Source organism: Ostrea edulis, chromosome 3 (genome assembly GCF_947568905.1).
Source record: "Ostrea edulis chromosome 3, xbOstEdul1.1, whole genome shotgun sequence".
Classification (NCBI taxonomy): Eukaryota; Metazoa; Mollusca; class Bivalvia; order Ostreida; family Ostreidae; genus Ostrea; species Ostrea edulis.
Genome location: NC_079166.1, coordinates 92,953,058 through 93,078,630, shown reverse-complemented (window position 1 = coordinate 93,078,630; position 125,573 = coordinate 92,953,058). Strand labels below are relative to the sequence as shown.

Genomic DNA, 125,573 nt, shown 5'->3' with positions numbered 1-125,573 from the left:
GAAGTTCAAAGTTTTATATGGGAATATTTATATGAACCTGTGACTAACGTTTGGGGGAAAGGGTAACGGGTGTGTCTTCTTGTATTTCTGACCGAAACTGTAACCAAGCTAATAACTTTCAAATTGTGAATGACATAACTCCATGTTCTATATGTGATACAAAACAACCTGGGGACATCCCTATTACGTTAATGAAACTAGTTATGGAGGGTAGGGCAGAGGATGTAGATATGGCCTTCCCAGGTAGTAGTTTACTCATTAGTACAATAAATGAATCCGTCAAATTCCACATATTTTTTTGCAAAAAAAATATACAATGTACTATGCATGTTATTGAGTGCTAATGGTTTCTGGTTATTGAGTGTTGCATAGATACACATGCATACAAGGTACTAACGTCTTGTCTATCGGCCTGTAAGTTCAAATTCGACAAAACCCGAATTCTTTGACGACTGTCATGTATCACTCCGTTTACCTGATCAAGATTTAGGGTTCATGGCGGGTGTGATTCGTGACAGAGGATGCTTACTCCTGATCTCATTTCTGATGTGTCCAATTCTCTATTTTGAATTGCTTATATGAGTTATAATATTGATCGCTGTTCGGTATCTTCACCTTCTTTGTGAATAGGTTCTGACCTCCTTATTCAGGCACATGAATGCGATGACTCATTTTTTTTCCATAATGATGGTATATACTTTGCAAATTCCATGGTGAACAGGATCCCCTACCACCTCTAGATTCACGCAAGCAACATATATGTGCACAAAGATTGTGTGACTGTTCCTTCACTAAACCCTCATCATTTAGAAGTGGGAATCGCGGGTCTCTCGCATAATTATGAGGATAAAAACGATGTATCGTGTGGGCACGTAAGAAAATCCCACTGCTAAGGTCCTGAGCGCTATGCATAAGTGTAGATGACGATTGCTCCTTCGCCAAACTTTATTCAAAAGAATCGCGAGTCTTTATAACGTTACGTACCTTAAAAATGGAGGTTTCGGAAGCCGTTTGCGTGTTAAAAAGAGCACTCATTGTTACGGGCCTTGGGTGTATTTTACCAATGAACGTACGCCTTACGACCAGATTTACAGATTGGAATTTTTCCGTTTATTGAAAGATGATTCACTCGAATGTAAAATAGTGATGAAATAATGCTGAAAATAAAGTTTCAGAAATGTTTTAATTCCTTTATTGAAACTAATAACTGTGATACAATTTAAGACTTGTGACTTTGTCGTAAATTGGTTTGTTTTTGTCCCTGGAGTGAGTTTTTATCAAACTGCTTATTTTACGCAAAAATAGTAGATAAAATGTCCTTGATATATCTAAATGTCGAGTTGAAAGCCACAGCTACAGATTTTTATGCCCCCGAGATTGAAGATCGGAGGTCATATTGTTTTTGTCCTGTCTGTCATTTTGTCATTCTGTCTGAAACTTTAACATTGCTAATAACTTTTGAAAAGTAAGTGATAAAGCTTTGATATTTCACACGAGTATTCCTTATGACAAGACCTTTCCGTTGGTACTAGAGCCTTTGACCTTGACATTTGACATAGTTTTTAAAAAAAATGACATTAGGCATAACTTCTAAATGGTAATTATTAGAGCTTTCATATCGTACATGAGTATTTCTAAATGGTAATTATTAGAGCTTTCATATCGTACATGAGTATTTCTTGTGACAAGATCTTTCTACTGGTACCAAGATATTTGTCCTTGTGACCTTGGCCATCTTCCGAATTGGCCATTATCGGGGGCATCTGTGTTTCACAAACACATCTTGTTTCTCCCCATGTTGAAAATTTTAAAGTAAAGAGGAGCAGCAGGTACTATATTCGTAAATATTATTCAGTTGGTTTTTTATCAATATATATATATTTTTATTCTTAATGTGGAATTGGAAGAGGTGCTTATCTAAAATGCATGACTTCTTTTATGATAAAGACACAATCATCAAATCTTTCACCTTTCATTTATCCCCAAACAAATGCGTTCATTCCCAAACCATTCAGCCTTCGTTCTTTTGAATTCAATATCACCGCAGCAATTCTCGGGATTCGCCACTCCATTTCAATTCACCAAAAGTATGTTGCCTTTCAAAACATATTAAGTAACAGTCAAGCCGCAAGTACAACAACAAATGTGACAAGGGGGTTTCATAATTTTAACATTATAATAAAATATTTGTCATAAAGTTCCAGAACGTTTTAGGATCGTCATCCGAAAAAAAACCCACGTCAATTACAACTCCGACTAAAATTACTGACTGTATACAAAATAGTGATGAAATAGTTTGCAACACTTCAACTTCTTTATAAAGTATTACAAGTACAGTGAAATAAAATTACAGATGAGGGAATTCCGAGTTTTAAAAATTACCCCTATTCGTTCTATTGACTTTCTTCATTAAATCCATGTATATTTCATAAAGTGTTCATTTTCACGTTTATCATTTAAATGCCATTAATGATTTTGATATTTCTATAATAGTGAAGAGGGGTGTGGCCATAGATAACACAGAAGAGGAGCAGCAGGTACAGATATACCATGAACAAAATTGTGTGCATCTATTTTAAACATCAGCATCAACTCTCTTGTAAAGCTGTAATTTGAACGTTCACTTTAAAACACAGAAGGAAATGAACAATGTATTGTATTCATATGAATGTCTAAATGAAATATAATGATAAAACAAATTAACTCATAAGTGTGCTTCTTCAAGATTGAAAAATAAATGCAAATTTTTACTTTTAGGTAATAAAGCGATCAAGGAGAGATATTGATGATGTTATTCAAACAGAGCTAAGAGCAAATCAGCTCGAGACTGGACATCTAGATCGAAAGGGTAACGACAGAACCATGCATCCACTTATTCATCATTTACTTCCTGTATGTTTACAACTATATCCAACTATATCCAAATCAGAGCAAGTGAAAATGTTAAACAAAATGCTAAACAAGATAGAGCCTACTGCATCAGAATTTCGCAAATTCTATGGTTATCAGCACAGACTATCCTTGAGGGAAATGTTGTGTAACGTGTTTCATATTGATTGTGAGGTCGTTCTGACATGCTTATTTTGAGTACGGATTACTCCGTTTATATCCTCAAAGCATAGGGTTCAAGGCGGGTGTAACCATTTAAAAGGATATACTTACTCCTCCTAGGTACCTGATCCCACCTCTGGTATGTCCAGGGGTCCGTTTATCCCCAACTCTCTATTTTGTATTGCTTATAGGAGATATGAGATTGATCACGGTTCGTTATCTTAATCTTAATATTTCATCAGGGTTATGAAAAATCTGGGATATGACAGGTGATGAAAAAGTGAGAATAATTCAACAGAATGGCACATACATAGAAATCGTTGGACAGTCTTATTTAGAGAGCGCAAGTACGATGCATATATTTCCATCTTAATTTTCGGAAACTCTCGCAACACAGTATAAGTAGGGTGTTATAAGGTTTGACAAGACTGCTAAATTCATCTTTATAATTTGCAATGGCATCCCGACCTTCTTTAATGTCCTAAATATGACAATATATAAGAATATATCATGAAATACATAGCCTATTCATTATTCACGGAAAACTAAGATGTTTAATTTGCCAGTTGACACCCGTTGTTTGCAGGCAAATTTTAGGCTGCAATTTTGGTTGACAACTTATTCAAATGTCCAAAGAACATATGACTTTGAAAGCCAATATAAACAGAAATATATCAATAAATATAAGTCTTTTTGATATGATTCTAATAATGAAAATAATGAATATTTAAATTCCGTACATTAAATTTAACAGTAACCAATGCCTGTATCATATAATGTAAACAGAACGGTGTATAAATAGCACCAACCAACGATTCATGAGAATTCATGTTGCATAACAGGTAAGCTACATTGAAATAGGTTGTATAACGATGAATGGTTTTTTTAACGAGCAATATATTCCTTGAAGATCCAAGCATTATTTTCTACCACCTACATTCACTTGATTAAAAGGAAAACATCACATGGTATACTACAAACGTAAAACAGACAACAATAATTTTACCTTGGGCAATATCCTCCTAGGTACGTAAGTACATCAGTGATGTATTTAGTGCGAGTATAAAATCTGATATTTCAAAAGACAACACTTTATTTGTCACAAAGTATACGATGGTAATTCACGAATATAAAATTCTACGCACACTATCTATAAATACATACAACTCGTACAGTATGTCATGAAAATCATTGAGGTACAGGGTGGTGTAAAATTCATCTTGTGTTTGGGCAGGGGGGGGGGGGGGGGGGCAGTTCAGTGTTCTATATCTGCTATGGTTACAAAAATATGTTGTTGCTTGGGGAACACTAATTCACTTTCATTTTTGAAAACACAATACAAAACAGTTTGTGTAGCTAAGACATGGATTAATATACATTTCCTGCAAGGCCCTTTTTATTTGTATTAATCCTAGAAGAAATTAAAAATCCAGTACTCATTAAAATAATTTTTAAATGAAATAGTTATGATGCGTGGAAGATAATTGTCTATATGTGTTACTCGTATTACATGTACAGTGCCAACCAGACCCAACCTGACACCCGAGCAGCCTGAGAAAGCAGTACCGGAGACTGCTCTGTGACTGCTCTCTCAAAAAGTGGGACTGCCCTGGGACTGCTCTGAGACTGCGCTGGGACTACTCTGGCACTACTCTAGAAAGCAGTCCCAGCAGTCCCCAGAACTGCTTTCTGGGACTGCTTTGTTCAGCCAAGCGTGAATGAATCACGTGATGTTATGATTAACAAGAAAAAAATAATATAGACGATAAGTGAATAAATCATTTAGGCGACTTTAAACACATTCATTTCAATAACCCAGTCAAGAAATAAATGCAATTATGCTACATAATTTTTAGAACCCAAGATACACTTCACATGTATGAAATATTAAAAAATAAATAATGAATAAGAAAACCAAAATTGCCTGACAGAACATGGATATCAATTGATTTTACGTTGTGAAATTGTGGTTATCACTATGCATGCATCTTTTTTTTCAATCGTATACATAAACTATCATTTTGTTATAAAGTCATGAAAAAGTGTCGCACAAGTATTTTGAATATGTGCTGTTTTATGTGCATTGTATTGTTTTTCTCTTTAATTACATTGTACGTCATTTATCTTCGATTTCGACTACCGTATTGACGCGCTCCATCGATTATCGACAATGTTTTTTATAATATCACTGTTGGCTTAGCCCCCCCACCCCCCCACTAATTATTTTAACCCCACCTACTGGGAATGCTGGGATCGCTGGCACTGCTGGGACCGCTGGCACTGCGTTTCGGTTTGTTTACTGGGACTGCTGCGGGACTAATCTGGGACTGGTTTCTGTCAGGTTGGGTCTGGTTGGTACCGTATGTCTACGTCTCAGGTTCAACGCGGCCATGACATGAGCGGGGTTCAAATTCTCTACCTCCCGGTTACGGAGCCAATGCTCCACCGCTGATTTCCGCGACTGTTTCATAATTATCTCCTCTTTGAAGTTGTGTTTCTAGTTTCTCAGAAACACTGTGTTTTTTCCTGAGTATACCTATAAAATGAAATTTTCCTTTAAATACCACGCATACAATATTGAGGGTCTACATTATGATATTCTATCATCAAAGTTCATGGAATATTGCGTATGCCAATTTAAAAAATACCAATGAATTCCATTGTGTTCCGATTCGTGAAAAAATTACGTTGCTGATATCCAAATTTCGTATACAATCAAGTGATTTGAACATGAGCTACCTTTGATGTCGTCATTTTTTCCGAATGCACACAATACTATAATAAATATAAACATTTCCCCCCTTAAAATCCGGCAAAATAAAAGAAAGTTGGAGACAGAAACAAGAAATGGCTGTTACCAGTATAGAAACGTTTCTTTAATTTGGTGTTCGGACCATTCTATTTCTGCACCAGAAAAGCTTTCTACGAAAACCTGCAGATTTTTGTCCTTGCGCGGCATATCTGATGTGGTTTCAATTTCCATTTCAAACCTAGTCACATCAGCACGAAAACTAATAATTTCGCATTTATTAAACATTAATACTTCTATGTGTGATACAGTTTTTATTTTGCTACTCAGAACATTCCTTTGGGGAAAATTCTCGTATATGACGTCAAAATTAACGTCAAATTTGGCGACGTCGTCAGTCTAATATAGAGTTTTCCGCTTATTATATTACAGCAGCTGTGGTAGGTACATATTAACAATGGTCATATTCATGGATGGTACTTTCTCAAATACCAGATATAGTATTTTTGGTGAGTTTATTTGACAGGGCAGATTTTGGCTAAAACCGTACCTTGTTCATGCATTTTGCTTTTTATATTTACGTTTTATTTTCAGTTTTTTTAAACTGCCGGACTTTAAAATCGAAGTAATATATTTATCAAGATCCATGTACGCATTTCTCACAACATTATAAATAAATGACTCTCAGCACAATTTCTAGATATATCAAAGGCAAAAATAAATGAATAAAAATGTGAATATTATATAGTACATAACATATTTCGTGTAATTTCAGAATGTGAAACATATGTTGAGACGTCAGTAATGACACACAGAAAGCGTCGTGATTCAGCTGTTGTGTCTGTGAGTAACTTTTGCTTGTAAGAATATATGCCAAATACGTTTGATATCACAGTGAAACATAATATTTCTATCGATACTTTTTCGTTTCCAAGGATCTCTTGCAAAAGCGTTTTAGAGCAGACTCCAACAGCAAAGACGATGACGAGGGTGATGATGATGATGATGATGGTGAGGAGGAGGAGGAGGAGGAGGAGGAGGAGGAGGAGGAGGAGGAAGAAGACAATGTTACCAGTAAAGAAATTACTATTGTCTATAATTTCGTCTCATTGACCATTAAATGTGGGTGTTGGGAATTTTTTTCAAATATATAGAAAGAGCCGTAACTATGTCTTGGTGTTATAATCTATACCTACATAATTTGAAGCAGGGAATTAATAATTAATTCAATGAAAACTGAGTCTAACTGACATGACTGTATCAATTCTAATTGATTATGATTTGTTGAACAACATACATGTAATATGGATACAAACTAAGTATTAATATTATAAATCAATTAACGATGTATTTGTAAGTATAACTACTGGACGGCGCTTACATGTATTTAACTTGATTTGATATGTTCATTTTCACATTAAAGAGAAATCTTGAATTTGCACATGCTCATTCCAAACATTGATCGATGATACAAGATAATTATCATTAGTAAACTAGACAACATGAGATAGTGTTTATTTCAATAGAGTGATATAAAACATCATGAAATTCAGATATATTTCATTTAGTGGATTTGTGTTTTGACAAGTCTGTAAATCTTAGAAATTCAACATATTTGTTGATCAGTTTATGTACAATTTTTGATTTTATGAAGTACGCTCTGCCTAATCTTAAGGTTATAATTCACTTTGATAATTTAATTGGTTGTATCATTGAATCACCAAAAAGTCTCATTGGTGATATACAAATATACATGTTTTATTTATCAATATAAACATTCGATTTTTCTCAAGTAAATATTGTAAATATGACCAGGCGATTCTACTTCAGTTATTGACACGATATGTCGGGCTTTCTTTTTGGGATATAGATAAAGGATATTTCCATAAATGTTTGAAAAAAATAGAAGCTTGTCGTGGGGTTATAATTCAATTTGGGAATTAAATCAGTTATGCTATTGTATCAAAATCCTCTCCTTGATGATATACAAATACATATTTTCTCTATCAATATCAGTATACACATTTCATTTGTTTCCAGATATCTACTGTCAACTTTCTGAATATGACCAGGCGATCCTACTTCATTTGTTGGCAGGATATAGCGGGATTTATTCTAGGGAGATAGATAAAGGGGAATTCCATAACTATTTGGAAAATAGTAGAAGATTGTGTGACCATGACAGCAGAACAGTAGAGGAGGATATCCGTTCCATTAAATCAATGACAGACAAAGGAGACGTGCTGAAGTGGGACGGGGGAAAAGTAGAGTTTTCTTCTCCTGAGGTCAGAGATAGGGTTTTTGAAGAGTTTGCAGGCAGTGTCAGAACTGATGGTGAATATCTGATATTGAGCTGGATTATTGAGAAGAACTGGTGTGACCCTAAATCTGAAGGAATTAGAAATCGAATCATCCAGAACATTCTGCAGCCTTTTGTCTGGAGAAAAGGACTTGATTTCATCGACCTCATTGTCACAAAGGGTTGTTTTTTTCGTCATGAATGGAGCGAAATACGTAAGTAAAATGTCAAGCACTTTAACACTTTCTCTGACGTACCTGTGAATTTGACCAGTAATGTTTAAAAACAGGACCATGCAAAAGGAATACCTCTAAATCTTTGAAACTCTGGCATATGAAATAGATGATTCATACATCATATTTTTGGAATGTTTCTCTACTTTTGAACTGTGGGAAAATCAAGTAAGTAAATATAGTCATTAAATTAAAAAAAATGAAGTGAAAGATGTGTCGATCTAAATATGACACAGCACTTTGAATCACGTCATTCTATCCATCGATATGAATTATTAAAACAATCCTTATGAATGCAATATTTTCATATTTTTGAAGAAGAAAAAAACCCATCAGAACAAATTATAAGGGTATCAACGGAGTAATGTTCTATTCAATGCAAGGGGTTAACGGTGATTTTCTAATGATTATTCATGAAGGAATGACGTTTATATCAACGGTGGATGCACGCAAGCTGTGAGAAAACAATTATTAGAAACATCGTGGGTGATGAGTATTTCATTTACAGTATGCAATCATACTGAATCGAGATTTCATGTTAAATATGACACTCAACCCCTGTCCATTGCTGGAAATGGTTCCATCTTTTTGGGTTTTCGCCTAATTGTCTTTAATCGGTGAATGTGTCCCACCAACAGCCTACAGGCCGCCCACACGTTCACGTCGCAATGTTATACATACATTTGGAACTACTATTTCGTCTCCGATTCCGTTGCGGTTTTGGTATTTAGTGTGACAAACGAAGTCCTGTTTTCTGAGCAAACGTGGGCAACTTTTTTAAAAAATCAAACACACTGCATGTATCGGAAATAACAAGAAACATATTAGTACAAGCTTCGAAGAACGATCGCAAATAATTTCTTTCATTTCACCGACCGTATAAGATATTAAATGAGAGCAATTACGAAATATGCTGATAAATTTGATCATACATGTATGTTATCACCTAACAATTTGATCATTTTGTTACCTCGCCTTACCATCCAGGGCCATAATTTGAATAAATCTGAATCTGCACTACCTGATGATGGTTGCATATTAATGGGGCCAATCACAGTCATGATGTGATGAAACAATACTTTAAACATTGTCTCCATTTTCAAAAACAAACAAAATACTTTTTTGTTAAGAATCATTAATAGTATTAAAATTAATTTTCATAAAAAACATGTTTCTATTTTATTTTTTTTCAAAGTTCGTTAAGTCACATATCAATCCCGCACGAACATAGCTAAAAGTTAAAAAGTTAAATAGGGGGTTGGATGGATAGGTAAAGTTGACGTCACATTTGTCTGAAACTTCTTATTTAGCAAGAAAATTAGTTATGCCTTCAATTCATGATTTATTTGTGTTCTTATTCGTTTCACTCAATCGAACATAAACCATTTATAAAATGAATACAAACAAGTTAAATAGGATGTTTAGCACTCTTACCTGTATGTGCAGTTTAATTGTTTCTAATAATTCGATGCACAATTACAAAGTATATACATTCTTTTTTATGCAATTATCTCAGAATGCTACAAATAAAGAATAACAAAATTAATATGATAAAATTAACAATTCAATGTATGCATTACAATGGACGGGTAGATGAGACTTAACAGACTGCACGAGAAAGAGCCTTAGAATGACTTTACCTGTATGAAATACCTTACACGAGTTATAACAGCCCGTGTTATGAATATTAATGTCACCTAACTATATGACAATGCTAACGACCAATAGATGTAGGAAATAATCAATACGTACACGTGTTTGAGTATCTTCAATAATTACATATCCATCGGTTAAACACATCGTCGCTAGCAACAGTTATCGAGTCCGGTATTACCTACCCTTTCCACCTTAAATATTGGAAGCTCACCGATTGGTTGATTAAGAAACAAAAATAATTACGAAGACGAAGATTTTTTTTCATCATCCATGCATGGCATTTGACATAGTGTAAACGGAGACAATAGGCGTGGCTTGATATGATGCAATTAAAGCTGTATGACCCGATATTCATGTATTATTTCTGTACATAATTACTTTAAAACAGATTAATTACTTTACAAAATTATCAACTTTTCATTAATTACATGCTTGAAAACATCTCCATGTAAAAGAAAACAGTGAAAATATTATTTAGAAAGTAAATATAGTGTGGTACATAGATGCAAGGTGAAGATAACGAACAGTGATCAATCTCATAACTCCTACAAGCAATACAAAATAGATAGTTGGGCAAACACGGACCCCTGGACACACCAGAGGTGGGATCAGGTGCCTAGGAGGAGTAAGCATCCCCTGTTGACCGGTCACACCCGCCGCGAGCCCCATATCCTGATCAGGTAAACGGAGTAATCCGCAGTCAAAATCAGTGTGCCAAGAACGGCTTAACAATCGGTATGAAACACGTCAGACAGCATTTGACCCAATGCGAGGTTGTATTGACGAACTCGATCGTTATAACGACCATAGAATTTGCGAAATGCTCATCCGGAAAACCTTGGACATTTCAGCCAAAGCACGGTGTAAGGCCCGAGGTGTTCCGGGTAACGCATAAATTATACAGTGTTAGACGTCTATAAATAGGCCTACGCCCGACAAGGGAATCCCAACATGATGTATTAACTCAGACGCAACTGTCTAGTTTTAGGGCTGAAAGAGCGTAAACAACGAATTACTAAGATGCATTTGATATTTTTATTACTATTAAGCTTATGGCACGTTGCTGTTGTAACAAACTACACAGCTTTACACAGATAAGAACACCGATGATATGTAAGTTTGAACTGGTAACGCGACTGTCACTTGTAATGACAGGGTGACGCAATTGTTTGTAAACACCGATTTAGAATTAAATATTTTTTGTTAAAACAGGTGAAATAATGTATGATATGTCATACAGCCTCATAACTACATACGTGAGATGATTTAATAGCGTTTTACGAGATGGAAAAATATGTAATTCGGATCATACAGCTTCAAACCTAGTATTTGCGCCACTATCTATCGCTACTAGAAAAAAAAAATATCGGCTAATAAATCGATGTTCCATGTAAAAATAACAATCTTTGTATGAAATAATAAATTGAAGGGAAAAGTACGTCTTCTATGACGCGAAGTGTGTCTCCGTTACTACGTGCCTAACGATTGATTGATAATAAGGGAGGGTGAAGATAACGAACAGTGATCAATCTCAATCATACTCCCGCAAGCAATACTAAATAGATAGTTGGGCAAACACGGACCCCTGGATACACCAGAGAAGGGATCAGGTGCCTAGGAGGAGTAAGCATCCCTTGTCAACCGGTCGCACCCGCCGTAAGCCCCATATCCTGACAAGTGATAATTTACGGTATCATTACGGTACCATTGCAGGGTGGTCGGTTGTTAAGCGGAATGAATCGAGAATATCTACCAAGCTGAGTAAATATCCACGTACGGTAGATGAAATTCACATTATACAAATTTTGAGATTGATGACATAGATCACTATCTTTACCTTTTCATTGTGCTTTGATTTGCTTTTAAGTCGCGTTCCGCTACTAAACATTAGAGAGTCATGGTTTTTGGTACTAGGATATTCGCTTGCAATATTTTGGTCCTTACAGAGAATTGCTTTTAAGTCGTGTTCTGTTACTAAACATTAGAGAGTCATGGTTTTTGGTACTAGGATATTCGCTTGCAATATTTTGGTCCTTACAGAGAATTGCTTTTAAGTCGTGTTCTGTTACTAAACGTTAGAGAATCATGTTTTTTGGTATTAGGATGTTCGCTTGCAGTAGTCAAAAAGGATAATTGAATCGGGGAGAATCTTTTTTTTATCAGACATGAATCGGCTTTAGTCTTCATTAATTTGTAGACATCAGTTGCTCAATTAATGCATAATTTCCGAAATTTCTTTTTCTGAAGAGTTCGAAATGTTTCGATATTCCGTAGTTTATTTTCGGAACTCATACAACGTCCTATGATTATGAATAATTAGAAATGGTGCTTGGAGAGAGGAAATTAGCTTAACTGTTTTTCATCTGATTGGGTTAAATAACATAATTGAAATAAAGTGTATTACTCAAAGCTTGTTATAAATCATATGTTTGTTTTATTTTATTTAGAAATGTAAAAGCTTTAAAGACAGTTTGTGCGAACAGAGTTTGATAGACATACATAGAGGTCACGCTGATTGTAATCTTTTTTTTATCAAATGAATATACTGCGTGTAATTATAAAAGCTTAGTAATTGTTAACGTCATATAATATTTTCCATCATATATCCGTTATTGTTGCTATAATAGAGAATAATTATACCGTATTTGATGATGTGTCATGAAATGTACGCTTTGCTTTGTTTACTGTATTGCATGTACATGTACATGTCAATTTGCATCAAATGCGTTTTCCTGGAGGTCAATGGAGATCACAAGCAAATACGATGCAGATTGGAAATTGAACTCAAGCGGTAGCTGAATGGTATCTGAGAGCATTCGCTTCGTAACCGGGAGTCTTATCTTCACCAACAATTTTCGCATAATACATTTCTCAGCCTGAAGTATCCCGATCAACAAAGCTAACCCTTTCTGATCTAACGCTAAGGATTTGCGTAGTATAATTTCATTTAATTACTTTTAGAGAAATTTGAGTTTGTTTTATTTTTTTTATCCATAATTTTTTTATTGAAATGTTTGTAATTTGCAACTTTGCTCTTTCGTATTCACGGTTGTTTTTATTTAAACTCGGAACGTTTGTAAGATAATTTAGTTTGTATAACCATTATATTTCTAACTGAAGTATACATGTGTCAATTTCACTTTCATTCAAACACTACTCGTTTCTGCAAAATGTTTTTCATCCTCGTTTTCATCAGTTTTTGATATTTTTTTTTCGATTCTATTTCACATCTTGAGGCATTTCATGTTCAAAAGTGTTATTAATGTTTTCTAATTAAGATGTTTGAAACTATATTTTTGACGCATCTATATCAACTATTCGCTGACGCAATAGCTACTCCGAATTGTCGTTCCTTGCTCTCACATATACCTCTGTCAACGTCTTGAGGCTTTTACAACGTTATTGTAATAGTGGCACGTGTGCCCAAAAAAGTATGGCATCGAGTTCAGTTACAAAAAATATAAGTAAATAAATAAATATTGAACAGATGTCAAGTCTTTTTGTGACAAAATAAGCATTGATTTGGGTTGAAACGTGGATATTAGGTCGTTCTCTTGCACCAGGCCTATACATAGATACATAAAAAATTCATAGTAATGGAGAAAAATACATATAGTTGCTTGTCCGACACTTTCCCGATATTTTATAAAGTAGCACTTAGTTTTATTAGCCGTAAAAGATGAATTTACATGTGGAATGACATTACGTAGTTTGAGACGTTGACATAGGACGGTAGATATATGCGAGTGTAAGGAACGATAACTCTGGGCAGAAATTAATTGTGATGTTTTAGTAAGGACTTTCGCGACGTTGCTGATCTCCTCAATATGAAGCGTTTTTATGATCTACAAAATAGATTTAGATTTTATATTGCAGTTATATTACAACAAAAATACATATATCGGTCTGGATAGTACATAACTTGAAATGTAAAAGCCCCGAATTAGATATCTGATTGTTCCAAAGATTAACACAAAATTAGCATATGAGGGCATACAATGAAACAACCACTTCAATATTTTACTAATTCACCGAGTTATTTCTATATGCGTTACCCTAGCCATACATATTGATTAAGGTTCCTTTACCCTAGTCATAAATTTGCCTTACCTTAATCATGCTCGAATTTCAAAACCTCTGTATCGTTGTAATAGGCGCTGATCATGCAAATATTATGCAATATTTACCTTCTACTATAGACTATTACAACATTAACCACCACTTTTGCAATATATACTTCATATATTTTTATATTAGGCGTACAATAACAGAAGCGTACTTGTCTATCTCAATCTTGGAACAGGGTACCGTACTTTACCATAGTTCTTTTCTACACGGTAATACATAAGTTTCTCAATTCTATATAAAGAATATTTCCTGAAAACATGGCTTTTCTTAACATCCAGTATTTATCCCTGCCCTCTTTTAATGGTTTTTAGATCAACCGTATGAATTAAAGATGTATAGTGCCTCTATCATATGATCTCCGGCCCCTTGTGTGTGTTAAGATTCCGCCGTTCTTCGCCCTAATACCTGCCGATCCCAAACGCCCAGTGCGCATCACGAGAACTCACATCTTTTCTGTAGGTAGTGTAGGGAAAGACCACGTCCGTGTGGACATGTTCTCGTTACTCCCGACTCTCAGGAGCACAGGGACAACGTCCACGGCGGTCTCGAACGCACTCTTGCATTAAAATCGAATGTACATTTTTAATAAATATATTTCATTGGTACATTGAAATATAAGGCTTATGTCATGTTTCGTTTATTTGTTTTCAGTTTTAAAATATAGCAGAAATGTAGGGGTGCGTCCATTAGCTAGTCTCCTAAAATGAGTACAGCCAAAATTATGCCTACAGACAAATCGACAGACAGACAGACCAACAGACAGACATGGCGATTCTAATATACCCTCCTAAACTTCATTTGCTTGGGAATAACAAAATATAATACAAATTATGACATACAAATACCTCGCTTTTTTCTTCCCAACTTCCTAGATGAGCTTGGGGGCCTCAGTATCTGCATTCCCTCTGAATATAGTCTACAACATTGAAGAGATAAAGCTTTAAAATGTTTGTACTTCTGTAAGTTACTATTAACAAAATGTAAATGAACTTTAAATATGTAATATACATATTGCGTTTTCCAAACACATAAACAAGTTACTTCCACCCTGTGTATGTGGGGACTCGGGCAAGTGTTGATGTCTCTATTTGAGTGAAATCCAATAACAAGAATATTAGTAATTGCTTCCCCAAACTGCATCTAACCAATGAAGTTGAACTACTTCATGTAACAAATGACTTGCACAATGATATATAACTTTTGAAATAAAGGTTCTTTTCTATATAAGGTACATGTTGAGTGACCTTGATCTTTCCAAAATGATCTTTAGTGACCTAATCATTTGAAATTTATTAAGTTGCCTATTTAACTTATCTGTGTAATATATGGTCAATACCTATTCAAAAACATTTTCCTTGTTAAATATAACCTTATTTTATTACCAAACATTTTGTCTTCACGCCGCACAACACAGTACACGTTAACATTATTTCACATTAGGAAATACTGGTCCAATCATTTTAAATATTGAATGTTTTTAAATCTTCTTTTTTTTAAATGCATTCATTATTTCTAAGTTACATTTTAATTTCTGAGATGCAGGGTGGTGAGTAGGAATGTTATTTTTGAAATCATCACAATTAAATCACATCAAGATTGTGAAACTAAATTCAACATGCTTTAAACCAAATTTCAATGTGTTGATTGAGAGACAAAAGATTTTTGAAATCCAAATATAAACTTTGAATATTTTAGAAAGAGATAACAATGTTAAAAAGTTCTTGGATATCAACATGGTTGGTTACTACAGGCTTCTCAAAAGAATTGATCACTTTGTATTGACATTGAAACTCACTTAACAGTTTAAGTGTGTGAAAAATCTGTATTGACAATGAAACTCACTACATGTGTGTGATAAATCTGTATTGACATTGAAACTCACTACATGTGTGTGATAAATCTGTATTAACATTGAAACTCAATATATGTGTGTGATAAATCTGTATTGACATTGAAACTCAATATATGTGTGTGATAAATATGTATTGACATTGAAACTCACATGTGTGTGATAAATCTGTATTGACATTGAAACTCACTACATGTGTGTGGTAAATCTGTACTGGCATTGAAACTCACTACATGTGTATTGATCTGTACTGACATTGAAACTCACTACATGTGTGTGATGTGTACTGGCATTTAAACTCACTACACGCATGTGATAAATGCGTACTGGCACTGAAACTCATTACATGTGTGCAAATGTGTACTGGCACTGAAACTCACTGCATGTGTGTGATAAATATATATTGACATAAAACTCACTGCATATATCAGATGTGTTCTAACATTGAAACTTGCTACATGTGTGATAAATGCATATGTATATTGGCATGATATCACGTGTGCATTGCATGTGTGTGATAAATGGAATCCTTCATTCGTATGAATGGGAGATAGGGAAATTCCAACTAAAGGCCAATTTCATTTGTCCAAAACTGGTGTACACTGCATTGCATACGTTATAAAACTGGTGTAAAACAACGCATTGAAAAATAAAATAAACTGTCGAAAACAAAAATATGGCAGAACATGTTATTTTCATTCTTGCCACTTTTATAATATATTCAAATCATCCAAATCCTTGACATAATTCACAAAGATCCCATAAAAGCATGAACATGATACATGCATGCAAACTATATAAACGGTGAAGCTGTTATGCATGAATTCTCATATTTTCAGTTGATGTTAATTTGTTAATCACCTCATATACCCTGACAAACTAGACAGTGATTCCTTATATTTATGTTCCCAGAACTTAGGGTATACTCTGTTCTCAATAACTATACAAGAGATCCTTTATATGCAATCTTTTTAAGATGATTGTACGTACATGTATATCATTTGGATGTGCAGAAAGATAGTATTTTAGTCTGAATGTGCATGCATTGGATTTTGGTACACTAACTTGGGAATCAGTCTAAATTTTTTTTTGTTCTTTGAGATTGTTTAATATTCATATTGTAGGCATTTATTAATTAAGACTTGTAATTTTTAAGATTTTTATTTTTAAGATATTTTTAAGATATTTATTAACTGATCTGCATGTTCAAAATGACCAATCTGCACATGCATGCAAAATTTCATTTTGATTGGATTTAATACTAAAATGTCTGTAACTTTCTTATGAATAAAGTGAATGAGTTGATATCACAGCATAGTAGATAGTATGTGTATCTATATAGATTGGTGTAATACAAAAATGCCAACACTCAGTATATGCATATCCTGTCTTTTGAAGATTCTATATTTTTTCTATATTTCAAGGACCATAAGGTTTATGTTTTTCATTAAATTCTTCTGAAGTTGAGGATTTTAGTATGTCTTGGCACTTACAAATTGGTATGGTTAAAATTACTAGCCAGCATGTGCATGCACAATTGTGCTAAATTTTGATTAGACAATTTCAAAATCTCCACAGCTTTCTTATATATGATGCAAACATGAAATTCAAACTAATTATGCTAATCATATACATGTACATGATACAAATACCTGTTGGATGACACCAACAGAATTACAGATTGACATATGCACATAACGTGCATTGCTTTCTTTCATTTTTTGGTACTGAAATGATCACAACTTTCTTATTAAAGGGTAATTAAATTAAAATGATTTTTTGCTGTTGATTTACAATATGAATACCTACACATGCACACGTCAAGCATTTCATTCTGATTAGTTGCATACGTAATATTTAGATAACTGGTAAATCTCTTATGAATGAGAAAAATGGAATTATATTGACATATTCCAGGTACATACTATAAAAACTTAGAACGTAAGATTATGATTAGTTGTGCAGAAGCACAATGACATAATTTCTTAAATGGGGGGATGTTTGCTTAAACTACTCTCACACATCCTAACTGAAGAGCAACTTGAACTGACCAATGCAAGTCTGTCTTCCATTCTGAGTGATTGATGAAAAGTTCCTGTGGTTTTAAAAACGATAGAAAATGCATTGTTCCTTCAAATATATTGTTGGTGCGAACAGATATTCTAAGTATTTTTACAAACTATGGTCTTTCTCTGATCGATTGAGAGCGGTCGTAAAATCTTATGTCAGTAAAATAAAGGAGACATAATAGAAATTTGAAGGAGTGATTATTGGGATACCAGATCCCCCCCCCCCCCCCCATGTAAATATAGAAGAGAGAGGGTTAATTTGTGATGAGCCACTGTGATGAAATCTCCAAATGTTTTAGATATACATATACAACAATATAAGATAAACAACTTTGTATTCAATATTTGTATTCACCTGAGGATGGATGTTAAAATCCAGAAAGCACTAGCGATTTGAATATATTTTGGAACTGCATATTTTCCTGCTTTTTTATTTAATTATTTTGACTGTGTGATATCAACTCTTTCTATTTGGATTATATATATATATATATAAATTGATGATCAGATGGAGTTCAATCACATAACATTTATTTCTCTACAGGCTGTTTCGTAAGGGGATGGTTTCCCCTCACTCGTCGGGAAAAAAAATGACATCTAACGAAAAACATCCGCATGGCTGAGAATATGTTACACAGAAACATACTGGATAGTTGCTAAGCATGATTACACACAGGATTGAGTAAATAGAAATATATATATATATAGATAGATAGAGAGAGAGAGAGAGAGAGAGAGAGAGAGAGAGAGAGAGAGAGAGAGAGAGAGAGAGAGAATTAAATACACACTAAGTCTTAAGGTTCAAGCCACATAATGCTGTAAATTGTAGGTGGAGGACCTCTGGATAGTGAGTACATGCTGCATAGATGTTCCCTATGACCCCCACCAATGATACATTGCCTGATAATTCATTTAAAAATGTTAAAGGAAAGAAATTCCAATCTTGTTTTTGATATTGCACTTTCTTCTCATTTATTTTGATAAAAGGGGTGCTTAGTTTATTAAATTCCTGAAAAAAAGCAATCGATAGAAAAATGCTGGTTAAATTTCGAATTGGAGCCTAGTAGGAAAAGAATACAGTACCTAAAATTTCTTGTGGTTAAGAAGTTAATTTCGATCTCATGGTGACATGGATGATTATTTATATGTATAATTTGTCACATACTTGACTCCAAGGAGGTTAGGTTCTTCATAATGATATCCCAGCTAGTTCCTCTCTTCTTTCTATGTCTCTACTGGCATTTTGAGACACATAGTTTTTGGGTGGTTTTCCACTCCTATTACAAGCTTCCTTAAACAGCACCTGGGTAGCCACTTTCAGAATCATTTACATGGTTCCCTGCATGTTTCATCTGTATCTCATAATCTGTTGCGTCAACTATGAAAAAGAAACTTGACATTAAAATCAAATGCAAAGAATCTAATGAAACATTAGTTTGCATATACACATGTATTTATATTATTTTTCAATCTAACATTGCATGGTGACACATATGATTAACATATATAACATGGAAATATTTCCTAAACATGGATTATTAAAGTACAAATACATGTATGCATATTTAAGAAATAAGTTTAATTTTTTAAAGTATTTAAGGGCATGAACTGCTGGGTACCTGTAAAGTACGAAACGAAATCGAAACGAAACGAAATCCGCCGAAACGAAACGAAATCTACCGAAACGAAACAGATTGTATAACCGATCTCTTTTAATTATATCAGTTAAGCCGAAGGCCTACATCAAAGGGGAGGCAAATTTTATTGATATGTGGTAACTTTCACAGGGGCCTAAGATGCCATTTTTAATTATTATAATTAAAAGAGTTTGGTTATACATTTTGTTTCATTTCGATTAGGTAGGTTTCGTTTCGTTTCGGTGGGTTTCGTTTCCTTTCGACATATTTCGTTTCGTTTCGGTGGATTTCGTTTCGTTTTGGTATATTTCGTTTCGTTTCGCACTTTACAGGTACCCTGAACTGCTGCGCTTTACGCCAGCATACTTCATGAAGAGTGTTGGTGCTTCATGAAAAGTATGGTGCATGTTTATGCCCTCTGACATGTAAAAAAACATCATGATCTGAATTTTTAACATATTATGAACACTCAACTTAATATATTTAGTGGTACCAGACTACTATACATAAATGTAAGCTTAAATATTCTTGTATGTGTTGCTCTATTTCTACTGAATAGAAGTAGAATAGTATTCTTACTAGGCCTACTATATAATTGATACCAATAGAATTCGAATGCTGGACAACTCGCCCCCAAGACAACTCGCCCCCTCTTAGGACAACTCGCCCTCTCTCAGGACAAGTCGCCCCCTTCTCTTGAGACACTCGCCCCCCAGGGTTTGACATTAACTTTTTGGGGCACTAGACCAATCGGGCTACTTAAAATGATTTTTGCTAGACCTGACCTTACATCCACTAGCCCTGACCAACGTTCCAGAATTTTTTTTTATAAGATTCTCCATATCTAAATACATGTACTTAATTTAAATGAAAAACGTTAAGTTTGAACTAAAATTTGATGCTTTTACTTTCAACCCTATTTTCAGTTTCATTAAATTTTTACCGGCACGGAAATTCTTTAATCCATTTAGAATAAATTGACCTCAATATTTTTTTTTAAATTTCTATTTCATAAGCCCTAGCTGCTTTGTTTCTTCCCAACGTTTTCCTTTTTTTTTCTTTCTTGAGACATCTTTTGCTTTCATTGAGGACGAGATTTCATATTTGATTATATAGACATTCCCGCACATATGTTTAATAAACACTTTCTTATATTCAATTCAAATGAACTGTTTTGGTGTTTTTTTTAATGAAAGTGAATTCAATAATTCTATTTAACCAAAACATAACTTTACACACATTAACAATGTGTAGATGTCGTAGAACATCACTTACGACCGCGACTTATTAGAACTAAAGATAGAGATTATGTCATCATGCGGTTCATTAAATTGCTCGCAAACTCTTTACAGTTATTTTTTTTATGAATAAAATATTTTATGATTTAAAGTAAAGTTTCTTAAATTTGTTCATATTTTTAATACGACCAGTCGGACTAGTAAATAAACATTTTACCCAACCAGACCTATCATTTAGTAGTCTCGGTCGGTCGGGCGTGCCTTAGTGTCAAACCCTGCCCCCAATATTATATATAAATATATTATCACATTTTATTTTTATTTTGTGTGTGTTATTTACACTTTTAACATTTATCAATGATGAAGCATGTAAAACTCTAGTAAACTCGCTAGTTACATCCAGATTAGATTACGGAAATGCATTGCTTTATGGTGTTCATTCTAAACACACCAGCAAACTTCAGAGGGCACAAAACACAGCTGCATGATTAATAACACGCTCAAAAAAATCCGACCATATTACTCCTGTTCTAATAGATCTTCACTGGTTCCCAGTTGAGTACAGAATTCAATATAAGATACTTCCTTCATACTTTCAAATCTCCCAACAACCTATCTCCAGTTTACATAAAGGATATCCTTACAGTTTACAATCCCACACGATCACTAAGATCCGAATCTCTGCATCTTCTCCAGGTACCTCGGACACGTACGAAAACATATGGGGATCGACGTTTGGACAAAGCTGCATCGAGTCTCTGGAATTCTCTGCCTTTTAAACTCAGACAATGTACTTCATTGTCTAATTTTAAAGTGGACCTCAGAATGCATCTCTTTAAATTAGCTTTTAATTTGTGATTATTTTTATATACTTAGTGCTCTTACATACAGCTCTTACAGTGCTGTTAACAAAAAACAAACACCCCCCCCCCCAAAAAAAAAACCCTGCTGTTTGTTATTATGCCTATGTCCTTGTTATGTATTTAATTATTCCTAAGGGTTGTTTTAAATTGTTTCATATGTTATTATGGTAATCATATCATATCGCTATATATTAATAATAATATTTATGCATTTTAATTCTGACACTATGAATATTTTATTCACATGTATGTGCACATCGATTTTATATTATCTTTTCTTTCACATTTGTAAAGCGCTTTAGAGAACTAATGTTGATAGGGCGCTATATAAATCTTTTAATTATACAATTACAATTATAAAGATACGTCTTTTTCTTTCATACTTTAACACGAATGGTAAATTCTAATAGAATTATACATATATTTAATTATTGCATTTCAGAAAAAGTTATATTTTTCATAAATCAATTGGCAAGGAAAATTATATTTACTGATCTTCAGGTAATTGATTAAATGTCTCTAATACTGAGAAAATTTTGAGGGTGTGGGTGTTTCTTTTATCGATATAGTATACATAAGTGTAAAGGTGAAGCATGAATATTCTGATACATGTAATTATCTTTTAATGCATTTCTCAACTAATACCCGTTGAAAAATAAAATTCCCATTTTAGAAATTTTATAACGGCTTTGCTTTACTGATTCTTTTTACGCAGTGTGATTCTTTTTACGCGGTGATTTCAAAGTGTAAAGAACTCTGATGATGAGTAACTCATAACGTTTGAAGTAAATTTATAACAGCTTGGGGGAAATGAAACAATTAGATTTAACAACAGACGCAGATTATTGATAATTATACTACGTCAGCTGTAGACCAAGCTAATACTCTCCCTATACCAAACGCTAACTTGTTTCCGCTGAAATTATATATTTTACATGTACATAAAAGTGATGATGAATTTACTGAACCCAAACACTGGATTTCCACTAAAATCGTTCGTCTTGCATAAAAAGACATGAAGTTCGGTGTTAATGTGAACACGTCTTATTGTCTGTGATGTATATACTATCTATAAGAAATTCATTAATTTTTGGTAATACACCTCTTGGATTTAGACCAAAAATAATAATTGTAAACATGTATGATATGTAGGAGCGAATTATCTCAAGAGAGGGGGCGAGTTGTCCCGAAGAGGGGGCGAGTTGTCTTGAGGGCGGGTTGTCTTAGGGGCGAGTTGTCCCGATGAGGGGGTGAGTTGTCTTGAGGGCGAGTTGTCTTGGGGGCGAGTTGTCCTGATACCTAGAATTCATATACACACTATGGCAAAAATATTACAATGTAGGTTCATTGTTAATATTATTAAAATATCATACATACATGTATATCATACTATTTTACCACTACCCCTACAACAGACATGGGCAATACTCATTATACTGCACAGGTATTTTAATCAATAAATATATATAAATAAATAAAAGGAAAAAACTCTATCTCTATAAATAGATGATAAATACACTATATATCTATCTATATGCATCCCCCCTCCCATTTTTCTATTTGTATCCATTTACAGATTAACAGCTGATTAAAAATTCAGATACCTGTAAATACTGGTAAACAGACAGACAGACAATGGTAATACATGTATATGCAGCACTGACTGATGTCTATAAACAATGATATCCTCATTTTATACTTACTAATACATAACTTTAAACACAGCACTAAGAAAATAATCTGACCCCTTTTTTTTCTTCTTCAGTCGGTCTACGGCACGAGAAAAATAATCTCCAAGTGCTGACAAATTCAAAAACTTCTGAATTTTTAACAATACTATTTTACATTTGTAAATGGTGCAAAATACAAATAATATTTTGAAACATAGGCTACACAAAATTGATTTACATAACTTCATTTATTTGAGAGTGTGAAATAACAAGAGTGTGAAGATTAAAACACTGTTACGTAATCGTTAGAGATGTCTATGAAACTCACGATAACATGTACCCAGTTCGAATCTCGTAATGGATTTATTATTTTTTTTTCAAAATTTTATTTTTAGAAATACATATAAATAGTATCTGATTTCTTACAATTGAATAAGTAAAAAAAATAAACAAAGATAAAAAATGTCATTTCTGCAACTTTATATGAAATTTACAAAAAGCCCTGGGGATCTTCCCCACTCGATTGAACAGTCTGTACATGTTCTGGTGCCGGTGTTGCGGTGATCGCTGTCGCTAGTGTTCAGGGTCGCTCTAAAAATAGCGGTAGCCCTTGACCGAAACCCCTTTATTTTTTTTAATGTAAGTTACACCGATTTGGCAACACTCTGAGAGAGAGAGAGAAATCCGGATCTGCTCTTGCCTTTTCATAAATTCAGTGAACTAGATTGGAGTTTCCATTTACTTAAAAAGTATATCTTCTTAACAGGACAAACATTGATAATTTAACATGAATTTGGTCTGTTATGAAAACACTGGATCTAGCTGCATGCACAAATGGGGATGGGGTTGGAGAGAAGAAAGGGGGGGGGGACTTCATTTTGGGACAAATTACTTTATTTTTCATTCTATTCATATTGATGAGAGACACTTGAACCGCACATACTTTAAATGTCCTTGTCCCATTTGATTTCAACACCCTTTATTTGGAAATTTCTTTCAACGCCTATAAATCAACATATTATATAAAGTTGTTTATAGCCATGGCGTAAAGTCAACCATCAGATAAATTAACCCAAAATCTTTGCAACTGGTCGATGTTGGAACAAAATGAAATCTAAACAATTTCTTAAAATAAGGTAAACAATATTTTCCCCAAGAACTTGTTTAACCGCGCTTGACCACACCTTCCTTATTAAGGGGAAAGAGGCTGGAGCTATCCACCGGTTACCAGTTAATAATATCCAAAAATAGTGGTAATAAAGACCCAATTTTTTGGAGCTATGTACTTGTTTAATTTTCTTTGATATTGTCGCTTTGAAACGGGGTTTATATCTTTGAAAATATTGAAAATATTTTGCCAAGCTAAGATAGAATATTCTAAAGAGGAAATTCCAGTTGTTCGTCAGTTTGTTATATATCAATGTTATACATTAAGATACGCATATTCATCAAAGAATGACAAATATACTGTGTATAATAATTCAATTCTTATTTAATATTTAGAGAATTGTTGCTTTTAACGATGTTCATATGTCTAAAAAAAAAACGTGTACACCGATATTGTATTGAAGATGAAATTCTAACTATTCCTTGATTCTGTATTTGTAAAACATTTTGTCAAATCAATGATAAACCAAAATACTGAAGATAATCATGATGATATAAAACAAACACAAAAACATACAGAAAATGAAAACCATTGAACTATTTAAGCTTACACGCATCTAATTGTATCTTAGTCGTGTCAAAGGTCAACTTACTTTTTCTCACCATTACTGCAGAATACCGATACATCACATACCCCAATGTATTCAAACTAAACGGACGGGAACAAAAATATCAATTTTAAATCATTAATTGACTACTTATATTCAATTAAATAAACAAAAACACTTACATTTGCATTGTCATCCACTCGACCTCGTTTCCTTAGGAAGTTGAATTTGCGCATGCGCGAGAATGTGGCAAGGATGCAAAGTGTGTAAGCACCCCATTATGGCTCGGTGTTGTGTGTAACAAAAGTCGTGTGTAACCCGGAAACTCACACTATACAAAATTTTGTATTTTCTGGGTAAAACACGATGAAAAATTCCGATTTCAAGGGGTCTCCAAACCTACGACACACTTTTGGGTCGTAGGTTCTGAAAATGTCGTAGGTTGCTCGTGTGTAACCTTATACGTGTCGTAAGTGTCGGCATAGTGCGCGAACACACACACACACACACACAGAGAGAGAGAGAGAGAGAGAGAGAGAGAGAGAGAGAGAGAGAGAGAGAGAGAGAGAGAGAGAGAATCTACATAATCTACCGTTTCATATTCTTCATAGTAATGCATACACATTTCAAAATCCTTAACTTACCTTGAAAAATATTGACCACCAAAAATTAAAAAAGAAATAATAATAATATTGAAAAGAACTTGAATTTTCAGATTTGATATCCATTGAATACCCCCTCCCCCGAAAGCAACACTGCAAAATATAAAATAATTCTGCCAACTATGTTCCCGATTATAACCTTATTCAATTGGACTTGCTTTTATTCTTAATTTAGTTCTATATCTTGTATAATGCATGTATGTATTTATGTATCACATCAAATTTTAAAGCAAACGAGTTCGGTGTGCATTGAAGGTTTGTCTCATTTGGGATGAATTTATGTGAAAGTTTTTACATTTACCGATAGCCCGCGGATAAGTGTTGAACCCGAAGGAATACAGCGGGAAAAAACAGATTGAAACAGAAGCAATGGAGTTCAGCTTCTCCATCGTTAACTTCTCATATTTATGTAGCAATATTCCATAATCACCTGCATATAGTGTTATCTCTCAACTGATTCGATATGCAAGAGTTTGTTCTGGATATGATCAGTTTTTAAATCGAGGCAAGCTACAGACAAACAAGCTGATGGTGTAGGGTTTCAGCAGTCATGTTTAAAGTCAGCATTTCGCAAATTATAGGGTCGTTATAACGATCTAGTTTACTAATACAACTGATCATTGGGTGAAATGCTGTCTGACGTGTTTCATACCGATTGTCAGACCTTTCGTGGCACACACATTTTGAAAGGATAACTCCGTTTACCTGATCAGGGTATAGGGATCAAGGCAGATGTGACTGGTCGACAGGGGATGCTTACTCCTCCTAGGCACCTGATCTCACCTCTGGTATATCCAGGGGACCGTGTTTGCCCAACTATCTATTTTGTATTGCCTATGGGATTTATGAGATTGATCACTGTTCGTTATCTTCACCTTTCATCTGGCAATGCCGACATTTCAAAATCCTTGTCAACGCTATGTAAATTCTTACATACGTTTAATCAATTTATGATGCAGAATGTCAAGATATAATTGTTTTACCTCTTGTGAACAAATTTCCAAAATTTAGATTTTATTCATAACAAAGGTTTTTTATCGGGTTTTTGGTGTTATTTTAGCTACGTTAATCATTATAATTCTTAAATTCTGTTCCGTTTTCCGTTCCGTCTCGTTTTCCGTTCCGTGTTTTTGCAACATCCTGCCCAGACACGTTATGTCTGATATTAAGGCCATATGTTTGAGCGAGGCTCGAACTTAGACCTACCAACTGCAAAATAATTACTCTACCACTAAGTTACAACAAATTATAGGTCAACGTTACTTCCAATCACCATTGTAATTTGTGCAAAGTGTAAAAGCTATCTTTTGTCATGTATATCTAGATATTTTCCCGTATATCACGTGATGCATTCATATAATTAACAACGACTTTTGTTTTAGTAAAGGTACCTGAAGCCATGTGGTATATGTGTAAAGATGAGAATGAAAAGTGGATAGGATTTAAAGGATTTGTACAACAACATATGGAACTGTGCCAGAAAAGCATCGCTGAATTGAATTTAGGCAGTCTCCTGGGATCATACCTGATTGGCTTTGGGACAGGAAATGAAATAGGTAATGTCTAACACGTGTTTCTTAGATTTAACATCTGAGGAGGTTTGTCTTTTAGCAGACATCGAATTATCATTAAATGATATATACTTAAATATACATAACACGGTACGTATCTTGCTACATGTATATCAATCTATCGTATTATACGAACCAATGGCAACTGAACATTTATAAGCATACCAAATGTAGAATAATATGTTTACGGTGTGACCGTTGAAACGAACGAATACCCAGAACATCTTCCAGCACGTCTTGGGGCAATTCATTTAACACGGAAATATAGCGCAGTTAATGTAAACAGTGCACGGTGACGTCATCATCAACTGCGATTGTTTTTCTTTCAAATCAAGCAATTATCCACAACAAAACGTACGAAGGTATGGGAAAGCTTGTCTGGAATCTAAAATCAGTTGTGGTACTTTTTAAACTACTCACTTTTTTATCTACGGGCTTGTCAATGAAGTATACCGCAGTGGCGGCGACATTTTCCGGAAGCATTATGGGTAGTCCCAATCATTTTTTCAGCTGATGGAGCAAATTTCCACCAGAGTTCGCTTACTCGCAAACTAAACTCTTCCAGTTAGGCATTATGGGATAGCAATTTCCTAGGCTGCGTATACTGTGTGACGTCAATGTAGAATGACGATAAAACATAACGTCAAACGTAAACAACTTTCAAAACAAGAACGTAAACATCAAGTTCATTACTTTATACAATAGTTTTAGTATCCCTACTTTTTAATTATCTTTTGATCACTTTATGTTGAAAATAAAATCCATACTTTTATATTAATCCTCATTAATGTCAATATCTTCAAACTTTTAACTACGAACTACTTTGGTAGTGTTTTTCCCCCATGAAAATAACAGACTCACAATATACAAATATGTATATTGTACTACGTCACATAGAATATATCTATACATAGGTGACGTTATGAGGCATCTAGAGGGAGTTTGCTGATGAAAAGCAAAACATGTGACTTATTAATTGCATAATCATTGGAGCGAGCTCGTCGCGTCAATTTGCGACGCGAGCTTCGCTCGATAATATATACGGTGTGACCGTTTGACCGATCGAAGCATGAAATGGTAATTAGCCTTCATAATTCGATTAGGTACGGTAAATTAAATTGCACTTTAAAATATAGAATATTAGTTATTTTAATTAAGAAATTAATCTTGCGCTAAACGCCCAGTAACATCTAAATATTAAAGGGGGAATGTATGAGATAACTACAGAATCCGCCTATTCATTTATCGCAGGGGATATAACCTGGTCAATGTAAACCGTGCGTTGTGACGTCACATAAGACTCGACTTTCTCTATATCAAATCAAACAATTATAAACAACAATACACCTCGTTTGCAATTTAAAAGACATTGAAAACTACACAAAACTAAGCATCAAATTTAAAGTGCTAAAACAGTAAAAGTAAATCTACCGTATATTTTTATTGAAGGAAACTCATGAACGCGTTCATCTATTTCGTCGCACTACTATTTTTCAATTAAATAATTGGGGTAAAACTGTAAGATTGATGATTATACCATTCGTTTTAACACACTAAGTGTTTGATTACAAACTGTACGTCAGTCTTATATTTTGACATTCAATATTAAAGTACGAGTTACTGTAGAAGCAACTGATGAATGAAACAAGATGGCGGCGCACATATGGATCACAAAATTTTCAGTGAACGTATGTAGAGATTAGCTCTACTCATTTGTTGATTTTCTAAGTTTTTTCTTTTACATACGTGTTACCTTTAGAGCCTTCCTTTTGCCCATCCGGGCTTGGCTCGATCTTAACGTAGTTCCAAACTCCTGTGACGTCATAAAATTTTGCAAAGTCAATAATTTAATGACTGGAACATAAATTTTGTTGGAGTCATTTTCAATAGTTATTGTAAAAAATCTTGTTAGCCATAAAATATTTAAAAAGTCTTAGTTATATTTGAATACTCAATTATGTGTTTCAAAATATTGAATCCAAGGACAATAACTCTGTTTTCATTAAATTATTTATCAAGTCAATTATGCAATAGATTTCCTATATTTTTCACAAACATTTTACCAAGGTGATAAGGAATTATTATCTGTGTCTTTTCATGAAATTACATAAAATTTTAATCCATGAGTGGTTTTGAATAGCTCAGCTGTATGGTGCAAGACTTAGATTTTTTATGGGGGTATACATACTCTGGAAGCTATAGATTTGAAATTATTAAGGAAAGGTATGGATTTTTCCCCATAAATAACTATAACAGATGTTCATCTACTAATATAAACAGAAAAAATGATATGTAAACCATGCTATAAGGAAATTGTGTCTATATTTGTTTGTTTTTTAACATTTTGGAGAATAAGGCTAATTCAATAATTTTGCACTTATTATACTAAAACTTGATGAACATATTGAAAATGACATGTGTTTTAGTTATTGACATGTTTCCTGATAAATAAATGCAATTTAAATTTTTTTTTTTTTGGTTTTTATTTTAAAATAATAACAGATAACTGTTTTCAATGAATTTCATAAAAATCTACATAGGGGTACATTACTTCAGTAGTGTCTGTAATAAAAATAAATCTGGAAATCCTTAACTAATTTGCCTTTTCTCATTACTCTGAATGTTAATCTATTGATTCCAAACAAAACAATGCTACCTAAACCCCAAAAATCCAGGACGAAGGACCCACCTTAAATACCAGGATGTGTACTTTCTACCTTGGTTTCCAAAGTGCAAAAATTGTGAAAATAACGATAATGATCAATCTCAATTTCAAACATCTATCAACTGCATGTCAAAGACACAACTTATGTTCTCTTCAGTGTTATCTTTTGTTTGATAAGAAAATGAAGTTTTAGGATAATTACCCCTCATACTCGTAATACATTTCAGATTGATCGTCTGAATTCGAAGGTATTCATACTACTTATCTATTCCAGAGCTACACCCAGTAGCCAAAAACTTTCCGTGTTTAAACTGAAAATGTACCAGTAATTTCAGGATTTAATAGCAACCCGTCAAGACAAGTTTGAAATTCATAGAAATGTAACAACCACATTTAGGATGCACGCATGCATAAATGACCGGCAAGATGTAAGTGAAATAAGAAGAATAAATTCAATTTGTCATCCACGAAAAAAAAAACCACTTTAAAATTCAGGACTTGGTCGTTTTAATGTTGGTTGCTTTCGTCACTTAGTTTGAACAAACTATAAAATATATATGAAATACTGAATTTATTTTAGATTTGTATGGGCCGTCGACCTCCACTCAAAAATGTAGCATTCTTGTTCTCATCTTGACATCAGAGGAATACTGCGCGCCTTTAAGTTCATCATGGAAAGACAAAACAAGAGCTTTGGGAGAAGTATTTCCAGTCCTACAGAACGACTCTATAGTCGACGAACTCTATGTCATTAAGGAATTGATTGAAACTGATAAAATATTGACATATAAAGCAGAGAGTACCGCCGTTGGGTTCGTGTCAGACGATGTTCGCCATCAGGTGATGAGTTGCTTTGTCCTGAATTGTCTGAACACTGTCGAGGACTATGAGAACTACATCAGGTTGTCGTCAGTAGACTCGTTGTTAGAGTATGTACGTCCGTGGTGGCAATACATTGGTAAGGATGAACGATGTATGTGCCTACCGAAGGAACTGGAGAGGACATGCATAAAAAGGCTTGAATTTAAGGCCTTACGTCACTTCTCTGGATATATGTTGGAAGCCCGTGAGTTGCTCACTTTCTTAGCTTCAGATACAATGATTATCAATTTCTTACATTGTATTCATGTTAACACATCTTAACACATCTCTCCACATCTACCATTTGCATCAAATGCATATCGCAACAATTTGTTTCAACTTATTGAATTAAAACACTCACAAGCAAACAGTAATATGCACGGTCTATATACCAATATACATCGCCAATATAACAAATATTACGTGTAGTCATCGAGTATTTTTCATAAGATCCGGGCCAATCAATTTTGTGTGCAATTATAATTACCCCCCCCCCCTTTCCTGTGTTCATACAATATGTAATTAAACAGCGTATGCAATGTTATATATAGCGGTTGCAACGGACTTGTCAAAACATAACTTAATATTTCATTATATTTATGTGTAAACATATAGATATACATAATTATGTGTATGAAAAATTATAAGATGGGCTGTGCTTTTTAGAATATAACTATGTCTTCCGATTATAAATGTAATCAGTAAAAATTCCATTGAAAGCAGCAACCGATTCTAACCGAAGGTCGCTTATGAAAATTAACAGATGTCCCATCATTACTGTTCCAAACTGACTGTGTAACGAATTTATTCATCTAAAGACCTTTAGGAAATTTACCCAATTTTCAGTAACCGTTTGCCTGAATATCATTCAGTTGTGCAATTGAACACCATATTATACATACATCACATTGAACATCATACAATGACCGTAACAAAACACCACAGTTAAAGATATGAAGAATTACATTAAAGAAACAAATCATATACATCATTGAAACTCCTGAAACTCAGTTCAGACATACACTAAAAGTAAATACGAAAGCTACGGTAGCTGTCAGACCAATGTACTCCTGCACGGATAGGGTGTTTTGAAATTTCGGGATGTCATTCGATTCGAAAGTGACGTCACTGGTGGCAATGACATAACACTAATAAATCGTAACTAATCGGCTATTTACGTAACTGCAAATGGACCTCGTATGGGGATCGACGCCATCAGAATATGTTGCCATGTGCACACAAATGTAACTATGACGTCAAATTCGTACATTACAATATGAAACGCGAGCTTTCAGATGCATCTAAGATATCATACATACCTAAGGTATTCTACCACTATCAGTTTCCACTTATATGTTTATGTATTAGAGTGCATAGGAATTTAATGATACCAAAGCTGAATCCGTGGTGAAAATATAAATAACACATTATACATGGATTCGGTTCTGACCTTTTAATTTCATCCACAGGCGCGCTTCCGGCGAAGAAATTCATCGTTTTGATGGAATTCGTGCGCCGATCCACGTCTGTGTCTTCTTACCGGTTACGGAAAAGTACAAACGCGTGGTCCGATTGAACACAAATTGAATTTGCAAGTGACGTCACAGTTTTCAATCTAATAACACACTCTGCACGAGACGTCTCCATGCGAGTGAAACATGCAAGAGAGGAACGTTGAATAATGTACAATCACTCTCTGCAGGGAGTTGGTGTATTGAAAACGATATGTCGTGTCATTCTTTTTGTCCAATCAGATATCTACAAATATGTATGAAGCAAGTTAATAACAGTGTTTGGTCACTTATAACCTCGAGTGAGCAGGCATCCACCTACACGAGAGCAATTTTATAATCAATAGAATATGTATCTGTTCATTAGATGTTCAAGTCAATACAGATAAATCGGTGATTTTTATTTTACCTGGGTAAGTAATAACTTACTGCTTCATAATTAAAGTCTGGAGACAATCTTTGACGTGGTCCATCCATTTAACGGGTGATCTTATTAATATAATATAATATAATACCGATTGTTAAGCCGTTCTTGGCACACTGATTTTGACTGCGGATAACTCCGTTTACCTGATCAAGATATAGGGCTCACGGCGGGTGTGACCGGTCAACAGGGGGTGTTTACTCCTCCTAGGCACCTGATCCCACCTCTGGTGTGTCCAGGGATCCGTGTTTGCCCAACTATCTATTTTGTATTGCTTATAGGAGTTATGAGATTGATCACTGTTCGTTATCTTTACCTTGCATAATAAAATATAATACCGTTCAAACCTAATGTACATTTTTCCTGATGCTCCATGATGATGGTAGATATGAAATATCGGTATCCAATTTGTGAACGATTTAGAAGATATAGGTTATTATGTTTAGATTAAATTCGACCATCGTGCAATTTTTCACAAGGTTTGGACGAATCGGACGACAACTTTGCGGATATCAACACATTTTGTGTCATTATAAACCATTCTCTGTAATATCCACACGTCTCTCATCATCCCGAGTCTGTTGTGCTCTTAGACTGTATGGCTATTGCAGCGGTGGTATACTTTTTGGATCGTTCAATCCCAAGTCGTGTACTGAACTGAAATAACCATATGAGGGCCGTATGGTATATTCTACGATAGGAGTATGGGCAAAGGGCTTATGATTTTGTATAAATTTCAACTACAAAACACTGTAGAGGATACGGAGTTCGTGATTCAGTACGATAACACCACAACACGTAAACGTTGCTCCTTTTTAGTTAGCTCAAGCGATCTTATCATTTGGTCAAGGGTTGGCGTGCGACATGCAATGTACATAAAAGTTTAAGAATTCGGGTCATATCTGAAAACTTCTTTCAGTCGTGCACCAGGGCATCCCGGGGTCTATCAGAGCAGGTAATACCATAGGGATAATTCTTATGCAATGGGAGATAATTAGACAAATATACTAAAATATTGTAGATATTAAAACTCCAGAACAACTGATCGGATTTGAACCAATCTTGCAGAATTGGATAACTTAATTATGTAGAGTTTAATTTGTTCAAGGCTTTACCACTCGGGCAAAAGTTGTAGCACTGAGGTGAGTTTGAATTTGGGAAAAATTTGAAATTGTAAAATTTTCAGATGTGACCATTATTCCTAAATATCGGATCGCTTTTGATGAATCTGGGTATATACTTGCCTCTGACCGTTAAGGTAGCTCATTACACTATTTTCATATTTAGCAGCTCCTTAAAACCAAAAAAGTATGATTTCAACATCGAAAAGTGGTACAAGCTCTCAAGTATTTTATATTACTTTTTTGTGATTTATCCCTGAATGATACAAACGGTTTTTTTGTTTCTAAAAAAAGAGACTCTAGAGTACAATTGTCGCTGTGATTTGATGCATGGTATGAACATCTAAGTAAATATGTCTAAACGACTCAGATATACTTTCTAATTTTAAATGAAAACATATTTTATGAAAATTGAAAACTTTATTACCTAACATTGTTATACCCCTGCGAACGAAGTTCAGCGGGGTATATAGGAATCACTCTGTCTGTCTGTATATCTGTCTGTCCCTCTGTCTGTCTGTGCTAATTCGTGTCCGGGTCATAACTTCTTTGTTCTTTAACATAGGCATACCATGTTTGGCGCACAGGTGAATCACCATGAGACGATGTGTCGAGTACCTTCACGACCTCTATATAACCTTGACCCTTGACCTCAATGTCAAAATTAAAGGGTTTTTTTTTTACAATGGATTCGTGTCCGGGCTATAACTTCTTTGTTCTTTGACATAGGCATACCATATTTGACACATGGGTGTATCACCATGAGACGATGTGTCGGGTACCTTCATGACCTATATATGACCTTGAACTTTGACCTCAAGGTCAAAGTTGATTATAGGGTTTTGACATAGTCATACCATAAGACATTTTTTACACTCAGGAAAGAGGTAATTTATACCTATTAACAACACTTTTTGGGAGTTTTGGTTAGGGGGGGGTATTCTTACATTGCATTGGTCACAGTACGTCTTGTTTAAATCTACGGATCAAATATCCAAACAACATGTCAGTCATAAAAAAGATATATCAGAGAAAAATATTCTAAAAAGCCATTAAAATTACATGATCAAAATTCAGAACCACTACATTTTTTGTAAATTGAACCAAGCCCGATCGGAATTAAAGAAAAATAGTCATTGAGAACATTCTAATCATATAATCACATTCCCTTAGTGTAAAATGGTTTCAAATGAAACTAATTTCTTGATGAATAGGGCATAACTTTAACAAGAATATGATTATTTTACTAATTTCCATCAATCTTATCGGTATTGGTACTTCTTTCTCATGTTTGAATATAGTGATTCTAATCTAAAAATGGTCATGTCGTTTCAATTTCTATTGATGACATATTTCTTCAATATATGCAAGGTGAAGATAACGAACTGGGATAAATCTCACAACTCCTATAAGCAATACAAAATAGAGAGTTGGGAAAACACGGACCTCTGGACACACCAGGGGTGGGATGAGGTGCCTAAGAGGAGTAAGCATCCCCTATTGACCGGTCACACCCGCCATGAGTCCTATAATGTATACGTTTATTATGAGATTGATCACTGTTCGTTATCTTTACCTTGCATTTAATTTCCCATTTTTTTCTTTACATGTTAATTTTTTCGGCTGGTGCGAGTTCTATAACATTATTTGATAATGTTACGTGCCTAGCTATCTAACGCCCTCTCACTCAAAAGCACAAAAAAATATTATATTATACAATTTCATTAGGTTTAATGGACATTGTTTTGCTTATCACCGTAATACATGTTTATGCAAGCGGACAATCTAGGCATGTTGAAAATTATTTATTCCATCTTCACCAGCGAAAAGATCTTTCATTTATTGTGTGAACTCGTGCTGCACGTGCTGTTATACGATGCACCGACAAGTGTTGGAAATACCACATGTATGTGTTTATGTACATGAGAATTTGGCGTTTCATACAAAAAGTTTGAAAGTCTGCGGGGAGGTCTGCATACGGATATACATTTATATCTTGATATATATGCGCACCGGAAATCTTCCCGATTTACAAACATGTTGAAGTTTCAACTTACAGAAAACTAAAATCCATTTAGCGACATTGTCCACTCTATGTTTATAATTTTTCGTTTCAAACATATAAATGTGAAAAATTAACACCTAACGGACGACATAAGTCAAGTATTATTAAAATAAATCTTTTTTTATTGAATTAGTATTACGAATTTACAATAACATATATCATTAAAGGATATAAATATATACAAGTTGCCGTTTTATACGTTTTAATTTTCACCCACAAATAACTTTTCGCTTAGTATGTAAAACTTATATGGTACCAATTTTAATGCACCAGATGCGCATTTCGACAAATAATGTCTCTTCAGTCATGCTCAACCGAAATGTTTGAAATCCGAAATAACTATGAAGTTTTAGATCTAAATATAGCCAAAAAACAGCGTGCCAAACAAGTGGAGCCAAATTCGTCAAAGGATAAGAGCTATGCATGAGGGAGATAATCCTTAATTTTGAAATGAATTTCTAAATTTTATAACAGCAATTAAATATACATCCGTATTTTCAAGCTAGTAACGAAGTACTTAGCTACTGGGCTGTAGAGACCCTCGGGGACTAACAGTCCACCAGCAGAGGCCTCGACCCAGGGGTCATAATGTAAAACTTATACGGTACCAATTTTGATGCACCAGATGCGCATTTATTGAAATAATTTTTTTATTTATTTCTTTTATTTCTTTGTTTTATCACACGGAGGTACACTGTGGTACCAAGGGGTACATGTGACATCCACGGAGATCCTCCGTGGACTTAGATGTCTGGGTCGTTCAGAAAAACAAGATTTGAAATATGCGGACAATTTTAAAAGTACGCCGTGTATTGGACATTTTTTGTACCACCGCGTTACAAGGAACAAACACAAAACCCGTGCTATGTACTGTCTTTCTTTAAAAACTAGAAAAGTACTGAAAAGCGCTAAGCTGACTTCATCAATTCTGTCTGTAATGTTGATGAGCAGGAACAACAGTAAAAAAAGTGCATGCGTTAAGACAGTAAATTGGGATCTTCCACTGTCTCGCTAGTGAGATAGCTTTTCTAGTGATGTGGTAGTGTTTCTCTCTTGATCATGCAGGTTTTGTATAAAGCAAAGAGGAATGTATTATGTAGTGATTGACAAGTCTATTAATTAAATACTCTTAATGACCTACATTTTTCCAGTTACTCCCCTTACACAGGAAGTTGGGGGCGCATTTACGATCGCAGTCCTAAGTTTCACATAAATAGTAATAACAAATAGTGTATAGTAAAGCTTACGTTACCAAATTCTTTATTATGCTGAATTTCAACAGGTTGTATTCTATCTATGACACAAATCAGGTTTAGTTTCTTCGATTTTATGGAGAAAACTTTTTGAAATATGCACTTTGTCAAATTGTGGAGTTGGGGGAGGGGAGGAGATGTTATAGGCGTATTTAAACTTTATTTCTGTCCAAGTTATAATACAGTTGATACCGTGAATATCAGTAGTAATCTGTTTTAAAAACAACAGACACCTAGATATCATATAATCAGGCACGTTGCATCGTTAAAAGAAGGGGAAGGCGATTTCATGATATTGCCCTACAATTCCAGACAGGTACATTAAAAAAAATCTAAAGCTCGAGAGGGAAGGCGGCAAGGGTTGATCTTTCAGCTCCATTCATTGGTTAAATTTTACTTTTCCACTATGTATCATTCACAATGCTGTTTTAAGAGGGGAGGGGACTTGCAGCTTATATATAGATCGAACTTTGCATTTACTTTGCATGTAATAATAAAAGGGGACAAACCCATTGTTGCTATGTGCCTGATGATTGTTTTTGTGCTCATTTGAGTAATTGAAGTGCAAGAAGAGCTGCAAGTTGAATGTTTTACACAAAATTTAACTTTCAAAAGATTGAATTACACGCACGTTGCGTCGTTTAAAAAAAAAGGGGGGGGGGTGACTTAATAATATTGCCCTATAATTCTTGACAAGTATTTTGTTTTTTTTAAATCCATGTTCTGTTTACAGCAACACGCAGTTTTATTCAGTGCGAGTGAATGGAAATTGATAATGTACATGTATGCGTTGGTTGCACATGTGTTTTTAGGCATATTTTATCGTATGTGTATTGGTTGTCGAAAATAGTGAAAAAAATAATGAAGAATTGCTGATATACTAAAGACATCCCGATTCTGATCTAAAGAAGTCGAGAAGTAGTTGATATTTACATACTTTCTTACATCATTACAATATTTACTGATTGTGTGAAAACCACACCGGAGACATATACTAGTAAATGTAATCAGTACCCCAGCTATTATTGTTCAGCTATACTATGTTTAAGTCATTACACTTAATTTTTAGAAATATTCCTTAACTAGCAATTGATTGCAATCAAAAATAGTAAAGTTTCCATTTATTCCTTATATGACATCGTCAACTGAGGACCACAATATCCTGCGCGCCATATGTAATAATGGGGAAATAACTCGCATAGTATTGTGAAAAATGTAGGCCATTACAACACCTTTTTGCAAAGGGATGACAACTGTTAACTGTTAAAATTCTGCTCTAAAATGACACAATCAATACATTTTGAATCATATATTGAAGTCATGCAGAATTGTCCTTATGAAACGCTTGCTTTAGAATTATATCATTTTCATTCAATTTCAAACGGTTGACGCACTCTAGCCTATACACCAACCCTTATTGATTCAACAACACCTTTGGACTGACTTTTTCTAAATAACAATTTCTATTACCTATCAATATGAAAACAAAAAGTTCAGGATGGGGATGTTTAAAAAACGCATTTTCCTAATTATTTACTATAATTATTCAAATTTTACCAAAATTATAGAGTTATCTCTCCTTTTGTCCTCAATTAATATCATTTCAATGGAAATTGATACGAATGTATATGCAACTTAAAAAAAGAACTCGTTTCTGAGGTAGACGGTAAAACAATACTACTTGCTATTGTCTTTTCATAGCATGAGGTTTTAATTTTTAATCACGATTTTTGAATTATATCCAACAGAGGGGCAAAAACCTTTGTAAAGTGTTACAGTACCAGCAACGTTATTCTTGACATTCATATCGTGTTCTATCGTGCTTGTATCATATCGTATCGTGCGTGTATCCTATAATATCGTGTTTTGTGTTTATCAGGTTTTCGGTTTTCTATCGTGTTTTGCGTTTATCGGGTCTATCGTGTATCATGTTTTGCTTGTATCAGCTTTTCCGTTTATCGTGAAAATCGTTTACCGTATTGCTTCGGGGACTATCGGAATCGTATATCAAATTTAATGAAAAAGTACCATACTTTTCCGAAAGCTTTATTCGTTTTGTTAAAGAGGTTATGTTTTAGGAATTAAGGAAAGACAGTATGTTTAAGGCAGAAAAGGTGCCATCTTTTTCTGCAGAGCGGGTGAAATTTTATCACAATTTCAATTTCATTTTAAGTTGTCTGCAAAGTTGTTCTGCTGAGCAAACGAAGGACAAACAATTTGAAAGCTCCTTCATTTGAAGTTTATAAACATTTGCTTGTCTAGAAACAAATATTTGTAATTACCCCATATAGAGAGATTGGACGTTCGATTTGAAAGGAAAAAATCGCATTGTTTATTACATATATTTTAATAAAGGCTCCTTTTCCACTGATTTGTCCACCTGTATTCTACTTATATACATGTACCAACTACTGAAGTTATGCGCGTCCTTATATCTGATTTTGTGTATCACCCTTGCTTTGACAGCAAATATTCTCAGGGACATTGCATTTCGCACATGTATAAGATTTAAGTTTTAAAAGGGTACAAGGGTGTTGCATGTCCCAAACGTCTGTTCAACTGGGCAGGGCCCTGCTGTCAACGTTGTTTTTTTCCCTCACATATGTACTTGTACATGTACACTTGTACCATGTACCAATAGTTGTACGGGTAGATACTGAAATTAATGCCGGTTTTGATGATTATTTGATTTTTTACATACTACACACGAATTTTTTTAAGCGTTCCAAAATCGAAGCCGTTTTTTATAGTTCATTTATACTTTGTTATTAAAATATCAATTCAAATAAATATGTCCAAGTTACTTATGCCCATCAATTCTCACTCATAATGTAGAAATATCTAACGTATGAAGATATGGTGCTGTAGATTGGATTGTTTTAAAGCGGACATGATGAAAATAATTGTAATTATTGAATGAACGTTGAACATAGAGCTTGATGCAAAATAACCCTATCCTAGGTACACACAAAATATTGCTTGGTTTTATTTCACATTCAATATAATAGACATTAGAATTAGAGAACTACCGAGGCATGATGCCACTACATTATATTACATTTAGTTCATTCCGTGTATAATGTATAGATTAAACATTAGGTGACCATATACGTTTTAGAATCATGGACTGAGAAATTCACACACATATATAGTTTCGTTTTCTGATTTTAGCTGTGATGACGTAGTAAAAGTAAACAGAATGAAAACTATTTTTGAAACCAGTACGACCGTGTATTATTATCAACAAAATATAATCATGTTGTAAGTATCAAAATTTCGTTTTGTTTAAATTGCTTTTAAATTTACAACATTTCTATCAGGTTTTCGGTTTATCGTGAAGATCGTTTATCATGCTTTGCGTTTATCAGGTCTATCGTGAAGATTGTTTATCAGGTTTTGCGTTTATCAGATTTACCATATATCCTATCCTATCGTGCGTGTATCCTATTATATCCTATCGTGCATGTACTGTATCGTGTTATATCGTTAATCATGTCAAGATTAACGTTGCGGGTACGGCATGTAGGGGGGTATATTAATGAACCAGAATTTATTCAAAAATTTCTACATAAGAAGAAAAATCTCTTTTCATGACCTTCAATGCGATATTTAGATATATCGACGACGTTTTATCTATTAACAATGCTATTTTTATTCAGATACATCGCCGCGGTGTTTTAGTGGTTAGAACGTTCGCCCCGCATGCGGGAAGCTGTGGTTTGAATCTCGGCCGCGACAATCCTAAGTCGTTCAAACAGGTAGTGACAGTTCCATCGCCAAACATTCGGCATCAGGTGTGAATGTCACGGGTCGTCGAAGAAGACCTTAGAAACGGATGTCCCGTGTCGCTATAGGTGTGGCATGCTAAAGAACCCTCACTGCTCAAAGGCTGTAAGAGCCATATATTCTCGTATAAAAAAATATTGCGGCCCAACCCAATCCAATGGGGACATGATTTAAACAAACTTGAATCTATACTAGGTTCCTTGAGGATGCTTGGATATGAAAGTTGAAGATAACGAACAGTTATCAAACTCAACACTACGATAAGAAATACAACTAGTGTTGGAGAAGCATGGAACCCTGGATATACCAAAGGTAGGATGAGGTGCCTAGGGAGAATAAACGTCCCCTGTCCACCGGTTACACCCACCGTGAGCTTTATATCTTGATCAGGTAAACGTTATTATTTGTAGTCGAAATCATTGTGCCAAAAATGGCCTAAAATCGGTATGGAACACGTCAGACAGCATTTGACCCAATGTTATATCATATACCTAGTAGTGCATCATCCCTGATACACCTACCTTGGCAATGGCGAGACAGCTGCAAGTAGGTAGGGCTATCTCGGCCCGTTGTTAAGGGGCTGTCTCGCCCTCAAATTTCAAATGGCTATTTCTTCTTTAATCTTTTGAAATCTACCATAACTAGTATTAACTACATGAAAATGTGTTAGACACATCTTTTTAAATATATAATACTATCTTTCACGACAAAATTAAATTTAAGCAGAAAAATTAAATTAAAACGTTTTTAAAAACAGCGCTAAATTGTAACGAGTATCTAAGCAAAGGGTGGTAATCCAAGTAACAATTGTTTATTTAGAACAATAACACGTTTAACTTCATTTAAAAACAATCATCGTTCTAGGCGATATAAAACAGTAGGATAATTATGGAGGGTGATACTGAAGCATTTTCAGAAATTCCCGGTCCTAATGGATTTACGGCAATCTTGATGTAAAAAATTGCTTTAAACCGATTTCTGAAATCTAACATCCCGAGGACTTGCCAAGTTACTTGGCCATAAAACGAGAAAAGCAGAACCAATATCTTCCGACGTATTTCAACGAGTTATAGGCTAGATGCTAAACAGATGTGAAACGGTATAAAAACAAAACTTACTTCAGTATAAGGTAACATTCCCTAAGCAAAGAAATAGCAGCATCAGGTCTGTAAACATTCCAGTTCATACGATGACGCCACGTAAACAAAGTTCCACAACTCTTACAAATTATATGAAATAATGAAAACTGGCGAGTATGGTAAATCCGAAAAAATGAATAAAGATAATTCACTTATTTCCAATTTTAGTATTAATTAGCAAACCCTTAGGAGCTGCTTAATAGTATATACATGTACATGAACAACACATGTATAAGTTATGTTTGGGTCAATACCCCCCTCCATTTTTTAAAAAAAATGTTTATCAACTTGTTGTGTTTTAGGTATATGATATAAACAATATCACACTCTAATGTTGATATCGGACCTGAGATTGCCCCGAGAGTGATCTCAGCCCTCGACCTACGGGATCGGGCCGAGACCAATTCTCGGGGTCAATCCCAGGTCCGAGATTAGCATTAGAGTGTGATATTCTATATAGGTTGTATTGACGAAACACGTCAGACATCATTTGACCCAATCATAGGTTTTATTAGCAAACTGGATTGTTATAACGACCGTGAAATTTGCTAAGTGCTGACTTTAAACCAGACTGTTAAAAACTCTGCACCACCGACTTCTTTGTCAGTAGCCTGCCTCGATTTAAAAACTGACCAAACACAGGACACCCTCTTGCGTATTTCAATACCATTCGCAGGTGATACTGGAATACTGTTACATGATACGTCGTAAGTGTGAATAATACATCGGTACAAATGTCAGTCATACACATAAATAAACTTCGCTGTTCACTTAAGGTTATCAGTGGAAAATCACAGTGCTGTTATAAATGTACCTCTGTGCACTTCGCACTACATGATGCCACAATGAAAAAGTACGTCCCAGCGTACATGTTCTGAAAAATGTATCGAGGAGAAAGTGTCAAAATATTTTGTTGTTATTATACCCCCCGCAACAAGTTGTGGGGGGGGGGGGTATACTGGAATCGGGTTGTCCGTCTGTCTGTCTGTCCGTCCGTCCGTCCGTCAGTAGACGCAATGGTTTCCGGGCTCTAAAGCATTATCCTTTCCACCTACCCTCACCATATTATATATATGGACTACCCATGGGATGCAGATGTTCCCTATCGATTTTGGGGTCAAAAGGTCAAAGGTCAAACGCACTGGACATCGAAGTAGCAATATGGTTTCCGGGCTCTAAAGCGTTATCCTTTCCACCTACAGTCACCATATCATACATATGGACTACCCATGGGATGAAGATGTTCCCTATCGATTTTGGGGTCAAAAGGTCAAAGGTCACGCGGACTGGATATCGAAGGAGCAATATGGTTCGGTTTGTCATGCCATTTGTTTTTTACACTCAGAAAAGAGGTAGTTTATACATATTACCAACACCCTTTGGGAGATTGGGGTAAGCGGAGGGTATTCTTAGTGAGCATTGCTCACAGTACCTCTTGTTTACTACTGTTATCAAGTGATAAACTGTATACGTGAAAACATTTCTTGTCAATTGTTTATATATATTATTCCTTGATGATATCAAATAATTCTCCATTTTTGATATATAGTATACACGAAGGTGATATTCATACTGTATTGTGACCTTGAAATCGCCCCTAATCTGAATGACTGATGCGTTTAAAAATTCCCTCATGTACATAAATAAGCTCATACTACAGAAACAGTGGCAAAGTTCAGGTTCATCTGCTATAATAACAATTTGAATTTTTCTGAAATAAAATCTTGATGTATTTATGCATTTGAAAAGTGCGGGGAGCAATTTCTGTCTTGTATCTTAACAGCATGATATACATAGGAATGTTTACAACCCCGGTAATTCGATGATGACTGTTGATATGTTGATAACTTTTAGCATGTTTAGTTTGAGTATACATTTGTTCCCAACATGCAATTTCCATGTTAAGGATTTTTATTTATTTCTTAGTATATTACTAAAAATTCAACTGGTTACCCGCATGAACCCGTACTGTTGTTCACAAGTAGGACCTCTTGCTGTTTTCCAAATTCAAAGTGTTACGTGATATTCAACTGACGTCACGGGAAATTACCATGAGGGGAATTTACGGTAGCTCAGTCACAGTCAACATATGGGTAGTATCGTTTCGGTGTTTAACCGTAACAAGTGTAATGATACCTGTGAATTTAAGGTGTAATTTTACCTCATGATTATTGTACATTTTACTATGGAAGGCTTTAACCTAGTTGTGTTGTGAAACTTTAGCACCCCCGCCCCCTTTAGTGTATGTTCGTATCAACCATAACACAGGACAATTATTTGTATATGAACCTATCAATAGAATTACAAGCTTCTGTTTCCCCTCATATAGATTGACATATATTGAGATATCTAAATAAGAATAGTTAATAAAGTTTGATTCACAGATTACTAATGTTATTCACATTTTATGAACAAAGTGAAATTCAAGTTGCCGGGTTTCTTTTTATTATTTCAGAAATTTAGAAATTTGGTATCTTGTGTCTAATGTGTTATGAGTATTGCAACTTTCATTTCAGTGTGTCTTCCCCGTGATGTACTCCATCTTATTAAAGATACCACAGACCGGTTAATACAATTCACAAAGAAATCTGAATCACAGCGACAGTCGCCCTCCGGTACCCTGTGTCACAACAGTGTTCTTGGATCATTCTTAATCTTTGATAATTCGGACAAAACAAAAAGTAAGTCTTTAGAATCGTTCTATTCAGAAGATTAACCAATTATTAGGTGTCATATCATACGACATATCGTATTATGTTATACAATAACTTGAAGATCAGATGACTGTCGTTAAAAGTGCACAAACAATAAACATGTCGTAATATATAGATATTTCGAAAAAGAACTTCTGCATCAATTTTGAGTGATTTACCTTTTAAACCGAAAACAACTGGGGATATTATACGTTCTCTAAAAACTTGAATGGAACATAAATAATAATAATACTATATGTATATAGTATCCTTTTCATACACAATGTACATATATGTTGCATATATAACCAACAATATGTTTAAGTTAAAGATGGAAGAACTTAGTTTTGGTAAGTATCCACATTTTGTACATGTGGTACCAACTGCTGGATTAGCGGGTTCGATTAAACGCATTTGATCTAAGGAGAAGTAAAACATTCCTATTTAGAAATTGTGGATGTTATATATTGGGATTATTTCCCTTTTCCCGGGAATACTGGTTACATAATTCCTCTTACGCTAACCAATAATGATAGCGAGAATTTTCCTACATTATTGGTTTGTTATGGTTAGCATCCCCATGGGGAAGGGTGGCCATATCCCAAAACCAACGATATATTGAACCCCAACTCCCTTAGTACATAGCTTCGAGATTTATCCATATCTAATTTAATAAGGATCATTTCGTATGGATAGCAAACTACGTATGTATTGGGTAGATTTTGTCAACAAGTTTGGTCCATTACATAAACATATATTTGTCATTACTAAAGCGTATTAAAGACAGCAATGGTTATATCAAACATAGAGACATGAGTAAGTCTAGTGTATGCACTTAAAGATGTTTTTGGTAACAATCCTTTAATTTTTCTGACGTGGACGTGAATGGTATAAACATATCAGGTCGAAGTTATGAATCGAATCCATTTATTGAAGTTATCCCACAAAATTTAAGAAATTAAAATTTGGGATTATTTGAGACATGCACAAGAAATATTACTCTACTACCCAAACCCTCACAACCACCATCACGACCATGAATTAAGAAATGGAAGGCTGGGAAAATAATAATAAAATAATTAGGATTTTCAACATCGACAAAATAGAACATGTTGGATTTTGTTGTACGTCCGGTTTGGGATTTTTCACTGATAATGAGGCATCACCAGCTGTAGGTGAAGTATTACAAATTTAGATGTATGTTTTGCGCTTCAGGCCGTAGCAGTGTGGGTTCTTTAGCGTGCCAACTCCTACCCAGCCAAGGAACCTCCGTTTTGAAGGTAATACCCGAAAAACCCATTAACATCACTTCTAAATCCAGAACGTTTGGTGAAGGAGCAGTCACTGACTATTATTACGTCTGAGGTTTGACACGGCAACTGCACGAGCGGGGTTCCAACTTACGACTTCCCGGTTACGAAGCAAAAGCTCTGCCACTGAATTACCGTGCCAGATTGATTGTGTACCGCTTACAGAATGTTGCGTTAACCTTAATAATGTATCATTAATATGGATTTACAATAAGAAGGAATTAAGAGTTGAACAGACTCTGAAAAGTGTACTATAAAATAGACTATATTATCATTATTACACTTAGCATCGAATTATAGATTCCTAGTGTAGGGGGAGAGTAAATATTATTTGTAAGGCGGGAGGGAGCATATTATCAATTTTATCAACATTTTCAGCTTTTTATGTATAGATCCATGTCTAACAGTAATGATTTGGAGAGAGAGAGAGAGAGAGAGAGAGAGAGAGAGAGAGAGAGAGAATCACATATACAACAGTTTCATCCGTCTCGTAGTAATGATTACTAAATCATTGTAAACTACATATATATCGAGTACATATGGCCTGTAAAAGTAAGAAAAACTTGAAGTTGGATGAACATAAATACACATTTTCCGACACCGTTGTTCGCCCGGTTTATTTGATTTACACCTTGCAACAAGAATTGGTTGGTGTAGTATAGTATATTCAATATGGCCGTTGTCGTTTTTATACATCAAAACTTTCGGATGTTTTTTTTTATGGAAATCAATATGAAATTCATGACTGTTCATTACCTTCACATTTTCATCACTCTTTTTGTTTTACTTTAACTTTTTCATCATTTTACTTTAAGTATTCTGGAGAAATTAACTCTTAACAAATCACATAAATTATGTAAAGTAACAATTTTTATTTTTAAAAATTCAAAAACACCACTTTCCTGATTAGTTTGAATAAGTTTTCGTCCACATATATATTGTGACCCCTCAAGGAATCTCTTCCTAAGTCCTTAGTGACGGTCATAATTTTACAACGGTAATCCACCAGTGATCTTTTCCAGGGCTGGGCTATTGAACTGTATACAGGTATCCTGGTGGTATAATGCGGTGCCTGGTGGATCCTTCCGATCGCACGCTGATATCGTATGACCCAAGTCATAATGCTACAATTCTTTAACTAATAAAATTGTGTCCGTTGGCAGCATATTGTGTATATGCAACGTGAATGTGAGATAGTAACATTTTCATTTTGAAAATTTGAATATGGTTCTTTCTATATGATTTAAGGATGGATGGGATGATATCATGTAAAGAATTACAACGCAGACATGGGGTATTGATATTTGTTATCAGAAAATGTCGAGCAAGAGGAAAGACTACTAAGACACAATACAATCCTTAGACAAAAATAAACGGAAATATGATGAATTATTAGGCATATAGTTGTTTCTTAAAGAGGTTCACACCTGCGATTTGAAGTAAAGTCATTTGGGGGGGGGGGGGGGTGGGGGGTGGGTGGATGTATTTTTGATTTCTACACTGAAGGAGAATTAGGAAATTAAAAACAAAAACTGCGATCGTAACGCTTGTTATTGAGCTACAGTGACCCAAACATGATATTTTTGCACTTGAACTTTATTCAATTAAACTTGATTTACATGTTGGTGTCAAAACAACGTAGGCATTACAAATCAGTTAGATATACAAATTTATTCTAACAATACAGTAAAAAAAGTTAATGCAAGTTAAGGAAATAAATGATAATGTTTTTGTACTTGATATGCGAAAAAGTTCATGATATTGCATTTGAGAGCTTAAAGGCCGAGAAAATAAGCACCGCCTTCAAATTTACCTGGTCTGTGAACCCTTGTCAATCAGGAGAAATTAAGCTTAAGATTGGATGCTAGAAATTGATGGACATTTAGTTTCTAGTCTTTGTGTATACCTTATGTAAAACTTATACGGTACCAATTTTGATGCACCAGATGCGCATTTCGACAAATAATGTCTCTTCAGTCAAGCTCAACCGAAATCTTTGAAATCCGAAATAACAATGAAGTTTTAGAGCTAAATATAGCCAAAAACAGCGTGCCAAAAAGTGGAGCCAAATTCGTCCAAGGATAAGAGCTATGCATGAGGGAGATAATCCTTAATTTTGAAATGAATTTCTAAATTTTGTAACAGCAATTAAATATGCATCCGTATGTTCAAGCTAGTAACGAAGTACTTAGCTACTGGGCTGTAGAGACCCTCGGGGATTAACAGTCCACCAGCAGAGGCCTCGACCCAGGGGACATAATGTAAAACTTATACGGTACCAATTTTGATGCACCAGATGCGCATTTCGACAAATAATGTCTCTTCAGTCATGCTCAACCGAAATGTTTGAAATCCGAAATAACAATGAAGTTTTAGAGCTATGATAGGGAAAAACAGTGTGCCAAAAAAGTGGAGTCAAATTCGTCTAAGGATAAGAGCTATGCGTGAGGGAGACAATCCTTGATTTTGAAACGAATTTCTAAATTTTATAACAGCAATTAAATATGCATCCGTATTTTCAATCTAGTAACGAAGTACTTAGCTACTGGGCTGTAGAGACCCTCGGGGACTAACAGTCCACCAGCAGAGGCCTGCGACCCAGGGGTCATAATGTAAAACGTATACGGTACCAATTTTGATGCACCAGATGCGCATTTCGACAAATAATGTCTCTTCAGTCATGATCAACCGAAATCTTTGAAATCTGAAATAACTATGAAGTTTTAGAGCTAAATATAGCCACAAACAGCGTGCCAAAAACAGTGGAGCCAAATTCGTCCAAGGATAAGAGCTATGCATGAGGGAGATAATCCTTAATTTTGAAATGAATTTCTAAATTTTGTAACAGCAATTAAATATGCATCCGTATTTTCAAACTAGTAACGAAGTACTTAGCTACTTATCTATCTTAACTGGCGATCGAGGCGTCCGTGTAATCGTTTGATGCTGACCGCGTAGTCCAGCTTGATAGGGAAACGGTTTTGGTTTTTTCATGTAGAGAGATTTACACAATAATAACAATTAGTACATGAATTATAAAATAATATAGGGTTAGGGTTAGGGTTTTGATAATTATTATGAATTGTTGAATATAATTTACACGGACATCGATTTAATGTTAAACAGATTAATTATGAGTAAATGCATTGTATGCTAAGGAAATCTTGTTTACACTCAGTTGAAAATTTATAAGGGTAATTTTCCCCTTGAAACAAGGCGGCAAAAGTTCAACTTATCGGAAGAGAAATTAATCGCGATAAGGACTCTTTCTTGTGTTTAATGGTTGGATTGGGATCCATAGGAAGAAAAAAATCTTCGTGTAGACCAGTTTTTAAGGAACTGTTGGAAAATGCGAATGTCCTGTTTGTGTAGGCCATGCGCTATGGCCATATCGAGTCACAAAGACAACTTAGGTAGCCAGAGAATTCTGGTGTGCGTCCAGAAAAAAACTAATTCAAACAGAATAAAACTTTCTAAGCTGTTTTGGAATATATAGTCATCATGGGACATGGGACATCAACTGTACATAGCCAGACAATCTACCGCAGTACGCAGAAACTCTCGTCGGAAACTGTATGTTTGGCAGTCAAACATCGTCAGATACTGGGTATCCGACGAACAAAGGCAGTCAAATGAATACAAAAAACTTTGAATAACGAATAGTTTGCCTAAGTTTCCAATGGCTAAGGTTGTCATTTATATAAAATAAATTTATCGAGCTTTAATTTTTACGTTTGATTCATTAGATTTAATTATCAACGTTTCGATTAATCTGCAAAAAAAAAAGCCCACTACCATGGAGTTTTCAATCATACAAAAACGTACAGGTAATGCAGGTAACACAGATAATATTCCGTGTATTTGTACATATACAAGCTAGCAGGGTTCTCTCGGCCTTGAAGCTTCACACCTGCCTTAAATTACTTCCGCCCCTCACTTAACTTGCCTGAGGAAAACCAACCGGTTGAAAACCTTGGCCTTTAGTATGACATATTAGGAGTAAAGTCCATTTCTAAATTTCGTATAATTTTTTTCAATTTTCTTATGAAATTCAAAATGAAACTTAAAAGAGTGGGGTTGGAGATTCAATTTTTAAATTATTGCCGAAAATACTAAATCTTTATACAAAATTTCATGCATATTGATTGAAACTTTTTTTCTTATTCTTACCTGCTAATTTTTACCTGCAAACAATAAAAGAGGCAGAAACCATACCATTATCTCGCAACATTTTTTGATTTTCATGAACAAAATTAACATTTAAGCACAGTAAAATATATACATTATATCAGTCCTTTATCGTCCTTTATTGGGGAAAAACATTAGAGTATTATTCATCATTAGTGGACGACGCTTTCTACATACATGCTCGAGTTATGACATCATTTCTTTTTGCAGACGAGTGATATGTATGCATTTATATATTAATGGTATGAATTATCATTTCTATACAGTGCACAAGCATAGACATATTTAATAGAATATAATTTACAATATCATTGATTTTCATTTGAAGTAGAATATTTTTTAATTCTAGTATAAAACTTCATAATCTGCTTGTTTTAAAAAAAACTGTTCGTCCATGTATGTATGATTAGCTAATTTTCTTTGTCAATGCTTAACCAAAAATGCGTTAACCGAACTATCAATGTAAATAAAGGACTACAGCCACAAAGTACTAAAATCGGCCCTTTCGCAAAAAATAAAGGAGACTTTCATATATGATGCTCTAAGATTTATAGGTCATTGAACAATTTATTTCAAAACAATATCTTTTCTAGTTATCGTTTTACAGTCGTTTAAACTTTGTATTGTTTTTCAGCATGAAAACTAAATAACGTCATGATGCTTACGTCATGGTGTTGACGTTATGAGAATCACAGTGTAAAACACCAAAAACAATGGACAGATAGGTTAATATATATTTTTGGGTCTTATTCTGATTGTAAATCAGAACTGTTAAAATACTAGGAACTTGTATATTTTCTATCACGACGTTTAGATTTGAGATATATTGCCCCCTCCCCCCACTTTACATTTGTTTTTCGCTGTATTGGACATAATTTAAAAATTGTGATAGTAGCCAGGGGTCAGTGTTTGCCCAACTCTCTATATCATGTTACTTATGGGAGTTGTGAGCTTGATCACTATTCGATATCGTCACTTTTCATTTTCAATCCAATTTATGTTATCATAGTTTCCAAGGAATGAAAAATGTGGCATCCACGTCCTCAAATTTTGTCTCCAACTAAGATATTTTTAAATTTAATGTTTAGGTTATTTTGAGATTGAAGTCCAGTCGTACTTCGCTTCATAACGCAATAAGGCCAATCCAAATACTTACGCATCTTTATTAATCGGACTAACTTGCGGTAAAATTTACTACCTTTTAAAGAAATGGATCCCAAAAGCCCCTCCAAATGCATATCACATTGAACTTTTAACAATGTACTTGATTCTTGAAAAGCATGGATAAATTCATAGAAAGAAAAGACAAGTTGAGAAAACAGTAATAATTAAGGAGTTATAAAATCTGTCGATTGTAACCTTTCAATTGAGGTAAACAAATTTGATGACAGTGTCGAATTTTATACCTAATGTATTTGTTCTTAGAAGTGAATTTGAGCAACATTATATGATATGCCCAATGATATTTCAGATTTGTATGGACTGTCACTCTCCAGACAAAAATGGAGCATTCTTATCCACATCTTGACATCAGAGAAATACAATGGGTCTCTAAATTCATCATGGAAAGATAAAACAAGAGCTCTGGGAGAAGTATTTCCAGTCCTGCAGAACGACTCTATAGTCGATGAACACGATGTCATTAAGGAATTGATTGAAAATGACAAAGTACTGACATACCAAAAGAACAATAGCTCCGTTGGGTTCGCGTCAGACGATGTCCGCCATCAGGTGATGAGTTACTTTGTCCAGAATTGTCTGAACACTGTCGAGGACTATGAGAACTACTTCAGATTGTCGTCAGTAGACTCGTTGTTGGAGTATGTACGTACGTGGTGGTACAAAAGAGATACAGATGAACGATGTATGTACCTAACGGAGGGACTTGATGAGTCCTTTATCAAGAGACTTGGAATTGATGCAATACGTCATATAATGGTGGAGGATAGAAAAGACAGTGACGACCTCTACAGTAGAGGAAGAGAGAACTGCATTCTAGATAAAGTGAAAAAAATACGTAAGTTCCTCTTTTTAGAGCTAGACGATTAAGTGATCTTTTTCCACATTTTGTCCAGAGCCCATCCGTCTGTTTGTCCGTCTGTAAACGTTTAACAATTTGTACTTTTCCCAGAACGAATTCGCCAATTCCAATAAAACTTGCAATAAATCATACTTGAGTGAATAAAAATCAAATGTGTTCAAACACAGAGTTATACCCCTTTCAAAGGGAAAATATTCAAGAAAAGACTAAAGTAGGGTGTGGGCCAGACTATCTTTAGAATATTTGAATGACCCACTTAAATGTTCTCCTGATAGTCTAGTCTAGAACAGTTTAAATTTGCCTGACATTTTGCTGACATAGTGTACATTCAAGTTGGTTGAAATCACGGTTCCCGGAGGTACGAAAAGTCATTTATCTGCAAACCTTCCTAGGTAGAGCAGCTTCGAGTTGGTTTAAATCATGACCATGACCCTGGGGAAGGATGGGACCAGGATAGGGAATCAAAGTTTGACATGGGAAGATGGTACAGGGATTTCAACAGTATCGATTGAAGTCAGCATTTCGCAAATTCTATGGTCACTATAACGATCTAGTTCGTCAATACAACCTCGCATTGGGTCAAATGCTGTCTGACGTGTTTCATACCGATTGTTAAGCCGTTCTTGGCACACTGATTTTGACTGCGGATAACTCCGTTTACCTGATCAGGATATGGGGCTCACGGCGGGTGTGACCGGTCAACAGGGGATGCTTACTCCTCCTAGGCACCTGATCCCGCCTCTGTCGTTCAAACAGGTAGTGACAGTTCCATCGCCAAACATTTGGCATCAGGTTTGAATGTCACGGGTCGTCGAAGAAGACCTTAGAAACGGATGTCCCGTGTCGCTATAGACACGCTATAGAACCCTCACTGCTCAAAGGCTGTAAGAGCCGTATATTCTCGTATAAAAAATCATTGCAGCCCAACCCAATCCAATGGGGACATGATTTAAACAAATTTGAATCTATACTAGGTTCCTTGGGGATGCTTAGATATGAAAGTTGAAGATAACGAACAGTTATCAAACTCAACACTCCCATAAGAAATACAACTAGTGTTGGAGAAGCATGGATCCCTGGATATACCAAAGGTAGGATGAGGTGCCTAGGGAGAATAAACGTCCCCTGTCAACCGGTTACACCCACCGTGAGCTTTATATCTTGATCAGGTAAACGTAATTATCTGTAGTCAAAATCATTGTGCCAAAAATGGCCTCAAATCGGTATGGAACACGTCAGACAGCATTTGACCCAATGTTATATCGTATACCTAATACTGTATCATCCCTAATACACCTACCTTGGCAAGGGTGAGACAGCTGCAAGTAGGTAGGGCTATCTCGGCCCGTTGTCAAGGGGCTGTCTCGCCCTCAAATTTCAAATGGCTATTTCTTCTTTAATCTTTTGAAATCTAACATAACTAGTATTAACTACATGAAAATGTGTTAGACACATTTTTAAAAAATATATAATTCTATCTTTCACGACAAAATTTAATTTAAGCAGAAAAATTAAATTAAAACGTTTTTAAAAACAGCGCTAAATTGTAACGAGTATCTAAGCAAAGGGTGGTAATCCAAGTAACAATTGTTTATTTAGAACAATAACACGTTTAACTTCATTTAAAAACAATCAACGTTCTAGGCGATAGAAAACTGTAAGATAATTATGGAGGGTGATATTGAAACATTTTCAGAAATTCCCGGTCCTAATGGATTTACAGCAATCTTGATGTAAAAAGTTGCTTTAAACCAATTTCTGAAATCTAGCATCCCGAGGACTTGCCAAGTCACTTGGCCATAAAACGAGAAAAGCAAAACCAATATCATCCGACGTATTTCAACGAGTTATAGGCTAGATGCTAAACAGATGTGAAACGGTATAAAAACAAAACTTACTTCAGTAACACTCCCTAAGCAAAGAAATAGCAGCATCAGGTCTGTAAACATTCCAGTTCATACGATGACGCCACGTAAACAAAGTTCCACAACTCTTACAAATTATATGAAATAATGAAAACGGGCGAGTATGGTAAATCCGAAAAAATAAATAAAAATAATTCACTTATTTCCAATTTTAGTATTAATTAGCAAACCCCTAGTAGCTGCTTAATAGTATATACATGTACATGAACAACACATGTATAAGTTATGTTTGGGTCAATACCCCCCTCCATTTTTAAAAAAAGATGTTGATCAACTTGTTGTGTTTTAGGTATATGATATAAACAATATCACACTCTAATGTTGATATCGGACCTGGGATTGCTCCGAGAGTGATCTCAGCCCTCGCCCTACGGGATCGAGCCGAGACCAATTATGGGGCAAATCCCAAGTCCGAGATTAGCATTAGAGTGTGATATTCTATATAGGTTGTATTGACGAAACACGTCAGACATCATTTGACCCAATCATAGGTTTTATTAGCAAACTGGATTGTTATAACGACCGTGAAATTTGCTAAGTGCTGACTTTAAACCAGACAGTTAAAACCCCTGCACCACCGACTTCTTTGTCAGTAGCCTGCCTCGATTTAAAACCTGACCAGACACAGAACACCCTCTTGCGTATCGATTCATTTGAGATATATAAATACCATTCGCAGGAGATAATGGAATACTGCTACATGATACGTCGTAGGTGTGAATAATGCATCGGTACAAATGTCAGTCATACACATAAATAAACTTCGCTGTCCAGTTAAGGCTACCAAAGGAAAATCACAATGCTGTTATAAATGTACCTCTGTGCACTTCGCACTACATGATGCCACAATGAAAAAGTACGTCCCAGCGTACATGTTCTGAAAAATGTATCGAGGGGAAAGTGTCATAATATTTTGTTGTTATTATACCCCCGCAACAAGTTGTGGGGGTATACTGGAATCGTGTTGTCTGTCTGTCTGTTTGTCCGTCCGTCCGTCCGTCTGTAGACGCAATGGTTTCCGGGCTCTAAAGCATTATCCTTTACACCTACCATCACCATATCATATATATGGACTACTCATGGGATGAAGATGTTCCCTATCGATTTTGGGGTCAAAAGGTCAAAAGTCAAGCGCACTGGACATCGAAGTAGCAATATGGTTTCCAGGCTCTAAAGCGTTATCCTTTCGACCTACAGTCACCATATCATACATATGGACTACCCATGGGATGAAAATGTTCCCTATCGATTTTGGGGTTTTACGGTCAAAGGTCACGCGCACTGGACATCGAAGTAGCGATATGGTTCGGTTTGTCATGCCATTTGTTTTCTACACTCAGAGAAGAGGTAGTTTATACCTATTACCAACACCCTTTGGGGGAATGGGGTAAGCGGGGGTATTCTTTGTGACCATTGCTCACAGTACCTCTTGTTTACTACTGTTATCAAATGATAAGCTGTATACGTGAAAACATTTCTTGTCAATTGTTTATATATATTATTCCTTGATGATATCAAATAATTCTCCATTTTTGATATATAGTGTACACGAAGGTGATATTCATGTTGTATTGTGACCTTGAAATCGCCCCTAATCTGAATGACTGATGCGTTTAAAAATTCCCTCATATACATAAATAAGCTCATACTACAGACACAGTGGCAAAGTTCAGGTTTATCTGCTATAATAAAAATTCAAATTTTTCTGGAATAAAATCTAGATGTATTTATGCAATTGAAAAGTGCGGGGAGCAATTTCTGTCTTGTATCTTAACAGCATGATATACATAGGAATGTTGACAACCCCGGTAATTCGATGTGATGACTGTTGATATGTTGATAACTTTTAGCATGTTTAGTTTGAGTATACATTAGTTCCCAACAGGCAATTTCCATGTTAAGGATTTTTATTTATTTCTTAGTATATTACTAAAAATTCATCTTGTTACCAGCATGAACCCGAACTGTTGTTCACAAGTAGGACCTCTTGCTATTTTCCAAAATTGAGGTATTACGTGATATTCAACTGACGTCACAGGAAATTACCATGAGGGGAATGTACGGTAGTTCAGTCACAGTCAACATATGGGTACTATCGTTTCGGTGTTTAACCGTAACAAGTGTAATGATACCTGTGAATTTAAGGTGTAATTTTACCCCATGATTATTGTACATTTTACTATGGAAGGCTTTAATCTAGTTGTGTTGTGAAACTTTAGCACCCCGCCCCCTTTTAGTGTATGTTCATATCAATCATAACACAGGACAATTATTTGTATATGAACCTATCAATATAATTACAAACTGTACAGTTTCGGTTTCCCCTCATATACATTGAAATATATTAAGATATCTAAATAAGAATAGTTGATAAAGTTTTATTCACAGATTACTATTGTTATTCACATTTTATGAACAAAGTGAATTCAAGTTGCCGGTTTCTTTTTTATTATTTCAGAAATTTAGAAATTTGGTATCTTGTGTCTAATGTGTTATGAGTATTGCAACTTATAATTTCAGTGTGCCTTCCCTATGATGTATTCAATCTTGATAAAGATACCAAAGACCGATTAATACAATTCACAAAGAAATCTGAATCACAGCGACAGTCGCCCCCCGGTACCATGTGTCACAACAGTGCTCTTGGATCATTCCTAATCTTTGATAATTCGGACAAAACAAAAAGTAAGTCTTTAGAATCGTTTTATTCAGAAGATTAACCAATTATTAGGTGTCATATCATAAAACATATCGTGTTATGTTATACAATAACTTGAAGATCAGATGACTGTCGTTAAAAGTGCACAAACAATAAACATGTCGTAATATATAGATATTTCGAAAAAGAACTTCTGCATCAATTTTGAGTGATTTGCTTTTTAAACCGAAAAGAACTGGGGATAGTATACGTTCTCCAAAGAATTGAATGGAACATAAATGATAATGATACTATATGTACATAGCACCCTTTTCATACACTATGTACATATATGTTGCATATTTAACCAGCACTATGTTTAAGTTAAAGATGAAAGAACTTAGTTTTGGTAAGTATCCACATTATGTACATGTGGCACCAACTGCTGGATTAGCGGGTTCGATTAAACGCATTTGATCTAAGGAGAAGTAAAACATTCGTATTTAGAAATTGTTGATGTTATATATTGGGATTATTTCCCCTTTCCCGGGAATACTGGTTACATAATTCCTCTTACGCTAACCAATAATGATACCGAGAATTTCTCTACATTCTTGGTTTGTTATAGTTAGCATCCCCATGGGGAAGGGTGGCCATATCCCAAAAACAACAATATATTGAACCCCAACTCCCTTAGTGCATAGCTTCGAGACTTATCCATATCTAATTTAATAAGGATCGTTTCGTATGGATAGCAAAATACGTATGTATTGGATAGATTTTGTCAACAAGTTTGGTCCATTAAATAAACATATATTTGTCATTACTATAGCGTATTAAAGACAGCAATGGTTATATCAAACATAGATACATGAGTAAGTCTAGTGTATGCACTTAAAGATGTTTTTGGTAACAATCCCTTACTTTTCCTGACGTGGACGTGAATGGTATAAACATATCAGGTCGAAGTTATGAATCGAATCCATTTATTGAAGTTATCCCACAAAATTTAAGAAATTTAAATTTGGGATTATTTGAGACATACACAAGAAATATTACTCTACTACCCACACCCCCATAACCACCATCATGACCATGAATTCAGAAATGGAAGGCTGGGAAATAATAATAAAATAATTAGGATTTTCAACATCGACAAAATAGAACATGTTGGATTTTGTTGTACGTCCGGTTTGGGATTTTTCACTGATAATGAGGCATCACCAGCTGTAGGTGAAGTATTACAAATTTAGATTGATGTTTTGCGCTCCAGGCCGTAGCAGTGTGGGTTCTTTAGCGTGCCAACTCCTACCCAGCCAAGGAACCTCCGTTTTGAAGGTAATACCCGAAAAACCCATTAACATCACTTCTAAATCCAGAACGTTTGGTGAAGGAGCAGTCACTGACTATTATTACGTCTGAGGTTTGACACGGCAACTGCACGAGCGGGGTTCCAACTTACGACTTCCCGGTTACGAAGCAAAAGCTCTGCCACTGAACTACCGTGCCAGATTGATTGTGTACCGCTTACAGAATGTTGCGTTAACCTTAATAATGTATCATTAATATGGATTTACAATAAGAAGGAATTAAGAGTTGAACAGACTCTGAAAAGTGTACTATAAAATAGACAATATTATCATTATTACACTTAGCATCGAATTATAGATTACTAGTGTAGGGGGAGAGTAAATATTATTTGTAAGGCGGGAGGGAGCATATTATCAATTTTATCAACATTTTCAGCTTTTTATGTATAGATCCATGTCTAACAGTAATGATTTGGAGAGAGAGAGAGAGAGAGAGAGAGAGAGAGAGAGAGAGAGAGAGAGAGAGAGAGAGAGAGAGAATCACATATACAACAGTTTCATCCGTCTCGTAGTAATGATTACTAAATCATTGTAAACTACATATATATCGAGTACATATGGCCTGTAAAAGTAAGAAAAACTTGAAGTTGGATGAACATAAATACACATTTTCCGACACCGTTGTTGGCCCGGTATATTTGATTTACACCTTGCAACAAGAATTGGTTGGTGTAGTATAGTATATTCAATATGGCCGTTGTCGTTTTTATACATCAAAACTTTCGGATGGTTTTTTTTTTTATACAAATCAATATGAAATTCATGACTGTTCATTGCCTTCACATTTTCATCACTCTTTTTGTTTTACTTTAACTTTTTCATCATTTTACTTTAAGTATTCTAGAGAAATTAACTCTTAACAAATCACATAAATTATGTAAAGTAACAATTTTTATTTTTAAAAATTCAAAAACACCACTTTCCTGATTAGTTTGAATAAGTTTTCGTACACATACATATTGTGACCCCTCAAGGAATCTCTTCCTAAGTCCTTAGTGACGGTCATAATTTTACAACGGTAATCCACCAGTGATCTTTTCCAGGGCTGGGTTATTGAACTGTATACAGGTATCCTGGTGGTATAATGCGGTGCCTGGTGGATCATTCCGATCGCACGCTGACATCGTATGACCCAAGTCATAATGCTACAATTCTTTAACTAATAAAATTGTGTCCGTTGGCAGCATATTGTGTATATGCAACGTGAATGTGAGATAGTAACATTTTCATTTTGAAAATTTGAATATGGTTCTTTCTATATGATTTAAGGATGGATGGGATGATATCATGTAAACAATTACAACGCAGACATGGGGTATTGATATTTGTTATCAGAAAATGTCGAGCAAGAGGAAAGACTACTAAGACACAATACAATCCTTAGACAAAAATAAACGGAAATATGATGAATTATTAGGCATATAGTTGTTTCTTAAAGAGGTTCACACCTGCGATCTGGAGTAAAGTCATTTGGGGGGGGGGGGGGGGGGTGTATTTTTGATTTCTACACTGAAGGAGAATTAGGAAATTAAAAACAAAAACTGCGATCGTAACGCTTGTTATTGAGCTACAGTGACCCAAACATGATATTTTTGCACTTGAACTTTATTCAATTAAACTTGATTTGCATGTTGGTGTCAAAACAACGTAGGCATTACAAATCAGTTAGATATACGGATTTATTCTAACAATACAGTAAAAAAAGTTAATGCAAGTTAAGGAAATAAATGATAATGTTTTTGTACTTGATATGCGAAAAAGTTCATGATATTGCATTTGAGAGCTTAAAGGCCGAGAAAATAAGCACCGCCTTCAAATTTACCTGGTCTGTGAACCCTTGTCAATCAGGAGAAATTAAGCTTAAGATTGGATGCTAGAAATTGATGGACATTTAGTTTCTAGTCTTTGTGTATACCTTATGTAAAACTTATACGGTACCAATTTTGATGCACCAGATGCGCATTTCGACAAATAATGTCTCTTCAGTCATGCTCAACCGAAATCTTTGAAATCCGAAATAACTATGAAGTTTTAGAGCTAAATATAGCCACAAACAGCGTGCCAAAAAGTGGAGCCAAATTCGTCCAAGGATAAGAGCTATGCATGAGGGAGATAATCCTTGATTTTGAAATGAATTTCTAAATTTTGTAACAGCAATTAAATATGCATCCGTATTTTCAAGCTAGTAACGAAGTACTTAGCTACTGGGCTGTAGAGACCCTCGGGGATTAACAGTCCACCAGCAGAGGCCTCGACCCAGGGGACATAATGTAAAACTTATACGGTACCAATTTTGATGCACCAGATGCGTATTTCGACAAATAATGTCTCTTCAGTCATGCTCAACCGAAATCTTTGAAATCTGAAATAACTATGAAGTTTTAGAGCTAAATATAGCCACAAACAGCGTGCCAAAAACAGTGGAGCCAAATTCGTCCAAGGATAAGAGCTATGCATGAGGGAGATAATCCTTAATTTTGAAATGAATTTTTAAATTTTGTAACAGCAATTAAATATGCATCCGTATTTTCAAGCTAGTAACGAAGTACTTAGCTACTTATATATCTTAACTGGCGATCGAGGCGTCCGTGTAATCGTTTGATGCTGACCGCGTAGTCCAGCTTGATAGGGAAACGGTTTTGGTTTTTTCATGTAGAGAGATTCACACAATAATAACAATTAGTACATGAATCATAAAATAATATAGGGTGAGGGTTAGGGTTAGGGTTTTGATAATTATTATGAATTGTTGAATATAATTTACACGGACATCGATTTAATGTTAAACAGATTAATTATGAGTAAATGCATTGTATGCTAAGGAAATCTTGTTTACACTCAGTTGAAAATTTATAAGGGTAATTTTCCCCTTGAAACAAGGCGGCAAAAGTTCAACTTATCTTAAGAGAAATTAGTCGCGATAAGGACTCTTTCTTGTGTTTAATGGTTGGATTGGGATCCATAGGAAGAAAAAAATCTTCGTCTAGACCAGTTTTTAAGGAACTGTTGGAAAATGCGAATGTCCTGTTTGTGTAGGTCATGCGCTATGACCATATCGAGTCACAAAGACAACTTAGGTAGCCAGAGAATTCTGGTGTGCGTCCAGAAAAAAAACTAATTCAAACAGAAAACTTTCTAAGCTGTTTTGGAATATATAGTCATCATGGGACATGGGACATCAACTGTACATAGCCAGACAATCTACCGCAGTACGCAGAAACTCTCGTCGGAAACTGTATGTTTGGCAGTCAAACATCGTCAGATACTGGGTATCCGACGAACAAAGGCAGTCAAATGAATACAAAAAACTTTCAATAACGAATAGTTTGCCTAAGTTTCCAATGGCTAAGGTTGTCATTTATATAAAATAAATTTATCGAGCTTTAATTTTTATGTTTGATTCATTAGATTTAATTATCAACGTTTCGATTAATCTAATTACGATGGAGTTTTCAATCATACAAAAACGTACAGGTAATGCAGGTAACACAGATAATATTCCGTGTATTTGTACATATACAAGCTAGCAGGGTTCTCTTGGCCTTGAAGCTTCACACCTGTCTTAAATTACTTCCGCCCCTCACTTAACTTGCCTGAGGAAAACCAACCGGTTGAAAACCTTGGCCTTTAGTATGACATATTAGGAGTAAAGTCCATTTCTAAATTTCGCATAATTTTTTTCAAGTCTTCTTATGAAATTCAAAATGAAACTTAAAAGAGTGGGGTTGGAGATTCAATTTTTAAATTATTGCCGAAAATACTAAATCTTTATACAAAATTTCATGCATATTGATTGAAACTTTTTTTCTTATTCTTACCTGCTAATTTTTACCTGCAAACAATAAAAGAGGCATACCATACCATACCATACCATTATCTCGCAACGTTTTTGATTTTCATGAACAAAATTAACATTTAAGCACAGTAAAATACATACATTATATCAGTTCTTTATCGCCCTTTATTGGGGAAAAACATTAGAGAATAGCTGTGTAGTTTCTTAATGATGACAATCAATTACTTTATTATTCATCATTAGTGGACGACGCTTTCTACATACATGCTCGAGTTATGACATCATTTCTTCTTGCAGACGAGTGATATGTATGCATTTATATATTAATGGTATGAATTATCATTTCTATACAGTGCACAGGCATAGACATATTTAATAGAATATAATTTACAATATCATTGATTTTCATTTGAAGTAGAATATTTTTTAATTCTAGTATAAAACTTCATAATCTGCTTGTTTTAAAAAAAACTGTTAGTCCATGTATGTATGATTAGTTAATTTTCTTTGTCAATGCTTAACCAAAAATGCGTTAACCGAACTATCAATGTAAATAAAGGACTAGAGCCACAAAGTACTAAAATCGGCCCTTTCGCAAAAAATAAAGGAGACTTTCATATATGATGCTCTAAGATTTATAGGTCATTGAACAATTTATTTCAAAACAATATCTTTTCTAGTTATCGTTTTACAGTCGTTTAAACTTTGTATTGTTTTTCAGCATGAAAACTAAATAACGTCATGATGCTTACGTCGATGTATTGACGTTATGAGAATCACAGTGTAAAACACCAAAAACAATGGACAGATAGGTTAATATATATTTTTGGGTCTTATTCTGATTGTAAATCAGAACTGTTAAAATACTAGGAACTTGTATATTTTCTATCACGACGTTTAGATTTGAGATATATTGCCCCCTCCCCCACTTTACATTTGTTTTTCGCTGTATTGGTCATAATTTAAAAATTGTGATAGTAGCCAGGGGTCAGTGTTTGCCCAACTTTCTATATCATGTTACTTATGGGAGTTGTGAGCTTGATCACTATTCGATATCGTCACCTTTCATTTTCAATCCAATTTATGTTATCATAGTTTCCAAGGAATGAAAAATGTGGCATCCACGTCCTCAAATTTTGTCTCCAACTAAGATATTTTTAAATTTAATGTTTAGGTTATTTTGAGATTGAAGTCCAGTCGTACTTCGCTTCATAACGCAATTAGGCCAATCCAAATACTTACGCATCTTTATTAATCGGACTAACTTGCGGTAAAATGTACTACCTTTTAAAGAAATGAATCCCAAAAGCCCCTCCAAATGCATATCACATTGAACTTTTAACAATGTACTTGATTCTTGAAAAGCATGGATAAATTCATAGAAAGAAAAGACAAGTTGAGAAAACAGTAATAATTAAGGAGTTATAAAATCTGTCGATTGTAACCTTTCAATTGAGGTAAACAAATTTGATGACAGTGTCGAATTTTATACCTAATGTTTTTGTTCTTAGAAGTGAATTTGAGCAAGATTATATAATATGCCCAATGATATTTCAGATTTGTATGGACTGTCACTCTCCAGACAAAAATGGAGCATTATTATCCACATCTTGACATCAGAGAAATACAATGCGTCTTTAAATTCATCATGGAAAGATAAAACAAGAGCTCTGGGAGAAGTATTTCCAGTCCTGCAGAACGACTCTATAGTCGACGAACACGATGTCATTAAGGAATTGATTGAAAATGACAAAGTACTGACATACCAAAAGAACAATAGCTCCGTTGGGTTCGCGTCAGACGATGTCCGCCATCAGGTGATGAGTTACTTTGTCCTGGATTGTGTGAACACTGTCGAGGACTATGAGAACTACTTCAGATTGTCGTCAGTAGACTCGTTGTTGGAGTATGTACGTACGTGGTGGTACAACAGAGATACAGATGAACGATGTATGTACCTAACGGAGGGACTTGAGGAGTCCTTTATCAAGAGACTTGGAATTGATGCAATGCGTCATATAATGGTGGAGGATAGAGAAGACAGTGACGGCATCAACAGTAGAGAAAGAGAGAACTGCATTCTAGATAAAGTGAAAAAAATACGTAAGTTCCTCTTTTTAGAGCTAGACGATTAAGTGATCTTTTTCCACATTTTGTCCAGAGCCCATCCGTCTGTTTGTCCGTCTGTAAACGTTTAACAATTTGTACTTTTCCCAGAACGAATTCGCCAATTCCAATAAAACTTGCAATAAATCATACTTGAGTGAATAAAAATCAAATGTGTTCAAACACAGAGTTATACCCCTTTCAAAGGGAAAATATTCAAGAAAAGACTAAAGTAGGGTGTGGTCCAGACTATCTTTAGAATATTTGAATGACCCACTTAAACGTTCTCCTGATAGTCTAGTCTAGAAAAGTTTAAATTTGCCTGACATTTTGCTGACATAGTGTACATTCAAGTTGGTTGAAATCACGGTTCCCGGAGGTACGAAAAGTCATTTATCTGCAAACCTTCCTAGGTAGAGCAGCTTCGAGTTGGTTTAAATCATGACCATGACCCTGGGGAAGGATGGGACCAGGATAGGGAATCAAAGTTTGACATGGGAAGATGGTACAGGGATTTCAACAGTCTCGATTGAAGTCAGCATTTCGCAAATTCTATGGTCGCTATAACGATCTAGTTCGTCAATACAACCTCGCATTGGGTCAAATGCTGTATGACGTGTTTCATACCGATTGTTAAGCCGTTCTTGGCACACTGATTTTGACTGCGGATAACTCCGTTTACCTGATCAGGATATGGGGCTCACGGCGGGTGTGACCGGTCAACAGGGGATGCTTACTCCTCCTAGGCACCTGATCCCGCCTCTGGTGTGTCCAGGGGTCCGTGTTTGCCCAACTATCTATTTTGTATTGCTTGTAGGAGTTATGAGATTGATCACTGTTCGTTATCTTCACCTTGCATAGGGAACATTTTTAAAAATATTTTTTCTCTAGACATCAAGGAAATGATTTGTCAAATTGATATGCAAGTATTTTTCAGGTAGTACAAAGTGTAGTTTTTCTTTAATTTAGTGACCCAAAACATACCTTTTAGGTTTGCCAATAATAGGAGATGAAAGTCTAATTTAGGAGATACAGGTAATTGAAACAAATTCTTTTCAAGATTAGCAGGACGACATTAAATCATATCAATTAAGAAGTGTTTTTAAATTGTATTCATTAAAGTGTTTTGATGCCTCTCCAACTTTGAGGAACATTGTTATACGGGGTATACTGGAATCGGGTTGTCCGTCTGTCTGTCCGTCCGTCTGTCTGTCCGTCCGTCCGTCTGTAGACGCAATGGTTTCCGGGCTCTAAAGAATTATCTTTTCCACCTACCGTCACCATATCATATATATGGACTACCCATGGGATGAAGATGTTCCCTATCGATTTTGGGATCAAAAGGTCAAAGGTCAAGCGTACTGGACATTGAAGTAGCAATATGGTTTCCGGGCTCTAAAGCCTTATCCTTTCCACCTACAGTCACCATATCATACATATGGACTACCCATGGGATGAAGATGTGCCCTATCGATTTTGGGGTCAAAGGTCAAACACACTGGACATTGAAGTAGTAATATGGTTCGGTTTGTCATGCCATTTGTTTTTTACACTCAGAAAAGAGGTAGTTTATACCTATTACCAACACCCTTTGGGAAATTGGGGTAAGCGGAGGGTATTCGTAGTGAACATTGCTCACAGTACCTCTGGTTTTTCCTGTTTGTCTGAAACTTGAACCTTGTTTATAACTTTTAAAATCATGGGTGATACGACCCATATTCCATATTCATATTCTATTTGACAAGACTGTTGGTATCATCATTTTTACCCTTGTGACCTTGACCTTTGAGTTTGATCTAGTATTCAGAAAACCTATAAACATCATATGCAGGTGATAATGGGGTATTGCTACATAAACACGGGCCGATAGAGAAGCTAAAGTAATCCGTTTTGTCATCAAGTTGTCAGTTTGCCGTTGATATCTACTTTCAGCAAAACATTTAAGCATGAAGAAGTGTACGACTATGTGGTGTATTTTATTTCGACTTCACAAGGATATATCGAATCGACATATGAATGAATATTATAATTATTGATAAATAAAACGTCGTCGATACATCTAAATGTGAAATTGAAGGCCGTAGCAATATATTTGTATTATTAGGAAGAAGTTTTTAAACAGTGATCACTTTCATAATCTGACTCATAGTTTTAGACACATTTGATATGCCGGCCAATGGGTCGGATGGATATTATTCATCGTACCTATACTGAAGTCCTAAGCTACATAAAAACCCTTACAAATAAAAGATACAAAAAATATGCAGGAGTTCCTCAATGACAATATAGTTGTGGTCTTTGGTAATCAGGTCTTCCAACAGTCTGTTTGAATTCCCATGGACATGAACTGTACTTTTTTGTTAGCTAACCTGTTTTATATTCATATGAAGATTTCAGTTTCTCCATCGTCAACTTCCCATATTTTTGTCGCAATATTCCATTATCAACTACAGATGGTGTTTATATCTCTCAACTGAATGGAGACGCAAAAGCTTGTTCTGTGTATGGTCAGTTTTGGAATCGAGGCAGGCTATTGACAAACAAGTTGAGGGTGACGAGGTTTCAACTGTCGAGTTTAAAGTCAGCATTTCGCAAATTATATGCTCGTTATAACGATTTAGTTTGCCAATACAATCCATCATCGGGTCTAGTGCTGTCTAAGGTGTTTCATACTCATTGTTACGCCGTTCTTGGCACATTGGTTTTGACTACGTTTACCTGATCAGGACATATGGCTCACGGCGGGTGTGACAGGGCGACAGGGAGTGTTTACTACTCCTAGGCATCTGATACCACTTTTAGTGTGTCCAGGGGTCCGTGTTTGCCCTACTATCTATTTTGTAGTGTTTATAAGTTTTATGACATTGGTTATTATTCGTTATATTCACCTTTCATTGTATACTTTTCTTAATGCTATGCAATGTAGATAACTTGTATGTTAACGATTTACGAAAAAATAGATGCGAAAACCATAATGAAGAGATTGATCTTTATTAACACTTTATATCTTTTTTAATATCAACGTATTCTAATGTTTCGCAACACATTTTGTATTAAACACTGGATATTATAGCCTAGACATCCTTTGTTGTGTACACATACGCATACACTTTGATTTGTCTGTTCGCAATCATGTTTTCTATGAACACCTGTTTTCAATTTCCCAAATAACAACATCAGTTGTGTATGTCATGAGTCTTCGGAGATGATCTTAAAACGGATAGTCTGCGTCATAGTAGGTGTACCATGCTAAAGATCCCTCACTGCTCAATGGCCGTATACGCCGAGCATAGGCATAAATTTGAAGCCCTTCCCCGGTATTGATGACGTCCTTATATGACTGAAAAATTCTCGAAAGGGATGTTGAATAAGATACAATCAATAATTAGCAATCGATATTAGAGCTGTTAAATTGAGTTAAAATATCTCGAAAGGTCATTGAGTATGCAGTAAAAATACGAGTGGTCCTAAATAGACTCTTGTGTTGTCCCTGTGGTGATGGGTAAAATATCAGAAGATCATGTGCATTTGTACAGCTTAGAATATGTCGTTTGGATATAAGACTGAAACAATTTCATTGTGTGTGAATCAAAGTTATAGTACCTTTAATTGTTGTAGGATATCATGATTGACTAAGTCAAGTGCTGCCAACGAGGTTTTCACTATTTATTCCATGCAACTAAGTGTCAGGAAGTTAGTGTCAGTTAGTGATGTTGGGCAACAAGACAATTTCTTTAAACCAGACTGAGTTCCTAAATATGATAAAACATGTTAGTGAATTCATGCACCTGATTAGGTAAATGTGTTTCCCTGATTTCTGATAAAGATGGATATTGGTTGGTAGTTACATGGATCATTCTATTTTATTTCTTATATGGGCCTTTGCCAATTAATATAATTGTGTTTGTGCCAATAAATATTTGTATTTGTATATAGGAGTGACTTTAATTTGTTTCAGAAGTGAATGGAAAATGTCATTAGTGATGCTAGCATTGGTGATATCGGCAGTGGGTTTAGATATTGCATTCGTAGAGACTTTCATGATACGGGAACTAATGAAATCTACACCTGCTGATTTATTCATGTCAGATGTGCTTTACATTGTTAAGATTTCGTCCTGGTAGATATGGAGTATATAAAACACAGTTTACTCATCACGCTTGGACGTTGTGCATTCTTTTGACTTGTCTCGATGAAAGCTAACCTTCAGCAATTTAGTTAATACATTGTTAGGAAGTTCCGTGACGTGTTCATAAAAAAACATCATGCCCTGTGCATCATCAATATCTGGCCCATTGTTATTAATATGATTTGTAGAAACCTGAAAGCTAAGTGATTGAAATAACGTTTAACGTCACTTTTAGAGCAATTGTGTCTAAATTGGGAATAGGGTAATATTTTGAATGAAGGTGAAGATAACGAACAGTGATCTCATAACTTCTATAAGCAGTACAAAATATATATTTGGGCAAACACGGACCCCTGGATACACCAGAGGAGGGATCAGGTCCCTAATAGAAGTGAGCATTCCCTGTCGACCAGTCAAACCCGCCGTGAGCCCTACATTTTGATCAAGTACACGGAGTCATCCGTATTAAAAATCAGTGCGCCAAGAACGGTCTAACAATCGGCATGAAACACGTCAGACAGCATTTGACCCAATGAAAGATTGTATTGGTAAACTAGATCGTTATAACGACCACAGAATTTGCGAAATGCTAACTTTAAACGAGACGGTTGAAACCCCTATAGTACCAACTTGTTTGTCAATAGCTTGCCCCGATTTAAAAACTTAAGATATACGCAGAACAAGCTCTTGTGTATCGATTAAGTTGCGAGATATAAACAAAATGACTGATCATTAGATACATATTGTATGAATATTTTCGTTTTCCATTTTCGTTAAAGAAGCAACTGTCTATGATGTTGCAAAGTCTTGCTGTAAAGTTATCGCGAGGAATGACCGTGTAAAGTGCTGACAATTCGTTCGTTTTGATGTCTTTGATTTGAAAAAGTTTTGTAATTTTAAATTTACAAGCAGTTCTTTAGATTTGAATCCGCATTTGATTTACACTACTTCTTGCATGTGTTGTGGCAAAATACAGTTGGAATTCCTCCTTCACGGCAATTGATATTTTCACGATGAGGGGCTTCTTAGAACATTTACTAGATCCATCGATGTATCTTTGTATGGATTTTTGAGAAGTTTAGGGATCCAATATAAGTGCGGTAACTCATTCATGCGATTCATGTGATTAAATGTGAAGCATGATTTTGAAGCATTTCATCTTTTGAAAGGGCATTTGGAATATTATTAATGGTATCAACTGTAGTGTTAATGCCAAGTTTATGTACAATAGTTGTAATAATGAGTATTACAAAGAAAGACAATATTTTTCAAGCTTTAACAGCTGACACCAAAACATTTGTCATGTAAACTATCGAATTGTTTTATCACTTCTGGTTTACTAAACACAAGAAGATAACTCTTGATGTAACTCTGTGTACTTCACACTTGATGACGTCACAATGAAAACGTGTGTTACAACGCATAGGTCAATATACTTGTATCGTGGGGAAACTATCATTACATTGTCTCGTTATTTATTACCGATGTTAAGTGTTCAGTAGTGTGAATGTAAATCTGCTTGATAAATGTTTCCCAAGTAATAATTTCTTAATTTATCTATGACATTCTATCAGTCTACAGTTTTTATATTGTATGTGCTACGGTAGTTTGATTTTATACGTTGATTTTGAAATCACCCCTAATAGTCCAGTCATTCTAGCCAAAAATAAAGCGTAACCTCAAACTAATTGCAACAGAAATGTTTTTGTTTTCAAACGGTGAGATAAGCGATGCTCTAACGTTATAAAAAATCGAGAGCACAAAACAAAGGAGAAACGTGTATTTTGGGGGGAAAATCGTACATTTTGATAAAAAATCACCGAAAACCGGGATGTATCATTTATCTTCACACATGAAAAAAATAAATAAAAGAAAAACAATTGCTATAATCATCGGGAACGGTGTTAACATTTACAAACTAATTTATTCATACCAAAATTCCAAATGAATGATTTTTTATGAGGCGTAAAGCCTTATTTTGGAAGAAAAATCGCTGAAAATGAGAAGAATATGAAACTCGTAAACATTCATTCTGTCACAAAATGAGATACTGTTTATATGAGACAGTTAAAGAAGTGATAATTAATTCATAAAAATTATTTAACAGTTTGAGATTTTAAAATCATGTGTGTATCAGTGGCGAATTTAAGGGGGCGGCTGGTCTTTTCTTTAGAAAATTGTAAACGATGAAAGAAGCAATAATTTCTTCCACTCTCGGAGAAATAAATGACAAAATGTTTTGATTTATTTAATTACTTTTATTGGGAGACCTTGCACACACACCCCCACAAAAAACCTTAAAACGTGCGTCATTTTATGAATTTCACTTTTATCCTAAATGACAGAAAATAGTAAAACTAACTACTTAGGAGACATATTTCAAGCCCTATAAAATTTGTAAAATCCATGCAGGAGTTCAAGGCGGCCCTTAAACCCCCTGCTTCATAAACTTGCCACACACCCCCCCCTCCCTGCCTAACCGCAATTACTGGATCCGTCCCTGTGTGTAATCCCGTAATCGTGTTTGCTCTGTTCGTTTGTTCGTCAGTCCGCAAAATGTTTAACTTTGGTCATAACATTTGAATGGTAAATGAGTTTTTTCATATTTAATGTGTATTTTCTGTGACAAAACCTTTAGATGGTACCAACCATTTTGACATTGTAACCGTGATGATTGATCTACTTTTTGTGACCTTGGAAAAAAAACTTTCTTCGGGTGTTAGGATTTGCTTAGGAGTTAAAAAATTCACGCTACATGTTTAGTGATAAATTGAATCGGGTGCATCAAATTAGCCGGGACGAGGGTATTGTTTTTTACCATTCCTCATTTCTTTCTCTACAAATATCTATAAGTTTCTTTGAGAAATCTACAGTTCGGATAGAAAAGCCATTAACGCCACGTTTCCTATCAGACAATTTGTACAAAATATACATTGTACAGTGCTTGTCGAAGTAAAAAGTAGGTGTTGTTGAGCGAAGACCGCGACTTCATCATTCATGATTAAGACTTGTAGATTTAAACACCAAATTTCCCTTTAAAAAATATTATTGTGTTGGGGTTAGTGTAGTCACGGTGACATTTTTATGCACTCTTTTGCCACGCATTGTTACAGTAAGTTCGTAATTATAGTGACATACATCATATCGTATAAATGCGAATTCAAAACACCCGATCCATCGGATCTGTATGTCACTGTGATAAAGAAATAATAGCAAAACAAAGACAATACTTAACCATAGTGTTTTCTGTAAATCAAAGAATATCTGTAAATATAAACGGAATGTATAAACTCGGTGGTTTGCGAGGGAAATTTGTTAATAAAAAATAATAAAATCTAAGTTGACTTGTTATACACAATGTGGGGTAAAAGTAGTAGAAAATCTGTTCTGAGATTTAAGTATACAGTACAAGGTGGTAAAACGTGAATACCATCTTCTACACAATCTATTAAAAGTGATTGATTGTATATTGTTTAACGTCCCTCTCGAGATTATTTCACTCATATGGAGACATCACAATTGCCGGTGAAGGGCTGTAAAATTTAGGGCGATATACTCGGTGCTTATGTCCTTTGAGCATGGAGGGGTCTTTATCATGCCACACCTGCTGTGACACGGGGCCTCAATTTTTTCGATCTCATCCGAAGGGCCGCCCCATTTATTCCCCCACGGAAACACAATCTAAGGAACACAGTGTATATATTCTGTCTTCTACTTCTTTTTCTTTGTGTCGCCCCGTTTCTATTCTAATTGGAAGTATACCACATCAGTAAAGATCTTGGATATTTTGGAATGCTTGTGGAAAATTAATTTTCGCTTCTAAAATTTGTTTTTAATATCTCTATATCAACATAACTTAATAGTTGATTTACTTTTACATGTACTAGCCACTATTTCTTATAGTTATGAAGCAACTTGTTCTGAAATGGTACACACAATAATAATCTATTATATATTTTCTATTAAATTTAAGGATTCAGACAATGACTTCATTTGTTATGTCCAGATAGACTTATTATATTGATTCACACGTTTAGTAATGTTGTCCATTGATAGTAGGCAATTCCAGTACGTATAGTTTATACAGTGTCAGCGTTAAGGATTCTTCCATCCGGATTCGCCATACATGTTTTTCCCCCACAATTTTATTGATGATTTCCGTCAACACAGTCATTCAGTCAGTATTCCTACTGGCTCACGGCGGGTGTGACCGGTCAACAGGGGGTGTTTATTCTTCCTAGGTACTTGATCCCACCTCTGGTGTGTCCAAGGGTCCGTGTTTGCCCAACTATCTATTTTGTATTTCTTATAGGAGTTATGAGATTGATCACTGTACGTTATCTTCACATTGCATGTAGTACAGGAATGAATCTGTGATAATGATAAGTTCGCAATTCTGAACCATCTCAATGTTGTGGTAGTTTCGGAGACCCCATACTACACTGCAATAGTTCAAAACGAGCTACACAAATTAAGAAAAAGTTTTTCGAAAGTTGAAATTCCAAGGTCTTTGTATAAACGAATTTTCGAGAGAATGGAGTCATTTCTGACGGCACTGGTCCTGTTCACAATATATTGACTATCACCAAGAAATGTATTGCAAATTCAAGTGTTCTATCACTACCTGAAAATTAAAAAGTCGATGCAATTCACTTGTGAGGGACAAATACCCAAATGTTTGAAAAACTTTTGATTTTCTTAAATCAGCTGGAAAATATTCCCATGTATGTACAATTAGAAGCTAATTTCAAAGCCGCTCGTGTCATGGCTACATCAAACCTAAGATGTCATTACTCTTTCACCAAACGCTCGGCATTTCGAAGTGAAAATCACGGGTCTTTCGAATATGACCTTAAAAACGGAGATCCCGTATCGCGACAGACGTTGGCACGTTAAAGAATCATTACAAGTGGTATTTCACCTACAACTGCAAACAAACAAACAACCAAACATTATATAAACGTTTGAAGGAATATTAATTGATAAAAGATACGTTTTTGTTGTTCTTATGTTTTTGCGACATTTCACGCTAAACATTATCAACTAATGACAAAAACTGCTTTCCATACTTTTTTGTTTGTTGTTAGCGAGGGGTTACATATTGATACGATATTTTTGTTTTGGAGAGAAGTTAGACTCCAATATCTTATATTTTTCAAATTGTAGTTCTTTGATTATATGATCACTTGGTTTTAGATGTTTTGGAACCGATGTCTGTAAGAATCAGACATAATATGGATAGTATGCATAGAATATCGTATAACGTTGAACTTCATTAGGCTTAATTACCTTTTATACAAAGTCATTTTTTTTTCGTATGAATATGTAATTAGTGGTAAAAAATTAGCACATGTCTGAAACAAACTAGCATTTTAGAGGATAAAATTGACTTAACAGTTTATATATGCAGTACTACAAAGAGCGTCTACATAACTTCAATTATTTCCCTTGTAAACTCCTCTGCGTCTATGGAAGCCATGCCGTAACAGAGTTTATGCTATGAAAATGCTCCAATTTAAATTAGCAAATCGACGACTTTCCCCTCTCTCGATTTTTCTCGGTTTTTATATGATCATTGTAAGCATATTCCACTACAAGTTTTGCAAAACCCATTTCTGTTGCAATTAGTTTGAGGTAAAACAGTAGAAAGACTGGTCTATAATTGCCACCGTCATCAAAGTCAGTTTTTCGTAAAACAACGGTTCGGCGCAGGTAAAAGCTGATGCTCGTTTTCTGATATTTTCTTTTAAATTTACAACATTTCTATCGGGTTCTCCGTTTATCGTGAAGATCGTATATCGTGTTTTGCGTTTATCAGGTTTATCAAGAAGATCCTTTATTAGGTTTTGCGTTTATCAGGATTATCGTGTATCCTGTCGTATCGTGCGTGTATCCTATCGTATCGTGCGTGTATCCTATCGTGCGTGTATCCTATTCTATCGTGCGTTTATCATATTGTATCGTACATATATTCTATCCTATCTTGAGTCTATCCTATCTTATCGTTCGTGTATCCTATCCTATCATGTGTGCACAGCGGGGTTAAGGTGTCCCGAGTAAAATAACAAGTAATAACAGCATATTCATATAAAAGTAAAATTCTTTCAAGCGTCGCATATTTTTAGTAAAAATCGTTTGTCAGTACATTAACAAACATCGTTTCACGTGGGGAAATCCTTTGCATACCTATTACATCGTCATACAAGTGACCTAGAGCTATTTTTATCCGCTAGACTTTTAGTTGTTTATCACCTCGGTACAGGTGAAAGATGCATTCAAATCATTTGCAGCTTGGGCTTGATATGTCGACATCGATATGGTAAATTTAAAGAGTGATACAGATCGGTACAATATCCTCTCAAATATAGCAATTTCCATAATCTCAACTCAAATGTTGGGCATTTTTCACATTCACATCCAAATCGTATCTAAACGAGGCAAAATATTGTACCTTCTGTATCAAAATCCTAAATCTGCAATTAGCTACCTTTTTGAATATGCCTAGGTCGAAATAAAATATTGTCATCTTTCACCTGTAACGAGTCGATATGTGCATGCGTTGATTTTCTTTATTCCAAATGACTATACACATCGGGGGCGATATCAAGGTCACAAAGTGATGTAAGGATTACTTTACAGTCTTCCGTGCACATACTATATATAAATATATGAGACTTATATATTATCGAAGACATTTTTTGTTGGGGGGGGGGGGGTCATCTGACAAACAGATTAAAACACATACAGCTTGAACACTAGATAACGGCAATAAATAGCGATAACATATTATATCATATACCTAGTAGTGTATCAGCCCTGATATACCTATATTGGCTAGGGCGAGACAGCTGCAAGTAGGTAGGGCTGCCTCTGTCTCGGGCCGTTGTCAAGGGGCTGTCTCGCCCTCAAATTTCAAATGGCTATTTCTTCTTTAATCTTTTGTAATCTAACATAACTACATGAAAAAATGATGTTAGACACAATATTTTTCAAATATAATACTTTCTTCGACGACAAAATTTAATCTAAGCAGAAAAATGAAATAAAAACGTTTTCAAAAACAGCTCTAAATTGTAGCGAGTAGCTAAGCAAAGGGGGGTAACCCAAGTAACAATTGTTTATTTAGAACAATAACACGTTTAACTTCATTTAAAAACAATCAACGTTATAGGCGACAGAAAACAGTAGGAGGATTATGGAGGGTGATACTAAAGCATTATTAGAAATTCCCGGTCGTAATGGAGATCAAAATGTTAATTTACGGTAATTTTGATGTAGAAAACTGCTTTAAAACGATTTCTGAAATCTAAAATCCCGAGGACTTGGCAATAAAACGAGAAAAGCAGAACCAATATCTTCCAACGTTTTTCAACGACTTATAGATGGTAAACAGATGGGAAACGGTAAAAAAAAAAACTTACTTCAGTATAAGGTAACATTCCCTAAGCAAATAAATAGCAGCATCAGATCTGTAAACATTCCCGTTCATACGATGACGCCACGTAAACAAAGTTCTACAACTCTTACAAATTATATGAAATAATGAAAACGGACGAGTTTGGTAAATCCGAAAAAAGAAATAAAAATAATTCACTTATTTCCAATTTCAGTATTCGTTAGCAAGCCACTAGGAGCTGCTTAATAGTATATACATGTACATGAACAGCACATCGATAGATATGACGAGTTTCTCAGCCAAGCAGTTAAGTTAATTGAAACGTCCAGATTCTAGACCACATGAGGGGATGTCCATGATTAATCAGCAGTGGAATAAAGCTACAAAACCCAGACTTTAGCATGTTTCACAATGCCAATAGTACTGGAAACATAAACAATAAAGTAAACTCACTGAAGGAATAAAATAGTCAAACATCGTTGTACCGTATACCATGTATTTATGTTTGGGTCAATACCCCTCCCCCCAATTTAAAAAAAAAATGTTTATCAACTTGTTGTGTTTTAGGTATATGATATAAACAATATCACACTCTAATGTTGTTCTCGGACCTGGGATTGCCCCTCGAGTGATCTCGGCCTGAGCCCGTAGTGCGAGGGCCGAGATCAACTCTCGGGGCCAATCCCAGCTCCGAGATCAACATTAGAGTGCGATAATCTATATATAACATTTTCCCCGCGATACAACTATAGGCCTGTACGTCGTGACGTACTTTTATATTGTGACGTCATATATAGTATGAAGTGCACCGAGGTACATTTTATGATGTTTGTTTTAACTTTACTCGGGACACCTTAACCCTGCTGCGTGTATCCTATCCTATCGTGCGTGTATCCTATCGTGTGTGTATCCTATTCTATCCTATCGTGCATGTGCCGTATCGCGTTCTATCGTTAATCATGTCAAGAATAACTGAATGTAGGGGGGATGGGCAATATATCAATGAACCAGTATTTATTCAAAAAATTCTACATAAGAAGAAAAATCTCTTTCCATGACCTTCAGTGCGATATTTAGATATATCGACGACGTTTTAGTGGTTAGAACGTTCGCCCCACATGCGGAAGCCCCTGGTTTGAATCCTGGCCGCGACAAATCTAAGTCGTTCAAAGAGGTAGTGACAGTTCCATCGCCAAACACTCGGCATCAGGTGTGAATGTCACGGGTCGTCGGAGATGACCTTAGAAACGGATGTCCCGTGTCACAGTAGGTGTGGCACGCTAAAGAACCCTCACCTCTCAAAGGCCGTAATAGCCGAGCAAAGGCCTAAATTTGAGGGCCCCCATCGGTGTTGGTGACGTTTCCATATGAATGAAAAATTCTCGAGAGAGACGTTAAGGAAGATACCATCATTCATTCATATGTCGATTCGATATATCCCCGTGACCTCAAAATAAAAGACATCACAGAGTTGTATAAATATTAAAGACAAACTAACAACTCAACTTTATGATAAACATGATGATTTCACCTTATCCATCATTAACTTTAATTCTTCGTTGAGGCCTCATCCTGAACTATTGGACAATGATTTGAACAAGCTGGAATCTGCACTACCTGTAGATACTTCTGTATCAGTTTGACTAATCATGACATTGTTGCTCTTGAGAAAAAAATACTTTTAAAATTCATCCCATATATTCTCCTATAAAACAATATTGCGGCCCAACCCAATCCAATGGGAACATGATTTAAACAAAATTGAATTGATACTAGGTTCCTTGAGGATGTTTAGATATGAACGGTGAAGATAACGAACATTTATCAAACTCAACACTCCAATAAGAAATACAAAATAGAGTGTTGGGGAAACATGGACCCCTGGATATACCAAAGGTAGAATGAGGTAATGAAGAATAAACACCCCCTGTTAACCGGTTACACCCACCATGAGCTTTATATCTTGATCAGGTAAACAGAATTATCTGTAGTCAAAATCATTGTGCCAAAAACGGCCTAAAATAGGTATGAAACGCGTCAGACAGCATTTAACCCAATGTTAGGTTGTATTGATAAATTGGATTGTTATAACGACCGTGCAATTTGCGACGTGCTGACTTTAAACCAGACTGTTAAAAGTCCTGCACCACTGACTTGTTTGTCAGTAGCCTGCCTCGATTTGAAACCTGACCAGACGCATAACACCCTCTTGCGTATCGATTCAGTTGAGAGATATAAATACCATTCGCAGGTGATAATGTAATATTGCTACATGAATAAGGAAAGATGACGATTCGTCGTAGGTGTGAATAATGCATCGGTACAAATGTCGGTCATACACACAATTCAACTTGTGAAACTGTTTGGCACACCCGCCCTTTTTTCAGTGTCTCTTCGTAACAACCATAACAGACATAATCTGTGATTTGAAAGCCAATGCAGTATTTCAAAATGGCATTCATAATAGAAAATAATTATTTGTATATGAATATATCAATAAAATTTCTAAGCTTTACAACTTCTCTTTCCCCTCGTATAGATTGAAATATATTGAAATATCTAAATAAGAGTAGTTGATAATGTTTTATTTACAGATTACTAATGTTATTCACATTTCATGAACAAAGTCATATTCAAGTTGCTGGTTTTTTTTATTATTTCAAAGAAATTTGGTATTTTGTGTCTGATGTATTGTATGAGTATTGCAATTTATAATTTCAGTGTGCCTTCCCTATGATGTATTCAATCTTGATGACGATACCACGAACCGGTTAATACAATTCACAAAGACACTGGAATCACAGCGACAGGCGCCCCCCGGTATCCTGAGTCACAACAGTGCTCTTGGATCATTTTTAATCCTTGAGAATTTGGACAAAACAATAGGTAAGTCTTTAGAATTGTTTTATTCAGAAGATTAACAATTTATTAAGTGTCATATTGTTAGACATATCGTATTATGTTATACAATAACTTGACGATGAGATGACTGTCGATAAAACTACACAAACAATAAACATGTCGTAATATATAAATATTTCGGAAAAGGACTTCTGCGTTAATTTTCAGTGATTTGCTTTTTATACTGAAAAGAACTGGGAACACACGTTCTCTAAAAACTTAAATGGAACATAAATAATAATACCATGTTTAAATAGCACCCTTTCTCATACACTATGTACATATATGTTGCATATATAACCAGTCATATGTTTAGTGGAAGAACTTAGTTTTTGGTAATTATCCACACTATGTACATGTGATGACCAACTGCTGGATTAGCGAGTTCGATTAAAGCATTTGATCTAAGGAGAAGTAAAACACCCATATCTAGAAATGGCAAATGTTAAAGATTGATATCTTTCCCTTTTCCCTTTTCCCGGGAATAGTGGTTATATTGTTCCCCTTACCCTAAACAATAATGATGGCGATACTTCCCCCTACATTCTTAGTTTGTTATAGTTAGCATTTCCCACATGGGTAAGGGTGACCATATCCCCAAACCAACAATATATTGAACCTCAACTCCTTTAGTGCATGGCTTCGAGATTTACCCATATCTTATTTCATCAGGATCGTTTCGTATAAATAACAAAATACGTATATATTGGGTATATTTTGTCAACAAGTTTGGTCCCATAATTAAACATATATTTGTCATTACTAAAACGTATTAAAGGCAGCAATGATTATATCAATTATAAAGGCATGAGCAAGTCTAGTGAATGCACTTAAAGGTGCACGTGTATTTGGTAACAGCCCCTTGCTTTTTCTAACGTGGACGTGAATGGTATAAACATATCAGGTCGAAGTTATGAATTGAATCCATTTATTGAAATTCTCCCACACAATTTAAGAAATTAAAGTGTCCCGGAAGTCAACAATACATTTTGGTTTATCTTATGTATTTTTAAAAATAAATACCGATAGTAAAATTCTTTGAGTTATTTCTTAATCAACAAACGATATAATGGGCAAAAACAACCTTTACCGTAAATTCACACCTTTACGATACCGAAAACGAGACTGAAAATGTAATACCGGATCTGACGTCACAACCCATCATTGGCAGTTTCTTCACAACAAGACGAGAGTATAAGAGAAGAAAATATTCGAAGAGAAATGGCAAGTAAGAGTAAGAGACACATATGTGTAGTTGCAGGATGCAACAACAGGCCCTCGGACACCGTTTCCGTCCACAAAGGACGAACGACAGAGAGCTGCATGGACTCGATTTGTGAGCTGACCCATGCAGACTGGACATGATCGTCACAGTATACTGTTGTTTGTAGTGCGCATTTCCCGGACGAATGTTTCGAGGCTCAGTTTTCACTGATAAGAGAATTTGCAATTCCTGTGAAAAAAAAACGCTTCTGCCTGGTGCGATTCTATCGCTTTATCCTAAGAGGAAAGTGGACGACCTCAGCCTTGCCCTTTTCTCTTCGCCAGAGCCTAAACCCAAGCACCAGGCTGCCGTCAAGCTGGATAAAAATAGGGTAGGTCGTGTGTGTTACTTTATTATGAGATTTCCATCGGTAAGAAAGTTTATAATTTTTATTGTAGTCTGTGACGTTGATTAGCTTTTTTTCACTTTATAAGTTACAATACACGTACCATATAACGAGTTTCTTACATGCCCCCATCTGATCAGGACCCTGGATTAGATTGTCGTTTAAACATATTCTGTCATATAGATCCACTGACCTATCTTAGTAATGTGATCAAGAACTTTGCATAATTTAAATATACGTAGACTTTTATTACTCTTTTAGTGGGCAATAATATTTTCCAACACGATTAAATGTTAACATTGCAAAGATACCAATTCTGATTAATCAAGTGAAGGCTGTAGAGTGGGTGGCCTGTAACCCCTGTTATAACTCCTACATGTACATCCTTTGGATTTATACGTTAATGAAAATTAAATTATTTCCAAAAATGACATATGATGGAAACCCCTCTTCACTAATTTAATTTACACAAATCATGGGCAGATCCAGGAAATTTGGAAAGGGAGGGGTTTTTTTTAGTTGTGAAAGGAGGGTTCCACCATCTATATGTGTGGGTGTTTTTTAGCAAAATTTTCTGATGAAAGGGGAGGGTTCCGACCTTCGGGATACCCCCCCCCCCCCCTGTGCATGATCTGGATCCCCCCACTGCAAATTATTTCAATATTTACATGCGGACATTTTGTTTCAAAATAATAATATAATTACAGTAAATACATTATAAAGCACTATCGTAACACTTATTTAACTTTTTTTATTGGGAAAGGTTGATGATTGCTGCTCTACATTTTAATGAGAATTTCTCAAGGCTACATGTCATAACGAAGGAGGGGGACCAACAATTTAAAATCAGCTTCTCGAAGTTCAAGCGTGGGGAATGCAGTGTTCGTAGGAAGCCTGTTGATCCAACAATTAGTAAGAATGTACTTCTAAAGATAATCTACTATCATAATTCATATCAAAATTAAATGGCATGACATTTCACTATTTTTGCATTTGTCACTTTTCTTTCAATCAAGTTTAAAACAGCAATACCAATGTTAATGAGAATATGTATTATTTATCAAAAATTTATTTAATAGGATATAAAGCATACATAAAATTTAAATAGTGTCCATTTATTCCAGCCCATCAGTCCTGATGAAAGAGACTTATTTGGCCTTTCATGGGTCATCAGAACTATTACCATACTCATTGCCAGCTAAACCACCTCCAATGTGCAGTAAAGTTTTCCATCCTGATAAAGAAGAAGTGATGCTACATTTTAGACAGAGGTTCAGTCGGAAAGAGACATACGTGTGAATGCAAGATGAAGATAACGAACAGTGATCAATCTCATAACTCCTGCAAGCAATACAAAATAGATAGTTGGGCAAAACGTAATACTAGCTATTTGGACATTCTAGGAAAGCAGATAAAAATATGTTGGTAATACAGATGTGCTCTATTTTAATCTTGTTTAAAAATGTTAAATCGTTGTGAAACACCTTTATCTTTGGTTTTGTTTAAATCTGAACCAAAGCCATATAGAATAGTAGGTTGTGAAAACAAATTTTGTTATTTGTTTTATAAATAAAAAAAGACTGGGAACAACCATGATATAGAGTCTGACCGTTGGATAACAATCTGTTTGGTCTTGCATACAACAGTGTGTTTTTGCAAACACTTTATAGAATAAAATATTAGCATAGTATATGTAGTATTAGCTTAGTATATATAATAGTTGTAAGAGTTAAAAAATGATAAAACTTCTTTTTTTAATGAGAACATGAAAACAGGGTCCTCGTCCCGTTCCTTGGTGCAGAAACATTTTATTTAAAATATTGTTTGTGTAGCTGATGCTTTCTAGAAAATTGATATTTTGTAGTATTCTGTTTTGCCAGTATTTATTTATAATTATGATATTTTTTACTACCATTATGTTTATAAATGTATTATTTTTGGGTCATTTCTTATAGAATGTTGTGCTTGAAATTTTTTGTATGCATCATGGATGAATCGTACATTTGTTTTTAAAAAAAGTTGCTTCAACTAAATCATACCATCACTCAGGTGCATTGAATCCTTGATACTCCTCAGAGGCAAAGAAATTCGTCACAGCACATGAGGGTAGAGGGAATCGCACCTTGTACCCTAGGTAGCCTTACCCATTGGGGTCATGTGGATTTTGTATTGATTAAATCAATGGAAAAAAAACTGACTTGCTCTTCAATTGCTGCCCTCATTTCTCCACACTGGGATCAGTATTGGTATTATGCCGTCTCGAGCTCATGCACATCTAAACACACTGATGAAAACCCAGGGTGTTCAGTAAAGCAGGCTAGTTCCTTGTTGAATGACTCCCCACTTCTCATCAACCCTTGGCAATTCGGTGCAGCATACAATTTCCTTGGCAGCTGACATATGGGAATATAATCCACATTGACTCCTAAAATGATTTGTAAATCATGTGAATTTGTGAAAGAATAGAGAACTCAATAATGGGGAAAAGATAAGACAACTCTCCTCTAGATGATATTTTTTAAAAATTCTTAGAAAAAATTGTAAGTACAATTATAACAGTATAAAGGGGGTGTCATATGAGAGGATAGAAAAATCAATGTTATTTTTCAGCTCTTTCCCAATGAAGTAATGAGCGAAAATACACAACAGGAACAAATAATTTTGTAATTATTAATAAGGCTATTGATAATTAAGGGTATATACCATACCACTCCCTAATTACTAAGGGGTGGTATGGTACACACCAGCGCGACCACTAACATTGTTTTTACAGACAAAATTACAGATTCCTGTGAATACGACGTGGACAGGCGTAATATGGTCATTAGACATCTGTAATTTTATCATTAATGTAATTAAGAATCATGTACAGTTAAAAATGATTGATCAATTTCGTATTTCCCAATTTATTTTATAAACAAACAGTCTAACGGCGCCTTATCATTCCGTGCTTCCGAGGCGATGTTCAAGTTGTTCACGTTCAGCATTCTCCCCATTTAACTCGTCAAAATAGTCAGAATCCGTTGCAGCTGGCTCATATTGGTAAGGGACGATGTCTGTACGTACTCGTAACGATAATCTTCAAAGGAAGACGCTTCAAATGATATGTGGAGGTCGATTTCGTCCACAGAAACGGATGTATCGTTCGCATTTGCCATACTGCCCTGTTTGAGACTGATGGGTTGTGATGTCACACGTCATTATGGCTAAATATAGTAAAACCGGAAGTTCAGTTCATTGATTTCGGGCAGGTGCAAAAATAGCTAACTTTGACGGCGAATATCTCGGTATTGAATGCACGCACGATCATAAATTTTTGTCCTTATATTTTTAAATGAATTTCTGAACCAATTTACCATTTTTGCACCCATGACTTCCGGGGCTCTTTAAAGTTTGGAGTTATTTGAGACATGCACAAGAAATATTACTCTACTACCCACATCCTCACTACCACCATCACGACCATTAATTCAGAAAAGGAAGGTTGGGAAAATAATGATAAAATAATTGGGATTTTAAACATCGACAAAATGGAATATGTTGAATTTTTTGGTTAATGGAACTTAATCAAATGCGACGAAAAGTGTACCATTAATCTATATCTTGACCAAAAAAAAAAATCAAAATCCAGGTAAGTGTTGTTGATAATTGTAACCGAAAATTGTAACATATGTTGCATTTACATGTACAAAGTCATAAGAACAGCCTCTGGTTCATTGTTTGTTGCACGTCCCGTCGGGGATTTTACACTCATAAGGAGACGGCACCATCAGTCGGTGAAGTATTACAAATTTAGATCTATGCTTTGCGCCCAAGGCCGTACCAGTCTACGTTCTTTAACATGCCAACTCCTACCCAAATAGGAGACCTCCATTTTGAAGGTCATATCCGAAAAAGCCATGAACTTCACTTCTAAATCCAGAACGTTTGATGAAGGAGGATTCACTGCTTCTTATTACGTCTGAGGTTTGACACGGCAACTGCACGAGCGGGGTTTCGAACTTACGATTTCCCAGTTACGAAGCAAAAGTTCTACCACTGAGTTACCGTGACAGATTGAGTGTGTACGGCTTACATAATGTTTCGTTAACCACATTAATATATCATTAATAGGAGTGTACAATGGGACGGAATCAAGAGTTGGGTAGACTCTGAAAAGTTTATTGTACAATACACTATATTATCATCATTACACTTTGCATCGAATTATGGGTTACCAGTGTATTGGGGTAAATATTTAATTTTACAACGGTAATCCACCAGTGATCTTTTCCAGGGCTGCGTTATTGAACTGTATACAGATATCCTGGTGGTATCATGCGGTTCCTGGTGGATCCTTCCGATCACACGCTGACATCGTATGACCCAAGTCATAATGCTACAATTCTTTAAATAATGAAATGGTATCCGTGAGCAGCAAATTGTATATATGGAACGTGACATTTTCATTTTGAAAATTTGAATATGGTTCTTTCTATATGATTTAAGGATGGATGGGATGATATCATGTAAACAATTACAACGCAGACATGGGGTATTGATTTTTGTTATCAGAAAATGTCGAGCAAGAGGAAAGACTACTAAGACACGATAAAAACCCGTAGACAAAAATAAACGGAAATATGATGAATTATTAGGCATATAGTTGTTTCTTAAAGAGGTTCACACCTGCGATTTGGAGCAAAGTCATTTTTGAGGGGTGGGTGGGTGTATTTTTGATTTCTACCCTGAAGGAGAATTAGGAAATTAAAAACAAAAACTGCGATCGTAAGGCTTGTTATTGAGCTACAGTATCCCAAACATGATATTTTTGCACTTGAACTTTATTCAATTAAACTTGATTTACATGTTGGTGTCAAAACAACGTAGGCATTACAAATCAGTTAGATATACGGATCTATTCTAACAATACAGTAAAACAAGTTAATGCAAGTTAAGGAAATCAATAATAATCTTTTTGTACTTGATATGCGAAAAAGTTCATGGTATTGCATTTGAGAGCTTAAAGGCCGAGAAAATAAGCACCGCCTTGAAATTTACCTGGTCTGTGAACCCTTGTCAATCAGGAAAAATTAAGCTTAAGATTGGATGCTAGAAATTGATGGACTTTTAGCTTCTAGTCTTTGTGTATACCTTATGTAAAACTTATACGGTACCAATTTTGATGCACCAGATGCGCATTTCGACAAATAATGTCTCTTCAGTCATGCTCAACCGAAATCTTTGAAATCCGAAATAACTATGAAGTTTTAGAGCTAAATATAGCCAAAAAACAGCGTGCCAAAAAGTGAAGCCAAATTCGTCCAGGGATAAGAGCTATGCATGAGGGAGATAATCCTTAATTTTGAAATGAATTTCTAAATTTTGTAACAGCAATTAAATATACATCCGTATTTTCAAGCTAGTAACGAAGTACTTAGCTACTTATTTATCTTAACTGGCGATCGAGGCGTCCGTGTAATCGTTTGATGCTGACCGCGTAGTCCAGCTTGATAGGGAAACGGTTTTGGTTTTTTCATGTAGGGAGATTCACACAATAATAACAATCAGTACATGAATTATAAAATAATATAGGGTTAGGGTTAGGGTTTTGATAATTATTATGAATTGTTGAATATAATTTACACGGACATCGATTTAATGTTAAACAGATTAATTATGAGTAAATGCATTGTATGCTAAGGAAATCTTGTTTACACTCGGTTGAAAATTTATAAGCGTAATTTTCCCCTTGAAACAAAGCGGCAAAAGTTCAACTTATCGGAAGAAAAATTAGCCGCAATAAGGACTCTTTCTTGTGTTTAATGGTTGGATTGGGATCCATAGGAAGAAAAAAAATCTTCGTCTATACCAGTTTTTAAGGAACTGTTGGAAAATGCGAATGTCCTGTTTGTGTAGGCCATGCGCTATGGCCATATCGAGTCACAAAGACAACTTAGGTAGCCAGAGAATTCTGGTGTGCGTCCAGAAAAAAACTAATTCAAACAGAATAAAACTTTCTAAGCTGTTTTGGAATATATAGTCATCATGGGACATGGGACATCAACTGTACATACCCAGACAATCTACCGCAGTACGCAGAAACTCGTCGGAAACTGTATGTTTGGCAGTCAAACATCGTCAGATACTGGGTATCCGACGAACAAAGGCAGTCAAATGAATACAAAAAACTTTGAATAACGAATAGTTTGCCTAAGTTTCCAATGGCTAAGGTTGTCATTTATATAAAATAAATTTATCGAGCTTTAATTTTTACGTTTGATTCATTAGATTTAATTATCAACGTTTCGATTAATCTGCAAAAAAAAAAGAAAAAGCCCACTACCATGGAGTTTTCAATCATACAAAAACGTACAGGTAATGCAGGTAACACAGATAATATTCCGTGTATTTGTACATATACAAGCTAGCAGGGTTCTCTCGGCCTTGAAGCTTCACACCTGCCTTAAATTACTTCCGCCCCTCACTTAACTTGCCTGAGGAAAACCAACCGGTTGAAAACCTTGGCCTTTAGTATGACATATTAGGAGTAAAGTCCATTTCTAAATTTCGTATAATTTTTTTCAAGTCTTCTTATGAAATTCAAAATGAAACTTAAAAGAGTGGGGTTGGAGATTCAATTTTTAAATTATTGCCGAAAATACTAAATCTTTATACAAAATTTCATGCATATTGATTGAAACTTTTTTTCTTATTCTTACCTGCTAATTTTTACCTGCAAACAATAAAAGAGGCAGAAACCATACCATTATCTCGCAACATTTTTTGATTTTCATGAACAAAATTAACATTTAAGCACAGTAAAATATATACATTATATCAGTTCTTTATCGTCCTTTATTGGGGAAAAACATTAGAGTATTATTCATCATTAGTGGACGACGCTTTCTACATACATGCTCGAGTTATGACATCATTTCTTTTTGCAGACGAGTGATATGTATGCATTTATATATTAATGGTATGAATTATCATTTCTATACAGTGCACAAGCATAGACATATTTAATAGAATATAATTTACAATATCATTGATTTTCATTTGAAGTAGAATATTTTTAAATTCTAGTATTAAACTTCATAATCTGCTTGTTTTAAAAAAAAACTGTTCGTCCATGTATGTATGATTAGCTAATTTTCTTTGTCAATGCTTAACCAAAAATGCGTTAACCGAACTATCAATGTAAATAAAGGACTACAGCCACAAAGTACTAAAATCGGCCCTTTCGCAAAAAATAAAGGAGACTTTCATATATGATGCTCTAAGATTTATAGGTCATTGAACAATTTATTTCAAAACAATATCTTTTCTAGTTATCGTTTTACAGTCGTTTAAACTTTGTATTGTTTTTCAGCATGAAAACTAAATAACGTCATGATGCTTACGTCATGGTGTTGACGTTATGAGAATCACAGTATAAAACACCAAAAACAATGGACAGATAGGTTAATATATATTTTTGGGTCTTATTCTGATTGTAAATCAGAACTGTTAAAATACTAGGAACTTGTATATTTTCTATCACGACGTTTAGATTTGAGATATATTGCCCCCTCCCCCCACTTTACATTTGTTTTTCGCTGTATTGGACATAATTTAAAAATTGTGATAGTAGCCAGGGGTCAGTGTTTGCCCAACTCTCTATATCATGTTACTTATGGGAGTTGTGAGCTTGATCACTATATGATATCGTCACCTTTCATTTTCAATCCAATTTATGTTATCATAGTTTCCAAGGAATGAAAAATGTGGCATCCACGTCCTCAAATTTTGTCTCCAACTAAGATATTTTTAAATTTAATGTTTAGGTTATTTTGAGATTGAAGTCCAGTCGTACTTCGCTTCATAACGCAATTAGGCCAATCCAAATACTTACGCATCTTTATTAATCGGACTAACTTGCGGTAAAATGTACTACCTTTTAAAGAAATGGATCCCAAAAGCCCCTCCAAATGCATATCACATTGAACTTTTAACAATGTACTTGATTCTTGAAAAGCATGGATAAATTCATAGAAAGAAAAGACAAGTTGAGAAAACAGTAATAATTAAGGAGTTATAAAATCTGTCGATTGTAACCTTTCAATTGAGGGAAACAAATTTGATGACAGTGTCGAATTTTATACCTAATGTATTTGTTCTTAGAAGTGAATTTGAGCAACATTATATGATATGCCCAATGATATTTCAGATTTGTATGGACTGTCACTCTCCAGACAAAAATGGAGCATTCTTATCCACATCTTGACATCAGAGAAATACAATGCGTCTTTAAATTCATCATGGAAAGATAAAACAAGAGCTCTGGGAGAAGTATTTCCAGTCCTGCAGAACGACTCTATAGTCGACGAACACGATGTCATTAAGGAATTGATTGAAAATGACAAAGTACTGACATACCAAAAGAACAATAGCTCCGTTGGGTTCGCGTCAGACGATGTCCGCCATCAGGTGATGAGTTACTTTGTCCAGAATTGTCTGAACACTGTCGAGGACTATGAGAACTACTTCAGATTGTCGTCAGTAGACTCGTTGTTGGAGTATGTACGTACGTGGTGGTACAACAGAGATACAGATGAACGATGTATGTACCTAACGGAGGGACTTGAGGAGTCCTTTATCAAGAGACTTGGAATTGATGCAATACGTCATATAATGGTGGAGGATAGAGAAGACAGTGACGGCATCAACAGTAGAGAAAGAGAGAACTGCATTCTAGATAAAGTGAAACAAATACGTAAGTTCCTCTTTTTAGAGCTAGACGATTAAGTGATCTTTTTCCACATTTTGTCCAGAGCCCATCCGTCTGTCTGTCCGTCTGTAAACGTTTAACAATTTGTACTTTTCCCAGAACGAATTCGCCAATTCCAATAAAACTTGCAATAAATCATACTTGAGTGAATAAAAATCAAATGTGTTCAAACACAGAGTTATACCCCTTTCAAAGGGAAAATATTCAAGAAAAGACTAAAGTAGGGTGTGGTCCAGACTATCTTTAGAATATTTGAATGACCCATTTAAACGTTCTCCTGATAGTCTAGTCTAGAAAAGTTTAAATTTGCCTGACAATTTGCTGACATAGTGTACATTCAAGTTGGTTGAAATCACGGTTCCCGGAGGTACGAAAAGTCATTTATCTGCAAACCTTCCTAGGTAGAGCAGCTTCGAGTTGGTTTAAATCATGACCATGACCCTGGGGAAGGATGGGACCAGGATAGGGAATCAAAGTTTGACATGGGAAGATGGTACAGGGATTTCAACAGTCTCGATTGAAGTCAGCATTTCGCAAATTCTATGGTCGCTATAACGATCTAGTTCGTCAATACAACCTCGCATTGGGTCAAATGCTGTCTGACGTGTTTCATACCGATTGTTAAGCCGTTCTTGGCACACTGATTTTGACTGCGGATAACTCCCTTTACCTGATCAGGATATGGGGCTCACGGCGGGTGTGACCGGTCAACAGGGGATGCTTACTCCTCCTAGGCACCTGATCCCGCCTCTGGTGTGTCCAGGGGTCCGTGTTTGCCCAACTATCTATTTTGTATTGCTTGTAGGAGTTATGAGATTGATCACTGTTCGTTATCTTCACCTTGCATAGGGAACATTTTTAAAAATATTTTTTCTCTAGACATCAAGGAAATCATTAGTCAAATTGATATGCAAGTATTTTTCAGGTAGTACAAAGTGTAGTTTTTCTTTAATTTAGTGACCCAAAACATACCTTTTAGGTTTACCAATAATAGGAGATGAAAGTCTAATTTAGGAGATACAGGTAATTGAAACAAATTCTTTTCAAGATTAGCAGGACGACATTAAATCATATCAATTAACAAGTGTTTTTAAATTGTATTCATTAAAGTGTTTTGATGCCTCTCCAACTTTGAGGAACATTGTTATACGGGGTATACTGGAATCGGGTTGTCCGTCTGTCTGTCCGTCCGTCTGTCTGTCCGTCCGTCCGTCTGTAGACGCAATGGTTTCCGGGCTCTAAAGAATTATCTTTTCCACCTACCGTCACCATATCATATATATGGACTACCCATGGGATGGAGATGTTCCCTATCGATTTTGGGATCAAAAGGTCAAAGGTCAAGCGTACTGGACATTGAAGTAGCAATATGGTTTCCGGGCTCTAAAGCGTTATCCTTTCCACCTGCAGTCACCATATCATACATATGGACTACCCATGGGATGAAGATGTGCCCTATCGATTTTGGGGTCAAAGGTCAAACACACTGGACATTGAAGTAGTAATATGGTTCAGTTTGTCATGCCATTTGTTTTTTACACTCAGAAAAGTGGTAGTTTATACCTATTACCAACACCCTTTGGGAGATTGGGGTAAGCGGGGGGTATTCGTAGTGAACATTGCTCACAGTACCTCTTGTTTTTCCTGTTTGTCTGAAACTTGAACCTTGTTTATAACTTTTAAAATCATGGGTGATACGACCCATATTCCATATTCATATTCTATTTGACAAGACTGTTGGTATCATCATTTTTACCCTTGTGACCTTGACCTTTGAGTTTGATCTAGTATTCAGAAAACCTATAAACATCATATGCAGATGATAATGGGATATTGCTACATAAACACGGGCCGATAGAGAAGCTAAAGTAATCCGTTTTGTCATCAAGTTGTCAGTTTGCCGTTGATATCTACTTTCAGCAAAACATTTAAGCATGAAGAAGTGTACGACTATGTGGTGTATTTTATTTCGACTTCACAAGGATATATCGAATCGACATATGAATGAATATTATAATTATTGATAAATAAAACGTCGTCGATACATCTAAATGTGAAATTGAAGGCCGTAGCAATATATTTGTATTATTAGGAAGAAGTTTTTAAACAGTGATCACTTTCATAATCTGACTCATAGTTTTAGACACATTTGATATTCCGGCCAATGGGTCGGATGGATATTATTCATCGTACCTATACTGAAGTCCTAAGCTACATAAAAACCCTTACAAATAAAAGATACAAAAAATATGCAGGAGTTCCTCAATGACAATATAGTTGTGGTCTTTGGTAATCAGGTCTTCCAACAGTCTGTTTGAATTCCCATGGACATGAACTGTACTTTTTTGTTAGCTAACCTTTTTTATATTCATATGAAGATTTCAGTTTCTCCATCGTCAACTTCCCATATTTATGTCGCAATATTTCATTATCAACTACAGATGGTGTTTATATCTCTCAACTGAATGGATACGCAAAAGCTTGTTCTGTGTATGGTCAGTTTTGGAATCGAGGCAGGCTATTGACAAACAAGTTGAGGGTGACGAGGTTTCAACTGTCGAGTTTAAAGTCAGCATTTCGCAAATTATATTTTCGTTATAACGATTTAGTTTGCCAATACAATCCATCATCTGGTCTAGTGCTGTCTGAGGTGTTTCATACTCATTGTTACGCCGTTCTTGGCACATTGGTTTTGACTACGTTTACCTGATCAGGACACATGGCTCACGGCGGGTGTGACAGGGCGACAGGGAGTGTTTACTACTCCTAGGCATCTGATACCACTTTTAGTGTGTCCAGGGGTCCGTGTTTGCCCTACTATCTATTTTGTAGTGTTTATAAGTTTTATGACATTGGTTATTATTCGTTATCTTCACCTTTCATTGTATACTTTTCTTAATGCTATGCAATGTAGATAACTTGTATGTTAACGATTTACGAAAAAATAGATGCGAAAACCATAATGAAGAGATTGATCTTTATTAACACTTTATATCTTTTTTAATATCAACGTATTCTAATGTTTCGCAACACATTTTGTATTAAACACTGGATATTATAGCCTAGACATCCTTTGTTGTGTACACATACGCATACACTTTGATTTGTCTGTTCGCAATCATGTTTTTCTATGAACACCTGTTTTCAATTTCCCAAATCACAACATCAGTTGTGTATGTCATGAGTCTTCGGAGATGATCTTAAAACGGATAGTCTGCGTCATAGTAGGTGTACCATGCTAAAGATCCCTCACTGCTCAATGGCCGTAAACGCCGAGCATAGGCATAAATTTGAAGCCCTTCCCCGGTATTGATGACGTCCTTATATGACTGAAAAATTCTCGAAAGGGATGTTGAATAAGATACAATCAATAATTAGCAATCGATATTAGAGCTGTTAAATTGAGTTAACATATCTCGAAAGGTCATTGAGTATGCAATAAAAATATGAGTGGTCCTAAATAGACACTTGTGTTGTCCCTGTGGTGATGGGTAAAATATCAGAAGATCATGTGCATTTGTACAGCTTAGAATATGTCGTTTGGATATAAGACTGAAACAATTTCATTGTGTGTGAATCAAAGTTATAGTACCCTTAATTGTTGTAGGATATCATGATTGACTAAGTCAAGTGCTGCCAACGAGGTTTTCACTATTTATTCCATGCAACTAAGTGTCAGGAAGTTAGTGTCAGTTAGTGATGTTGGGCAACAAGGCAATTTCTTTAAACCAGACTGAGTTCCTAAATATGATAAAACATGTTAATGAATTCATGCACCTGATTAGGTAAATGTGTTTCCCTGATTTCTGATAAAGATGGATATTGGTTGGTAGTTACATGGATCATTCTATTTTATTTCTTATATGGGCATTTGCCAATTAATGTAATTGTGTTTGTGCCAATAAATATTTGTATTTGTATATAGGAGTGACTTTAATTTGTTTCAGAAGTGAATGGAAAATGTCATTAGTGATGCTAGCATTGGTGATATCGGCAGTGGGTTTAGATATTGCATTCGTAGAGACTTTCATGATACGGGAACTAATGAAATCTACACCTGCTGATTTATTCATGTCAGATGTGCTTTGCATTGTTAAGATTTCGTCCTGGTAGATATGGAGTATATAAAACACAGTTTACTCATCACGCTTGGACGTTGTGCATTCTTTTGACTTGTCTCGATGAAAGCTAGCCTTCAGCAATTTAGTTAATACATTGTTAGGAAGTTCCGTGACGTGTTCATAAAAAAACATCATGCCCTGTGCATCATCAATATTTGGCCCATTGTTCTTAATATGATTTGTAGAAACCTGAAAGCTAAGTGATTGAAATAACGTTTAACGTCACTTTTAGAGCAATTGTGTCTAAATTGGGAATAGGGTAATATTTTGAATGAAGGTGAAGATAACGAACAGTGATCTCATAACTTCTATAAGCAGTACAAAATATATATTTGGGCAAACACGGACCCCTGGATACACCAGAGGAGGGATCAGGTCCCTAATAGAAGTGAGCATTCCCTATCGACCGGTCAAACCCGCCGTGAGCCCTACATTTTGATCAAGTACACGGAGTCATCCGTATTAAAAATCAGTGCGCCAAGAACGGTCTAACAATCGGCATGAAACACGTCAGACAGCATTTGACCCAATGAAAGATTGTATTGGTAAACTAGATCGTTATAACGACCACAGAATTTGCGAAATGCTAACTTTAAACGAGACGGTTGAAACCCCTATAGTACCAACTTGTTTGTCAATAGCTTGCCCCGATTTAAAAACTTAACATACGCAGAACAAGTTCTTGTGTATCGATTAAGTTGCAAGATATAAACAAAATGACTGATCATTAGATACATATTGTATGAATATTTTCGTTTTCCATTTTCGTTAAAGAAGCAACTGTCTATGATGTTGCAAAGTCTTGCTGTAAAGTTATCGCGAGGAATGACCGTGTAAAGTGCTGACAATTCGTTCGTTTTGATGTCTTTGATTTGAAAAAGTTTTGTAATTTTAAATTTACAAGCAGTTCTTTAGATTTGAATCCACATTTGATTTACACTACTTCTTGCATGTGTTGTGGCAAAATACAGTTGGAATTCCTCCTTCACGGCAATTGATATTTTCACGATGAGGGGCTTCTTAGAACATTTACTAGATCCAGCGATGTATCTTTGTATGGATTTTTGAGAAGTTTAGGGATCCAATATAAGTGCGGTAACTCATTCATGCGATTCATGTGATTAAATGTGAAGCATGATTTTGAAGCATTTCATCTTTTGAAAGGGCATTTGGAATATTATTAATGGTATCAACTGTAGTGTTAATGCCAAGTTTATGTACAATAGTTGTAATAATGAGTATTACAAAGAAAGACAATATTTTTCAAGCTTTAACAGCTGAAACCAAAACATTTGTCATGTAAACTATCGAATTGTTTTATCACTTCTGGTTTACTAAACACAAGAAGATAACTCTTGATGTAGCTATGTGTACTTCACACTTGATGACGTCACAATGAAAACGTGTGTTACAACGCATAGGTCAATATACTTGTATCGTGGGGAAACTATCATTACATTGTCTCGTTATTTATTACCGATGTTAAGTGTTCAGTAGTGTGAATGTAAATCTACTTGATCAATGTTTCCTAAGTAATAATTTCTTAATTTATCTATGACATTCTATCAGTCTACAGTTTTTATATTGTATGTGCTACGGTAGTTTGATTTTATACGTTGATTTTGAAATCACCCCTAATAGTCCAGTCATTCTAGCCAAAAATAAAGCTTAACCTCAAACTAATTGCAACAGAAATGTTTTTGTTTTCAAACGGTGAGATAAGCGATGCTCTAGCGTTATAAAAAATCGAGAGCACAAAACAAAGGAGAAACGTGTATTTTGGGGGGAAAATCGTACATTTTGATAAAAAATCACCGAAAACCGGGATTTATCATTTATCTTCACACATGAAAAAAAAAATAAAATAAAAACAATTGCTATAATCATCGGGAACGGTGTTAACATTTACAAACTAATTTATTCATACCAAAATTCCAAATGAATGATTTTTTATGAGGCGTAAAGCCTTATTTTGGAAGAAAAATCGATGAAAATGAGAAGAGTTAATATGAAACTCGTAAACATTGATTCTGTCACAAAATGAGATACTGTTTATATGAGACAGTTAAAGAAGTGATCATTAATTCATAAAAATTATTTAACAGTTTGAGATTTTAAAATCATGTGTGTATCAGTGGCGAATTTAAGGGGGCGGCTGGTCTTTTCTTTAGAAAATTGTAAACGATGAAAGAAGCAATAATTTTTTCCACTCTCGGAGAAATAAATGACAAAATGTTTTGATTTATTTAATTACTTTTATTGGGAGACCTTGCACACTCACCCCCACAAAAAAACCTTAAAACGTGCGTCATTTTATGAATTTCGCTTTTATCCTAAATGACAGAAAATAGTAAAACTAACTACTTAGGAGACATATTTCAAGCCCTATAAAATTTGTAAAATCCATGCAGGAGTTCAAGGCGGCCCTTAAACCCTCTGCTTCATAAACTTGCCACCCCCCCCTCCCTGCCTAACCGCAATTACTGGATCCGTCCCTGTGTATAATCCCGTAATCGTGTTTGCTCTGTTCGTTTGTTTGTCAGTCCGCAAAATGTTTAACTTTGGTCATAACATTTGAATGGTAAATGAGTTTTTTCATATTTAATGTGTATTTTCTGTGACAAAACCTTTAGATGGTACCAACCATTTTGACATTGTAACCGTGATGATTGACCTACTTTTTGTGACCTTGGAAAAAAACCTTTCTTCGGGTGTTAGGATTTGCTTAGGAGTTAAAAAATTCACGCTACATGTTTAGTGATAAATTGAATCGGGTGCATCAAATTAGCCGGGACGAGGGTATTGTTTTTTACCATTCCTCATTTCTTTCTCTACAAATATCTATAAGTTTCTTTGAGAAATCTACAGTTCGGATAGAAAAGCCATTAACGCCACGTTTCCTATCAGACAATTTGTACAAAATATACATTGTACAGTGCTTGTCGAAGTAAAAAGTAGGTGTTGTTGAGCGAAGACCGCGACTTCATCATTCATGATTAAGACTTGTAGATTTAAACACCAAATTTCCCTTTAAAAAATATATTATTGTGTTGGGGTTAGTGTAGTCACGGTGACATTTTTTATGCACTCTTTTGCCACGCATTGTTACTGTAAGTCAGTAATTATAGTGACATACATCATATCGTATAAATGCGAATTCAAAACACCCGATCCATCGGATCTGTATGTCACTGTGATAAAGAAATAATAGCAAAACAAAGACAATACTTACCCATAGTGTTTTCTGTAAATCAAAGAATATCTGTAAATATAAACGGAATGTATAAACTCGGTGGTTTGCGAGGGAAATTTGTTAATAAAAAATAATAAAATCTAAGTTGACTTGTTATACACAATGTGGGGTAAAAGTAGTAGAAAATCTGTTCTGAGATTTAAGTATACAGTACAAGGTGGTAAAACGTGAATACCATCTTCTACACAATCTATTAAAAGTGATTGATTGTATATTGTTTAACGTCCCTCTCGAGAATATTTTACTTATATGGAGACATCACAATTGCCGGTGAAGATCTGTAAAATTTAGGGCGATATACTCGGCGCTTATGTCCTTTGAGCATGGAGGGGTCTTTATCATGCCACACCTGCTGTGACACGGGGCCTCAATTTTTTCGATCTCATCAGAAGGGCCGCCCCATTTATTCCCCCACGGAAACACAATTCTTTTTCTTTGTGTCGCCCCGTTTCTATTCTAATTGGAAGTATACCACATCAGTAAAGATCTTGGATATTTTGGAATGCTCGTGGAAAATTAATTTTCGCTTCTAAAATTTGTTTTTAATATCTCTATATAAACATAACTTAATAGTTGATTTACTTTTACATGTACTAGCCACTATTTCTTATAGTTATGAAGCAACTTGTTCTGAAATGGTACACACAATAGTAATCTATTATATATTTTCTATTAAATTTAAGGATTCAGACAATGACTTCATTTGTTATGTCCAGATAGACTTATTATATTGATTCACACGTTTAGTAATGTTGTCCATTGATAGTAGGCAATTCCAGTACCGTATAGTTTATACAGTGTCAGCGTTAAGGATTCTTCCATCCGAATTCGCCATACATGTTTTCCCCCCACAATTTTATTGATGATTTCCGTCAACTCAGTCATTCAGTCAGTATTCCTACTGGCTCACGGCGGGTGTGACCGGTCAACAGGGGGTGTTTATTCCTCCTAGGTACCTGATCCCACCTCTGGTGTGTCCAAGGGTCCGTGTTTGCCCAACTATCTATTTTGTATTTCTTATAGGAGTTATGAGATTGATCACTGTTCGTTATCTTCACATTGCATGTAGTACAGGAATGAATCTGTGATAATGATAAGTTCGCAATTCTGAACCATCTAAATGTTGTGGTAGTTTCGGAGACCCCATACTACACTGTAATAGTTCAAAACGAGCTAAACAAATTAAGAAAAAGTTTTTCGAAAGTTGAAATTCCAAGGTCTTTGTATAAACGACTTTTCGAGACAATGGAGTCATTTCTGACAGCACTGGTACTGTTCACAATATATTGACTATCACCAAGAGATGTATTGCAAATTCAAGTGTTCTATCACTACCTGAAAATTAAAAAGTCGATGCAATTCACTTGTGAGGGACACATACCCAAATGTTTGAAAAACTTTTGATTTTCTTAAATCAGCTGGAAAATATTCTCATGTATGTACAATTAGAAGCTAATTTCAAAGCCGCTCGTGTCATGGCTGCATCAAACCTAAGATGTCATTACTCTTTCACCAAACGCTCGGCATTTCGAAGTGAAAATCACGGGTCTTTCGAATATGACCTTAAAAACGGAGATCCCGTATCGCGACAGACGTTGGCACGTTAAAGAATCATTACAAGTGGTATTTCACCTGCAACTGCAAACAAACAAACAACCAAACATTATATAAACGTTTGAAGGAATATTAATTGATAAGAGATACGTTTTTGTTGTTCTTATGTTTTTGCGACATTTCACGCTAAACATTATCAACTAATGACAAAAACTGTTTTCCATACTTTTTTATTTGTTGTTAGCGAGGGCTTACATATTGATACGATATTTTTGTTTTGGAGAGAAGTTAGACTCCAATATCTTATATTTTTCAAATTGTAGTTCTTTGATTATATGATCACTTGGTTTTAGATGTTTTGGAACCGATGTCTGTAAGAATCAGACATAATATGGATAGTATGCATAGAATATCGTATAACGTTGAACTTCATTAGGCTTAATTATCTTTTATACAAAGTCATTTTTTTTTTCGTATGAATATGTAATTAGTGGTAACAAATTAGCACATGTCTGAAACAAACTAGCATTTTAGAGGATAAAATTGACTTAACAGTTTATATATGCAGTACTACAAAGAGCGTCTACATAACTTCAATTATCTCCCTTGTAAACTCCTCTGCGTCTATGGAAGCCATGCCGTAACAGAGTTTATGCTATGAAAATGCTCCAATTTAAATTAGCAAATCGACGACTTTCCCCTCTCTCGATTTTTCTCGGTTTTTATATGATCATTGTACGCATATTCCACTACAAGTTTTGCAAAACCCATTTCTGTTGCAATTAGTTTGAGGTAAAACAGTAGAAAGACTGATCTATAATTGCCACCGTCATCAAAGTCAGTTTTTCGTAAAACAACGGTTCGGCGCATGTAAAAGCTGATGCTCGTTTTCTGATATTTTGTGTGAAACCAATAGAGGAAACAGGCAATCTCTGCTAATCTTGTTAGAGGGGTATGATTTATTTTGGTGCTGTTATAATCGATCATTCTCTGTGAATAATATCCTCAAATGTGACAGGGTCCGATATTTCGGGTCAAATATCAACAAATCTAGGACTTTTGATGACATTCACGACCCTTTTTACAAATAAACCTGATCATGCTTCACCCCTTTAATACCTTTATATTTTAATGATGTGGTATTTTCTACTTAGCACCAAAGCGATTTATTGCATGAACTTTGAAATGTAGATATATCATGTCACGCGACCGATATCATCACGTAAGAATAAATGATTGGTTTTCTCCAGTATATTTCAAAATATTCTTAATTTGGCTAAGGAACATTTGCATAACGGCATGGATTTTGTCGACATGAAGCAGATTTGTTAAATGCCATCTTTACTAATTTTTCGTTAATTCGACACTCCTCTATATCGGTCATTAGCTGGGCTTTAATTAGCATTATTGCGAAACCAAAAACTGTCTGTTCAATGATGTAAACAAACATAAATATATATGATAAGACGAGCAAATTTATTGCAAAGTTGGTATTTAAGACAGTTGCTGGTTAACGAAACACGGAGTTTATGACAAAACAAAACCATGGAAAACCCGACTGGAAATTGAAAATATAGAGATTACATTGTTTGCCAAAATTGATTTTAAATTCTTAAATAGATATCCGTAGGTATTTAATCGTCATATTTGTTTTGTGTCATAGGTCATATCTTTTATCATTATACCTCTATCATCAATTCTCAAATCTGATTGGTCGGTGGAAAACCTTTAAATTTCAATTATTACTCCAAAGTACACTGTTTACTGCAATATTGACCTTCAAATCACTGCACGTACATAATATTGACCTATTATTATTATTAATAATCGCTGAATTTTACCGCTAACGAAGTGATACTAAATATCAGTTTAAAACCAATGATTAAGTCTAGTGAATCCAGCCCCAGGTAGATACACTTCCCATTGACAAATGCTGCTCCTTTGCTTGTTATGCAGACACTACGTCACGATTTTGTGTACAATGTGCGTTATGTCTGGATCTTTGTTGTAAACAACTACGAAGGACTGAGATAGTTTGAATATATGTAACATTACAGAGGTGGGACTTTTATCAGACGTAGAATTATAAGAATTTTTTGTAAAATGTCTTTTTTATTTCTAAGACGAAAATATTTGAAATATTTTTTGAATTATAATTCGGTGCACAATCCGACGTCCAAGGTAGAACTTGAAGTGATTGACATTGCACACATATAGTGTAGAAATCTAAGTTCGTGTTACAAATACATGCTGTGTATCAGTTTGCGTTCCTTTCTATATCGGTATCATAAAACAATTCATCACCCGTGGTCAGTGTAACATGGGAAATGAGAATCTTCAACCGGGTCAACTTGGTGACCTGCACGCGGCGGTTGTTTGACTTGGACAGGTTATGTCATCTCGTGGACCAGGTCTCGGGTTCTCGTTTTCCCATGTTGATATGATGACGGGCCATTAATTGGATAATATCATTTGAGAGAGTTGTAATTTCAACTACATCGATCGTCAGCTTGATCCACATCCCTTGCTAGTAAAATTGTTTAAATAAATCAGAAGAAAATGTGATTCTATAAGATTTGACAAATAAATATAATTAGTTTATTATTTGTGGTTTGGAATCATATTTTTCAATGCACCCTTCAAACTTTTTACAATTATAAAGCAAGATGATAAATCGCATTAATGAAATAATTCTTTTTAACCTGTAACCATATCAACAGAACCAGGGAGATGGAAATTTTATTTGCTTTAATAAATGTTTATGGTTCAAATAATATTCCTGTTTATATAAATATCCAGGAAATTAGTTTTGTTTGCATATAGAATAAACCTTCGAATAAAGTTTGCCACTTAAGAAAATAAAAACAAGGCAGCTGATAAAGGTGCACACGGGTAATCCAACAGGACTGGGTTGCTCAAAACCTTGGTTAAGCTTAACCAGTGGTTACAATCCTTGTCCACCGGTTAACTTTTAGCCAATGGTTAAATTATGTTCCTCAAAAGTTAACCAGTAGTTAAATTGCCTAACCAATGGTTAAATATTGACCAAAGTTAACCAAACTGCAGAGGTGGGTTAAGTCATTTAACCAGTGGTTAAACATGACTGCTTGCTTGCTTTTTTATGTAAATATGAGCACATAACACAAGAAACGGAGAGTTTGGAGGCATTTTAATCTTGATTTCACTGAAATAGAGTAAAAAGGAAGTTGAAAATTTTCTAAAGAATCAGTCAGGTACATCACAGATCTCGCAAAGCCCCAACTGTGCCGTCTCACCATGTTTTCATTGTAAGATATTGTTTGGTTTCCTACAACATTAAGAAAAGGTATAATTATCATGTAATTTAATCCATCTCTTTCTTAGATTTAAATATTTAACAAATGCATAAAAAGGATACATACATGTAGGTGAGGTCATGGGGGTAGAAAAGGGAGGTCACGGGGTAGAGGGGGAATAAATTGAGTCCCTTTATACCTAAGTTTACTACTGCAGTGCACCAATTCCTAACCATGCCTTTATGTTTGTATCCCCTACGCTAAAGTCATCTGTTTATATATATACCCATTTCATTCATCTTATTAAACTATTCAAATCATATTAATATTTGTTTATTTTCAAAAAACAAATACAACTTTAAAAACTACACAATTTTGGATAAATTGATAATCAAATCAATTTAAGTTAAACGGAGTTATCAATCATGTGCACACATTTTGTGTTGTACATAAATATTTATTTATTTTATTTATTCCATTTATTTATCTTTAAGGTTTAAGAAAAGGGATATTGATATTCGGATTTTATTTATGCGTTTAAATTAACTGAAAGCAAACAAGTAGTCTTAGTAGGTTAAAACAGTTTATACACTAGTCTTGTGATCAATTAGGTGTAAAAAAAAAAAAAAAAAAAAAAAACACCTTGATGTTGACAGGTGAAGTTCAGCATTTCAAGTCGTTGTCTAAGATAAAGTAAACCTTAAAGAAATAATGTAATCCTGTCACAATTCTCAGGGATAATTTTTACTTCTTGGTGAATCAATAAATTAATTGAAATTAACCCCAACACCCATCCAAAGAAGCCCCCCCCCCCTCCCGAAAAAAACTACTTGTTATAAAATAACACACATATTAGATAAATACATGTGCATGTACTTATTTCTTTAAATGATGATCAAACAGGTGGGGATACAGTACAATCGTATTTTTAGTTTATCATATATATTATGTGGATAAAATTATCTATGGGGTCAATTTTAAGTGGTGGGGGCAATAGTTTCTTTGAAGAATATTTATTGCATCTATGTTATGTCAAGTTGAAATGACTATATGGGATTGAAGTTTTAAAACATCGAATTCAGTCTATAAACATTTATGCAAATTATTTTTCTACTGTCGACATTGTATTACCACCGCGGTAGCCTAGAGGTTAGAGCGTTCGCCCCGCATGCGGAAGGCCGGGGTTCGAATTCCGGCCGTGACAGACCTATAAGTCGTTAAAACAGGCAGTGCAAGTTCCATCGCCAAAAAAAGATGACCTCAAAAACGGATGTCCCGTGTCACAGTAGGTGTGATACGCTAAAGAACACTCACTGCTCAATGGCTGTAAACGCCGAGTAAAGAGTGGCAGATTTAAGGGGGGCGCAGTCAGCGCGCGCCCCCCTAAAATTTTCAAATTTAAGATAAATCGTGGTATCTTGTTTAGAAAAATGTACAAAACGATAAAAGAAGCAATAATTTCTACCATTCCCAGAGAAATTAATGACAAAATCTTTTGATTTCTTGAATTATTTATTAGGAGAACTTAATTTTTTTTCCAAAACCCTTTAAAAATTGTGTCATTATACAAATTTCACCTGATCAAAAGTGATAAAAAATAGTACAAATGACCTGAATAGGAGACATATTTCAAGCCCTTTAAAATCTGTAAAATCCAGGAGCTTCCGGGGGCTTTGCCTCCTCGGCCCAAACGAGGGCTTCGCCCTGGACCCACTGCGGGCCTCAAAGCAGCCCCCAGATTCCCTGCCTCATAAAGTGGCGCCCCCCGTAACCGCAATTCCTGGACCCCCCCCCCCCCCCCCCCCCCCGGTAAAGGTCTAAATTTGAAGTCCTTCACCAGTCTTGGTGAGTCTCCATATGAGAGAAAAATTCTCGAGAGAGACGTTAAACAAAATACAATCAATCATTATCAATCAATCGAGATTGAATCAATTGTATGAGGACCCAAATTCTACAGGAGCGAATTCATAGATTACAGTGACCTTCACATTGTGAGTAGGTCCAAGAATAGTTCGACTTGTTTTTAGCTAAGTTATATTCCAACATTATCATGTACGTGTGCGGATTATTTCAATTATGCCTACTTTATGTGATGCCTTCACTGAAAAAAATATACCGTTTGATTAAGTTACAACTTCGTGTTAGCTGTACACTAGGGGGAGGGGGGGGGGTAGAAGCCAGTTTGCAAACGAACTACTCAACTTGTTAATTTCCTTTGACTAAAACGTATTTCAATTCTCAGTATTTGTAATAGGAAAAGTGTAGTTTTAGTATAAATAATACAATTTTGTAGGCTTAACGTGAATATCAAAGCCTCCATCCGCAAGTCTTCGTGAAATCCCGATGAATTAAATTCACTGATTCCCGGTGGATCTAAATAATTTTCTGAGACAGGGTTGAGTGACAAAGGAGGTGGACCCCTTCCAGTTTATATTCAGTGAGTTTTTTGCATACAGTTTCTCCTCCTTTTGCTTTCGAACAAGTCTTCTTGTACATCTCTTTCACATTCTCAACTGTTTACCCACCCCCTTTTTCTCCTTTTCGAATTAACGGCCTCGGTTGACTTCATAATATGACTTGTACAACTAAGAATAGGTTCTCATTAGGTGAAAATTTCTCTGTCCGCTTCATTAACATTTGCAGCAGCCATTATTGTTTACATGTTGTTGAATTATGGGATACTAACCACTGGTTAAATGAACTTAACCGTTGGTTAGTATGCCCTAGGGCTAAACTCACTTTGAGCAACAGAATTTTGACCAGTGTTTAGTTACTCAGTGGATAGTAAAGAACCTGATTCACAAACCCCAAAATATGGCCCTTAAAATATATAAAAAATGAAAGTAAATGTTGAATACAAGTATTGGTGTTATAAATATTTATCAGAATCCGGGGTTTAAGAAATCATGTTAGATCTTAAAAATAGGAGCACATCTAAAGCTGTATACATACTAGAACCGGATATGGTACCGTATTTTTGTCATTTTTCACCAAAAACTGGTTATTTTGTAAAGGGTTTGCCATACTGGTTTCATCTCGCCCAAAATATTTAAAGTATTTTTATAATATACACCTTTTCAATTGACCATAAATACAAAAATATTTTAGGGCGAGCTAGGAGCACTATTTTTATTTTTAAAAAAAACCGATATTCCGGATTGCTGAAAAATATTACTGTTATAATGCGCTGGTGGTGGTAAACTTGAATTTTACAGAAAATATGGCTGGTTTAAGTATCTTATGGAGAAGGAAAGTACGTTTTTTATTTCGTGTCATGTATATGTACATAGGTCATTTTAGTTCGGTGTTTATTTTTAAAGCAGGGGAAATTCCCTCACCTAATAATAGTTTTCGGTTGCAGCTTGTTTTGCCCTTTTACTATAGATGTTCATTTTCAATACCTAGTTGTTTTCATCTTTTAAAGTCGTTCACGATACATCTTTATTGCATCGTTGCTTAAAAACTGTGTAAAATTTTGGCAGTTTTACATTATTATCATAAACATTATCATTGAACGAAACGACAGTTACCGAAACTGTTAGGCCTAGTGACTGAAATGAACATGGCGCGGCGTCTTCTTTCACTTTGGGATATCGGAAAATATTCAGGCTTCACGCAAGTATTCTTGTATGGTGCTGATATCATATCGAATGTTACTACGCAGCTTTAGACTGTCAACATTCGAAATAACTTTTATTTAACCTAACTTTACGTACATTGGGAGCAAGTCCTTCTTTGATTTACAGTACATCCAAGTTTCGGGCTGAATATTAGCATGACCTGGTCAGGCAAAAAGGAATTCAAAATAACAGATTTAAACTACAATATGACTCACCATAGCATACAGCATTGCCGCTAGTTAAATCCGACACAGTAAATTATATAAGCAATTCATAGATAGCGATCCACATGTTATCGATGAGACATGACGTCATCTGTTGTAAGACATTCATGACGCATTTTATGCTTCGATAGGCGGATCAAGTAACCCCCATATGAAAATACTCGATATACCGGTTTTGTTTTGTTTTTCTTTCACATATGATATCGTTGTACATGTCATGAGTTTTTTATTTTCTATTTTTATGTAACTTTACTTGTAAACAAAGACTGTGCGTAATGTTTTTGGGAGTTGAACTATGTTCAATCTCCCTGGGTCATCACGCACTTTTCTGCGCAGTAATTTGTATTGATTTGTATAGTGGTCGTCAGCGGGGGTTCTGTGTCAGCTGATTTACTCCTAGGTAAATCAACATAAACTTTTATAAACATCCGCCATTAAATAATCCATGTAACTTTTCTGAATTAATCTAATTTTGATAATTGACATGTAAATAAATGCAATGATATTGTATTCAATTCAAAGATTTCGATCAATTTGATACTGATAGACATAGAAAAATAAAAGATAAGGTTGAAAATTGTCGTTTGTAACGCAGCGTCACCTATAAACATTGATAGGGAAACGAACGACAACTGCACACAAGCCCTATTGACACCGTGGCGCGAAATATCGAATATGGTGCGAAACCTCAGAAAATTTACAAGAAATAACTCTACAACATTGTGTATGTGTATATATTTGGGTTTTTTTTAATGTGATATAAAAAATGCAACTTTCGATTGGGATCGGAATACGAAATAAAATTTCTTATATCCGGTGGCAAAGTGAAACTGCTTCATGCTTCAAGTTATTGAATTACGTAGTAATTGCACGTTACACATTAGAGAACTGTTCCTTTTAATAAAGAAAGTCACAAAATAGATACAAAATGAGTGTACCTTATTCATTACTATTACCGAGCTTTCGTCGACTATAATCTCGAAATGGCGTGTTTCGCTGCGCTTGATGACGGTAAGGTCCACATTTTCTACGTGAGTAGTGTGATATTTGTTTATGAATTTTTTGCGCATACATGGTATGTCTCGGCTAGGAATAATGGAAACTTTCTCACCTATGTATGTAAAGACATAGTAATCTCTATTTTTAAAAATGTAGAACACTTTTATCAAATGACAATGTTTGAAAACGCTTAGAGCCCCGATGTCAGAATTTCCTTTTCCAAGACATCAATATGTCAATTCATTATCCTTTTTGAATAGTATGTACCATATTTTGTACCAATTATCCATTTTGAATTCCCTATTACAATGGGATTTTGCTGCACTCTGTAATGTTTGAGTGGATGTCATGAGTGTGTGTCAAACAGAAATTTTAAGAGCATGGGATAAGGTGCTGCCATGTATTACTTCACTATCAAAGTTTAACCCAGTTGCCACAATGTTGAATTTATGCTGCAAAAAGGATTGGAAATTGCTCTGGTCAAAACACATTCTTTATTTGTCTACAGATGAAAGAGACATGAGGATTCTCCCTCACAAACTGAAAAAAATAGTTATGGATCTTGTACATGTATAGTTTATTAATCACTATAGATTTCCAGCATCACAAGTCTGATTCCACTATATGCTTTCCATACTGTCAGGTTCATTCACCCCCTGTTTGAGCCACAGTATAATATCCCAAATACCTTGGCAATAAATAACATTATTTGACTAGTGTTTCATTTTTAGCGGAGTTACGATGAAGTCGAACTCGGCTTATGATCTGATGAAGTGCCTTTGGGCGGGCAGGCGGGCACACATCAGCATTTCATTTCCGCACCATAGCTCTTGAGCAAATTATAGGATCTCATTCAAACTTAGATGGATTGTCACCCTCAGTAAGATGAGGAAGCCTATCGATTCTGGGGTCATTAGGTCAAAGGTCAAGGTCACTGGCTATAAATAGACTGAAATATGGAGAAAATTTTGTTTTCCGCACCATAGCTCTTGAACGAATTATAGGATCTCAATCAAACTTAGATCGATTAAGTAAGACAAGAAGCCTATCGATTCCGGGGTCATAAGGTCAAAGTCACAGTGGCTATAAATAGACTGAAATTTGTAGAAAATTTTGTTTTCTGCACTATAATTTTTTAACAAGTTATAGGATCCCAATTAAACTTAGATGGATTATCGCCCTTGATGAGACAAAGAAGCCTATTGATTTTAGTCAAGGGTTAAAGGTCAAGGTCACAAAGGATTTAAGTCGGCTGAAATTTATGTTCGCAAAATTTTACTCCCTGCTTGATAATTCTTGAAAACTTTTCTGCCGGTTCCCTCTATGACCATTCCTTGTGCAACTCGGCTTGTGCATTTCCGATGCCCGACAATTTTTTTTTTTTTTTTTGCATTTCATTTATTTTGAGTTATTATACAATTATTTACCATTCCATTGATCCTCTACAGGACTGTAGTATACTCAGGTGACAGTTTAGCATATTGGACTACCTTTTCAAGTAATGAATCCTTAGAATTAGCTATAACTAGGATTAAACTTGAATGTATATATACAGGGGAAAAACTTCTTCATAACTGCAAGGCATTGATAACCATATTGATTTGAATGTTTGGGCCATAATATGTGGTCACATTTTTCATGAGAATATAAAGGGGTGAAATTCTAGAAAACAACAACACGACTTCAGTTACTCGAGGAGCGTTGTGGCCCATGGGCCTTCCATTATCCATGTTTGCTGTTGTAACGCTTTGAAAAACAACAACAGTTGATTTGTATCTAAAATCATGATAATATTCAGTCATTTATCCCCCTACCCTTCCAGTACTATCTTTTCTAACTGAATTTCCACAATGTTCAACTCCCACGAGTACTTTAAGTACTTTGATTTGTTTGGGGAGGGGGTAAGACAGTACAGTATTTATAAATTTTGCATGTTTAATTCCGTTGATTTTCAATTTCATGGCCTAGTTCGAAGGCCTATCAACGTATCAGTGTTCCATTGTCCAATGTAAAATTAGAAAAGGAAAAATAGTGTCGTCTTGGTTGTCAAGGAGGTGTGTCCCAATGCCAAGTTACATTTGTATAATATAAACAAATATTTTTTTCAGCGTGCTCAACAAATCAAATTGCGTGATACAAGTAAAATTAAATTATGACAGACGGACTGAATGCTATATTATATATGTTTTGCCAATTAATAAACTGGACATGTGTTGTGCCAATAAATATATCTTAATTTAATAATCCAGCCTACAATAGCAACAGGAAATTGTGCTTAAATTGTTCAATCTTCAAAACCTTAAATTGTGTACATGTGTGTGGTGGCGGTGGTGGGTGGTGGTCTTCATCCACTCAAACTGTCCCAATAACCCTCCCAAATTCAATTTCCTTAAGTGTGCAGTGGATAGATCGCCACATTGACCCATCCAAGTCTACTGTAAGGATGGTTTAAAATATCGGTTTCAAATGCAATTAGTTAACACACAAATATATATAGACAACATTATTTGACGATTTGCATTTTAGTTGCTTCTATTCATACACGCTATACAACAGTACTGAATCTATAACTGAGAGAGAGAGAGAGAGAGAGAGAGAGAGAGAGAGAGAGAGAGAGAGAGCACCAGTAATTGTATACAGGTACGGGAAGTTTAATCAAATTTTAAATGTACAATATTATTCTTATTAATTAACCATTCCACTTCATTCTGATATATTTAATTTCTCTTTTTCCCATGTTAAATTATTCGGCTGGCGCGAGTTAGGACTGCTCCCCCCCCTCCCTTTTTTAAACCGATGTTACGTGCCTAGCTATCTAACGCCCTCTCAGTCAAAAATGAAATAAATATATAATCTATATTACTACAACTTCATTGGATTTACTAGACTTTTTTTTTTACCACCGTAATACATGTTTATGCAAGCGGACAATCTAGGCATTTTAAAGAAAATTTCCATCTTCGATAGCAAAATGTGTTCAGCCCACGAAGAGCAGAATCGACCCAAAACCCATGGCAAGCGAAGATGATTTTTACCCCCGTTTTCGGGTGTTATAACTGATTAAAAAAATAGTATGTTTTATAACTTTCATTCAGAAGACGGGTAAGTTCGTGAGTCACTGAATAAACAAAAAAATATCCGCATTCTTAATTCAATCGCGTTGTCAACTGTACACTTTTTGATATTTCTACACTACCTGTAAACATGTAGACAGCGGATCTAAATCATCTAATATTCTTAATTACAATAAAAATTATACATTAAAATACATGTGGTGCACTAATATAAATGTCAATCTTTTAAAATAATCGCACAAATAAACCAATGCTTTTACTTGTCATTTTATGGTCCACATTTCTTTGAGCTGATATAATTCATGCTATTTAACAAATTGAAATCAATGCCAATTTATACCATGTGATATTCGTTTGTTCATTTTCAAAGTCAAATGATCCTTCTCTTGGTGAACTCGTGCTGTGAAACAATGTGCGACTAACACGTACAGGTGTTTGTGTACGGGATGTCGAGAATTTGTGCGTTTCATAAAGGTGTGAACGTCTGCGGGAAAGTCTGCATACGGATATATATCAATATCTTGATGTATCTATATACAAGAAATAATCCCGATGTACAAACATGTTGATGTTTCTACTTAGAGATAATTAAAATCCATTTAGCGACACTGTCCACTCTATATCTGCTTCAAACATATAAACAAGAAAAGTTAATACAGAACGGACGTCATAAGTTAAGGGTAATTAAGATGAATTGTTTCGAATAGAAAACTCCAACATGTAAACAATTTAAGTAAGTTATCAAATCAGTATGGTAATTCTTTAAAGATAGACAGTGAAGGTACATTTTTAAAAATTAAATTACTATTTTAAATTTACAATAATATATATCATTAAATGATATGAATATATACAAGTCGTCGTTTTATACGTTTTAATTTTCACCCACTAATATTTCGCTTAGTATTTAAAACTCCATTTTTGTAGTTACTATAATAACTCAAGTTTAACCAAAATTATACAGTTGTCTCTCTTTTTTTTTTATCCTCAATTATATCAAATTTAATGGAAGTTGATACAAATAGATATATGCAACTTGAAAATATAAACTCGTCTTTGAGATAGACGGTAAAACAATACTATTTGCTGTGGTCCTTTCACTGCAAGGAATTTTGATTTTGATCACGATTTTTCAATTATGTCCAATACAGCGGGGGAAAAATTGTAGTGTTGTGTAGTGGGAAGTGAGGGGGGGGGGATATATCACAAATTTAAACATCGTGATAGAAAATATACAAGTTCCTAGTATTTTAACAGTTGTGCTTTACAATCAGAATAAGCCCAAAATATATATATTAACCTATGCGTCCATTATTTGTGTATTATAGTTTTTCTGTTGAAAAACAACACAAAGTTTAAACGACTGTAAAACGAAAACTAGAAAAAATATTGTTATAAAATAAATTGTTCTAAGACCTATAAATCCTAGAGCATCAACTGTGAAAGTCTCATTTATTTTGGTGAAAGGGCCAATTTTAGTACTTTGTGGCTCTGGGACCCATTTTACAAAACAACTTACGACAAAGTCGCAAGTCTTAAATTTATTACACTGTGATTACTTTGATTGAATGAAGTAAAACTGTTCTGAGGCTTAATTTTCAACATTTTTTTGAAAGATATTTTGCATTTGGAGTGAATGATCTTACAATAAACTTGAAAATTCCAGTATGTAAAGTTGGTCGTAAGTCATAAGTTCTTTTGTAAAATGCGCCCCAGGTCCTTTAACCACTGATTAGCTTAACCAGTGGTTAAATTTAAGCAAGGTTTTGAGCAACTGGGTCCAGATTGTTGGAAGTCGTGATCGCCAAAGACCACAAAGATATTGTCATTGTGGAACTTCAGCACGTTTTTAATATCAATTTCATAGTACTTGTGTGTAGAATCAGAGTAGCATTTGACAAGTTATAGATATATATGGGTAACAATAGATAGGTAACAATAGATAGATAAATGAAAAGATAAATAGGTAGGTATCCACAAATATACAACTAAAGGTATACAGATAATTCGATGGATAAATGGATTGACGGATAGGCTGATGGATAGAAGGACGGACAGATAGATATATATCATAGGTGGAGGTCATCGTATTGAAGATAGTTGTACTTTGTACTGAGCACTTATACATTGTATCCCACTGTTCTCTGGTGTGTATTTGAATGTCGGATTTTTCGTCTTATTGAAAGGTATCATGAAAAAAATGTGTCATTGTCTCGATATTTTCAGTTAATCAGGTACCAGAGGAAATCTTCGACTGGGATTACGAAGCACGGTGTCGGTACGTGGAGTGTGCTAGAAGAGGAACACAGACAATACACAGAGCGCGTCTGATGATCGTGGGCTGTGCCGGAGCTGGTAAAACTACTCTTCTTAGACGTCTACAGAAACAGGGTATAGAGGAGTTAAAACAAGTGGAGTCTACTGTAGGACTAGAGGTTCATGAAGATCTGTTTGAAATAACAGACAATGGTTGCTTGAGAGGTAAACTATGGAATACACCAAATAGTACAATAATTGTTATAATCAGCAGTATCTAGTACATACATGGCTATTGTAAAACAATGACAAAAGTAATCTTACAATTCTCTGCAATGATTACACCGATTAGAAATATCGACGGCATTCAATTGATTGAACATATTAACTTTCATTCATAAACACAGTTGACATATTCCACACCCTGCTCCACATTTGTTTCGTACATAGATATTTTTTTAACATATAGTGTTATCTTCGCCTTTCATATCCTAACGGTAAACTAAGAACTCGACTTTAAAACAACTGGGATGATGTAAGTTTCTCCATGGTGAACTTTCCATATTTAGGTAACACTATTCCATATGGTGGCTATATTAGTTAACTGAATCGATACGTAATAGCTTGTTATGTGGATGATCTGTTTTTATACCCCTCGAACGAAGTTCGGGGGGGGGGGGGGTATATAGGAATCACTCTGTCTGTCTGTCTGTCCGTCTGTCTGTCTCCAGATTCGTGTTCGGGCCATAACTTCTTTGTTCTTTGACATAGGCATACCATATTTGGCACACAGGTGGATCAGCATAAGACGATGTGTCAGGTACCTTCATGACCTCTATATGACCTTAACTCTTGACATCGAGGTCAAAATTAAAGGTTTTTTACAATGGATTCGTGTCCGGGCCATAACTTCTTTGTTCTTTGACATAGGCATACCATATTTTACACATGAGTGTATCACCATGAGACGATGTGTCATGTACCTTCATGACCCCCATATGACCTTGACCTCAAAATCATAATTAAAAGTTTTTACAATTGATTCATGTCAGGGCCATAACTTATTTGTTCTTTGACATATGTATACCATATTTGATACATGAGTGTATCACCATGAGACGATGTGTTAGGTACCTTCATGACCTCTATATGACCTTGAAGTTTCACCTGAAGGTCAAAATTGATTGTAGGGTTTTGACATAGTCATACCATAAGACATGGGTGTATCACCATGAGACTATGTGTCATGTACATTCATGACCTCTTTGTAATCTTGACCTTTGATCTCAAGGTCAAAATTATAGGTTTATACCATGGATTTGTGTTCGGACTATATCTTCCGTTTTCTTCTACAAAGGCATACTATATTTTTACACTCAGGAAAGAGGTAATTTATGCCTATTAACAACACCCTTTGGGAGATTGGGGTAAGCGGGGGTATTCTTAGTGAGCATTGCTCACAGTACCTCTTGTTAAATCGAGACAGGTCACTTGAAAACGAGTTGACGCTATAGGGGTGTCAACAGTCTTATATAAAGACAACATTTCGCAACTTCTTTGGTTGTTATGATCTAGTTTTCCAATACAACGAGTAATTGGGTTTAATGCTGTGAAAGGCGAAGATAACGAACAGTCATCAATCTCATAACTCATAAAAGCAATACAAAATAGATAGTCGGGCAAACACGGACCCTGGACACACCAGAGGTTGGATCAGGTGGCTAGGAGGAGTAAACATCCACTGTCGACCGGTCACACCCGCCGTGAGCCCTATATCCTGATCTATTTTATAAAGATTTTAGACCGGTCTTTGTTAATTGACATTTGACTACCGATTGCTCCGTCTACCCGATCAAGAGACAGGGCTTCCGACGGGTGTCAGCAGTCAACATGGGGTGTTTACTCCACTTAGATACTTCATTCCACCTCTGATATATCCACATGCCTATGTTTGCCCAGTTCTTAATTTTGTATTCCTTATGAAAAGTGAAGATAACGTACAGTGATCAATCTCATAAATCCCACAAGGAATACAAAATAGATAGTTGGGCAAACACGGACCTCTGGACACACCAGAGATGGAAGTTCTGATATTGATCACCGCTCGTTCTCCTCACCTTTCTACGTACGTGTCGTAAATCATACAAATATTAGCTCTTAAATATGTGACATATGATGACAAACGGTATAATTTCAGCTTCCCCATCGTCAATTTCCCATATTCATGTAGCAACATTCCATTATCACCTGCCAACTATTTCAACTGATTCGATACACAGCACTTCGTTCCTAGTATGATCAGTTATTAAATCGAAGCAGGCTACTTACAGACAAGTTGATGATAAAGGGGTTTCAACAATCTCGTTTAAAGTCAGCGTGTTTCATACCGTTTATTATACCTTTCCCGTCACACAGACTTAGACTACGAATAAATCCGTTTAACTGATTAAAATATAGGGTTCACAGCAAGTGTGACCGGTCAACAGATGATGTTTACCCCTCCTAGTCACCTGTTCCCACTCCTGGTGTGTCCAGGGGTCCGTGTTTGATTTGTCCAAGTATCTATTTTGTATTGCATATAGGAGTTACGAGATCGATCACTGTTCTTATCTTCACCTTTCATGCATGCATGTTTAATGATTAGTTATCCGCAGAAAAATTGTCTTAATGAGGTATGGTACATCGTCAAAATGAAATACTTCCAGATTTGACTATTCCTTTTAGATTCAATTGTCTAGCTGAGTACCTCATTACAATAGGTTAGCTCGTAGACTGCCAAACTGTATATAGTGGGTTCGAGTCCAGCGGGGGGTTTTCTTATTTTTTTCCAGATTACATTCTTCTAAAACTGATTTTTTACTGAATAAAGCAGATTTAAAAGTATCAAATTCAAGATATTGCTGTACATTTCCTCCACATGTCAACTACATATATATTTATGGTGTAGCATTTCTCCTTAAGTTAATATATGTGTTTAGTGATTTAGCTTCTTTAATGGTAAGTGAGTTGTGGATTTAAGGGAACGCTGAGAGTAGGAAGTATATATACACTAATGCTACAAATTTGATTTTACAGCGCATGATTTTTCTCACATAATCTCTCTCCCTCTCTATCTCTTTCTTTCTCTTTCTCGCTTTCTTTATCTCTTCTGGTTTATATTTTGTTATACAATTTAAACAGCACTATCTAAGGATACAGGAAAAGAGGACAAGAAGATTCTGAGTGTTGTGGACTTCGGGGGACAATGCGCATATTACGCCTGTCATCAAGTTTTCCTCAGCAGAAGAGCATTTTACCTGCTGGTTTTGGACATGTCAAAATCTTTCAGTGAAAAGGTTGATGAAAGTTTGTGTGAACAAAATGGAACAATGTTTGCCGACTGGACGTATGGAGGTATATAGAATGACAACTTATGTATATAAAATGACAACCTATACTTTGTATAAACATAGTTTATTGTAGACGATAATGTGTGAAGAAGAGAAAAAACACACTATTCGGTGTGCAATTCTGTTATATTTACCTTTCCTTTTCACATTCAACGATGATAAGAAATAAAGGAACAAAGTATACAGTATTTTTAATCTTACACACTATTGTAAACTTTCACAATGTATGCTAGATGAGTATGTTGTTATCTAACATTTTTACGTATGTATGATGTAATATAATACTTTCAGGGTATGTTATGTTCTGGCTTAAGTCAATCCACACATATTGTGCAGAGGATACAGCAATAATTGTTGTAGCAACGCACAGTGAAAATACCGACGAAAGGGTTAGTGCGTTAAATCGTTTAAATGGCGAACCTTTACATTTAAACATTATCATTATTATTAGTATCAATAACGATAATAATAGCGTTATTATTATCATTGTTATTATTATTTTATTATTAATATTATTACGTATACGGTGTCATTATTGTTTTCAGGACAAGAGTGGTTTTTTTGATAGACTTTTGGATTTGCTACCGGCAGATGATACAAAGCTTAAGAAACACTTTCGCCGGAATAGATGTTTCTTTATCGGTCTACCTATTGATGATACCAGTTGCTTAGATCCTTTATCTGACTTAGAAAACTGCATTGTTTCCATCGCCAAGGATCATAGATGGAAAGAATCTATTCCCAAAGAATGGTCAGTAATTGAATTAGTTTTCATGCAGCTAAAGGAACAAGCGAAGGAAGAGTCAATTGAAATTATTATTCCAGTCAGCAAACTGGAGAACTATTGGCTTGATTCGGAAAATGCCCGTGTGAAGGTTCAAGATGCTTTACGCTTTTTCAATGACATCGGTTTGATTCTCTACTTCAATGAAAAGGAACTGTCAGAATCACTTGTTATCGATGTCCAGTGGTTCGTCGATTCTTTCAAGTTCATTATATCAGACAAGAAACACGTCCGAGATTTGGCAGAAAATGACAAGGACTGGAACTATTTCAACCGAACCGGATACCTCAGATACAGTCTTCTTACACGTATCTGGGAAGACTTATCCATAGAATCAGAAGAGGAAGATTCAATATTACAGTACATGCAAAGACTTGGACTATTGGCGATTGGGAAAGATAAACATTATGTTCCTTGTATGAACAAAAGAGACTTTGGTAGAAAGGAAACCATCACACTGCGGAGGATGAAAATGAAATCGTCAGTGCTAGTATTTCATTTCGAGTTCCTGCCCTTCTTCTTCTACTGTCGGTTGATAGTTGCTTGTATTGTGGGTGCGGAGTGGAAAGTGGTGATAGATGATGGGATACCGTGCCTATATAAAGATGTCGCTATATTCGTTTCCAAAGACCACTTTATTGCCCTTGTTGTGACGATATCAGCAATACAGATGCAGGTATTTCGTCCACAAAATACACCTATAGATCCTGATATCGCCTCCAATATAAAAACAACTCTAGAGAAGACACTAGGATACTTAACGAGCACATTTCACAAAAAAGTCACATACAGGGTCGCGTTCCAATGCTCTGTCCAGGATGTTTTGACTCGAGATGTGAATTGTTATGTGTATGAAGAGGAAATACCAGACAGGGGAGAAGTAGTGTGTCCAAGGCACCAATTTACTGGGAATCATCTACTAGATGTGGAAGCTTTAACAAGGTTCTGGAAGTCTGTGAGTAACCTCAAAATTACAGAAATCATTTTTATCTCACATTTATTTCGAATGATGCCATAATTTAAAACCTCTTAGCCAAAAAGCATTTAATTGTAACAGTCACGTATTTTATCAACTGTAAATAATTTCACAATCTGTAAGTTAACCCAACTTTTCTATGTTCATATCAATCATTGTCTCAAGCTACAGGTAAATAATATAATTATCGTCTCATTTAATCGTAATCAGAGTGGGGACATAAGTTACTATGTCCTTTTGCTGTCCAATCGCGGTTGTTATTTACAAAACTATGAAGGTAAAACACTGGGGCATGGATGTTTCTCCGTACTTAAAATGTATTATGAAAAAGTTATTTTTAACCAAAATTATCGATTCATGAGCTCATAGTATACATTTATTATTGAGCATACATCGCTTTTGGATTATATCCCATTGTTTGACAAACTCTCTTGTGATCGAAAAGCCATGAGTTAGGTAGAGCGGAATATACTCCTGAATGTAATCCATCCTTTAATTCTAATGTTTGAATTTTCTATTTAATTGCAGAGTCCAATGAATCTCTCTTCGCAGGATGGAAATGAGAAAGGTATGTCATGTTGGTCTTTGTATACTCAAGTGGTGCTTTTATGTGTACGTTAATTACACATTCTCGTTGTGTTTATTTGTCAGTGAATACGACAAATGAAGAGAAAATTCAGAAGCTTGTGAAAACCGGAAGAGATGCCTTACAAGCGTATTTTGATACAATATTTCCATCGGAGGATTTAGAACAGTGTCTCCAAGATCACAAGACTCATCTAACAAAGGGACAATTCAAATTCACGGAAGATCAAACGGGAATTGTTTACCCAGCAGGTAGACTTTTCCATCATTCCTTAAACAATATTTGAAATCTTGTTCTTTATTTGGTGGTAAAGAAAACGTGTTGATGTATGCTTGTGTATATTCTGATGACACTTTTGAACTATTCTTGAAACAATTTCATAGGTTGTAGTACAAAAGTCATGTCTACTTCGTTTGATGTTCCAATCATGTACAAACTTCTGAGGAACTTTGGCAACAATGTACCTCCCCCAACGAAAGACTGGGGGAAGGAGCCAGCGGTTGGACAGAAAACGATTGGAGATGACATCGAGAGAATCCGAAAGTTCAGGAACATGAATGCACATTGTAAACTGACTGAAAACTGTATGGACGGGGAAGATTTCAGACTTTACTGGGAGGAGTTGGCACAGGTGAGAATTGTATGAGTTAATACATTTAATGTTACCAAATCTGCAATAATGGTAATCATACGCCTCTTGTGTTAAGCTATTTGGTTGTTTTTTTTTCATCTAAGCAATTTAGTTCGATAAATATGTTATTGAATCCTACTAGATTTTACTTATGCAGCATTTCCTAAATGTATGCCAACGAATCCCGATCTTTTTGTTTTATTTTCCTGTTTCCTTTGTTTGTTTTCTTAATACACCCAAAGAGTAAGCAACACAATAACGATGAATTCCAGAACTGGTCTATAAACTCAGTTTGAATACAACTATTATTTATCTATCTTTATTTGTAGGCAATACTGAGACTTACAAATGGTTCATTCAAGAGTAGAATTGATGCAATCCCTCGTTAGTCTCAAAAGGTAATTACCTTTAGAAAATCATCAACAAAAAGTATATATTTTGAAAAGGAAAAATATTCAAACGGAGACAACCTTTACAAACTGTGAGTTTTGGGTCGACTCATCTTCCCACAAACCCCTGACAGATTACGCCACTTAAACTGGGTTCGCAGTGACAACACCTAGTTATGATCTGATGTTTAACTTTAGAATCTAGCTTGTGATTTTCAAGTAACGGCTTTCATAATGCTGTTATTTAGAATAAACACATATGGCGGAAACTACGAAGGAAACTATACATTTGATAGAATATTTTCCGTAAAATGAAGTGTAGAATACTAACCCGCAATAGAAAGCTAAAATAGGGAGCGAGATGTGTTCGTAGGTAGGTAGCTATGTTAAGGCTTTCCGGAGTTTGAAATGCGTTCAAAACATACATTGCATTGTGAGGTCGGTTTTTGGTTTTCACTTGTAATCTATATACTTAAGTACAGACAATTTATATAGAAGGTTCTCTCGGCTATATATTAGCATATCTGTCATGATATCACATGACCCCGTTGATCACGTGACGGTCATATATAATTGTTTGAAGTGTTTCAGATCAATCGCTTCTGATTTAACAATTATTTTTAGCCGAGTTGCAACGAAGTTGAACTCGACTATTGGTTGGTGATGCGGGCGGGCGGGCGGGCGGGTGGGCGGGCGTCAATAATTGGTTTCCGGATGATAACTCAAAAAGTTTAAATCCGAATTAAATGACAATTTGATATACTGTTGGGTACCAGGAAAGGAAGACCCCTATTGATTTTGGAGAAAAAAGGTCAAAGGTCAAGGTCACAGTGACCGAATATAGAATGAAAATTTCAGAAAAATTTGGTTTCCGGATGATAACTCAAAATGTTTAATTCCGAATCAAATGAAACTTTGATATATTGTTGAGTACTAGGTAAGAAAGACCCCTATTGATTTTAGAGAAAAAGGTCAAAGGTCAAGGTCACAGTGACCAAATATAGAATGAAAATTTCAGAAAAGTTTAGTTTCCGGATGATAACTCAGAAAGTTTAAATTCTTATCAAATGAAACTTTAATATGTTGTTGGGTAAAAAATAAGGAAGACCCATATCAATTTTGGAGAAAAAAGGTCAAAGATCAAGGTCACAGTGACCGAATATAGAATGAAAATTTCAGAAAAATTTAGTTTCCAGATGATAACTCAGAAAGTTTAAATATGAATGAAATGAAAATTTGATATTGTTGGGTACCAAGTACCGAAGACCCCTATTGATTTTGGAGGAAAAAGGTCAAAGGTCACAGTGACCGAATATAGAATGAAAATTTCAGAAAAATTTAGTTTCCAGATGATAACTCAGAACGTTTAAATCCGAATCAAATGAAACTTTGATATATTGTTTGGTACCAAATAAGGAAGACCCCTATCGATTTTGGAGAAAAAAAGTCAAAGGTCAAGGTCACAGTGACCGAATATAGAATGAACATTTCAGAAAAATTAAGTTTCCAGATGATAACTCAGAAAGTTTAAATACGAATGAAATGAAAATTTGATATATTCTTGGGTACCAGGTAAGAAAAACCCCTATTGATTGTGGAGAAAATAAGTCAAAGGTCAAGGTCACAGTGACGGAAAAAAGATTTTAAATTCCAAAAAAATTTGGTTTCTGAAGGATAACTCGAAAGATTTTGATTTAAATCAAATGAAACTTATATATATTGTTGGATACCAGCAAAGCAAGGCCCATATTGATTTTGGAGGGAAAAGGTCAAAGGTCAAGGTCACAGTGACCGCAAATAGATTGAAAATTCAGACAAATATGGTTTCTGGACAGTAACTCGAAAAGTTTAAAATTGAAATTAATTCTTCACAATGATAAATATGCCACATCATTTCTGACTTTACAATATATCCCATGCAATTCGGCTGATGCACCCCTGGGTGCATATATTGATTTTTAACTTTTTGTTTTATTAATGAAGTCATCGTATCCTTGTGTACCCGAAATGTGCTTGGGAAAAATGGTAGTATTACTTGCATACAAAATACACGTATTTCAAGAAGAGTTCAACTTACTGACAAACTTAGCTACATATTTGAGGGCAATCTGTATTCAAACAAAGCCATCACACATTTTCCCAAGCAAGATTCAGGTAGAGAACAAACTCCTCTTACGATTTCCGTAAAATATCTCAAATGAATCCTCATAAATTGCCTAGGCTAGACTCTTTTATAAACATAGCATATGTTTTACCTTTTACCACTGGTATAAAACAGAGTACATTTCAAAAGCAAATTTTTTGGAAAGCAGTTTGAACACGCTGAATTTCAATCAATAGCGTTCTGACATCTTATAGGCAGTTTGAATAAGGTCTAAAGAATATATAAACGAACCTAAATGAAAATATCACTTTACGGTACTTTTATGATATTTAAGTCATTAAACCCCACACAATTCGAGTATAAAACTGATAAACACGTGAAGATAGTCATTTCCTTTGTGAATCGAATCTATTCCTTGTTCAGATGTTGAACAATGTAACCAATGGAATTTTAGCACTTTTAATTGTGTAATCTGTCAAGTGTTTGTGAGGAGTGAGGTGGATTCAAAGTGAAGATGATTAGACACTGGATAGCATGATATCAAATCAAAGTTACTTCACCGTATGTATTTCATCTCAGGATTCCGGAAAGCCAAACGTTCACCAAACCATTCCTCGGATTCGATTGTCAGACTATTTCGTTGTCAACATAGAAGAAATACCCATGATGCATGGACGCTACTTGTGACGTCATAGTTTGAAATTATTCTTTTGTTGGAATTTAATGGCCAGTGAACATTTTGATGTTGTATAGGACATACGAAGCGTTCACAATATTTTGAAAATTAAGAATATATATCTCTGTGGGTGCACTATAGCGAAGCGAATACTTAGATTATCAACAAGAAAACCTTACAAATTTGATTGTTTAATGCGAAATATACTGCTCTTTTGTCAAAGGTCGATAAAATATATTGAAATTGATTTCTACTACTCTTTACTTGTCGATATCAAATCCTGGTGCCGGGGGTGCTAAGGGATAAAAAACCAAAAAAGGAATCGAATGTTTAATGCTAAATATATCATTTGCATAAGGAAAAACGTCGTATAATTGTATCACGAACTTATGAAATACGTGATGAAAAACGATAAAGATAAGTACGTGGCAGTGCTCTAGACGACAGAGAACGTATCTTTGTGTTTTCATGGCAAATTATTAATGAAGGGTTGGATATAACTTTTGAAATTTGATATTTCTTAGAAATCTTTTCTTCCCGGTTTTATGAATGAACTCTCAAGCATCAATATCATCTTGAATTTTTCATGATCATAGACATGGTTTACAATCCACAGGTACATGTATAACATGGATACGCAATCTATAACGAGGAAAAGACAAATGTTACATAACAGGGGATGCTTATTCCTCCTAGGCACCTGATCCCACCTCTGGTGTGTCCAGGGTCCGTGTTTGCCCAACTATCTATTTTGTATTGCTTATAGGAGTTATGAGAATGATCACTGTTCGTTATCTTCACCTTGCATACTCAACATTAAGAAAAACACACGACAAAATGAAAAGTGGTTTGATGATTTGTCATATTTTGGGAAATTTTGTACTCTGAAAAGGTGTGAAAATTGCATATGATACCACTGTTCGTTATCTTCGCCTCTCATACATTATAGTTTTGGAACATGTTTGGGAGCATATTTACATGTACATGTAGTTGTAACATAAAATCATGCTGATAATGGTTGTATTTAGCAATGTTTTAATGCATTTCCTCAATGGAATTATATAGCATATATTTTAGAATCCTACACAGTGTATGAGTAGATGACGAATAGTCACTTCCGATAGAGAATAAAGGAAGTTGATTATAAACACCGTATGCATTCGAAACCATGTTTTATAGAGTTCAACTTAAACTGCTGTTAAAGAAATAATGTGACTTTGCGATATTTGACGAAATAAAAACATTGAAATTATTACTCGAGATCTGAACGTGGTATAAACGGAACAATGTAACAATCAAAATAGAAATTTAAGATGATTATGTGTTCATTTTGTAATATTCATTAAAATGCGAATACCAAAACAATCCGTGGTAAGCATTACTAACATTGAGTATTCGGTACTAAGTAGATGGACAACTGTAGCATTATTTGCTCTCATCTTCATCATTAACGTCATACATTGATTAAAGCGATTATATACTGAACAAACTTTCTAACACCCCACTCAAGTTTTTGCATTGTATTCTAATCATATTTAATCACTTGAATATAACTATTGATTTGTGTAAAGAATAAGTTATAAAACACCTCATGTGTAGTGAAACCGTCTCATCCAAAAAGTACAAAACCGTATCTGTGTCATATTTGTAATTTGCAACATCTAAATCTGCGTCCCTTCTCATTTGGCGGGTATCTGATGAATACACCAACGGGTGTAAATTAGCTTCATCATTCTGAAAGTTAACAGTCAAACAAAAGTTTTTTTTACCATCCAAAAAGTACCAATTATTTCGCAACATCTAAATATGCGTTGGTCTCCATGTGGGGGGGGGGGGGGGGGGGGGGCATCTGATAACTATCCTAGCGGTTTGTAACGATTGATGTATATTGGCTTTATCATTTTGAAAGTTAATAGTCAAACAAAAAGCTAGACCCCGGTAGTAAAGGAAAACAAACCTTTCTGAACTGCTCCAGCTTCGACATATCAATAGCCCCTGCACGTTTTTATGCGGTCATGCGTTGCATTTTACTACAGTAATTTTGTATTTCGTAAAGACAATTTAGATATAGAGAACCCAATAAAAAGGAGTCTTTGGAAATGAATCTTCAAAGCGAATGGAACACGAGTTAAATGTTCTTCAACATAACCGATCAGTGTCTAGAAAACACGACTGTGATCCCATTTGTTGCCGACTTGTGACGAAGACATTTAACCTGGCAGACAATAATGTTAGCAAACTGTAATCTACTGCAGGAATCTCTTTTTAAATTTCAAAATACAAAAATAGGCGTAAGAAAGATTAGTGTATTTATATCCTCTCTATAACAATGTGTATTGATATGGAGTATTCAAGAAAGTTTTTTTTTTTTTGTGTTAGATGATAATATATCCCCACTATCAGATTAAAAATAAAAGTACAACCATCATTCAATGCTCTACTTTGTTTGTCTAACAAGTTCATACTGCTTTTATCAGTTAGAGTGTTCTTCTACCAAATCTCGCATATCTATTTATGTAAAATCGAATGTGAATTCGTCCTGACGTGCTGGTTGCTGGTTATAGATTGAGCCATGTTAAATTGATGCTATTTTTAGGACTGGTATATTGATAAAGGGATGGGAATGGGGATTGTAATTCTAACTATCACCACACGTTGTATGCCCTGTATATGTGTATTACTGTTCTGTTTCTGATAAACCATGTATTTCAACGTTTTCATTCTTCCATGAAACTAATATTACGTGACTGACCTTTCATTATTGACATAAAAAGAAATTGTCATTGAATTGTATACCTATATGTATGAAGAAAAAAGAAATTGTCATTGAATGTATTACAGTGGAATGTACTTTTTTGTCTATCAAAAATTAAATGATTGATTGATTTGATATTGTTTATTGTTCCTCTCGAGAATTTTTCACTCAGATGAAGACGTCAAAATTGTCGGTAAAAGGCTGAAAATTTTAGGCCTATGTTCGCCGCTCACGGCCTTCGAGCAGGGGAAATCTTTATCGTGTCAAACCTGCTATGACATGGGGCTTCGGTTTTGGGGGTCTCATCCGAAGGACTGTGTTATATAGACGCCTCACACGACAAGCAAGGGGTGCTGAAGACATTTTATAACCCTGATCCATACAGGGAAAAAGTGAACGGAGGAAGCATGAGGCATAATTACTTATATAATGGGCAACCAGATTAACGTGAATGATTGATTGTATGTTGTTTGACGTTCCGCTTGAGAATTTTTTTTATTCATACGGAGACGTCTCGATTAACATGAAGAGTGATATGGAAGGTTACAAAAACTCATGGCGTGATTTATATTTTACTGAAAATATCGAGCCTCGACATATTTTGTTGCAAACTCGATAAAACAAATTTTCTGTACGATTTTATGATTTATCAGTGGGCATTCTTCATCTTTACTTGCACAACATCGTTGGCGTTTCTGATTCTTGCTGTTTACACCCTAAGTGATGACGCTCTCAAAAATTTCATTTCTTAACTGAATTATAATAGTGCTTACAACAGACAAAGATCTAAAACGGTTAGGTAATCATAATATTTTGAGAAGTAGATTTATTCATAAAGAACTGTAAAATGTATTCCTATATTAAAGAGCGTTATACACTGACATTTCCCCGGAAGACTTTCACGTAAAATGTTGACATAATATGGTGGAGTGCAGAGATGCGCATTGTGTATAGCATTATATTTTTTCCACTAACCTCAACTAGCCTACTTAATTTTAAAGGTCAGTACGTCAAAGAGTTAATTTCAGGTGACTGATTTTTCGTACACGCTGGTCAGTGTCACAGAGAAAGACAAAAATGTAGGCTCCTTATCGAAGGTCAGAGACGCCATTCCTCTTCCTTATATGATGCCGTCATAAAATAGTTGGAATTTTCCCAAAACGGCATAAAACATCAATCCTCTTCCTTATCAAAAAAATAAAGCTGCATGAAGAGGAATTCCATCTATATTCTAACCCGGATCCAACTGGACACGAAGGTCAGTACGTCATCATAGCGAATTTGAGATTACCTATTTTCACACACGCTAGTGATTGTCACAGTGGCTTCTCAATGTATAGGTATACCACCAGTTATCACACCTACCGTACATGTAGATGTTGCCACAGCTACACACAAACTTCAATGTATAGGTATACCACCAGTTATCAATCCTACCATACATGTAAGTGTTGTCCATAGTTACACACAAACTTCAGTGTATAGGTATACCACCAGTTATCAATCCTACCATACATGTAAATGTTGTCCATAGTTACACACAAACTTCAGTGAAAGACTACAACATACTTGTAGCCTCCTTACCTAAAGTTACTGATGACAAAATAAGGTTTAAATCGAGATCATATAGGGGAAACGGAATTGTATGAAGATGACTTCGATCTCTTCAACACATTCATTAGTAAAGAAATAAGCAATAGGTTTTACTAGAAGTCATTAGTAAAGAAATAAGCAATGTTTTACTCGAAAAATAATTTTAATCATGGGCCTTTCATGATATGTATCATCCACAGTTTTTATGTATCAAATCACAAAAGTATCTCCTAAACGACACCTG

The 125,573-nt window shown here is 35.2% G+C and overlaps 1 protein-coding gene and 1 long non-coding RNA gene across 3 annotated transcripts; one reads left to right on the top strand and one right to left on the bottom strand.

Moving 5' to 3' along the window:
- The first annotated feature begins 6,584 nt into the window (after positions 1-6,584).
- LOC125674436 (uncharacterized) lies at positions 6,585-123,867 on the top strand. The gene is made up of 18 exons (XM_056159424.1): positions 6,585-6,643; positions 6,736-6,874; positions 7,841-8,314; positions 27,202-27,375; positions 30,636-31,121; positions 44,732-44,896; positions 51,878-52,423; positions 56,893-57,057; positions 63,734-64,279; positions 111,417-111,671; positions 114,627-114,839; positions 115,127-115,224; positions 115,381-116,574; positions 117,124-117,163; positions 117,247-117,432; positions 117,565-117,812; positions 118,142-118,210; positions 120,885-123,867. The coding sequence occupies exons 1-17, from the start codon at positions 6,605-6,607 to the stop codon at positions 118,199-118,201; spliced, it is 5,028 nt and encodes a 1,675-aa protein (XP_056015399.1). The 5' UTR covers positions 6,585-6,604; the 3' UTR covers positions 118,202-118,210; positions 120,885-123,867.
- On the bottom strand, positions 14,898-25,524 carry LOC130053016 (uncharacterized). 2 transcript variants are annotated; one of them, XR_008801449.1, is made up of 3 exons: positions 25,340-25,524; positions 19,200-19,412; positions 14,898-15,032 (listed from the first exon to the last, which is right to left on the bottom strand). It is a non-coding gene; the product is annotated as an uncharacterized LOC130053016 (long non-coding RNA). The 2 variants fall into 2 exon arrangements; XR_008801450.1 differs by lacking the exon at positions 25,340-25,524 and adding an exon at positions 23,476-23,633.
- Positions 123,868-125,573: the final 1,706 nt, after the last annotated feature.

What these genes read in the sequence shown, in the direction of transcription:
- LOC125674436 (XM_056159424.1), top strand. Translation starts at nt 6,605, where the DNA reads ATGACACACAGAAAGCGTCGTGATTCAGCTGTTGTGTCT. An exon ending in TGGATATATGTTGGAAGCCC is followed by an intron (nt 31,122 to 44,731) that starts GTGAGTTGCTCA and finishes CTTTCATTTCAG; the next exon opens with TGTGTCTTCCCCGTGATGTA. An exon ending in GCAGGATGGAAATGAGAAAG is followed by an intron (nt 117,164 to 117,246) that starts GTATGTCATGTT and finishes TTTATTTGTCAG; the next exon opens with TGAATACGACAAATGAAGAG.